We start from the raw sequence: 144,179 nt of genomic DNA, 5'->3' as shown, positions 1-144,179 counted from the left end.
GAAATAATTTCTCCTGTTGCATTATCAACCATCTAATACTAACAGCACACAGTTATATACTTAGTGAGACCTGAGAGTGAGAGTCATTCTACTGCCTGTGTCTGTAAGACATGCTACAATCTTAAATGCTTTAAGCTCATTTTCTGATGACATTGAAGGTAGTATTTGGTCCAATATAGCATTCAGAATATCACTAAAATGTTGCAAAAGCATGCAATCATTATGTGCTGTTTGGCAACTGGAAAGAAAAAGGTTCATATGTTTTATAACTGAATATTAATACGAAAAGTCAAATTATCATTTACACTTCAGCAGCAGTCAACTTGGCATCAAGAGCTTTGTGCTTTTACATTTAACATGGAATAATTATGTATATTTTTGAAATTGATGTTGTACACTGCTGTACAGCAAGATGAGGACTGCTGTCCGACAAGGTAATCAAGTGTATGCTTTCTAAGCAATCTACAAGTTGATCGGAGAATTTAGAGGTTAGAAAATGTTAGATGTTAATGTTTGTGGACAAGGGATGTGTGCAGCTGGAGCCCATGGATCATGATGTTGACATTGATTCAACATGGAGGCTCTTTGCAACCAAAGATGAGTTGAAGTCACCAAGAACTTGCTCTGACTTCCATGCTGGGCTGTTAGCAAGGTGTTTAGCAGGCTATAATGTTAATAGTAAAACAACATTAACGTCCGTTATCACTATTAATGCAGCTATGTTTGAACCCCTATGGTTTTCAACTTAATTGCTTCATTTCGCCTGTCAAAAGTTCAATGTGTCAAGAGTACCTATGAGTTGTTGGGTTCTCTACTGACATGCAGCTTGTTTGATAGTTAGGGTAGATTTCCATTACTTTAAGTAAGCTTATTATCTCATGTCTTTTCAAAGCTGAAAGCAATTTTTTAGCATCTGACCCAAATAAAGTACTCTCTTCATCCAGTTGGGAATAGTAGGGTAGGCCATCAGGGGCCTTAGCACTTCTGGACTGGGGCTGCCTGGTTAGATTGCTCAAAGGCAAGAGCCACAGTTAGTTGGGTCATTCACAGAATCTAAGGTGAAAGGGGGTGGAATATCCCTGTCATGGGAGGAGGGCTTGGTGACTCTGTTATCAATTCTTTGTGACTAGAGGCTGCAGACTGCGGAAGGCGTGGATGACAATATGAAAGGTAAAGTAGCATCTGCAAGGGGGAGATGTGGTAAGTCACAGACAGGAAGGGGGTGATGCCTGAGAGATATTCATCCACAGGGTCAGAGTCACCCTGTCTTCATGGGGGACAGTTGATGTCCACAGTAGCTATGGTTAACTCATATGCCAAGGGCTGGGGCCAGTTGTCGCAAAGTTCCTTATCCCCCTGTTGTTTTTTAAATTCACTCCCTAATTACCCAGTTGACTAAGAGTCAACCACATTGTTGCGGGTCTGGAGTCAAATATAGTCCATGACCAGGTAAAGGTGACAGTTTCCTCTGCTAAAGGACATTACAGAACTGGATGTGTTTTTCTGACAATTGACAATGGTTTCATTGTCATCATTCAACTCTTTAATTCCAGACTTGTATTGAATTAAAATTCGGCCATTTGCTATGGTGGGATTTGAACCTGTATTTCTTGATTATTACCTGGGACTCTTGGGTGTGAGGTCCAGTGATAACACCTCTAGGCCTCCACCTCCTAAGATCAAATGGCTGGAGTGTTGGAGTGGAGGCATGTATTCATCTCCAGCAGACTCTGAGGAGGCTGGACATGGCTCTCCATGCAGTCACCTAATTCCATGGAGACAGCCAGATAGTTGCAGGACTCACTGCATTGCTGCAGCTTCTGGGCAGTGGAGGCCATTGTGTTCACCATACCTGTCTGCAACTCTGTGCATTTGGATGAAACCCCTTACTGTCTACACAATGGACTCCTTTCCTGCGGGGTTAAACAAGTGCCTGGTTTCCAGCAGTACTCCAAATGCCAGCGGTCTGTGGCACAGCTCTCTTGGCCAGCTGTGAAGTTGTTTCAGTGAGGTGCTCACCACATTGTGCTCTTGCACCTTCTAAGCCGAACACTCCCACTGACGTGATATGAATTCAGAGAATCAAAGAGTACAAGCAGTGTGGAAACAGGCCATTAGGCCCAACATATCCACAGCAACTCTCCAAATAGTAACCTACCCAGACTAATTCCCCTATCCTATTACTCGATATTTACCCCTGACTAATGCAACTAACCTACACATCCCTGGAACACTATGGGCAATTTAGCATGGTTAATTCACCTAACCTGCACATCTTTGGATTGTGGGAGGAAACAGGAGCACCCAGAGGAGGCTCATGCAGGCATGAGGAGAATGTGCAAAATCCACACAGACAGGCGCCTGAGGCTAGAATTGAACCTGGGTCCCTGGCGCTGTGAGGCAGCAGTGCGAACTACTGAGCCATCATGCTGTGAAACTGGGTTGCAGGTGGCAGCCTTGTCAATCCTTCCTCTGATACCTCAGAACCTTTGCCCTCAGAGGGCAAGAGGTAACTACAGGAAGAGCTGGACTTCGCACAGCAAAGGTAGTGGGTATGATGATGATGGCACCTGAAAGACACAAGATGGAAGGCATCCCGGCCAGTGGTTAGAAGTGGTGTGTAGTGTATGAAACGGATAGTGGGGTTAAAGTGAGAGTTCCAGCAGAAAGGTGAGTGGTACCTACTCATTTGGCCGGGTTTTGATGTCTTGGAATCCCGCAAAGCAAACCTGATCTTCTCCTCCATGAGCCAAGAATCTTGAGGGTGATGAGCCTAGTGTCTGGTATCACCCCCACCCTTTAGGGTCCTTTCTGCCTTATTGAGAGCTGTTTCCTCCTGTAATGACAGCAGAGGTACAGTGAGTGTGAGGTAGCAGAGAGAAGTGTGGTACGCCTTACTGGAGGAGTGCAGACAATCAATAACCTGCTAAAGGTACTGCTAGCCATTCTCTGCACCATCAAAATGGCACTGACCCAGATGGTGACCTCAGACCACACTGGCAGGATCAGGTAACATGGCCTTCTCCGCTGATCTTCTGGGAAGAGGATTCTTTTCTTTTCCACCACCCTCTTGAGAATCATGACACCATCTTCCCCTTTCCAAATATTTTCTGACCTCCTCCTTATGCTGCAGCTGCGTAGGGTGCTGGTGAAGCCATACCTGGAGTACTGTGTACAGTTTTGGTCTCTTTATTTGAGAAAAGATATCCTGGCACTGGAGAGAATGCAGACGATGTTCACGAGATTGATTCCGGATTTGACAGGGTCGTCTTATGAGGAGAGATTGAGCAGACTGGGACTATACTCATTGGAATTTAGAAGAATCAGGAGGGATCTTATTGAAACATAAAGTTATGAAGGGGGAGGGAAGGATAGAAGCAGGGAAGGTGTTTCCACTGGTGGGTGAAACTAGAACCAGGGAGAATAGCCTCAAAATAAGTGGGAGCAGATTTAGGACTGAGTTGAGGAGGAACTTCTTCTCCCAAAGGGTTGTGAATCGATGGAATTCCCAGCCCAGTAAAGCAGTTGAGGCTACCTCAATGAGTGCTTTTAAAGCAAAGATAGATAGATTTTTGAACATTAAAGGAATTAACGGTTATGGTGAGCAGTGGGTAAGCGGAATTGAGCGCACAAAAAGATTAGCCACGATTTGTATTGAATGGCATGGCAGGCTTAATGGGCCAGTCGGCCTACTCCTGCTCTTATTTCTTATGTTTTATGTTGTCCTAGCAGAACAGGCTCAGAAGGCCACTGTTCATGGGTGTGCAGTGGTCTTTTAAATATGGCATGGGTACTAGGAGTGGGTGTCTTCCAGCAGTTATCCAGTCAATGATGAGCAATGTTGTAGAAATGCTGCATGGTAAAATAGTGATTGAATTCAATATGAGGGACACTATAGTAGCAGAGTAGATAGTTAGTGAAAGCCCATCCTGTAAAATATGATGAGAAATCTCACTGAGTCTTGCAGCAAATATCCCTCCAAAAACCTTAGTGTGAATTGTACTTAGCCAAAACAATTTAAGATTCAACCAAAATCTTTCAAAACAGAGATCAGGAAAAATCTGTGCTTTCGACCTTTCTTCAACAGAGGGAGGTGAAGGCATGATCCTTGAATATTTTTAAGACAGAGGTAGATAGATTATTGACTAACTGTGGAGCTAAAGGTTATTCAGGGTAGACATGAGTATGCAATCAAAGCTGTAATCAGATCAGTTATAGATTTTTCCAATAGTACAGCAGGTTCAAGGGGTCTGATGGATTACTTCTTTTCTTAAATTGTTTGTATGTCCATAATATTTTTGTACAAAATTTTGTAGAGTGGAACATGAAAAATTAATGAGAAAAATACCATTTAGGCCAATTATTAAGGAGTGGAACTGTACTGGTAAAAAGAGACAAGGATTCAAACTATTTCATCTTGTGTTCGTCAGGACAAGGACCTAAGAAAGCCTTGAAAAGCAGTATTGTTAACTGTTCCATTATCTTTTAAGCAACAATTTGCAATTACATAATACCCTGAATATATTAAAATGCTCCTAAGTACTTTATGTTGGCAGGAAGTATGTTTCATATGAGTGGTTTTTAGAGCACTTGAAACTCAGCTAAGCATTCAAATTGAATTCAGCTGTGCTTGTAATAACACTCCAGCGCTGTCGACAATTAAAACTATTTAAACAGAATGGAACAGATGGCCAATGACTTTTTTTTCACTGAAACCAGATGGTCTGTCGACTGAAGCTCCTCTCCTTTTTCTTCTTTTTCCTCTCCTCCCTTCTCTCCCTTCTGTCAGCCTCGGACACCTAGCCACAGCCTCTGACTCCTGGCCTCTGAAGTGGGGATGCCAGCAACCAGTGGCTGGAGCAGGTCCGCTGGTGACCTGGAGCCCAGTGCAGAATGTGATGCCAGCCAGTGGTCAGACCACATGGAGGCTCTCTGCATTGTTCTGCTGTGGAGAGGCTTGAGAGAGAGAGACACTGTTTTTTAACATAATTTGTTTTTTTTCTGACTTATGGTCATACTGTGTATAGATGCAATGTAATTATTTCTTCCTTCATTTCTCTATTCTGTAACTAAGGATTATACCCTAAGATGGTGCTGAAAGTGGAGACTTATAAACATTTCACTGTACTCACTTGACAGTAAAACTAATTCAATTCAATATACGCCAGCAGTGGAAGTCTTCTTTTTACTTCATTTGAAAGCTGCAGCCTAATTATTTTTAATTTATGAACAGCATTTAAATAACTTGAGGTCATGGGCTGGATTTAATATGCTCCACCAGGTGGTTTTTACTAGAGGTATACATAAAGAAGGATGGCTTCCCGAGCCATGACTTTGCCCTGAACTCCTTAGCTGATACCCATAATGCAAGAGTGGGAGGAGATAGGCAAACATCAAAAAAGACAGTGTGTAGGGAATATTTATGTAAATAATTTAAGGATCAACTGAGCCTGTTAAATGGTCAATTGATGCTGATATTTCCCAGCCCATGCTTGCTACAGGAAGTTCTTTCTTATAATTTTTAAAATGGCAGGAAGGAGTGGACTGCTGTATTCAGAGAGTGGCCCTTGTACAATGAGATCACTACCCCAGAAGACAGAACCCCCTCCTTCTTCCTCCCTGCCTGGATTTTAAAGTCAACTCATCTTCTTTCTCTATTGTGCCCATTGTAAGACACAGTCCCAGTAACATCTGCCAGTGTGCTGTGGTACTGCAAGATTGTTGGAGCTGCTGGCCGATCCGACTGTCCTGCAGTTCCAAAAGAAAAACTTCTTCTCACCGAGGGCCAGTGTCTTACACTCCATTAATTTATCCTGTTCCTCAACACATTGAGGCAGGCTTTCTTAAACACTGTTGGCTAGTCACTGACTTTCCTCATCGGGTGGGGCCAGCAGTTGTCTGATTCATCACTTTAAAATTCTGCTCCATGACACTGAGCAGACCTTATCCACTCTGCAAGAGCACTTATATCTCCTCCATAAATCTATGGTTTCCAAACTGCAGGTTATAACATTTATAGCAGTGTAAGTGAATTTGTTTCACTTCAGCACTAATTTCAAATGGTTGAGCTGAGTTTGAGTTTCTTGCCTGCGCGATTCATGCCTGAGGGGACAGTGAGGTCTGCACATGCTGGAGATCAGAGTTGAGAGTGTGTTGCTGGAGAAGCACAACAGGTCAGCCAGCATCCAAGGAGCAGGAAAATCGCGTTTCAGGCCGGAGCCCTTCACTCGGCCCGAAACGTCGATTTTCCTGCTCCTCGGATGCTGTGCTTTTCCAGCAACACACTCTCAACTCTGATTCATGCCTGAGTCCATTCCTCATGTTAGCAAAAAAATAGAATCTGCCTTCTGAGATCAGGTTTTAAAGGCTTCTCAAGTTGGCTGTTCTCTGAAAAATCTAACCCAAAGTGCAATATTCCAGGGACTTGCAGCTAGAGAATGGGGAATAATTTGACCAGGTTTCCCAGTCCATTTATGTTTTAAAGCCACGTATTCTAAGCTTCTCTGTTGTAGCTTCAATGTACAGCTATTCCATTACCACATGAAAATCTGAGTTCTTAAATATGTGCAGACTTCCCAATAGTGTTTCTCATTACTCTTGGTCCAGTTGAAACAAAAGGAACACTGCAGCATTCCTTTTGCCTATTACAGTCTTAGGTTTAATTAATTCATCTTTTAGTTGCAAAAATTCACAAGATTCAATAAGTTGAGTTATTGAAATCGTATGTTAATCAATGGACGTTTTAGCTTGGGCTTTGATTTTGAACACATATTGTTTCATAAATTACTTTCACTTGGATTCAAAGCATGCCTTCGAGGCTTTTAACATTTCTGTTGTCTGATTTTCTATTCCCAAGAGAGATTTCGGGTGGAATACACTGTGAAACAGTCTTCTCTCAAGAGCAATAAGAGTTTAGTTACAAGTAGCTGCTTTGGTTTATTAAGCAGATCTGTCACAATTTCCTAATTTTACCATTGTGTTTGGAAAGACTGTTTCATATCACCTTTTGTTTCAACTGGACCAAGAGAAACTGGGCGGCACGGCGGCACGGTGGCACAGTGGTTAGCACTGCTGCCTCACAGCACCAGAGACCCGGGTTCAATTCCCGCCTCGGGCAACTGTCTGTGTGGAGTTTGCACGTCCTCCCCGTGTCTGCGTGGGTTTCCTCCGGGTGCTCCGGTTTCCTCCCACAGTCCAAAGATGTGCAGGTCAGGTGAATTGGCCATGCTAAATTGTCCGTAGTGTTAGGTAAGGGGTAAATGTAGGGGTATGGGTGGGTTGCGCTTCGGCAGGGCGTTGTGGACTTGTTGGGCCGAAGGAACTGTTTCCACACTGTAAGTAATCTAATCTAAAGAAGACGGAAAGTTGTAGCCATTGTGTTTCATCTAATGTTTCCACTACAGCCTTTACCTTTCCAGTTTCTTTCAGCAACTCATAGCTGCTTTCATGACTGAATATTTCTACATTTCTCTGTCAGTAATTGTGCTATTTTTCAGCTGTTCATCACTTAATCTCAACTTTGCCTATGGTATCATTTTATGAATTCTCAAGACAATAGTCTGACCTGGTATGTGACTTCATTGAAACTGGGTACAAGATTACAGCACCTCTTGATGGATGCAATATGACTACAGATTGCACTTCTATTAATGACTTTATGGGCTTAGACCTTCCTAAGACGATGGAGTCAGTGATGGTATGGATAAGTATATGGAGGACAATCAACACAGCCAATGGCTAATGCAACCTATGCAAAACCACATTTCTGTGCATCAGAGATCTTTTTGGATATCATCCCATTGCCAGATCAAACTATAACAATTTACCAGGAAGTAAAACAAGGCCATTTCACTAGAAAATTTGTTACACTCCAGGTACAAGATTTAGATCAAGGAATAAATTTCAACTGACATAATCAGAAAATTCATTCTACTATCAGCTATATTTGTAAGACGGTTTTTAAGAATGAAATACAGAAAAATATAACAAACATGGTACAAAGAGATCAGTCTTAATTAAATGAGGGTGAGGTATTACATATTGATAAGAAAAGTAAGGTCATATAATTAAATCTTAGTTGAAGGAATACAGGGATTATCAAGTGCAAATACACAAATTGCTAAAGTTATGGCTGCTTCATGTGGTCATGAAAAATGCAAACCGAGCACTGAGATTTCTTCCCAAAGGAATAGAATTATAAAATTGAAAGGTTATGCTGAAAGTATGTTGGAGCACTATGTACTGTTCTGGTTGCCAATGTATTAACAAAGAATGTAGATTGAAAGGGACAGAAAATATTTTCGAAATGAGACTAGAAATACAATGTCATATTCATAGGGATATACCATATAGACTAGGCTTTTTTTCCATTGAAAAGAAAAGAGTGACTTAAAGGAGGTCTCTAAAATTATGAAAGGTATTGACACACTAGGCTCAGAGAGAGTGATTATACTTGTAGGGGAGAGCATAACTTGTGGGAAGCTGTCACTGTAAGATAGTTGCCAAGTAATCAAACAGGGAATTCAGAAGAAATTTTACCCATACAGCTATGAGAAATTGGCAATTGCTTCCACAGAGACTAACTGAAATGCATATTATACATGCATTTAAGGAAAGTTTACACAAGCATAAGTGGGATAAGGGAATCAATGATTAATCAGTGGTCCAGCTATCATCTTAAGTAATGATTCCCTCCTTTACTGGTGCAAAGTGGTAGCAGTGTGTAATGCAACTTGTAAAGTCTTCTTTGACAGTATTTCCAAACTAGGAAATTCTACCACCTAAAGGTACAAAGACAGTAGCTAAATGAGAACGCCACCACCTGCAAGTTATCCTCCAAGCCACACAACCAACCTGATTTTGAAATTTATCACCATTTCTTCGCTAATTCTGGAACAAAATCCAGGAATTCTTTTCCAAAGAGGACTGTGGATGGACTTACTTCACACAGTCTCTGGTAGCTCAAGAGGACAGAGCACCAGCACTATTTTGTGGACATTAGGTTTGCCAACTGGAAATTGACCTTTCAAATAACTTTCACTTTCCAAGAAAGAATGAAATTAAAAGTGTACTATAGATAACAGAAAGAGGCTCAAGTGGAGCATATATATCTGCATTGATTGGCTTAGCTACTTCTGTACTATGAACCATCTATAATTTGAAATACTTACTTCTATGTAATAAAGTTCTAAAAGAAATCAAATATGGATGTGGTAAGGTGTGTAATTTATAGAAGATGTGGGTCTTTTTAGCCTGAGTTTACAGTCTTTCTTTTGCACCAACTCTGTTCCAAGATCACTTTTTTTCTGCCTATCCATTACTTTACTTGCTACATAAATGCTCCAAATGCTTATAATTTTCAAATATTGTAGATAAAGAAAAACCTCAATTTTTCATGAATTTCAGAGCAGCAGAAATTTTATTAATAATATCTAATCAAAATACAAAATTGAACATATTAAATTGAAATTGAATTTAACATTGATTTGGAGGAGCCTTCATGTCAAAAGCAGAAAATACCCTCCTCTGCATGATTATAATCCATATTGGCAAAGTCTTAATTAAGGCTTTTACAAAGAGCAAAACAAAATACAAAATTCCAAAGAATAGTTTCTTTCTGTACGGTTAAAATTAGCAATTATTCCTACCAACCAAATGGTATTCACAAATCGTCAGGCAACTTTGAATTGGCATGTCCTCTCTGTTCCTTTCTAAATTATCTATTTTACTCTTAGGACCACAACCATAATGAAATCAGTTTTATTACCTATTCTAAGAGTAGATTCTAATTTTCCTGGAAATTCATGAAGGAAGCAAGACTTGGATTTATACACTGCCTATCTATGAGCTTAAGTTGACCAAAAATGTTTATAGCTAATTAAGTGTAATTACTGTTGTCATGTGGAAAGTGCATTATCTTAAACTGTAAGTCAGCACTCCTGATAAGATAGGAATATTAGTGGATGAAGCAATATAAGACATTAGATGTGAATCTTTTCAGTTTGATTCAATTATATAAAAACATTTTTTCATCTAACCAAAACTGAAAGATTTAAAATGATATAAAAAGGAGAAAACAGTTACACCGATCAGGCAATATGTCATGGAGTAAAATATGGCTGTGTGAGAATGTCTGTCAGTACATTTTGTTCAGACAAAAATGACTGGCTTGATATTAGTTTCCAACGTTTTCAGCTTTTTCACAGAATCATTGAATTGTTATGGTGTAGGAGACGTTTTGGCTGGTTCTTCTGAAAATCTTTAAGCCCACAAGTATGTTTTGGACATTACAGTAAAAGAAATTGGATCTGGAGTTTTGTTGTTAGTTGCATTATAACATGTGCAGTTGCATCCATGAACCATGGATGCACAGAGTAAATCCTCCCCTGCTAACCTTGGGGAAAGTGATGAGTGCAGAGCTCAGGGATAGGATATCTGGAATCAGGGCTTAGATGAAATGCTAACAAGTTAATATTAGCTTTCAGATGTTCCCTTTCAAGATGCATTCTGCTATTAAAATCACAGAAAAAATAAATTACATATAAATGTATTAAGAGTTCATATTCTAATAGTCAAATTACATAATTTCCCCAATCCAATTTGACCAGCTCCTACTACATAACTGCCCGCCTTCACCTACCTTACTAAGCCCACCACCCCAACCACTCCCAGTCTGATATAGCCACTGAACTACCTACCCATCTACCCTCTTATTACCTGTCACTTCATTCATACCTCCTCATTATTCTGCCCCCCTACTCACCTTGCTCACTAACCCTACTTGTTTTCAGCCCCTTACCACATACTCCTATTCTACCACCCTGACATTTACCCACTCATTCACTCATCCATTCACACATTCACACTGGACCTTTAAGTTTACCTACAGCAGCTTGTGTTGTAAAAAGAGGGTGTATCTTGTCTTCTCTCCAATGCTCCAGTGCTTTAATCAAATCTTTGGTTTGTCTATCCAGTCTGTATTGTTAATGAAACCAACTTTGGAATGCCCGGCCAGAAATGTGGAGCAGTGCTCGGGCACAGAGAAACAGGAATGGAGTCACAATCTGACAGTGATCACCGTTTTGCAAATGATTCAAACCATCGTGTTCTAATACTTCAATTATTTAATACAATACATTTTAAACCCTTACTTTATGTCTAGGTTCTGAGAAAATAGTAGCAATTCTCCTGTTATAACTGGAAATGTAAATTTTCCATTTGAGTTGAAAATTGTCAAATGCCAAAGTAACATTTATTCAGTCAGATGTTTAGAAAACTCATGCTTGCACAAAAGTAATTTAAAATCATATAAATGCTAGATTCATTCACATATCAAATGTAGTTGAATTAATTACCAGACGCAACGTGAAACCAATAAACTTGTAGCAGATGGCCAGGGTTTTAGAGACTTCAATTTGGCAATATGATGATAATGATGTCAAGTGCCGAAAAGACAAAATATTGCCAGTTTTATAAGAATTTGGATGAATAATTGCAGGTGGTATTACACAATATGGAATAAAATTGCATATTGTTTGCACATTCTCCCAGTGTCTACGTGGGTTTCCATCTAGTGCTCCGGTTTCCATCCACAGTATAAAAATGTGCACGTTAGATGGATCAGTCATAGGAAGTTATCCACAGTGTCTGCAGTTGTGCAAGCTAGTTGGATTAGCCATGGGAAATGCGGAGTTACAGGGATGGGGTGGGGAATGGGGGTGTGTGGGGGTTGTGGGATCTGTGTGGGATGCTGTTTGAAGGGTTAGTATGACCTGATTCTACACTGTAGGCATTCTATGATTCTATGATAACAAACTATCCTTTCAACAAAGTACTTGAAAGATATTAACAGGAAGCAAAATTGTCTGAAAGTCTCACCTAATGTGGCTACTCACTTTACTTATTTACTGTTTTCCCTTTTTTGTTTTTAAGTAAGTCTTTCTACTTCTCTCATGGTTCCCTGTGGAGTATGAATCAAGGCTGAACCTTGATTCTTTTTTCTGTACTTGTCTCTAGAGGTGAAGTAAGATTGCTGAGGTAATTGTTGTTCCAACTAAAATCAGACTGAGGATTATCTTTAAAGCTTCCTGTCCTGGCATAACTTTGTGATTGAACCATCATCCCCCACCACACACATATCTCCTGCCCTCACCCCAACATGCTGACTTCCCAGTCTTCTCCAAACTAGCTACCCACACCCCTCAATCACACAACCCAATCCCCAAACTGACTACCCACTATCCATCCAAACTACTCACCTATTCACATAAATAATCACTCACCAACTCCATCAAAACATGTGAGATCTCTAAAACTGTACCTGATCACAGCAGATGAAGTTATAAAAGGGGGGTGGACATCTTTACTGCTCTCCCTTGGCATTTTTCTCTGTGGATGTCTGTGCCGAAAGATCACTGATAGAGCCAGGACATCCCAGCTGCAACAGCACACAAAAAGTTAGGGTTCCAATTAGTGTCACAGTCATGGGTGATGCTGTTAGCATCACTGCTGACCAGAAGATCTGATCTAAGGAGTTTGCTGTGATTATTTAGGGATTTTGATGAGCACTGGCGGTTAGCACTGATGCCTCACAGTGCCAACAACCCGGGATTGATTCCACCCTCAGGCAACTGTCTATGTGGAATTTGTACATTCTCCCCTTGTCTGTGTGGATTTCCACTGAGTGCTCCAGTTTCCTCCCACAGTCTAAAGTTGTGCAGGTTAGGTGAATTGGCCATGGGAATTGTGGGGTTACAGGGCTTGGGCAGGATTACAGCTGAGTCTGAGTGGGATACTATTTGAAGAGTCAGCGTAGACTCGATAGGTCAAAGGATCTGTAACTAAAAAAAGAGATAATTAGTCAGAGGGCACGAATAAGCATTCGACAGATCGATTCCTAGAAATGGTAGCCCAAGGATAAGAAGCAATTGCATAGAGACATTTAAAATTCTCAGTGGCCTCATAGACTCCCTACAATGTGCAAGCAGGCCCTTTGGTCTAACAAGTCTATACTAACTCACTGAAGTATAATCCGCCCAGACTCATTTCCATACCCTGACATCCCAGAACACCATGGGCAATTTAGTGTGGCCAATTCACCTAACTTGCACATCTTTGGACAGTGGGGTAAAACTAACACAGATACACAACGAATGCATAAACCCCACACAGACAGTCAGCCAATGCTGGAATTGAACCCAGTCCCCTGGCACTGTGTAGCAGGAGTGCTAACCACTGAGCCACCGTGCCACTTTTAGAGGCAATGGAGAGAACCTAGACTTTGGGGTAAGAATAGTAGGGTAAGGAGCTGGCCATTTAAAGTCACTATTAGGAGAACTTTGCCTGCTCAAGTGGTTGTGAATATTTAAAATTCTCTAACTCATAGTGCTGTTGATGTTAGTTGTCGAGTGCACTCAAAACATTTTTGGATGACTAAAGGAATCCAGGGAATGGGTATAAGAATAAAAAATGGAGTTGATGTAAAATTTAGTCATGATCTAATTGATCACAGGACAGATATGAGGGCCAGATTATCTAATCCAGCTCTTACTACATTTTAGATGCTATTAAAGTGAGACTCAGAATTGATCAATTGTTGGATGGAGCAATATACCAAATTTCTTCCTGTGAACTAAGTGTAGAAAAGAAGCAACTAACATGCTTGGTCAAGTATATCAAAGTGAGCATTTATATCATGACTGCACAGTGATCTTGTCGAGTGCAGCACCATTATCAGCATTGTTATAATCACTGTGCTTTACAATACAAAATTTTACATTAAGCACTTCTTTTAAGTAATGATTAGATTAGATTCCCTATAGTGTGGAAACAAGCCCTTCGGCCCAACAAGTCCACACCAACCCTCCGAAGAGCTACCCAACCAGAACCATTCCCCTAACTAATGCACCTAACACTATGGGCAATTTATCATGGCCAATTCACCTGACCTGCACATCTTTGGCTTGTGGGAGGAAACCCATGCAGACACAAGGAAACTGTGCAAACTCCACACAGACAGTTGCCCAAGGTGGGAATTGAACCTGGGTTTCTAGGGCTGTGAGGCAGCAGTGCTAACCACTGAGCCACTGTGCCACTCAACACTTAGATGAAGTAAACACAACCTTTTTTAAAAAAATATGTACAAAGATCACAGATGTTTTAATCATTTGTCAAATGAGAACAAACTATCAGAATGTAAAACCTAATAGTACATTTTTGTTTCTCATGTCTCAATCAGTTATTTTCATGATGACAGGAAAAAAAATCAGACATAACCAGGTCAGGAAGTTAAAAAGATAAAGTCATATTGATGTCCTAACATGATACGACACAGAATCAAAGCACCATGCTTATGATCCTGATCTCAGGACCAGAGATCAGCCCATAATTACAAAACAACTTACAGATTCAACTCTTGTATAAATTTTAATCAGTTCATGGCAAAAATAATTTAATACACTCTGTAAACAACTCAAAACAATGTTTACAAGTTCAGGAATTTTTTTCTTCAAAAAGGTTTCTTCTTGGAGATTTTCAGACAAACTCATTAATCTGAACTGAACAGCTCATTTTTATATCCCAGAAAAGAGTTACTAGAACCTCCTAAATAATGAATTATCATTTAATTTAGACAAGGAGCTGCTGCGTACAAATTGAACCAATTGTATAGCTTGCTTATAGAAAAGTAGCTCAGTTTTCGAAGGGTGTCATAAAACGATGGGGTTGCCAGTTGTTGGACAGGCCCAGCCAAGCTTTCCTTTTAATGGCCGGTGGTGAATGCGGGTCAAGTGTTTCCTTAAATGGCCTCTATGGACCCCTATAGAAGACCTTCCGAACCACCACCAATATCAATTGCACCTTTCCCACTTGTGACCTGCTGACCCTGGCTATATTCTGCTTTCTTCACGAGAACATACTGGCTGGGCAGACTGTATCCCTCACTTGTGCATCACAATTGCTTTTGACACAAGTTTAAACTCTCCGCTGCTGGGGACAGGATATAATCCTAGCAAAGGACATTGCTCCCAGTGGTGATGCTGGGACCAGAGAGAGGCCAGCCATTTAACTGGCTGGCAGCTCACTGAGGTGGAAATTCCTGAACAGGTGGGTGGAAGTCTCACCTTAAGGCAATAAATGACCCTCCAGGCAGGTGATGCCTGTAGGGAAATTTGCTGGAGTCGGGATGGGATCACCCCAAAATTTCTTGGTGTCCCAGAGGCTAAGAGCTCCTGTGAGAAATGTACTATCAAGGTATAGAGTCATACAGCACAGAAACAGACTTTTTGATCCAACTTGTCCATGCCATTCAGATATCCAAATCTGATCTAGTCTCATTTGCCAACATTTGGCCCATATCCCTCTATACATATATCCATCCATGCCTTTTAAATATTGAAATTGTACCAGCCTCCACCACTTCCTCTGGCAGCTCATTCTATACACGAAAATATTGCCCCTCAGGTCCTTTCTAAGTCTTTCCCCTCTCAGTTTCAATTTGTGCCTCTAACTTTGGACTCCAAATCCTCAGGAAAAGACATTGGCTATTCACCTTATCTATGCTTCTCGTGATTTTAGAAACTTCTACAAGGTCACCCCTCAGCCTCCAATGCTCCAGGGAGAAAGATGCAGCCTGTTCAGCCTCTCCCTATAGCTCAAATGCTCCAGTCCTGACAACATCCTTGTAAATCTTTTCTGTGCCCTCTCAAGTCCTTCTGATAGCAGGGCAACCAGAATTGTACACCATAAAATCCTGTAATTGAATATAAAGGGACAGCTACTAAACTAAGACTAAACAGAAATATTTACTTTTTTTTGTCATGCATTGCAACCTTTCAGTAGAGTCTACACCTGAAGATGTTAGAAATGGGGATCTCCAGATTATAATTAAAAACAGCAATTACATATTATTTGTCCTTTCCTTGAGCAATGTCCTGCATTGAAGGCAATAATGAAAACTAGAAATGCTGGAAATACTCAACATGTCTGGCCACACCTGTGTACTGTAACAGAATTTTCTCTTCTTATTTCAGATTTCCAGCATCCTTTGCTTTAATTTATTGAGTACAATGGTTGTTCAAAACTCGTTGCTCCAACTGATATCAGACAACTCTGAACTGACCAGGCATCAACCTGGGACATTCCAGGTCTCTATGTCAGGATAGGAAACCAGACAGAACATTCACTCACTGAATTACCAGCCCACTTTTGCAATGTTCCTCTTAAACTGGCAAATCACCTGATGGCTACCATGTAGGCATTGTTTTGGGATAAATAATCTTCTCACAGCCTGGCAAAATGTTTTAAAGTGACTAGCCATAAACAAAAACCAGGCAGTATTAAATCTTAAAAGGGATTATGACTGGAGTACAAACACAAGCCTTAGGACAGTTCCGAAGACAGCCTTAAGATTTACCTCATGTCTTCAATATTTTAAGCCATGTATCATGGAGTACCTAGAGATGGTAGTAATTTATGTTTTGTCATTAATTTTGGATTGTGTAGCTGCAGTATTCAACCACAGAAATAAGTGCACTCAGTGCTGGCAATCTGAAATGACTGATAGTAAATTAATCCATACATATTTAACAATCAGCAGTTGATTAATGGAAAATAAATTGAACATTATAAATAATGATCAGCAGTTTTAAAGTTTGTTATTAACACTGATCATTTGTTCCAAATTATACTGTTACTAAAGTTATTGAATACATTGGGCATGATTTTTGTAGATTCAAACTCTATGGACCTTTGAAAATGTCAGGCAAGACCTTGGTGTTGTGCCCCCATTTTTTGCTGGTTGGGAACAGAAGGTGACTCCTGCCAGAGGGAAATGCATACACAGCAGATCCACTTGAATTCAATGCTGATTCATTTTGGCTGTTACAAGGCCCTGGACCTGCAGTGTGGGAATCACATATTGATGGGGTAGACTCTTGTAGGGTGGATAAGGTCTGTATAGCTGTTGAGAGCAGAAGTTTTTCAAATCCTCACCATTCTAAGTTAAAAAAATGAAATGAAACTGTCACTGAGAGTTAAAATAAAAACAATACTGGACTAGGTTTAGGGTGAGAGAGGAAAGATATAAAAGAGTCATAAGGGGCAACTTTTTCACACAGAGGGTGGTACGTGTATGAAATGAGCTTCCAGAGGATGTGGTGGAGGCTGGTACAATTACAACATTTAAGAGGCATTTGAATAGGTATATGAATAGGAAGGGTTTGGAGAGATATAGGCCAGGTGCTGGCTGGTGGGACTAGATTGGGTTGGGATATCTGGTCGGCATGGACGGGTAGGACTGAAGGGTCTGTTTCCATGCTGTACATCTCTATGACTCTATGACTGTTCAAGGATAGGCCATTTTTTGTAGATGAGAGAAAGAAAGTAACATCTGGTTATATTGTTTCTCTCAAGTTTTTTTTGTTGATTCATCCCCAGAAGTTATTATTATGTCATCCTGAATGCTTAGTTGAGTTCCTAAAGCAGTGGTTTTGAGTTCATGTTTTTCATTTATATGATAAATAAACTATTGAAGAAATGGCTGTCTTTGATTTGGGTATAAGTTGAAGTTTGTGGGGCATTTATAAAAAATACTTACTAACCACTAGAAGAGTTTTAAAAGCTTTGAATGTATTCAATGAATGGAAGTTTTTTTTTTCCCCAAGAGTGCAGATGTGAGTATGAATTTGTTAAAAGTTTCATTTTTTCACATTCACTACAGAGATCTCTCCATTGGTGGATAATAAATGAGCAGTTTGAAGTTGGCATCAAGTTCACAGACAGCAGTGAGGGATGGGTGAGGGATTGAGAGAGTGTGAGGGTTCAGGGCTAGGGGGCTCAACAGATTCTGAAACAATTGGCATGATGTATTATGGAATCCATGGAAATGGTATTAATTTAATACCATTTTCATTCATTTTAGATTGACCAGATGCAGCATTCGACCACAGAAGCAAGTGCACTCAGTGTTGGCAATGTGAAATGATTGATAGTAAATTAATCCATACACACTTATCAAACAGCAGTTGATTAATGGAAAATAAATTGAACATTATAAATAATGATCAGCAGTTTTGAAGTTTGTTATTAACATTGATCATTTGTTCCAAATTATAATGTTACTATAACTGAGGTGTGCTTTTTAACCAGTCCACTTCGCACTCATCTGCCTATACCCTGCATCTGCAAAGCCTGGGCACGAATCACCCAACCCCATATCCACAGCCTTCTGCAACAATGGGTTCTGCAAATTCATCACCCTCTGGATCGGCAAGATTTGGGTAATTTCCCAACAAAAGCTATATATCTCGTTAATGAAAATCTATTCCCCTCTTATGATATCCGTGTGAAGGATTGATGAATTAAACTTGGTATTAATTTTATTTATCTGGCAGCACTCAGCCATTCTGACACTAATTTTGTGATGTGGACAAAGGCAAGCAATCGCTCTTTGCCCTTCTTGATCTGGACATAGCCTTAATGTTTATCATCATGTTTATACCATTCTCCTCCATTGCTTCTTTACCACCAGCCATTTGGCTGAAACAGCACTTACTTATCCATTCTTGTCTATTCAGTCATCAGCAGAGAATTGGTTTCCTACTCCTCTCACAGTGCTACCTCTGATGTCTCCCATGGATCTAATCTTGTCTTCCCCTCATTTGTCATTTACCATCTGTGACATCATTGGAAGAAGTGTTAGCTTTCACAAGTAAGCTGATGACACCCTACTCTACCTCATTGCCTTCACTTTCAACCTCCTCCAGTATCATCAAAATTTCACAAGACTTATCTGTCATCTAGTGCTACGCAAGCAGGAATTTCCTCCAACTCAATATTGGGAACATAAGAGTCCAAGAACAGAAGAATTAGAAGCACGGGTGGGCAATTGAGACCGTTGAGCCTTCTCTGCTACTTGATACATTCATGGCTGATCTCACCTTGGCCACAACTTCACCTTTCCTGCTCAGTTCCCAAAAAACCCTTCAACCCCATGAGTCATTATAAATCCGTCTATCTCCTCCTGAAATTTGCTTAATGTTCCAGCATCTGCAATACATTGGGGTAGTGAATTCTATATGTTCATAACCCTTTGAGAGAAATTATTTCTCCTCATCTCTGTTGTAAATCTGATTCCCCTTAACCTAAAAACTATGATCTCTCATTTTAGATTGGCCTACATGAGGAAACATCCTTTTTGAATCTCCTTTAGTAGTTTACATACCTCAATTAAGTCTCCTCTCATTTTTCTAAGGGAGTACAACCCTAAATTTCTCAATCTCTCTTCATAAGTCAAAACCCCTCATCTCTAGAATCCGTCCAGTGAACCTCCTCTGAACTGTCTCCAATGCAACTACATCCAACTGTACACAATACTCCAAGTCATTCTCACTAATGCCTTGTACAGTTGCAGCAACACTTCCTGACTTTCATTGACTATTCCTTTAGCAATCAATGCCAAATTCTATGTACCTTCCTTATTACCAGATGTACCTGTAATACTAGTTTTCTGTGATTCATGCACACACCGTGGTGAGCAGGCCCAGCAGCCTGGACTCGTGGTGGCAGCATCAGAGGTGGGTTTAGGTTCCTGGTGTCTTCTGTATCATCAAAGCAGTCCTAGAGGCAACTCATAGCTGCTGCTGTGGAGGTGAGTTTGGGTTTCTGGCGATGACTGTGTCTAGCGCAATTCACGGAGGCAATGAGGGAGGCACGTTTGGGCCCAATTGAGACACAGTGGCACCATCAGTGGCTACATTGGCAAGGTGGGCCCAAAGCAGACTTGTGGTGGGAGCAGAGTTAAGTTTGGGCTGGCGTGGTACCTGGCAATATCAATGGCGCCTGCATTGGCAAGGTTTAGCAAGGACTCCTAGAGGCAAGGGCATCGATGGAAGCAAGCTGGCACTGAAGAATGACAACATTCATCCTCGCGGCAGTGGAGGGCTGAAGGGGACTTGAGCATGGCCACCAGGCCAATGGTGGAGCACCTACCAAGAAGGACTGTAAAGGTTGGACACTTTCTTTATTTCCTCATTCTTCTTCCTTTACATTCTATGTATTAGTCTATTTTTCTGTGTATTAAGATGGCACCAGAGAGAGGTGACACTATATGTATCTTGTAACAAGATACACATGACAATAAATGAATCAAATCATCCAGACACCTCTGTACCGAAACAGTCTGAAGTTTCTCCCCATTTCGATCTTCAGTTGCCTTTCTCTTCCTCCAAACAAAATGGATAACTTTACACTTATCTGGACTGAAATCATTGTCATCTGTGTGTACCACTCAGTAACCAGCAAATCCATTCTCCTCAACTGGTTTGAAGCTGAACTAGACTATTGTTGCCTTGGTGTTATACTTCACTCTAAGATCAACTTCCAACTGCATGTTCACACCATCAATAAGACCCTTATTTTCTTCACCCATGACATGACCAGACTGCTGCTGCCTCAGCTCATCTGCTGCTAAAACCCTACTTTATGTCTTTCTTCATTCTAGACTGATCTATTCCAAACCATTCAAGGCTGACCTTCCATGTTTTATCCTGTGTAAATGTCAGATCAACCCAAGCTCTGTGGCCCATGTCCTAACGCAATCCGAGTTCAAGCCACCCATCACCTCTGTGTTTACTGATTTACATTGGCTTCCACTTAAGCAGTGCCTCAATTTCAATATTTTCATTGTTATCTTCAAATCGCCTTCATGGACACATCCTCCCTGGTTTTCACTGTGCAAAAGCTTCAGGAAGGAGGATCCCCACCATTTCAGAGTTTTAGAGGCTCCATACCTCTCAGAGGGGGCTGTGTGCAGGGAAGACAGCTTTTGTGGAATTTTGAGAGAATTTTAGTCCTCATCTTACCCTCCGGCATCCCATCATCCCCAGCACCCCCCCCAAGCCCAACCCCCGACACTTTATTTTAAATTTACTTACTTGGAGAACTCCAATATTAGTGAGTTTTGAGAAGATTTGTAGCTCAGGTTAAGGTTTGCAATGTAGGTTTGCACGCTGAGCTGGAAGGTACATTTCCAGACATTTTGTCACCATACTAGATAACATCTTTAGTGAGCCTCCGAATGAAACACTGGTGGTGTAGCCCACTTTCTATTTATATGTTTGGGTTTCCTTGTATTGACGATGTCATTTCCTCTGGTGACATCATTTCATATGGTGATGTAATGCCCTTTGCTTTTTTTCAGGGAATGGTAAATGGAATCCAAGTCAATGTGTTTGTTGACAGAGTTCCAGTTGGAACATCTCGGAAATGACTGCCAGACTACTCAGACCTCTTGGCGTCATGGTAGCCCACAAACCCACCAATACATTAAAACAGCAGCTAATGAACTTAAAAGACCATATACAGACAATAACCAAAATTAATATCATCTACAAAATACCTTTCAAGAACTGTAACAAACACTACATTGGACACACAGGCAGAAAACTAGCCACCAGGATACATGAACATCAACTAGCCACAAAAAGACATGACCCTCTCTCACAAGTATCCTTACATACGGATGAGGAAGGATAACACTTCAACTGGGACAATACATCCATCCTAGGACAAGCGAAACAGAGACACGCATGAGAATTCCTAGAAGCATAGCATTCCAACTGGAGCTCTACCGACAAACATATTTACTTGGATCCCATTTACCACCCCCTGAGAAAAAGAACAGGAAATTACATCACCATAGGAAATAATGTCACTGCAGGAAATTACATCACCAACCCAAAGAAACCTAAACATATAAATAGAAAGTGGGCTACACCACCAGAGCTTCATTTGGAGGCTCACTTGAAGATGTTACCTAGTATGGTGATGAAATGTCTGAGAACAAACTTTCCAGCTCAGCCAGCGAACCTACATCCACAATCTCCAATGTCTCCTGCTAGCCGCTATAGCTGCCTAGTGACTTTGCTGAGGCTTAAGACCCAGCTCACTGATTCATCAGGCCAACTGCATCAAGAACTGGCCCATTAATTGGACAGTGCGCCCATTTAAGAGTCAGGGTCCTGTGACATCACACAGCCAATCTCATTCAGAACCCTTAGTTAGTGCCTACAAAGAGGTTTCAAGTTCATGATAAAATCCATGCTACGTTAACAGTAGTGCATGCTACCCCTTAACTGCATCTCAAAAAGTCACCAAACTTATTGAATCATAAATATATACTAAACAAAAGGGTATTATGCATAGGCACAAAACAAAAGACAAAACCAGGCTTCCTATCCAGACATTATACAGCCTATGGCAGTAAATTTCAGTCTCCAATTCCTTTCTCAGGTCATTACATGCAACATTATATTATGATCCCTGCTGATATATTGACTGGGCAAGTCAGACTGCAGTCAGAAACCTGATTTGATTGATCATATTTTGATTTGTTTTGGTTTTAACAAAGTAGTCTCTCACTGAAACATATACATAAACAGAATGGTGCTGATTTTGTTTGAGCAATAAAACAGAAGTTTATTAACAAAAGAAATTAGATGAAATAAACCAAACCATCTATTTAGAATACAAATTGAAAGATATTCAAACACACAGTAAAAGAATATAAATAGTAAATAGCAGCAAAACACTCCTTAATAAATCAAAAAGAAATAAAACAGCTTTTGTATAATACTCAAAAGTCACCCCTGGTACAGTACCAAAAATATCACACATATAAAACTCACACCAGAGCTGCTGTGTCGACCACTTTGGTTGGTGTAAGTCACTTGTGACTTTAACTTTTAAATATTCATGCTTAAATGGACTCAGCTTTAATTAACCATTTTCATGGTCTGAGACTAGCACTAGCTTTTCATTCCAAGGTAACCTATATATCTTTCCCTTCTCATGAGCATTGCTCAAGACATCCTTCAGATTCTTGGGACTTTGCAACACTGCTCCAAATTCTTAAAACTAAAATAAACCTTTCCCTCTAAAGAATGGGTGTTCCCCTTAAGCTTAAAAAAAGCTCTCCTGACCTTCTAAAATGGAGCTTGTTAACCTTGCTCAGCAGTAAAACTCTGCCAATGTTCATAAAACTTCATTAATTTTAAAGCCAGGTCTTAACTCTATGTCAAAAGGAATCACCATAGCTACAGAAATGTTTACAAGTTAATTGTTTACATCAGACATACAGAGAACTCATGCTTATTCAAAACACAGGGGCAGAGATGGGGCAGAAAGCCTCATATCATTTAAGCAGTATTTAGACACAGTTGTGATGCCAAGGCAGACAAGTTATGGGCTAAATTCTGAAAAATGAGATTAGAATAGTTACGTGACTGTTTTTGACCAGTGCAAACAGGATGGGCTGAAGGGCCTTCTTCTGTGCGGTAGACCTCATGGCTCCAACCTTAAAATTAATAGTATTTCATCTATATATTTTCTAGTCAGTTTCTAGCTTGTCAGGCTGCCATAGTCAATGTCACCAAAATAATCTATACATAATGGTGCAGCAGTCTATCTTTTCTTGTTCATAGCATTTCTCTTCATTGGCCATTTCTGTGATCCTCCTCAGAACTCTCTGCTTGCCATCATGCTTGATTCTAATGTTGTCCCTATGCTGTCTGATTGGTTCACATTTTGCTTTCTCCATTTACACAAAGTTATAGAGCAAAAGTGCATAGACTGCAGTGGCCATCAAGCACCCTTTGCTCTTGTCCCATTTTCTAGTATTGGTCTATAACCTTGTATGCAATTGAAAATTGATTGATCATCTAAATACTTCTTAAATGTTGTGATAGTTCCTGCCTCTACCACCTTTTCAATCAGTGATTTCCAGATACCCACCACCATCTAAACTTCCAGCCCATCACCTTCAATTTATGTCCTTAATTATATGGGCCACTTACTTCGAGGAAAGACACCTTTTTATCAATCCTCACTATGCCCTTCATAATTTTGAAAACCTCAATCAGACCCTCCTCAGCCTTTTCTACTCTAAGGAAAATAACTTCAGCCTATCTAGTCTTTTTATAGTTGAACCGCAGCAGCCCAAGCAACATTCTGGTGAATCTCTTCTGCGCTCTCTTAGCAAATATATCCCTTTCATAATGTGGCAACTAGATCTACATACAGTACTCCAGCTGTTGCCTAATTAATGTTGGATAAACTTCCATCATAACCCTTCTGCTCTTGTATTCAATGCTTTGACCAATAATTGCGAATATCCTATAAGCTTTCTTAACCACCTTATCTACTTGCCTGTAACCATCCAGGATCTATGGACGTGCACACCAAGGCCCCTTTGATCCTTTATACTTCCTAGGATCCCACCATTCATCATGTACTCTCTTGAGTTATTAGTCCTACCAAAATGCAACACCTCTTATTTTTCAGGATTAAATTCCACTATTCAGCCCATCTGACCAACCTGTCTATAGTGTCCTGTGGTCAAAGGCTTTGTTTCTCACTATTTACCATGTTACCAATTTAAGTATCAACTGTAAATATGTTGATCATATCTCCCTCATTCCTGTCTAGATCATTAATGTGCACAAGAAACAGCAAGGGACCCAGCATCGAACACTGCGGTACGCCACTGGACACAGGTTGCTAGTTATAAAACAACCTTTGAATATCACCAATTGTCTCTTGCCACTAAGCCAATTTTGGATCCATTATGCCAAAATTTTCCTAAGTCCCATGGGCTCTGACCTTCTTAGCCAGTTTCCCATGCAGGACCTTATGAAGTTCACATAGGCTACATCCTCACACTACTCTTATCCATCTCCCTAGTCACTGCCTCGAAAACTCAATGACACCAGTCAGATGTGATCTTCCACTTAGAAAACCATGCTGATTATTCTTGATTAATCCTCATCTCTCCAGATGGAGATTAATTTTGTCCCTCAGAACTTTTTCCATTTGTTTCCCTACCAATGATGCTAAACACTCTGGCCAATTAGTTCCTGGTTTATCCTTCTTGAACAATTAGTTATTCTCCACTAGTTGGCACCCCTGTGGCCAAAGAAGAATTGCAAGATAATTTCAGGGCCCTTGTAATTTCCTCTCACACCTCCCACAGCAGCTTGAGAGCCATCTCATCAGGGTCTTGGTCTGAGCCAATTTTAAATCTGCTAAACTCACTAATTTATCATTGTTTCAAAATCACTAATACCTCCTTCCTCTCAGTTGTAATCTGTTCAATTATATCACAGTTCTCTTCCCTGATTTCGACACCCACATTATTCATCTCTATTGTGAATACAGATGCAAAGTAAATATATTAAATCTCACCTACACCATCCTGCTCCACCAATGGTTTGCCACTTTGGTCCCCAATGAATGTTGTAATTTGTCTAGTTTTCCTCTTGTCCATAATATATTTAGAAAATGCTTTTAGATTTTCTTTTGTTGATAATGCTTCAGTTCAACTATTCTTTTTGGAACTGGTGGGTACAACTGGGTACCTTTCCTGCTGCTAATTGTCTTTATTTATCTAGGCTAGAGGACCAGTGCTGATACATGCTAGCTTGCTTGCACTACCGCCTGGGCTCATTGGCTGCCAATGGGTAGCAGAGCTTCCTATTTAGCCATTCCAGCTGCTGCTGGGCTGGGTATTCCTGACTTTAGTGATAGTGGGAAGAAATCCATTCTTTGTGACCGGTGACATTGGCTGTCCATCCTGAGAAACAGGAATTTGCTCTGGGATGACTGCCCTGAGAGATCTGAATTTTGTCAAGGAGGCAGGAATAGCAATATCCAACCTTGGCTGGAAGTCCCATTGATCTCATCTAGAATTGCCTGACACAGTAGAAACATGCAGTATATTGAGTCTACTCAGTCTACTGAGTTCAGAAGAATAGTGATTGAGAAAAACTCTCCATGCTTTTAACTCTGTGGAAAAAAGTGCCTTGTGAAATTGCCTCTCTTAGAATTAATGTCAATGCGGCAACCTAGACCTCCTTATTCCTCTGAATAGTGGCTGGACTTCACCCGTCCATCTCATTTATCCATCCAAGATGCACTGATACTGACACAGATTCCCATTAAATTGTGTTACCTTGGACAGCAGGCTAGTGGGACACGATTTCCATAGCTATAGCAGGATTGCAAGATCACTATAGTCAATCCCAGTACTCCCAAGATAGCAAATAACAAACAGGAAAATGAGATAAGCTGCACCATTAGGATTAATTACTTGGGGAATTAGTTGAGCTTTAGGACAAGCAACTTTTCATTAAAGAGTAGTTTATTCTGGATGTGGTTTTGCTCGCTGAGCTGGAAGGTTCATTTCCAAATCTTTTGTCACCCTCCTAGGTAACATCTTCAGTGAACCTCCGGGTGAAGCATTGCTGATAATTCCTGCTTTGTATTTATATGATTGGGTTTCTTTGGGTTGGTGACGTCATTTCCTGTGGTAATGTCATTTCCTGTTGTTTTTCTCAGGGGGTGATAAATGAGGTCTAATTTGATATGTTTGTTGATAGAATTCCAGTTAGAATGCTATGCCTCTAGAAATTCTTGTGCATGTCTCTGTTTGGCTTGTCCTAGGATGGATGTGTTGTCCCAGTCAAAGTGGTGTCCTTCCTTATATGTATGTAAAGATACGAGTGAGAGAGGGTCATGTCATTTTGTAGCTACTTGAAGTTCATGTATCCTGTAGCTAGTTTTCTGCCTGTTTATCCAATATAGTATTTGTTACAGTTCTTGCACAGTATTTTGTAAATGACATTTGTTTTGCTTGTTGTCTGTATAGGGTCTTTCAAGTTCATTAACTGCTATTTTAATGTGTTGGTGGTTTGTGGGCTACCATGATGCCTAGGGGTCTGAGTAGTCTGGCAGTCATTTCTGAGATATCTTTGATGTAGGGGAGACTGGCTAGGGTTTCTGGATGTATTTTGCCTGCTTGTTTGAGTTTGTTGTTGAGAAATCGGCAGACTGTGTTCATAGGGTATCCATTCTTTTTAAATACGTGGTATAGGTGATTTTCCTCTGCTCTGCATAGTTCCTCTGTGTTGGCGCGTTGAAATAATGTTCTGATGCAGCTTCGTTTCTGGGTGTTGGGATGATTGCTTCTGTAGTTCAATATTTGGTCCGTATGTGTTGTTTTCCTGTAGATGCTGGTTTGAAGTTCCCCATTGGCTGTTCGTTTTACTGCGACATCTAGGAATGGCAGTTTGTTGTTGTTTTCCTCCTCTTTAGTGAATTTTATGCCAGTAAGGGTACTATTGATGGTCTTGAAGGTTTCCTCTAATTTGTTTCATTTAGTGATGACAAAGGTGTCATCCACGTAGAGGACCCAAAGTTTGGGTTGGATGGTTGGCAGAGCTGTTTGTTCAAGTCTCTGCATTACTGCCTCTGCTAAGAACCCTGATATCGAAGATCCCATGTGTTAGTTTGTCTATAGGTTGTTGTTGAAGATGAAGTGTGTGGTAAGGCATAGGTCCATTAGCTTGACGATACTGTCCTTGCTGAAAAAGTTAGTGGTGTTTGGTGTATGTGTCTTTGAGTCTTCTAATAGTGTAGTCAATGTTTCCCTGGCCAGGTTAATGATTGATGTAAACAGGGCTGTTACATCAAAGGAGACCATTATTTCATCCTCTTCTATCTTAGTGTCTTTGATGGTCTTCAGGAACTCTTGGGTGGAATGGATGGAGTGGCGTGAGTCTTCTACTAAGTGTTTTAGTCTTTGGTGTAGCTCCTTGGCCAGTCTGTAAGTTGGTGTTCCTGGTAGTGAGACTATGGGTCTGGGTGGGGAGCTCCTGGTTTGTGAATTTTGGGTAATCCGTAGAAGCGTGATGTGTGGATCCGTGTGGTTTCATTTTTTGAAAGTCGGTCTTATTTATTTCTCCAGATCTACCACCCCCTGAGAAAAAGAACAGGAAATGAAATCACCACAGGAAATGACATCACCAACCCAAAGAAACCCAAACATATAACTAGAAAGCAGGAATTATCAGCAATGTTTCACCCGGAAGTCCTCTGAAAATGTTACCTAGTAGGGTGACAAAACATCTGGAAACAAACCTTCCAGCTCAGCGAGCAAAACTACATCCAGAACCTCAACCTGAGCTAAAAATCTTCTCAAAGCGTGCTAAGTAGTTTATTCTTCATAATGACCAGCCAGTAGCTGAAAAGGATGTAACTCCCAAGGACAAGCAAAAACTATACACACACATCATTTAGGTAGAAGTAAAGTCAAAATATATCTTAAAGGTTCTGCTGAATAGAAATTGAAGTAGGGCACATAATAGAATTGATATTGTACTTGACTATTTCTCCATGTTGCCTTTTTTAGAATGTTTGTTTTAGTGTAATTATAGAAGCTCTCTTGAGACTAAATGCTTCCTGGCATAAAAGCAAGGTTCTATATTGCCAACATCCTGATATCTGGGGCAGTTGAATACAATTCCCCAACAAGTAAGCGTTATCTTCCACTTAAAACAAACTGATAGATTTTAACAAAGACACCAAGGAATGTCTTCTCTGAGTTAAAATAAGAAATAGCTACAAATTGATTTTGAATAAACTATCATACTTTCCCCAAAGGACTCTTTGTTTCTGTTAATGAAGATCATAAATGAAATGATTACATATTGCTTAATACCTTTTGGCACATGATCAATATTTTTGCATCTTTGTGATAACATTGCAACACCCTCAGATATTGCAAACCAATAACAGACTGACTAATCAAATAAAGTGTCTGCTGAGATTCACTCGGTACCACTTTGGCCTCTAAGTTATAAGGTTAGAGTTCAAGTCCCACTGCAAGGTTTGAGTGCAAAATTCAAGGCTGATCCTCCAGTGCAGTAATATGGGAGCAACTGCACTGCAAGAGAAAACATCTTTCAGATTAGACACTAAACTGAGGTCCCATCTGCTTGCTTGGATGGGTATTAAAAATATCATTATTTTGAACAGCAGAGTTATCTTTTTGGACTTCTCCAATGTTTATTGCTCAATTAGAAAAACAAATAATTTCATCAATACTATGTTCATGTTTCTGGGACCTTGTTCTGCACAAATTGGCTGTCAGATTTCCTACATTAAAACAGTAACTCCATTTCAAATCTGCACCATTCATTGTAAACCACATTGTGATATCTCATGGTCATAAACGTTCAATAAAAATGGATGACTTTTTTTTATTTAATTGTGATTCTACGCGCTATTATAAATAATGTCAGAGATGGAAACTTTACTTTTGGGTACTAATATCAGACATAATTTCAGAACAATTACAGAATAACATCCTCTCAACTCTCCTTCCACAAGAGAGGTTCCAACTCAAGTTCCGAACTTCCAATAAAGCCAATGCCACTCTATTTTTGAAAAGTATATCTCTGTTTAGCTTTTTAAAAGGAAATGGTATGGAAAACGTTTGGAACCCTCTTCCACAGTTAGCAATTGATTCTGGATTAACTGTATTTTAAATCTGAGGTTGATAGAATTCTGTTATCCTAAGGTAGGTCACATGGAGATAATTTGTGATCTCTTTGAAAAACAGAACATGTTCAAGGGGTTTAATGACCTGCACCTATAACCATGTTCCTAAACCTCTCCTTCCCTTCACTTCTCTTTCCTCTTTTGAGATGTTTCTTAAAGGCAATCTCTTTGACCAAACATTTGGTCATCTCCCATAGTATCTTCAAACATAGCTTGATGCGACTTTTGTTTGATAATGTTCATGTAAAGGAACCTTTGACATTTTTTTGTGTCAAATGTGCTATATAAGTTGATACAATGTCTCAACTCCAGAACTTTTGGGACGGAGGCAGTGTCAGATTTCAAATATTTCTAGGTTTGGGTCAGGTTGTTATGCAGTAGGTAATTCAAGTCAAACCAGGTGAGTCAGGGTCAAGAAACACTTTGGTAGATGATATATACCTATATAAATTTTATTGTTGCATTTAATAAATTGGTGGTATCTTTCAGGTTGAACTTTCCTAAGGGGCATAGGAACATGACTCAATAGATTGGGTCATTACTGCATGTGAGGTTTGGGTTTTATTAAATGACCGAATCAAATAGAAAAAAAAAGGTAGCTTGTGACTGTATTTAGTATTTATTCACTCTTGCTTTTTCAGGATCAGGTTGAGTATGTGGATGATTGGATTGTGTACACTTTGAGTGCAGGGCATTTCCAGAGATCTGGCATCTTCTGTACATAGCCATTCTTATAGATTTGAATATTGCAAGTGGTTCATTCATACTTTTGTTGCAACTTAAAGCTAACAATGAATGCTGTGTTAGCTTGTAAAGCTCAGTGATTAGCAATGCTGCCTCAACGCCAAGGATCCAGGTTTGATTCCACCCACAGTTGACTGTCTGTGTGGAGTTTGCACATTCTCCCCATGTCTGCACAGGTTTCCTCTGGGTGATCTGGCTTCCTTCCATAGCCCAAAGATCTACAGGTTAGTTGGATTGGCTATGCTAAACTACCCACAGTGTCCAGGGATGTGCAAGCAAGGTTATGGGATAAGATGGTGAGGGGGGTTGTGGGTCTGGGTAGGATGCTGTTTGGATGGTCGGTGTGGACTTGATGGGCTGAATGGCCTCCATCCACACTGCAGGGATTCTATGATTCTATGAATTCCTATGACACAAATACCAATAGTTAGGTCCTGTACACACATCACTGGATTCTCTTTATCTTGCCTAATTGCTCCCAGAATGGCTGAATGAAGACAAATAACTATAGTTTGTGTCCAACACACATTTCTAAAAGCTGCCCTCCCATCAGCAAGGTTGAGTAAAATTTGTAACAAAATTGAAGGACATTGAAAGTTCAATGTATTAGCTTTAGCTCCAGTGGGTGGGAGTTGAGAAGGGTTGAATTCATAGCCCTATCCATTCATCTATTGCACTCAACTGGCTTCATTCTTAATTGTTAGTTCTCTGAACTTGATCTGGAGATAGACAATGAACCCAAGAGAGAGATATATTCCATAGCTTTGAGTTTACTATATTTTCAGAGATTTTTCAAAGAATTTAACAGCACAAGACCACTCATCCTATCTTACTCTTACCTGTTCACTGATTATGTTATATATGGTTCCATTTCTCTTTCCATTCTCCATTCAGTTCTACCTTAATGTTCTTTGCATTTTGGTAATGTTAAGGTGTTTACATTCACTCCTTGATACGTTCTCTAAACTTATTTTACCCTCTTATTTTACTGACATTTGTAACTCACTCTAAATTGATTAATGTCCATATACTCACTACATGCTGCTCTTTATTGAATGGAAATGCAACTTTCTTTCACACAAACAAATCGTCCACGTTTTTTATTTGATCCTTGTCCGTAACTCTGCTAATGATGTCTGTTGCTGTTTTTGACACCACCGTCATCAGCAGCTCCCTAGAACTTCAACCAAATTGTATGCACCCACAGAGTCAAGATAAGGTCAGATAATTGAATAATGCCAATGGAGTCACTGCCAGTATCGGGTTGAAATTCAGTATCAGTAAAAGCTGAGGGTGGGGAAGGGAGAGAGGAAGATGTGATACTGGATAACCATTTCAGGATGCACCTGCACAGCCTCCTCATTATGGTGCAATTTGGTACACTTTGTAAAAGTGTGGATGGAAATTTTAAAAACTGAACACTGAATACTGGGTCACCTTCCCAGCTTAATGACCCCAGTAGCATTCCTCGGATGGGCGTAGATACCAGGATCTTGCTGGCATTCAAATGGCTGAGCACTCAGGAGGTACAGGAAGTTAGAAAGCCAGCCTGCCAGTGCATGTCCTGTCCAGTAATAAGCCTAGTGTGAGATGGACAAGGAACACACACCAGGCTCCCTCAGAAAATCCCCACAATAGCTTCTCTGGACAACGACTAGGAGTCCCCATGACCTGCAAAGAATTCTGCCTCTCACTGCCGTTGCAGTCATTTCACATTGCGAGTGATTATCAGAATCTGAAGTTTTTTTAATTTCTTTTTTTTGTTTCAAAATATGCTTTATTCATAGAAATAAATCTTTGGTACTTGCACAATTTGCCATGTCGTTCATAGATATATACATTGCATGTCTTAACATTACAAAGAACAGATTGAATTAATCGAATTTACAGTTCCTTTATTAACCATCCAATCTCTTAGTATTTAGCTGTGGCTTCAGCGGAACCCACCTACTGAGTGGGTGCCCTGTTATATGAAAGCAAAGGAAACTCAGAATATCAGAATCTGAAGTAAGTTGGAGCCAACGAGTTATTTGCTCAATGGAAAGGTTTGAGGTGATCTTGATCTCACCGCACTCAATACCCTGAAACATGTTCTTCCCAATGGGGGTGACTTAAAAACTGCTAATAAATGGATTGAAAACGTATTTCTTTTTTTTGAAAAAAAATCCCATTGTTTTAAACAATCTGGATAGTGAATGCAATATTTTCAACCGCTTGGATAATTGAGACATTTACTTTTATTGATGAAAATCTGCAATTCAAATGAGAGCAATTGAAAAGTCAGCAACAGGGGGAATTACAAAAGCTCGGCAATTTCTCGTGGAAGCATGCCCATCTTAAATCTGAGTTTAGTTATAAGCAAACACGCTGCAGAAAATAGTGTAGCTACTGTGTATATCACACACACACAAACGCTGGTATATTGGGTTAAACCACTCGAACAAATAAGAGTGCTAGAGACAACTTAATGTCTCCAGTCTTTGATTCCTGGTTTAACAGCTGCAGGGACCCCCCGATGACCGGGGAAGACAATCAGAAAGTGCCTCATCTTCTATCGGGTTTAAGGATTCACTCGTGAATATAAATTCAAATCCAAGCAATGATCTGAGATTCTTTTCCGGAACTGCGACCGTGCACTAGCAGAGGGGATTACAAACTGCAACTTCTGCAGAAGCCGATCATTGCGAGTTGAAGCAATTGCAGCAAAATCTTGTTCGTCCACTGAAGGACTCTACCTCAGCGCCTGTACTTGAGTCAGTCAGCATCCAGCATTGTGAAGAAGGCTCTATAAATAGAGATTCGGCGTCCTCCCCCATTCAGAACCACACACTTGGTTCCAGTAGCTCGATAAATTAGAGTACAGCACTTCCAACAGTCAGTCTAATACTGCTCCCTAATGTACACATGGATGGAGGGCGATGCGGTGAAAACGATACAACTATTACCGCTCAATGGCGAAACGAGGGCTGGCCTTTAACAAGGAGGGGAAAAAAAAGCCCCGAGTGATCAATAGTTGGCCGTCTGCTGTGAAACTGCTGCAGTGCTTTCCCGAGTAATACCCAAAAGGGACTGGTGTGGATTAACATGTAAAAGGGGCAAAGCCAGATGTCAGATGAGCTTTACAGGAAGAGCCAGGGCTGGGGGTTCTGCAAGAGCTGCAGGAGGATGCTGCGACAAGTCGTGCACTCAGGGCTGAAGGGATGTTTCTACTGGTTGGGATTATTCGTCAGCAGGCACCCCGTCTTTTTCCTGACAGTCCCCTCCATCCTCTCCATCCTGTTCGGGGCGACCTTCCTTAATAAATTTCAGCGGGAAACTGACCTGGAGTTGCTGGTGGCGCCCAAGCACAGCCTGGCCAAGATCGAGAGGACCCTGGTGAACAGTCTGTTCTCCATCAACCAGTCCAAGAACAGCCTGTACTCGGACCTGCATACGCCGGGCAGATACGGCAGGGTGGTACTCAGTTCCCTTCCTGGGGCTGACATCCTGGAGAGAGCCGATCAGATTCTGCAAATGCACAAAGCCGTGCTGGAGATGCGAGTGAACAGCTCCGGTTTCAGCTATTCTTTCTCTCATATCTGTATGTTGCGGAACAGCGACAAGAGGTGCCTGTTTGACGATATCATCGAAGTATTGGAGGATCTTAGTCAAGCCGCACTGTCTAATAATACCGCACCGAGGAAATCACTGCGCTATCCTAATACTAAATTAAAGGTGAACCCTAACGTTCATTCTCTTTCGTGTGTGTGTGTGTGTGGAGATTGTCGTTCCAAACAGCTATTGTTTTAAATCCTTCATTCCCTCCCTCTCTCCCATTTCGATACCGCTGCTTAATTCTGAAGCTGGTTGGAACCGAGTCCTGCTCACACCACGGGGGCTTTCCCATTGCTTCATTTATAGACAGCAAAAAAAAAATCAGGAGATGCCTTGTTTACTTTTCAGCCACAGAATTAAGCAAAAAAAAACCCCTCCGTAATTGATTCCCAACCAATCTTCAAGTAATTCAGACCGGCATAAAGTGTAAACTGTTCGGGAAGTTGGCAATACTTTTCAGTATTATATGTCTCAAGATCAATATTGGGTATTGTGCTAACCTACGGCACTTTCAAGATACGAGACCAATATAGGTGCTCATATTCAGAGATGCTTTTTTTTATTCAGGCAGCTGAATGATGAGGTGTAGAAACGGATTTGTCTTGTCTGTCAAATAAAATAGCAATTCGATTTTTTAAAATGACTTCAAGTCCATCCCACGAATATAGAGTTTCATTCCCAGTTTGCTGTTCAACAATCTAAGTATTCTTTCCTTAAAATTCAGAGACGTGTGTTTATATTATGTGGGGTGCAAGCCAATGATTTTCTTTCATTCACCAGAACTCAATAGTCCTGAACTTTGAGAACCATGCTCCGTCTGTTCCTAGTAGCCTGTCACAGAGATCAGGACAGGACTAGCATGTGCAAGCATTCCCAGGACAGCTGCAAGGTCCTTATGCAGCTGCAATGCAGGAAGTTTAAAAGGGCCTTTTAAAGTATTGGCTTGTGTTAATTGCCCACCTTCCTGTTAATATTATGTTAATCAGAACATGATCAAAAATAACTATCAGTGGAATAATGCTTTCACAGAAATTTATCTTCAATGTAATGTAAGGAACAACATAGAAGACGTAATTAATCAAGATCTCTGTACCTACACTCAGAACTCAGGTTGGAGAAGTTGAATTGTGCAATAGTCATGAATTCAAATGGGCACCTCTTCAACTGTTACCATATTCCTTTGCAAAAGATGTAAGAATGGAAGTTGGTTGTTTAGGAAAAGTATATGCAAAATGTACCGGTTTATTGAAAGTATATAATGCAAGAGAGAAATTTATACTTCAAGAGTTGCAATGTTAACTTGTCATTTGTTATTTAATGATAGCTCAGATTGAAAATGGTCATGAATGTATTAAACAATTCCTATAAAATCACATTAGATTGCAGGTTTTGTATCTTTTGACAAGATTGGTGTTGATACAATATTTATGTTTAGACTTTTCATTTTATGTTTAATGTTATGCTATACACAGTGAAATCATTTCAGGTTAACACTAATTGCCTACATTGAGATGGCATCTAAGCATGCTTGGAGGAGAGTTACTTAGTTTGAACTTTTTCAGTTAGGATGTTAAAACCAGCCTAATGCTATTTGCAAAAGACCCAGGACATAAGCCTGCAATGATTGAAAATAAGGGGCACCTGCCTTTATTGGTGGCTTGAAAGCAACATGATAAAGGAGCTAACTCATTAGAAACCATGATCCCCTATTATATTACATACAGTTTTTAACAGTTTGTAGCCTGAACAGAAGTCATGCTAAAAAGCAAAATTATGTGGAAGGACTATTGGGTGTTATCCTGAAATGCTTGAAAGAGCTAATAAAAGTCTTTTTGTGCTGTGTGCATGAAATTGTTATTGTGCATCTTGCTAGTGGGTGAATGTGTCATTGAGCAGGGTTTCTTTGTGTTATGTGAAGCTGCTGTGAGGAACATTTTTCCTGTGCATGAATTAGCAGTAGGTATGTCTTGCTTACATGCTCGTTTACAGGATTGCTTGTAAGTTTCATTTAACTGTAATCTAAAATGATTTTAAAAAGTTATCTTTCTTCACTTGAAATTCTTCATTACCACTAAAAGTGCAAAGGTGGGAGGAATGCACATATCTATGAAAAGATGCATATGTTGGAGTGAATTAAATTAATGTAATTCAGATGATAATTAAGACAACAACAAATTATATTTATATAGCAAGGTGCTTTGAAGGGGCATACACACAAACATTGACACCGAGCTATATTTAGAGAGACAAGGGGTGGTTTGGTCAAAGGGATATGTTTTAAGGAGCATCTTAAAGGAAAAGAGACACAGAGAGGCAGGGAGGTTTTGGGAGGAAACTTCACAGTTTAGGGCCTTGGCAATTGAAGATAATGCACCAATGGTAGCCTCTTAAAATTGGGATGCTGAAGAGGTTAGAATTGAAAGAGTGCAGAAATGTTGCTGGGTTGCAAGGAAATTAAGTAGTCAAAAAGAATGGGGCCATCGAGCGATGTGAAGAACAAGGACGAGAATATTAAAACAGTTTATCAAGGAGCCAGTGCAGGCCAGTGTGCACAGAATTTAATTTAAACATAACAGCATGGTTTTGGATGATTTCATGTTTACTGAGGGTCAACATGACAGGTTGGCCAGGGTACATTGGAATAGTCAAACTAGATGTATGAAAGACAGTAAAGAAATAATATATATCAAATCAAAATATCAATAAAATAAAGGCATGTAGCACACATATAAAAGACCACCTGAGTTGTGTTAAATAATTTAGTGAGCAGTATACAGAGCTATGGGATTACACCAAGTTAAAAAGAAACATAAATTGTTACCAGAAGCAATGGTCTTATTCAAGAAACAGTAGATGTGTTGTCCACAGATCATTTTCACAAACAACAGTTTTAGCGAGTGAATGAAAATGGCAGATACATTTCAAAATTAGCTGCATATGACTCTACATTTTATTTTCCTGGAAGACTGAATTTAAACAGTAATTGTGATGAGAGCACTGATTTATAGTGCAAATAAGTGACATTGAACTCTCTGGCATGAGGGAGATGAATTAATATGAATAGAGGAGACACAAAAATGTATCAAGAACATCTTTTTTCTTTAATTATTTTTCTCAGTGCCAGGAGCAAGTTGCTCCAAGACAGATGACCCAACTACATGCATCATTCTGTGTTTAAACCACAGGAACAAGAGAATAGGAATAAACTGTAAGATATTCGGGAATCAACTGTATCATCCTTAACCTGTTTCATCATAGCCAACTGCACCATCCTCCTTCAGTGGCCTTCCTGATTTTTTCACTGTCTGCTCCTTTTCTATCTGATCATAACTGAGGCACATTTTGCTGCGTTTTTTTCATTCCACCATTGTGCTGTCAGCTCCCGAGGTTTCATGCTTAGCCGCCATCTCTTCTTCATCTAAATCTGTCCATTGGCAAGCTGTCTGTAGATGTGGAGTCAAGGTCTACATGCATTCTCATATCATTCAACTATCTAAACTCATGGACATCTTTTACACTGTAAGACAGCTTGTGTCATAGACTGTCTTGGATAAGCTGCAATTTCGGGTGGCACAGTAATTCCCTTACAGCACCAGGAAGCCAGGTTTGATTCCAGCCTTGGGTGACGGTCTGTGTGGAGTTTGCGCATTCTCCCCATGTCTGTATGGGTTTCCTCCGGGTGCTCCGGTTTCCTCCCACAATCCAAAGATGTGCAGGTCAGGTGAATTGGCCATGCTAAATTGTCCATGGTGTTCGGAGATGTATAGGTTGGATGCATTAGTAAAGGGTTAAATGTAAGGGAATGGGTCTGAGTGGGCTACTCTTTAGAGGGTCAGTGTGAAAGTGTTGGGGCTGAAGGGCCTGTTCCTACACCATGGGGATTCAATGATTTCCTTCAGCCAAGCAATCAGAAGACAGAAGCAATTGCCTGGGTCCCTAAAATCAAGTTCTGTGTAATTGTAACTCAATTACCTGCATAAATCATACTAGTGATAGGCTTGCAACTTAAAGCTTCCACTCATGCAAGTAAATGCTAGATACACCATTATTATTCAACCACTAGTCAGATAATCTCCCACAACATTGTGCGCTGTAAACTAGACAGTAATTGTCACTTCCTTACTATCCCTGAAGTCCTCATGCTATTGTCTGTCTCTCCTTTCATGTTTCCATTTCTTCAATTTCTTTGTTGTTTCTTTTTAACTCGCTCTTTTGTTTCTCTGTCCAGTTCTTTTTTAACTCGGCTTTCAGCTGAAAGATGATAGTTGGGTGGTAAAGAAAATAGACACCAAACCGGTGTCTTTAACTTAAGCAAAATGTTACGGAATGCTTTAAACATGCAGCAATTTGAGTATTGTGTTACCTCTCAAATTTATGTGATCCTTTTGTTGATTGTCCCTTGAACTTTCCATTACAAATCCACATGGCAATGCCTTCTTGACTTTTATTATACTCCCATCTGTTCCTCTTTCACTGATCAACTTGTCCATCCAACCTTTGAAACATCCAGTCCCTTGGTCCAATGCAGCCAATTTACTATTGTCACTTTATTGCAACCAGTTGCTTCCTCCAAGAAGCCAGAAGTCCCTTTTCCCCAAACAATTTTGCTCCTTTTGCCATTATATCATCATATAGAAGTGAATTTTGTGATTATTCCATTTTTTCAGACTTCAAAATATTGCATTTCATATTCTTGGCTTACAAGTCACCCTTCATTTAAGGAATGACATATTATCCCTGCCTTCAAAGTCAGCCTCATGTTTACACTCCACAATTGGTGTTTTTCTTTCTGGCATGTTAAAACTTAGTGCAGGGATAATGGAAGCAAAATTGCACACACACACACACACACACACACACTCCATGTAGTAAAAACAAAAAGGCAATCACTCATTTCTCTATTTCTAGTGACATTGTCTTGAGACTTCAAAGGCTAACTTAGATCTCCACACCTCTGTTGTGGTTCTCTATATGATTTGGTCTACTTTTTTTGTTTGGGGGAATGTATGTGTCACTGGCTAGTGATTTATTCATTGCCTATCCTTAATTGTCCAGAGGGAAGGCCAAATGTTGGCTGATTTCCTTCTTAGTTAACCAGGTTAACTAAGACAATTAACATGGTCAGCATTTAGTCCTGATTTAATTGAATTCAGATTTCACCATCTGAAGTGGTGAGTTTCAAGCCTCAGAGCATTATCTTGGGGTTCTGGTTCATTAATCTAGTGACTTTACCACTTGTCCATTGCTGCCTCCCCATGTATTCTTCTCACAATGATTTCCTGATGATTAGTGTGAACTGAAATTATTTTTTCCCTTGAAAGGCATCCTAAATGACATTATCTCAAACCCAAGGCCAACAGTCGTGTTACCTGGATTGAGATTGTGTTTGTTTAATCACTTCAAATTAAATATTAAACACCTTTTCCATACAAATGCAAATCAGCACATTGTGTATTTTCAATGTTTTCTATTCTTATTATTTTGGCTCGGGATGAGAAGTTACTCTTGATTATCACAGTGTACAGTATTGCTTCAACTCACAGTACCTGGATCTGGACTAGATTTACTTTGGACTCAGTTCCAAGTCTTTTCCATAAGTGAACAATGTAGCTCGTAGTTCACCTTTATTGTCCAATATTTATTGTCAAATTGTGAGCTGAAAAGAATACTGTCCTTTCATATGACCTCATGTAGCAGAGAGGATTAAGTGCAACAAATTTGTAACAGTCTTGTTTTGTAACAGTCTTTTTAGCATGGAAATTAACCAATCTGGACACATTAACCCTATTATGAGTTAAATAAACTTACAGATTAAAGTTCTTCATGAATCCATTTAGCGCAGTGCAAGAATTTTCTTTCGCTAAACCGAATTATTTACCAACTCTCACAAATTATTCTTGAGAAGCATGGTTCTTTTTTCCTCGAGCTGAATAGACAGACCGGCACTTGAACTCAATCTCACTGGCCATCCCTTTCCCCATTGTATTTATTTTAATTATTTTATGAAAAATTGGCATCTTTGGAAAGGCCAGCGTTTGTTGCCCACTTTGATAGCAAAAACAAGAAGGCAGATTGTTATCTGAATTGCTATAATTTGAAAGAGGGGTGTACAATGAGATTTGGGTGTCCTCGTACATCAGTTGCTGAAGAGAAGCATGCAGCTGTAGTAGATGGTGAAGAAGGTAACTGGTATGTTGGCAAACATAGTGAGAGGATTCATGTACAGAAGAAGGGATGTTATGCTGCAGTTACTGAGACAACACCTGAAATACTGTGTACACTCTCAATCATCTTACCTGAGGAAGGATGTTTTTGCTATGGAAGGAGTGCAACAAAGGTTTACCAGACTGGTTTCTGAGAGGGCAGGAATGATGAATGAGAAGACATTGAATCAGTTAAGTGTTCGCTGGAATGAAGAAGAAAAAGGGTAGATTTCATAGAAACGTATACAATTCTAACAGAATAGATGCCGGAAGGATGTTTATAATGGCAGGAGAGTCCAGAAATCAGGGTTCATCGTCTAAGGTGTAACATTTAGGACTGAGATGAGGAGAAATTTATTCATCCAGGAAGTCATGAGGCTGTGGAACCTACTATGACAGAAAACAGTCAAGGCCAAATCATTGTATGATTTCAAGAAGGTTTTGGATATAGCTCTTAGGATTAAAGGGATCAAAGGATGTGAGGGGAAAGCAGGAACAAGTTATTGAGTTGGTTGATCAGCCATGATCGTAATGAATGGTGGGGCAGGCACAAAGAGCCAAATGGCCTACTCCTGTTCCTATTTTCTAAATTTCTATGCCCATCCCCAATTGGCCTTAAACAAACTGTGTGATGGGCATTTCACTTCAGATATCAACCATGTTACTGTGGGTGTGAATTCAAATGTAGCACAGACAAAAGAAGATTTTCTTCTATAAGCAGTATAAGTGAACCAGAAGGGTTTTTATAACTGCAGATAATTGTGACATGGTGACCATTACTGAAACTAGGTTTTAATTCAAAATTTTATTACTTGCATATAAATTCGACCAACTGCCATGGTAGGATTGTATTCCATGTGCCCAGACCATTAGCTTGGGTCTCAAGATTGCACTTCTAGTGACATTATCACTGTGCCATAGACCCCCCAAAGGAGTTGTTAGTTATATTTCCAATAAAAGGAATAGCCACAGTACCAGGAGTGGGTTCTGCATGTCAACACTTACTGCGTTCATATGACTGCAACTATCAAAACAAACCATGTACGAATTATGATTGTTATTGTTGAAAAGTGTAATAGCTTCACCACTGTCTCCAACTAATTGCTATAATAATTTATATGATGAGAGCCTCATTACAATTTGGAAGATATTAGGACAGCTGGTTCGGTCTTGTTCCAGCAGGTCCATCATTTAAATAAACTACTGAAATTCAGTTTTAGAAAGCTTTTAACTTTCCTCAGAAAATCTCTCTCAGGCATGGCCAGTTGTTGTCTAATAATAGAATTGCATTGATATAGTGTTTTCACGACTTCAGAACATCCTTAGGGATGTCACAGCTATTTTTGAAGTGTAGTCACTGTTGGAATAAAGAAATATGCAGTCAATTTTCAGACAGAAAATTCTTAATATCGGTTAGATAAATATCTGTATAATGGAGAAGAAGTTGATGCTTGCTGCATCTGTTTATTGGAGTAAAACAAGTATAAAATAGAACAAGGTAAATCTCAAATATTTTGCATCAGAAAGATGCATGAAAAATATCAGATCAAAAATTAAGCAAGATAAATTTTCAGGCATCTGGTTTCAGCTGTTTAAAGCAGTTACTAAACTCCTTGTTTAAGCCAGTGAGAGTCTGAACCACTTGTGAACTTGTACCAGAAATTGGACTCACCCAAGTTCTGATTCATTCAGGTTGTTGGGACATGGTCGAACCAGCAGCTGGCTCTGAAAAATATGCAAATTACATTTCTTTTTTTCAAATCACTGCAGCTTCTGGAGAAGCAAGAATATTCTTTATGGCTCCAGACTACCTTGACCAGCTGCTATTGTCTTCCCTGCCACTTGGATCCACCTCAAACTCTGAATCGTATACTCTTGTCAGAGCATTCCTTGTGAAAATACAATAGGCATCAGTAGCCTCAGTTGTTTAGATAAGGCCTGAATAATAACTTCATTCTATCTTTAAGCCTTCATCATTGGGTTCTAATATTTTTAGTAATTTTAGTAAATTGGTAGTGAAGCTTGGTAGGGATGTTACAGTTAATGTACATTTGGACTTTGAAAAGGCATTTGACCTATTACCAAAAGGTTGGCTTAGCCAAACTAATGCCCATGGGTTAGGAGTGACAGAAGGCAAAATGTTTCTCATACTAGAGGAAAGTATACATGTGTCTGCCTAAGATGTCAATGTTAGGTCCACTTATCTACTTACATATTTATAACTTGGATTTGAGTATAGGACAAAGTTTAAATCTTTGAAAAGGAAACTAAACTTGTAAACAATGAGGCAGATACTAACAAACTTCAGGATGGCATAGTTTGGTAAAAACTGAGCAGATGCTTGGCAGATGCAAATTTATGTAGAAATGAAGAAATACATAGGAAGGGCGTGAAGAGGTAATATGAATGAAATGCTACAATTTTAAAGGGGATGCAAGAACAGAGAAAACAGAGAAAACAAATTTTGAAGATGACAGAACAAATTTAAGTGGTTGTCACAAATGCATATGAAATCCCTGGCTTCAGCAAATAGATGGACCTATCACAAAAGGAAAAATGTTATATTCCAATCTTTATAAAACACTACTTAGGCATCAGTTGGTATGTTTTGTTCAATTCTGGATGCCATACTTCAGACAAGACGTGACACTTTATAGAGGGTGCAGATGGGATTTACTAGTATTGTGCTGGGAGGAGGATCTTCAGTTATTTGGAGAAACTGGTTTTCTCCTTTGAGCAGAGAAACAATAAGGAGCTAACTGACGATGGTATTCAAAATCATGAATGCTTTTGCCAAGAGTCAATGAAGAGAAACTTTCCAGGTGGCAGTGAGGTCAATAACCACAGAAAATAGCTTCAAAATGATTTGCACAAGGTAAGAAAATAAAGATGTTATAGAGTCCCTACAGTGTGGTAACAATTAAACAGTGTGGCGCTGGAAAAGCACAGCAGGTCAGGCAGCATCCAAGGAGCAAGAGAGTTGCTGTTTTGGACATAGGCCCTCCATCAGAAGCTGGCAATTTGGCCGATCAAGACCACACCAACCCTCTGAAGAGCATCCCACCCAGCCCAACCCCTCATCCTATCCCTATAACCCTGAACATTGCTAATCCACTTAATGATAAAGCAGTTTTTGTACAATGGTTGTTATGATCTGATACCTTCTGCACAGATGTAAAAGACGCAATGACAGTATTTAAAGAGGAACTTAACACTCCCAGTTTTCTATATCCATGGCATCATTGATTCAGTCATTGAGCATACCAACAGGCTATTTATCTCATCAGGGCTGTACCAGTTCTTTGTCAAATTATCCAATTAATCTCACCTCCCTACTTTTTCCTGATAGCCCTGTAATTTGTTTCCTTGCAATTATTTGTCCAGTTCGCTTTTGAATGTTACTATTGAACCTGTTCCTTCTACGTGTGCAAGTTGCTTAATGGTATGTTAGCTTGTACCATAAAATAAGAGCCCACACATACATTACCTCCCAACTTTCACAGGTCTCTTTAGCTGATGTACTTACATCATTTAATTATAGAAGCATACTGCATTGAAAAAAGCACTATGGGCCATTGAGTCTGTGCCAATCAAAAACAGTCATTGTTCTAAACCAATTTTCCAGCACTTGGCCCATACTAATGTATGGCATCACAGGTACACATCTAAATAGGTTTCTGCCTCTATCATCCTTACAGACAATGACACCTGCTATCCTCTATATGAAAATGCTTTTCTGCACATCCCCTCTAAAGCTTTTGTCCCTTATCTTAAATCTATGCCCTCTGGTCATTCATTCCTCCATCAAGCAGAAACGTTTCTTCCCATTAACTCTATCTATGCCTATTATAATTTTATACATCTCTGTCATGTCCTGTCCTCCCCAGTCTCCTCTGTACCAAGGTAAAAACCCCAGTCTACCCAATCTTTCTTCAAAACTAAAATTCTCCAGCTCAGGCAACATTCTGCTAAATTTCCTCTGCATCATATCACATCCATCCTATAATGTGAATTTCACCTCCGAGACTATGTGATATTTTCCAATGCTGTTTCCCACATAATTCCTTTGAATTACATTCTTACCTTGCAAGCTTATTTGTCAGGGCCGCATTGGTTGAATTTGCCTGTTCTCAGTTACACATGTTCAGAATTGTTCACTGGGGCTATTGATAAGCATTTTACAACTGATTATCTAATCAAACCTTTCCATTGAACCAGAGGATTATTTACTAAAGTAATTTCTTTTGTACCTTCATACGCTAATTAACCTTTGCACCTTGGCAGTGTCTTAATTAGTCAAGATTAAATGAAAAACCTGACACGTCATATAGGACAGTTGTTTTTTAAGTCTAAATTTGGTTGCTCTTGCACTATTCTGAATGCATCACCTGACCTTGGCTCCTAGGCACAAGCCCAGTACAACTATCACAACCTAAGAATAATAAATCCATTAGATTAATTCTAGAGAGACAAAGTTTATAACACTAGCTTAATCCTCTACCTATTTCAAGCTGATAAGCAGAAATAAACATAGGATATTACTAATTTCTAACAATTATAATTGCTAATAGTAAATTCTAATTTATAATACTCTCACAATTCAGTCAAATGTGATATTTTTGTACTAAAAGCAACTATACTATAATCATTAAAAACAAACTAAAGTTGACAATTGCATGACTGAACAAACTTTGGGAGGCAGCGAAATTCAATTTGCTCAGGTAAATATGACGGATAGCCTCCAGCCTTAGGTTTGCATGTTACTGTGTTGTTATCAAGCATTAATATTTTCCAGTGAATGTTGACAATTGTATTATTGACTCTTATGTATTACTCACTAAGAAATTAAGCTAAGAAAATAATCATGTAAGCCCAGTTAAAACACCTTTAAATGTTAGAGATATGATCAGATACCAAAATTCGCTCACACTTGGCATCATCTATCATGAAACGAGGTTGCAGCAAAGTCTGAAATACGGGAATATTTCACTATTCCCAAGTCTTATTCTGTTTTCAACCTCTGCAATTCTAGAGACAGAATTCTAGTGGCGGATAGTTTTCCAATTAATGCATTCTCACCAGCAAGTACCCACTAAAATAAGTTGCAATTCCACCTTAGACAAGAAGTTGGATAAGAAAATGAAAAGTTTTAAAGTAGATTTTGTCAGAGTATTTGTTGTAAATTTAATTGTTAAGCCTTACTCTTGAATTGTACACCAACAATAGGTGAAAATAATTGCTCCCATTTTTGGTTTCCATATTCATTGCTGTAGCGTTCACTTGCTTTAGATTCTGTATCTCAGACTGCTTGTGCGGCTGAACCCTACCTTTCTGTTTTTCAGAAAATGCTTTCACTTGCAAAAATACAGAATAATTTTGCGGCATGCCCAGGAATCAAATGGAGAACCTGCATCCATAAATTTTAGCTATTGATTTGATCACATGATACTCCTTGAATTGAAAAGCAGGAGAATATTCTGTATGGCACTTCTTGATGCTAACTGCCAAAGAAAATTCACTACAAAGATAAGAGAGAAAAAAAATGCCGCAGCGGCACTACCTATATTGGGTTACAGCAGTTACTAAGGGCTGGCTTTTACCTCCAGTTGGCGGAACACTTTAGCAGACCTGGAAGTGGACATAACATCCAGGGTGAATTAATGTTAGCTGGGTAATTGATTATCTTGGGATGGAAGTAATGCATGTGAATGCATTGAGTGTGGTAAATAAAATTGATGAGCAACAGGCACGGATTGCACTGTGAAAAGATGACACTGTGGCTAAGACAGAGATTGAACTCAAAGAAAGACAGGCCTGCGTTTTAAATATCTCTGGATACAAGGCGTTCCGGAAATATAGGGAAGGAAGCAAAGGAAGAGCATTGGTCATGTTGATTAAGGATAACATTGCACCATTTCAGAAAGAGAATGCTCCAGAGGGACCAAGGATAGAATCTACTTGGCTAGAGCTAAGGAACAAATATGATGCAGTTGCATTGCTTGGTGTAATCTGTCAGTTGCCAATTCATGAGAAGGATGAAGAGGTCTATATTTGCAAGGAAATCAGAGAGAGCTGTAGGAATTATAGCTGAGATACAGTTGGGGTCTTTAATTGTCTGAACATAGACAGGGATATTTATAGCTTAGAGCACACAGAATTCCTTCAGGAAAAGTACAGCAGTACGTCAGCACTCCTATAGGGAATGAAACGTTGATAGACCTAGCTCTTGGTGGGCTAAGGTGTCATTTGGAGCATTTAGAGACACTGATCATTTTATTATAAAGTTTAGGTTGGCAATGGAAGGGGACAAGGACCAAGTGAGTAAGAATAATTAACTGGAAGGAATCCAACAATCTGTTAAGAATGGATCTGGCTGGATAAATTGAAACCAAGGGTTGGCAGGCAAAATGTTAACTGAATAATTGACTGTCTTGAAAGAAGACATCATTTGGGCACATTTAAGGTGTATTCCCATAAAGAGGAATGATAGGACAAACATATTCAGAGCTCCCTGGATGATGGGAGAGATAGAGATTAAGAAAAAGAAGAAAATGTGTGCTTATGAAATGTTAAGTGGATAATACAACTGAGAATCAATGATCCTGAATAATATGGAATGTTCAAAGCAAAAGTAGAAAAGCAAGTAAGAAAAGCAGGAGAGAATATAAAAAGAAACTAGAAGCTAACATAGAAGTGAATCCAAAATACCTGTACAGGTATTTAAATAGTAAGAAAATGGTGAAAGGAGAACTAGAGCTGATTCGAGAACAAAAAGGGGATTTATCGACAGAGTCAGAGTGCATAGATGAGATATTGAAAGAGTACTTTGTATTTTTATCTTGACTAAGGAAAAAGACAATATGTAAATCATGATGAAAGAGGAGCTACATCAGGTACGTGAAGGTTTTAGCGTTGATGAGGAGAAGTTATTGGACATAAGACCATATGACTTAGGAGTGAAGGAGGCCATTTGGTACATCAAGTCTGCTGTGCCATCCAATGAGATCATAGTGGATTTGTTCTAATCCCAATTCCACTTACCTTAATAATTAAGAATTAATTATCAATTAATTCCTTCAGAATCCATAATTCTTCAGTGTCGAGAGTGTGGTGCTGGAAAAGCACAGCAGGTCAGGTAGCATCCGAGACGCAGAAGAATCAACATTTCCGGCTTAAGCCCTTCATCAGGAATAGGCCTGTGAGCTGAGGGAGAGATCCACCCCCTCAGCTCACAAGCCTCTTTCCTGATGAAGGGCTTATGCCCTAAATGTCGATTCTCCTGCTCCTCAGATGCTGCCTGACCTGCTGTGCTTTTCCACCAACACACTCTCGACTCTGATCTCCAGTATCTGCTGTCCTCATTTCCTTCATAATTCTTCACTCTACTACTGGCTAAAATCTGTCTGTCTCAGCCTTGTACATATTTGACGAACCAGACTCTCCAGCCCTCTCCAGTAAAGGATTCCATAGCTTCACTACCATCTGGGAGAAATAAAATATTCCTCATCTCTGTCTTAAAAGGGTGACCCCATTTTCTGAAATTATGCCAAGTCGCTACCACAAGGGGAACAGCCTCTCAGCATTCATCCCATCAAGACCCCTTACAACCTTATACATTTCAATTAGATTCCCTTTCATTATTTTCTATACTCTAATAAATACAAGCCCAAGCTTCTCAAACTTTCCTTATAAAACAAATCCCTCCATGTGTGGAATTAACCCAGTGAACCATTTGTAGACTGCCTCCAATGCCAGCATATCTTTCCTTAGGTAAGGAGACCACAACTGCTCAATTTCTAGGTGTGGTCTAGCTAGTGCCTTACATAGTTTTAGCAAAACCTCCCCATTTTTGTACTCCGTTCTCTAAGAAATAAGGGCCAGTAATACATTTGCCTTCCCGATTACCTGCTGAAATTGTCTGCTTAGTGAGACAATAAAACTGCAGATGCTGGAATCCAAGGCGTTTTGCATACCAGGCCTTGAACAGGGAATCATTCAGGATACTGAGGGAAGTGAAAATGGAAATTGCAGTCACTGGTCATAATTTTCCTTCCTTCCTTAGGTCATTAATTGGCCACTTAAGTGCCTCAACTGTACATCACTGCATAATTTTAGTAGGGACAGTGCAGAAGTGCTGGGAAAGGCGCCTATAGCATTTCATAACCCCCACCCATGTGCAAATCCATCACATGGGAGGATAAAGTTTGCCCTTGGTTTCTTGTAGTGTTCTTCATTCATGGAAAAGTAATAAATCATTCAAAACTACTGTGTTAAATCACGATATAAACAGTATTCTCATGTAGCTTTCTTTTTCATTTTTCATCTTCTACTTTGACAAAGTTGCTTTGAAGATGTTTGCCAATCTATTAAACTTACGTGCACTGCCAATGAAACATTTATCATGCATATGTTTGAACAGTCTTTCAGTTTGGCTTTATTCTAACTGAATGGCTTGAAATCACCCATAGACTTTAATCACAAATTCAATACAACTAAAATCTGTAATAATTGCATCACTGTTGTTGGGATGTTATTTTTTTCAGGAAAGCTGCTTCAAGCTCCTTATATACCTTGTCAAAATGTGCAATCCTTGATAAAAGTTATTGTGTCACTGAAACATACACTAGATTGGATTCTAATAATCTTGAGTCAGGTCTTTCAACTAATCTGATCAAATGATAATAACAACAAATCTGATTGGGAAAATTGATTTTTCTTCTGTTACACAAACATCTCATATGATTTGAAACATCGATTAACAAAAATAATTGTTCCTCACATCCATCCTTCGAAAAATACATTATTTATCGTCATTAACCAAAGGAATATTGGACAGATTATCCATTCCCTTGAACAATGGGCAATGACATGAAATGTGGGAAATTATGGCAAAGATGAAAACATTCTGCATTTTACTGTTAAGATTTAAATGATAAGTTCTGGATCTCACTAATGAACAGGGACAACTTTATTTCTCTGTGTTTGAATCTGACTAATAGTCCAACTTGACTCATTGTTCTGCCGCTTCCAATTTTCCTCATATCTGAGAAACTAGATGGCGTAACATTTTGAACTGAAAGCCAAAGCTGGTACCTGGCAGCAGCAGTTCACCACTTGCCTCTCCAGGCCTCACCTCATTTTGCCTTCAATACAACGTCCCTGCAAGCTCTAGGCGTATTATCCCCCTGCATTTTTCATATAAGTAAGTTAGTATTGGCAAGCCACCCCTGTCACAACACCATCGTGCCTGGTCTCAGATCAGCTGTTATACAGCTTCAGCTCTTCATGAGTTCACTTTGGGGCTCAGGGATATCTATAACTTGTATGTGTTTACCAGATCATGTTACCTGCAAGGAGATACATACATCTCATGCTGTATTTTATGACTTCTGGCTTCATTTCATAGTGCTCATTGGTTTTGCAGTTGTCAGCTTCTGTGGCCTGTATTTTTTTTTAACATATAGGGAGAATCAGACAAATTGTGGCTTGGAGAATCGAGCAGTCAATCGAGTGGGCATGTTGCTTTATGGCACCTTGCTGATTCAGTTCCAAACCTACAACATATGCCGACAGATTATGAGGCAAAGAAACTGTGCATGCTTCAAGCAAATGGCCATGTCTGAAAGTCAATGGGAAGCAGTCCTTTCAGGGGGCAAGGAGGACAATGGTCATTCAGGGGTTTCGGTCACAGTAAGTTATTGAGCTCATCCGATTCCAGTTCAGATAGTCGGACATGGTCAGGCAGGTGCTTGGTCTGACAACAGATTAGGGATTCATGTCTTTGCAATCTGGGGACTGAGCCACGGTCAGTCTTGCAGATCAAGTGGAACAAGTCCAGGGGTTCCATGCAGGTCAGTCTGGGTACTGTGGAGTCATCAGTTTGTGGGGTGGGTCAATTCTTTCTGCAATAAGACAAAGGAAGGAATTAAGGACAATTAAAGTGGATGGAATATCTGTTAATGGTAATGCAGGAACAAATGATGTGGAGAGGTGTCCCCTGCGAGTGAATAGAACAGCAGGAAATGTCAGTAGTTTGGGTGGATGAGTTGGCTGTGAGTCACAGAATGGGCTTGAAGCATACAAGATTGGGAGTTAGAGTCCCATGAGCCCTAGAGAGAGGCAGATTTTGTGTGAGTTGTAGGTCTGTGAGTATGAGGTTGCAGACAGAAGTTGATGCCACTTATACTTAGAATCCCTACAGTGTGGAAATGTGCCCAGCAGCCCAACATGTCACCACCAACTCTCCAAAGAGCATTCCACCCAGACTCATCCCATACCCTATCCCTGTAACTCTGCATTTACCTTGGCCAATCCACCTAATTTGCACATCTTTGTACTTTGGGAGGAAACCGAAGCATCCAGAGGAAACCCACGCAGACACGGGGAGAATGTACAAACTCCACACAGACAGTCGCCGAGGCTGGGATCGAACCTGGGACCCTGGTGCTGTAAGGCAACAGTGATAATCACTGATCCACTGCACCATGTAGTGCAGAAGGTTGCTAACCTTCATCATGTACTGCTGTGCATTATATGTTACTGGAGAACTGCCCAGGCCTGGGTCACTATCTTAGTCCAGGCTGACTGGATCTGGTGATATTGTCTTCTTTGCCAGTCAGCAGGATGCAACACTCCCACCCTCTCCACAATCCTTTCTTTTCTAGATCCCTGTCAGCAAACTGAGGAGATAACTTAAACAAACAGAAATTGCTGGAGAAATTCCACAGCTCTGGTAGCATCTGTCTAAGGTTCAAGTCTAGTGACCCTCCAACAGAACCAGTTCTAATAAAGGGTCACTGGACCCAAAATGTCGACCCTGCTTTCTCTCTGTAGATGTTGCCAGACCTGCTGAGTTTCTCCAACAATTTCTGCTTTTGTTTCAGAATTCCAGCATCCACAGTCTTGATCTAACTTGAGGATGTCACTGCAGAACCACAGTGTGTAGACAATTCCTGACCTACAGCATCTGAAGTTCTGTGGAGATGGATTTAAATATGGTGCTCATGGCATGAACGTTGCAAAGTTCTAACAGCAGCAACCAGTCAGCCTTCTTCCATCCCATTTCAGAAGACGGGCGCTGTGGTAGTCACTTGCATAATAATGAAATAACAAGTAGAAGATTGCATGGGAAAAGTTGCCATGGACCATTGGCAGACAGAGTGCCATGATAAAACATTCTGCCTAAAAATAGGAAAACTTATCCTGTTATTTCATTTCTCGCACCAGTAATCTTTTTCCTCTATTTTATTGAGATTGCTAATAATCACCCTTTAGTGTCAGCATTAAGCTGTGAGCTTACATTTCTTACCAATAAGCAGACAGAAAACTAATTTCCAACTATTTCTCTGGAAATAGTCATTTTTCTGAGATATGATAAATGACTGACAATTTTGTGTTTTACAATTTTGAGTTTAAGAATTGGTAAATCTAATAACACCCATAAAACAGTTTGAGGTGAAACTGTGAAAAAGTTTAACTAAGAAGACCACCATGATATTTAATGTTAATTTTGTGCATGTTTGTTAACCCAGTTAAAAAAAGATGAGTGATGATACTTTTGTTACCCTTCTAAATGAGCTGTGTGAGCACAACTGCATGTAAACTGCAATTCCATGGTAGCTACAATGTTATTAGCAAAATTTGTTACATTAATGGCTTGTATTTATGACATGCAAAATTATTGCATCGTATTTCAGCTCATGTTATATATAGGTCCAACAAAACCAGCACATCTTCACCAAAACGCTACAGGCGTCACAGAATATAAAATATCAGAGAGTCACAGATTGTTATAGTACAGAAGGGCCATTCAGCCCATCGTATCAAACCAGCACTCTGAATATTATAAGTTGGTGCCAATCTCCTGCCTTTTCCTTGTAGCCCTACATATTGTTTCTAATTCAATAGTCATGTAATGCCATCTTGAATGCTTCAATGAAACTTCCACGCAGTGTGCAGCATAACCTAATTACTCACTGTGTAAGGAAGGTTTTCTCACCTCACATTTGTTTCTTTTGCAACAGACTTTAAAATTATGCCCTCTGATTCTTGGTTCTTTTATGAACAGGAACAGTTTTTCCATAGCTCATATTATCCAGTCCCCTCATGATTTTGAAAATTATTATATTTCCCCTTAGCCTTTTCCTCTACAAGGAAAATAGTCTTTTTTTCGAGCTAAATTGTCTCATCCCTTTAAGCATTTTCTAAACCTCAACGCACTCCCTCCAATGCATTCACATCCTTCCTAAAGTTTGCTGCCGAGAACTGAACACAGTACTTCAGGTGAGGTCTAACTAGTGTCCTATATAAGTTCAACATACCCTTCCTGCTCTTATATTACATGGCCAAATTAACAAAACATAGAATATGGTATACTTTATTAAGTACTCTCTAGCTATCCTGCTACCTTTCATGACTTATGAACATATACACATGTCTCTGTGCTCCTGCACATCCTTGAGAATATTGTAATTAATTACTCTCCATGTCTGTCCATGTTCCTTGTACCAGAGTGTATCACCTCATACTTACCTGCATTGAACTTCATCTGCCACTTATCCATCCATGACACTATCATGGCAATGTCTATTTAAAGTTGTATATTGTCCCTCAAATATTTTACAATTCTCCCAGGTTTTATATCATCTGAAAGCTTTGAAACTTACCACTGCGCAACATTTTTATATATCAGAAAAAGCAACAGTACCTGGAAAATTCCACTACAAACCTTCCAGCCCCCAAAAAATCTTTGATCCTTACCCTCCTTATCATATCATTCAACTAATTTTCAAGGTTTGGGTGTCCGCATATACCAATTGCTCAAAGTAAACATGCAGGTGCAGCAAGTGGTAAAGAAGGCAAATGGTATGTTGGTCATTATAGAAAGAAGATTTGAGTACAGGAACAAAACTATCTTGTTGCAGTTATACGAGTCCTTGGTCAGACCACACCTAGAATATAGTGTGCAGTTTTAGTCTCCTTATCTGAGAAAGAATATTCTTGCTATAGAGTGAGTGCAGCAAAGGTTTACCAAGTTGATTCCTGGAATGGCAGGACTGACATATGAGGAGAGATTGAGTCGTTAGGATTCTGTTCACTGGCGTTTAGAAGAATTATGGGGTATTACACTGAAATCTATAAAATTCTAACAGAAAGCAATAGAGAAAATGCAGGAAGGACATTTCCAATGGTAGGGTAATCCAGAACCCAGAACACAGTCCGATTGTATAGGGTAAACCACATAGGTTTAAGGTGAGGAGAAATATCTTCACTCAGAAAGTGGTGAGCCTGTGGAATTCGCTACCACAGAAAGCAGTCAAGCCAAAACATTATTTGATTTCAAGAAGATATTGAATATAGCCATTGGGGCTAAAGGAATCAAAGAATATTGGGAAAAAGCCAGGACAGGCTCTTGAGTTGGATGATCAGTCATGATCGTATGATAGTGAACCAAGCTCAAAATGGCCGAATGGGCTACTCCTCCTCCTATTTCTATGTTTCTATCCATATTGCTACTGTTCTTTTTATTCCATAACAGATACATTTCCTCACCAGTCTGTGGTTTGACACTGTATCGAAGTCCATGTGCACCACTGCAAGTGCCTTACCCTCATCAATTCTGTTACCTCTTCAAATAACTCCAGCAAGTTGATTAGACACAGATTTCCCTTAACAAATCCATGTTGACTCTTCAGGAACCACTCGCTGTTTTCTGTGTGACTATTAATTCTTTTCTGAAGAATTGTTTCCATAAGTTTCCTCACCACTAAGGTAATTGCCTAGCCTTCCTTTAAAACCATTTTTGAACAGGAGGAATGTTTTCAATTATTCAGTTCTCCAGCACCACTCCCTGAACCGAAGGAAGATGGACAGGTTCTGACCAGCGGCTCTGCAATGTTCACTCTCACTTGAAATATTGACAGTTTATTTAGTACCTCCCTTTTATAAATATATAACTATTCTAGTGACTGATTTTACTCCACTTTTACCACAGTTTGGCAGTGTCTTCCTTACAGATAAAGTGAGATGCAATGCATTCATTTGACACCTCAGCATGCCTCTTGTTTTTGTGTAGATCCCTTCTTTGCTCAATAATTGGCTCTACTATTCCATTTATCACTGTTTTTACTGTTGTCAAAGGAGCTTTGATGAATTTCTGCAGTGCATCTTGAATTGGTGCACACTGCTGCTACTGAATGTCAGTGGTGGAGAGACTGAATGTTTGTGGATGTGGTGCCAGTCAAGTGGGCTGCTTTGTTTAGAATGGTGTCAACCTCCTTGTCTTGTTGGAGCTGCATTCATCCAAGCAAGTGGGGATTATTTCATCAGAATCCTGACTTGTGTCTTGTAGATGGTGAACAGGCTTTGATGAGTCAGAAGGCAAATTATTTGCTGTGAGATTCCAAGTGTCTGACCTACTCTAATATTCATTTATCGAGTCCAGTTCAGTTTCCAGACAAAGGTAGTCTGCAAGATGTTAATATTGGGGGATTAAGTGATGGTAATGTGATTGAATGGCAAGGTGTGATGATTAGATTCTCTCTTGTTGGAGATAGTAATTGTTTGGCACTTGTGTTGCATGAATGCCACTGACTATTTGTCAGTCCAAATCGAGATATTTTCTAGGTCTTATTGCATTTGGGCATAGACTTCTTCAATATCTCAGGAGTCATGAATTGTACTGAACTTTGTGGAACCATTGGTGAACATCTCCACTTCTGACCTTATGATGGAGGGAAGGTCATTGATGGAGTGGCTGAGGATTGTTGGACCTGGGACACTACCCTGTGATAGTCCTGCACAGATGTCCTAGAGCTGAGATGACTGACCTCCAAGAGTCCCAATCATCCTCCTTTGTGCTATATTTGACTCTAAAAGCAGAGAATATTTTTCCTGATCTCCAGTAACTGTAGTTTAGCCAGGTCAAGTACAGCTTCAATGCCAAGGGCTGTAACTCTCAGCTTACCTCTGGAATTCGGCTCTCTTGTCCAAGTTTGACCTGAGGCTGATGTCAGGAGCTGAGTGGCTCGAGCAGAACCCAAACTGGATGTCAGTGAGCAGGTTATTGCTAAGAAAGTGCTGCTTGAGAGCACTATTGATGGCCCATTCTATCACATGACTGATGACATAGCGAATACTGATAGGCTGAAAATTGAATTGATTGGATTTGTCTTGCTTTTGTGCACAGGATAAAGCTGGGAAATGTTCCACTTTTTTGGGTAGATGCTAGTACTATATCTGTACTAAAACCTTGGAGGGATGCTGCAAGTTCTGAAGCTCGTGTCTTCAGTACTATTGCTGGAAAGTTGTCAGGCCCCATGGACTTTGCAGTATCCAGTGCCTTCAGCTTTTTCTTGAGACCATGTGGGGTGAATTGAATTGGCTGAAGAATGGGATCCATGATGCTGGAGACTGCTGAAGGATGATAACATGGATCAAAAAATTGGAACTTCTGGCTGAAGGTTGTTGAAAATGCTTCAGCTTTATGTTTTGCACTGATGTGCTAGGCTCATCCATCATTGATGATGAGGATATTTGTAGAGCCTGTTCCTCCAGTGAGGTTTTTAATGGTCTACCACCATTACCAACTGGATATAGCAGGACTGAAGTGCTTCAATCTGATCTGTTGACTGTGGAATTGCTTAGCTCAGCTGATCACTTACTATCCATGCTGTTTTAAATATAAGTTGTCCTGTGTCTTTGTAGCTTCATCAGATATGCCTGGTGGTGCTCCTGGAGCTGGAGCTGTTGCACTCTTCATTGACAAGGATTGATCCTGTGGCTTGATGATAATGGTAGAGTGGGGATATTCTGCTCCTTGAGATTGCAAACTGTGTTGGACTATAATTCTGCTGCTGCCAGTGGCTCACAGCACCTCATAGATATCTGATCTTGTGTTGCTAGATCTTTTCAAAGTATATCCCATTTAGCATGCTGATAGTGCCAAACATCATGATGTATTCTCACAGTGAAGATCGGATTTTAATGGTAGCATTACCAGATCTGAATTATTTAATGTAAATATTGACATAAAGGACAGACTGATGTCCTCTAATTACAATAATACTGTCTATGCAATTAAGAAGAAATTAAAAGAATTGTATATGTTGAAAGAGTATATACCTATAACAGTAAAATCTATTTATGTAAGGCCTTTAATGTAATAAAGTATTCAAAGTTATTGTGAAGGACGATTATAAAACTATATATATCACTGAACCACATGAGGTGACATTAAGTCAGATGACTAAAAGCTTGGTCAACAAGGTAGATTTTAAGGTAATTTTTAAAGGAGGCTCCAGCAGTAGAGAGGCCAAGAGGTTCAGGGAGGAAATTCCAGATGTTAGAGGCCAGATAATTGATGGCATGGCTGTCAATGGTGAAGTGATCAAAACAGCCATATATATATATAAATATATATATAGGTCAGAATTAGACATGGGCAGATGTCATTGAGGGCTTTGGGTTGGAAGAGAAATCGGAAAGGGTGAGACAATGGATGGATTTGAAATCAAGGCTGAAACACTTGAAAACAAGGCATTTCCTAACTGGGTGCCAGTGTTGAGCAGCAAGCACAGAAGTATTAGACAAACTAGACTTGGTGTAACCTCATGGACAGCTGAAGGCTGGAAGATCTGAAGTTTACAGAGGATGGAATGTTGGAGGCCAAACAAGAGTTTGTTGGAATAGCCAAATATTATAAGATCATAAGTCATAGGAGCAGAAATTATGCCATTCAGCCCATTGAGTCTGCTCCACCATTCAATCCATTCTCCAGCTTTCTCCCTTTCACCTTTGATCCCCTTAACAATCTACCTCTGTCATAAACATACTCAATGACACCTGGCCTCCACAGCCTTCTATGACAATAAATTCCATCGATTCACCACTTTCTGGCTGAAGAAGTTTCTCTTCATCTCTTTTCTAAAGGGTCTTTCCTTTACTCTGAGGCTGTGTTCTCAGGACCTAGTCTCTCCTGCTAATGGAAGCATCTTCCCAACATCCACTCTGTCCAGGCCGTTCAGTATTCTGTAAGTTTCAATTAGATTCTCCCTCCTCCTTCTAAACTCCATGGAGTATAGACCCAGAGTCCTCAAACATTCCTCATATATTAAGCCTTTCATTCTTGGGATCATTCTTGTGGGATCTTACATTCCTGGGATCTCCTCTAGATGCACTCCAGGGCCAGTACATCCTTCCTGAGATATGAGGCCCAACATTGCTCACTATTCTCAAAACATGGCCTGAGCAGAGCCTTATGAAGCCTCAGAAGTACATCCCTACTTTTATATTCTAACCCTTTTGAAATAATGCCAACATTGTATTTACCTTCCTGACTACTGGCTCAACCTGCAAGTTTATCTTCAGAGAATCCCGGACTAGGACTCCCAAGTCACTGTGCATTTCAGATTTCTGATTTTTCTCCCCATTTAGAAAATAGTCCATGGCTTTATTCATCCTGCCAGGTGCATGACCTTGTACTTTCCCATGTTGTACTCCATCTGCCAATTCTTTGCCCAATCCCCTAACCTGTCCAAATCTTTCTGCAACCTCCCTGCCTCCTCAAAACTACTTGTCCCTCCACCTATCTTTGTATCATCTGCAAACTTAGACAGAACACTCTCAGTTCCTTCATCTAGATCATTAATGTATAAAGTGAAAAGTTATGATCCCAACACTGACCCTTCTGGAAAACACCAGCTACCATCCTGAGAAGGACTCTTTTATCCCCACTCTCTGCTTTTGCCAGACAACCAATCTTCTATCCTTGCCCCTAACACCATGGTCTCATATTACCCAGGAGCCTCCTGTGCAACATCTTGCCAAAGGCCTTCTAGAAGTCCAAGTATGTAACATCCATTGGCTTTCCTTGGTTTAATCTGCGCATTACCTCCTCAAAGAATTCTATTAGATTTGTCAGGCATGACAGCCCCTTGATGAAACCATACTGACTTTGTCCTATTTTACCATTCACTTCCAAGTACTCAGAAATCTCATCCTTCACAATGGACTCCAAAATCTTCTCAAAACTCGCTAGGACTCCAAAATCTTACCAACGATTGAGGTCAGGCTAATCAGCCTGTAATTCCCTGTCCTTTGCCTTACTCTCTTCTTAATGGGGTGGGGGGGGGGGTGGGGGGGGGCGAGGTGGCGCCGTCACATTAGCAATTTTCCTGTCCTCTGGGACCCTCCCTGACTCCAGTGATTCTTGAACGATCATCACCAACACCTCCACTTTCTCTTTAGCTATCTCCTTCAGAACTCTGGAGTCTGTCTAGTCCAAGTGATTTATCCACCTTTAGATCTTTCAGTTTTTCTAGCACCTACTCCTTGGTGATCATTAGTATACTTACCTCCGTTACTCGTGTCTTCCACTGTGAAGACTGATGCAAAGTACTTGCTCAGTTCCTCTGCCATTTCTTTGCTCCCCATTACTACTTCTCTAGCATCATTTTCCAAAGGCCCAATGTCCACTTTTACCCCTCTTTTACCCCTTATATATCGAAAGAAACTCTTGCAATCTTACTTTATGTTACTGGTTAGTTTACCCTCACATTTAATCTTATCCCTTCTTATTTCTTTTTTAGTTGTCCTGTGTTAGTCTTTGGAGGTTCCCCAATCCACTGGTTTTCCACTGCCCTTTGCCACATTATATGCTTTTTCTTTTGTTTTTCTGCTGTCCCTGACTTCCCTTGTCAGCCATGGTTGCCTTGTCCTCCCTCTTGTATGCTTCTTTTGCCCAGGGATGAATTTTTGCTATATTGCCAAAATTACTCCCAGAAACTCCTGCCACTGCTATTCCATAGTGTTTCCTGCTAGGGTCTTCTCTCAGTCAATTCTGGTCAGCTCCTCCCTCATGCCTCTGTGGTTGCCTTTATTCAACTGTGATACCATTACATCTGATTCCACATTCTCCCTCTCAAATTGCAGAGTAAATTTTATAATGTTATAGTCACTGCCTCCTAAGGGTTCCTTCACTTTAAGCTCCCTTATCAAGTCAGACTCTTTATACATCACTTAATTCAAAATTGCCTGTTCCCTAGTGGGCTCCACCACAAGCTGCTCCAAAGGCCATCTCATAGACATTCCATAGGTTCCTTTTCTTGCGATCCACTACCAAACTGATTTTCCCAGTCCACCTGCATATTGAAATCCCACATGATCACTGTAACCTTGCCTTTCTTACATGCCTTTTCTATCTCCTGGTGCACCGTGTGCCCCACATCCTGACTACTGGTCGAACATCTGTACATAACTCCTTTTACCCTTGCGCTTCCTCAGCTCTACATTATTTGACCGTATATTGTTTCTTGCTACTGATTTAATTTAATTTCTGACTAATAAGACAACACCACCACATCTGCCCACTTGCCTGTCTTTTCGATAGGCTGTATGTCCTTGGATATTTACCTCCCAGTCCTGATCCCCTGCAGCCACATGTCCACGATGCCCACTTCGTCATACCTGCCAATTTCAGTCTGCGCCACAAGCTCATTTACTTTATTTTGTACACAGCACCTTGAGTTCCAGTAATTACTGTTCCTCTTGTCATCATCATTCCTTTATCTGGTGTGCTTGAAGGTTGATTCCTAAATCTTTCCAAACACTCTGTCCTATTTTATGTTGTGAAGGTTTTAATAACCTCTCCCGAGCTTTCCTACAGAGGGGACAAGAGCTTGGTAAGGTTTCAGTAATGGAGAAGCTGAGGTAGAGTTGAGTGATGTTAGGAATGTGGACATTAGCTGTTTTAGTGGTGATCTCGCTATGTGCGTGGGCGATTATCTTGCTCTTAAATATACCAATAGTTACAGCACAAAGGAAGACCATTCAATTGCCAAAAGTATCAACTGAATTCAGAAAGAACAACTCAGCTAACGCACTCTTCAATTTTTTTTGTTATTCATCCATGGAACGAGGACATCATTGGCTAGGCTGGCATTCATACCAATACCTAACTGCCCAGAAGGAGTTATGAGTCAACCACATTGCTGTTAATCTGGAGTCACACGTAGGGCAGATCAGGTCAGGACAGCAAATTTCTTCCTGTGCAGGGAATTAATGAACCAGATGGGGTTTTCCCCACAATCAGCAATGATTTCATATTCATCATTAGACTCTTAATTCCAGGTTTTTAAAAAAAAATTGAAGTCAGTTTCCCCTATCAACCGCAATAGGATTTGAACCCAGGTTCATAGATTCATAGTCTTATAATAATGCCACTATATCATTACCTGCCATCTTCAAGTCAATGCTTGCTGCACTTATGAAGCCAACTCTGCCACAATCCCATGCATGTCACGCCAGATTCCAAACTCTCCAAAAAAGGCTTTGTTTCTGCACATAGAGATCCTGGAGTTCCAGAATGGCCAGTGTTAGTGTGATAATATAGGAATTCCATATGCCCATCTGTAAAATAACCCAACATGAAACCTTATCACTCAATGCCTATGTTGGTGAGGAGAGAAAACAAGCTGTGCTCAACAGTCTGAACTATCTTGCCAAGTGATCCTTGGGCTTTGTATTAATTCAACAATGACATTTCATCTGCCTAAGATGTATTCAAATTCAGATATATATGCAGAGCTCAGTAACAGCCCTCAACCTAATACCAATGCCAATTTAATACCTTTCTACCTCATTAGCAATGCAATTTGAAAGGTGAAAACTATAGACAAGGTTGGCTCCTCTCTAAATTCTCACATGCCACAATTATTCTAATCATACCAAAAATTGTGCAGAAATTTAGTTTCACTGATCTGCTATCATACCCTCAGTCAGAATTGATCATCACTCTCAGCAACAAGAATGATCATTTTTATTTCCGCATGACAACTTTAAATGTTTTTCAGTATTTATTCGTTATATATTACTGCATGGTTTAGCTCTAATATATTTAATGAAAAAATTGTGCAACTTTTTTGTGAATTGTAAGTTAATATGAACACAATCATTTTATCATTAAAGGACGGTAGGGTGACTTTTATCGGACATCAGCTTGGAGGAGTGATCTTCATCCCCAACAGTAGAGAACACCAGGTTAAATCAGCCAGTGCAGTACAGATCACCTACTACCTACAAAGCTACGGGTCTGCCTTACAAGATGTTGCAGAGAAGTGGGAAGCTGAATTCTGCCAGCTCATGCTTAAATTTCAACAGGAGCACGGTGATCTGCAATTATACCCCCTGACATCTTCTGGTCTATGGAAGGACTTCTATAAGACCAATACTGTGGCCAGAACTGAAGTGGTGGTGAGCCTAGTTTTGGTTCTGATTGCTGCCACTCTCACCAGCGCAATGAGGGACTGCCTCCGCAGCAAACCTTTCCTAGGACTGCTAGGAGTTATCACAATCTGCCTTTCCACTGTCACTGCAGCAGGGATATTCATCAGCACTGATGGCAAATACAACTCCACTCTACTGGGAATTCCTTTCTTTGCCATGGGTAATTATTGCTCCAAAACCTCTCTCTTTGATAAACCATAGTTTGAGTGTGTGCATTTTCAAGAATACTTTTGTGAAGTTAATATATACCTTATAAGTGATGAGATGCATACGTTACAAAGCCACGTTAAATGTACTGAAATACTCAAAAACAGAATTTTCTGAAGAAACTCAGCAGGTCATGCAGCATTTCTGGAAAGAAAACAGAATTGAAGTTTTGAGTCCAGTGACCCTTCCTCAGAACTGTTCTGAGGAAAGGTCACTGGACGCGAAACATTAACCCTGTTTTCTCTCCACAGATGCTTCCAGACCTGCTGAGTTTCTCCATTAATTTGTGTTTTTGTTTGTTTCTCTCTAGGAATTGTAGTTCTTTGCTTTACTTAATTGTACTGCTTTTCACGAAAAAGAAGTGTTGGGTATTGTCATTGTTTGAGGATGTGCCTGTCACAGAAGAACTCTTTTTATCCTGTTATTTGACTAGATGTAGGTTAACATTTATGTTGATAACACACTGACAAAGAAGATTAAGTAATGGAGAAGTTTTATCATTGTTCTCTATGAATCACAACTGGATTGTTTTCCCTATGCTTGGTTAATTCGAAAGTTGATGATAATGTAAAGCCAACTCGGTTAAAAAAACTTGCCTGAAAGATTCATCATACCTTTCAAAGGTTCAAAGTAATAGCTTAATCAAACCAATTAAACTAATGAGACCAATTGTCTCATTGCTGCTTTTTTTTCTTTTTTTTGTGTGATTGTACAAATTTTTCTAATCAACTTGTTCAGAGATGCTATTACACACCTTTGGAGCAGGTGGGTCTTGACCCAGATCTCTTGGTCCAGGGGTAGGGACACTACCACTGCACCACAAGAGGGCCCCTCTAGTGTGATTATAAAATGTAATCACTGAGAGAAAAGAAATGTTGGAAAAATATCTAAAATTTGGAAAAAAAGTCACAAATACTTCTGATTATGTAGGTATGTGCATTCTGCAAGGTTAGATTAAGGAGACAGCACAGAACATGTGCAGATAGCAATTGAAAAGCATTCTACTTTAAGGATCAAAGAGAAGATGTGGGTAAAATTTGCCTTGGGTAATAGTGAAACTAAATAGAGGAAAAAAAAAGTGGGCGGCACGGTGGCACAGTGGTTAGCACTGCTGCCTCACAGCGCCAGAGACCCGGGTTCAATTCCTGCCTCAGGCGACTCTCTATGTGGAGTTTGCACATTCTCCCTGTGTCTGCGTGGGTTTCCTCCCACACTCCAAAGATGTGCAGGTCAGGTGAATTGGCCATGCTAAATTGCCTGTAGTGTTAGGTAAGGAGTAGATGTAGGGGTATGGGTGGGTTGCGCTTCGGCGGTGCGGTGTGGACTTGTTGGGCCGAAGGGCCTGTTTCCACACTGTAAGTAATCTAATCTAAATCCATCGTACACACATATGGTTTTACATGAGCTGCCACTTCATTCTTGCCTGTTTTGAATTACTACTCATATGCCACATTTCAACATTCTGACAAATGGAAAATATGAAGAAAAATTAAGCATATGATACTTAATGAAAGAAAATTCCATTTACATTGTCGTAGTTTCATTGGTGATCTATAATTGAGTTCCACAGGGAATTACAACTCATGGAAACAGATTTTCTCTTTTCTCGCATCAAAAAAGCTGCAGATGAATTATTACTATAGCAAAACAAAAAAAGTGTTCAGCACTCCCTTGCTGCCAGCAGTAGTTTGCTTTTCTTAGAAGGAAGATATCTACCAAATTCATATCCACCTGCCAAAACCTTTTGGGTTAGATTATACCCATCCCCTGAAGTCAGGATGAAAAGAAGGAAGTCTCATAAAATTGCAGCAGTAAGGTTTGGGAAAGCCTGTCATAATCCCGTTGTGACAGAGTATTCAAAGAAGTGAAAATAGAGAGGCATGACCACCTATTGATTGATGGCCAATTAGTCATTTGACCAGGGCCATGCCACATGGGAAGGGAACTATGTAAACCATGGAACTCTCTCAGCAGATTCTGAAGGGCTGGTCTTCCTTTATACCCCATACATAGCACATTAAGAAGGGTTGTTCCCATCTGGTTCCAACCCTGAGCTGGTGGATTCACTCTACTGATGACTAGTTGCCTGTTGCTGGCACATTAAGTTAAAAAAAAACAAATTCTAACATAAAGAACTCTGTTTCTCTCTGTAGCACAACAACCATTTCTATCAATAGTGTAGTAGTGGTCATTGAGTTGCCAGCTTGAAGTGCCATCCTCAATGGCAGACCAATCCTGGCAACAGCTCTTGGTTGATGCCACTGTTAAAATACTGTCCAGAATCCTTCCAATCATCTGTGCAGGATCGTGATTCACTTTTCATCCCAGCTACAGAACTAACTGAAAGCTATAGAAATTCCTGTTGTAATCTCTGAGTTATGGAAGATTCTCACTCATTAAGCATCTGCAGGAGGGAACTCTCTGCTGTGCAGTATGTTTCACAGGCAGGAGATTATCCTCAACTTCAAGGACTTTTAAATCACTGAAGCAATTGGCCAAACACATTGGAGACTCAAATCATTTAAGATACTGTTTGCCATTTATTTGAACATTTATAAATTCCCCAAGGAGGCTTATAAAGCCATGCATACAAAATCTGATTTCGCATTTTCTTTTGTGAACATTATACAGGATTTGTTACAAACTTCCTAGTTCAAATAAGCAACTTAATTTGGTAAATAAAAACAAGCATCAGAATAAGCTTGCTGTGAATAGTTAGAAGATAAGTCTTCTAGTTTCACTCAACTTAAAGTCTACAGGAAAATAGGACTTCATGCTTGATTTATTCCCACCGCCAGCACTTTGGAACAAGAAGTAGTACATGGAATATGTTATCCTGCTGAATAGGAGCCAGCAGTATTGCTGGAGAATGCATTGCCTGGTCAACGTGAGGTATTAACATTATGACATGGCAAGCTATCTAAATGTCTCTATTATTAATTTCTTTTGACAGAATGGACATCTTTTTCAAATAAATTTAAGAATACATGAGAATTATTAATTTACAATTATTCAGTTTAGATTAGATTAGATTAGATTACTTACAGTGTGGAAACAGGCCCTTCGGCCCAACAAGTCCACACCGCCCCGCCGAAGCGTAACCCACCCATACCTCTACCCCTACCCCTACATCTACATCTACATCTACATCTACCCCTTACCTAACACTATGGGCAATTTAGCATGGCCAATTCACCTGACCTGCACATCTTTGGACTGTGGGAGGAAACCGGAGCACCCGGAGGAAACCCACGCAGACACGGGGAGAACGTGCAAACTCCACACAGTCAGTCGCCTGAGGCGGGAATTGAACCCAGGTCTCTGGCGCTGTGAGGCAGCAGTGCTAACCACTGTGCCACCGTGCCGCCCGCACGATTAGTTATCCACAATGATCCCACAACATTTTGCATTATTCTGGGGTGGGTTTTTATTGTTGATCCAGAATGTTCCAAGAGTTTTTGAGTGTCTTCAACCTCCTGCATCCTAGGGCCTTTCTTCAGCAGCAGTTATCATAAATTACTCATCTTTGTGGCTTTGGAGTACCTACTGGCCATTGAATACTGTTCCTTCTGTCGTAAAGTCATTCCATTCAGTTATGTGGAAAATTTCCAAGAATAATTTTTATTTACAAAACATGTGTTTTAAAGTTAAAATTCATGAAATGATTACTTGATAATGCAAAAACAATGTAAATTCCTAAAAAAAACAACTATTGCAGAATCTCACTTGGATTGCATCTGTGGCTATCTGTTACTCATATTATCGGCCTTATTGGGAAATGTGTATTTTATCATTGTTCATCAAAAAAGCACCCATAGGGTAGTAAATGCTTATTTCTAAAATTATAAAAATCTTTATTCTATGGCTACAAATCACAGGATGTGTTCAAGATGGCAGTTTGGTGCAAACATTATGGAAATTGAAGCATACAACTGACTCTTAGGGAGCACTTTCAAATTGTGATAATTTTCTAATGTTTGGAAGTCAGCTTTCTGTAAATAATTGCACTGAAACAAGATTAATCTCTTTGAAAACCCATTTCACCAAAATACAGGGCCAAACTTTGACAGACTAGTAATGGCAATGTGTTCAGCATTCACTGCCATTGGATATCAGAGATACCCACAACTTGTAGTGTATAAATCCACAAATTGGATTTGGCCAAACGATGCTATTCCTAAAGATTTACTACTTCAAATAGCAGGTATGGAACCCATGTGAATTTGGGCTCATCACCTACTAATTACAATTAATTGTAACATAATTATATTTTAGATTTTATAATTGTATGTATTGCACCTTCTTTCAGTTTACAAATACTTAATAAGGAGGATAGCACCATTTCAAAACTTCAGACTGTTAAGGTTGTATGTTAAATTTAAAAATGAATCATGTTAAAAATTAATACTGCAGACTTTTTAATATGATTTATGAGATTTGTAAAAATATTGCTTTTTAAAATACTTTACATAATCAAAGTTATTGTACTTTTGAAATGATTGCATTTGCAATTTTTAAAGAAAGCTTGAATTGTTAATTTTTCAAAATTATGTTTAATATTTTAATTTAGTCATATTAATGTTTGAATATTTCACGGATTGTTAGGCCAGCAGTTAATTCCTATTCTGACTTCACTGGAGAAGGTAGTGGTGAACTGCTTTCTTAAACCATTGCAGCCCATGAGGTGTAGCTACACCTGCAGTGTTGTTTTCAAGGAAGTTCAACTTCCCTGACTTAAGTCTTACAGATGGTAGATAGGCTCTGGGAAGTCAGGAGGTGAGTTACTAGCCGCAGAATTCCTATTCTTAGACCTGCTTTTGCAGCCACAGTATTTATATGACTAGTCCAGTTCAGTGTCTTGCAACAAATTTATTGGTTGGCAATTCAGCAATGGTAAAGCTTTTGAATGCCAAGAGAATACTGGATTATTTCTTATTGGAGGTGGTCTTTGCCTGGCCAAGTTGTAATTGTAACTAATGGCTACTAAATCAGATATTTCAATTCCATTTTATTGCAGTACACTGTGAGCTGTTTTAAGCAGTTTTTGTGCTACTATGATTATTTGGCAGGCACAGAATGATCTCCCATTTCCGCCTGCTATACACAGCAGCGCTGGTGCAGCATGTACCAGACGGAATTCAACTTCCTGGAAACTGGGGCCCGGGTATTCTGATGACCTTAGAAATTAAAGATTCCGACTGGTAATTCCCCTACATCTGGAGCCTCCAAAATTATACCCATAACATTAAAGAATCCAGAGGGTTTCACTTTTATTAAATGATAACTCACCCTAGAAAAGTTAAATGATTAAAAACCTAGTCTAACTCCTGAATTAGACTAGGTTCAGCTGACTGTCAGTTTGCCATGCACATAGCCCCTCTTCCAGAACTAGAATTTCCCTGACCCTTGACACACCCAGGATCCCTGATAACTACTCTCCCCTTGCATCCCCCTGACAAGAAAACCCACAAAACAACACAATCCTATTGCTTCCCTACCGGGATCCAATGAGCCAACCTCTCACCCATGACCTGATTCCATGGTTCTGTCTCCCACTCCATCAGCCTGAATCCCTGACAACTGGCAATCATCCCCCATGCCCCAAACTAGTTGCCTCAACCCCTTGGCCATCATGGTTTGAGTTGCTCCAACTATTTTTCCCTATGTAGGAATGGGGCTGATGGTTATATTTTGTATTTCCGAAGGAGGGGGGATTGAAATACCTGGGCTAGAATTGTGGAGCTCAGTACTAACATTGAAAAAAAAGTGGAGTGGCAAACTGACTGTGATTGCCACTTCTTGAAATATCTAGGCCTTAAGCAGTCACATGGGAATCACAGCAGATTATGTATAGATTTATTCGATGTCAACGATGAATCGTGTGACTGACCACAAAATCTGAGCCATTAACTCCTGTGGCCCATATATTGGTGTTCATGTGGTTTGAACAGGGCATTCCAGGTACGATAGAGAAGATGAGCATTGACTTTCTGCTTTGCTAGACTGGTCTCAAATCCTATTTAATTCATGTACTCTCAAGACTGGAAATCTAGTCACATTTGTAAAGCATGTTTAAGATGTATCTTTCTGCTGAAAATGTTATGATTTGCAAAGTGTTTACTATTATACTCTGATTTTTGGAAAGGTGACAGTCTTGCTACAATTGATCTGAATTGACACATTTGTTTCAGTGATCATCATGATACTCTGGCTTCTGATTTAATTAATACTATTTGGTAGTGGCACAGTTCAATTTTCAAATATTGCATTTCTACCTATTTAATAACTTCTAGACCAATTGTTAGTTGATAAAAACCAATTCTTTGAGAAACTCGGGTCATGAGTAGAACTCTAGGTTTGCTAGTGCATGGCAAACCATCTGCTTTGAATCTTCCTAGAGCTTTTGTTAACTTTATTAGAAGCTAATTTGCTGAGTTTAATAAACAGTCAGGAACAGTATATATTATGTCCATATATTTTGAAGCTTTTTCCAGCTTTCTGGATGATTGCAAGGTTACATTGGATCCTCCCTAAGAACATTTATTGAGGCATCATCCATTCAAGAATTTATGCTCTGCCTTTTTGTGTAAGCCAAATACAATTCTGCATGTGAATGATTTAGTGTGGCAGATTTCTGCCTGGCAGAATGTTGGTTTTGCAATGTGTTTTACAATGCTGCTAAATAGAATGGGAGGCTTGATTCTGTTTAGGAACATTGGAATGGGAGTTGTCCATGCAGCCTGTCTAGCACTGCCATTCAATGCAGTCATGACTGATTGAAGATATCAATAATTTTTATCCACTTCGTTGACTGACATCTAGCAGAATGACTCATGTTAATTTTTTAGCATAAACTTGCAAAGTGGTATAACCTTTCCATTTTGTATTCACGTTTGTACGGTAAACAGCAACTTAAATAAACTTTGGCCACTTTCAAGCCAAATAAGCATTTCTCAAGCAGACTATATGTTGCTGTTTTGAGAACTGTGTTTCTTACTGTTTCGCACTGAAAACTTGGTGAGGATAGGCTGTAATCTCCCACCACCTTGTCTTCTTGCACACAAGTACAGATACATAATTGTGATAACTTTTTGCTGCCCATTAATAATAGTGACAAGGCTAATGTTTTCTTTAGTACCCATATTGAATGATTAATGTGGAACATTGCATTTCCCTGCCATTAGCATTTTGGCAATTCTTCTCAAACACCCATCCAAATTTCTTAGATGATGTCCTGAATGTGATAGGACAACAATTTATTGGTGTACTACACATAATACAAAATCATTGAGAACAGTTAAAATTTTATAATGGCCTAATAAAACTAAAAATAAATTCTTTTGCATTTTCAGCAATTTCCTGTCCTAAGTTTTATCAGTACCTTTATTTTTGTTTTACAAGTTCACGTTCATAACCAACACTATAAAGTCATAGAGAATACACAGTAAAGAATGAAGCAATTCATTTTTACTTCCAGTGGGAATAAAGTAAATGTGCCTCTTTCTGGCTGTGAATTTCTCATTTAAAATTGAATATTTTGATTTGAATGTTACAATGGCATTTGCACTTACGTGGACATCAATAGAATTTTCAGATGAGATAATTATTTTGATATATTTTGAATTTGTTCCTGTGTATCTCAAAGCTATGCTTGTTCACGTTTTTGGATATGTTCATATAAATTGGAGACAAGCACACTCCAAAAGACTGATTCATGCGAAAGGAAGGATTAATAGATTCAATCTAATTAACAAGTATGCCCAAAACCATTGGCATGAGGAAGTGAAGCCAGGGCCAGAGGTTATTTACATTGAGATTTATTTTATTTCCCCTAATAGAGACTTGAATACTATTGACAGGGGTACATTATGAACCATCAGCATAAGTAGCGTCTACCTAGGATGCTACACCAAGTACAATGATCCCAAAACTGAAAATGTGTTGCTGGAAAAGCGCAGCAGGTCAGGCAGCATCCAAGGAACAGGAGAATCGACGTTTCGGGCATCAGCCCTTCTTCAGGAATGAGGAAGAAGGGCTGGTGCCCGAAACGTCGATTCTCCTGTTCCTTAGATGCTGCCTGACCTGCTGTGCTTTTCCAGCAACACATTTTCAGCTCTGATCTCCACCATCTGTAGTCCTCACTTTCTCCTCAGTGATCCCAAAACCCAAACAAAATGATTGCATGTGAGGAATTTTAAAGTAAATTCAACCCAAATGTCTAAAACATTTCCCAGAATGGTTTCACCACAGGATGACTTAGGGACTGAACTGATTGAGACAAAACTTCCATCCACTGTCTTGACTCCACCAACTTTCTGATCCATGAGGGCATCCATTCAAAGTGTGGCAGGATGAGCAGGCAGCTGTGTCAGTAATATCTCTATAACTATGTAAAACTTCACAAAGGTCACTGTGGATGCTGTCCCCAAAAATTGTCTTCATACATTCCAAATAAGGAGACTCCTTCCACTAAAGAAGGCATTTCACAGATTGTCACAGATCTAGGTAGAGATCAGAGTTTTGATATTGTTTCATCTGTTTTATGGGCAACCTTACCTGGCCTGGCAAGTGTTTGAGCCACTGCCAAACTGGCTGGAACCAGGCTCTTAAAGTGATTCTGGCAGCTGCCTAAACTGAACCCAGATCTCAATTAAAGTTGTCATCCCGGATTTGGTTTGATCAGGTGAAGACTGACTGTGCATATATTTCTGCGTCTTAAGGGGCCACACCAACAGTCTTGGAGGAGCTGCTTACGAAAAAATAAGCTGTACAACTTTAAAATGTTTTGTGTGTTTGCGCTCTGCTTGGCATCATGAAGAAATAAAGACTCACTAGTGAACCATGCTCATCTCATTTCCTTCCTGAGCATCTCTCACAGCCATCCAAATTTATAGGTGGTCTCAATATCAACCAAAATTGGTTAACATGGTAAGTCAGAGCACTTAATCGTTATGTACAATTAGGATTATAATGACGAGTTTGGACTTCCTTTTTTTTAAATCTCATTTTCTGAATCTGGTTTACCAGAATGGTCATTAGGCTAAGACTTGCCAATCCTGCTGCATAAAATTGCAATGTACATAGGTGCTGTCCAGTTTCTACCGTAGGGTGTTCTTTAAAGTAAACGCGTTGCAAGATTATTGAGCAATACAGACAGTGATGGTCTTGTCAGCTTCTTGCTGCAATACAGTGACCAATTTAACATGAGAAGGTCTAGCTCCATTACTGTGTGGCTGATGTTATGACCTATTTGGGCAAGTGCATTGATTTTCACCACTCTTGGGATCAAACCAACAGTTAGTGATTTAATCAAAGTTAAAAATCACACAACACCAGGTTATAGTCCAATAGGTTTAATTGGAAGCACACAAGCTTTCAGAGTGTCGCTCCTTCATCAGGTGGTAGTGGAGGGCTCAATCCTAACACACAGAATTTATAGCAAAAATTTGCAGTGTTCTGTAACTGAAATTATACATTGAAAAATTCATTGTCTGTTAAGCCTTTCATCTGTTAGAATACAGTGATAGTTTCACTTCTTTCATGTGTAAATCACAAAACCTTTTTTTAAAAAGTTGCATTCTCAGGTTAGCTGTTAACAATGGTGATAGCTAGACAATATGTTGAAGGTCTATGAAGGGCTTTTGCCCGAAACATCGATTTCATTGCTCGTTGGATGCTGCCTGAACTGCTGTGCTCTTCCAGCACCACTAATCCAGTATTTGGTTTCCAGCATCTGCAGTTATTGTTTTTACCAATATGTTGAAGGTGTTAGCCCCCTGTGTTCTCTGTCTATGCCATGATGTTTAGATTGATTCTAATCTAAAAAGTGAGATGACTGAGTTTTACATGAATTCATACACTTTTTGAGCAAAGTACAATGTAACCCTGAAAGTACAAATTCACCCCACAAAATATATGTGTGCATATGGGTCTTTGTCTGTCTGTGTGGGCATGTTTCTGTCTGAGTTGGGGGTTGTGAGTGTGAGAAAGTGTATGTGTGTGTGTAGTGAGTGCAGAGTGTCTTAAGTTTGTGGGGGGGGTACATGTGTGAGTGTGGGAGTGTGTGTCTCTGTAAGGGTGTGTGTGGGTGTCTGCGCGTCTGTGTATATGTGTGTCCGTGTGTATGTGTGTATAGGAATGCCTGTGTGTGTGTGAGTGTGTGTGTAGGAGTGTCTGTGTGTGTGTATAGTGCAATGGTGGTCACCTGTAATGTGACATGAACCCAAGGTCCCGGTTGAGGCCCTCCCTATGGGTACCGAACTTAGCTATCAGCCTCTGCTCGGCCATTTTTTACTGCCTGTCCCAAAGTCCGCCTTGGAGGATGGTCACCCGAAGATCCGAGGTTGAATGTCCTGGACCACTGAAGTGTTCCCCAACTGGGAGGGAACCCTCCTGTCTGTTGATTGTTGTGCGGTGCCCATTCATCCGTTGTCATAGCCCTTGCTCGGTTTCCCCAAAGTACCATGCCTCAGGGCATCCTTGCCTGCAATGTATAAGATAGACCACATTGGCTGAGTCACATGAGTACCTGCCACGTACAAGGTGGGAGGTGTCCCCACGCGTAATGGTGGTACCTATGTTCACACTCTGACACGTCTTGTTGCAGCACCTACCGTGACACACACACACACAGACAAAGACCCACATGCACACATATATTTTGCGGGGTGAATTTGTACTTGCAGGGTTACATTGGATTTTGCTCAAAAACTGCATGAATTTATGTAAAACTCCATTATCTCACTTTTTAGATTAGAATCAATCTAAACATCATGGCAGAGACAGAGAACACAGGGGGCTAACACCTTCAACATATTGTCTAGCTATCACCATTGTTAACAGCTAACCTGAGAATGCAACTTTTTAAAAAAAGGTTTTGTGATTTACACATGAAAGAAGTGAAACTGTCATGGTATTCGAACAGATGAAAGGCTTAACAGACAATCAATTTTTCAATGTATAATTTCAGTTACATCACACTGTAAATATTTGCTATAAATTCTGTGTTAGGATTGAGCCCTCCACTATCACCTGATGAAGGAGCGATGCTCCGAAAGCTAGTGTGCTTCCAATTAAACCTGTTGGACTATAACCTGGTGTTGTGTGATTTTTAACTTTGTACACCCCAGTCCAACACCGGCATCTCCAAATCAGGATTTAATCAAAGCATGCCAAGTTCCTAATTTACCTCTCTGGTAGAATCAGAGGAAACACTGACCAGCTTTCTGTACTTAACAAAACTACTAGCTATTACAAATAACAAGTAGTTATTACAAATAAATGTGTTCTAGCCTCATGAATGTTCAGCATGTAACTCTATTAACTCAACTCTAACCTCTTTTTAAAACCCTGCACAATCAAACAGATAGACACAGAAGAGATGGAACACTTGGATTCAATAAGATGTTCTGTTTGCTTTCAAGATGTTCTCCAATCTTCGTCCACAGATTCTTTTATGTCTTTGCAGGTGACACAAGGTGATTTGGACACTATTTATAAAGTTGCTTAATTACTAGTTAAAAACAACAGTCAACAGCATTTGGTGAGAGAAAATAACTGGCTTTCTTCAGGCTGCAGACACCTATAGGAAGAGACATAGAGACGCGGGTCACTTCCAGCAGCCTGTATCAGTTTCATGCACGAGCTGCTCAGTTGCCTAGGACCTAACGAGGGACGTGATAGCTCAGTGGTTAGCGCTGCTGCCTCATAGCGCCAGGGATCCAGGTTCAACTGTAGCCTCAGGCAACTGTCTTTGTGGAATTTGCACATTCCTCCCATGTCTTCATGGTTTTCATTCAGATGCTCTGGTTTCCTTCCACAATCCAAGGATAGGTAGATTGGTCATGCTAAATTGCCCATACAGCCCAGGGATGTGTAGGTTAGGTGGATTAGCCATGGGAAGTGTAGTGTTACAGGGATGGAGTAGGATGCCCTGCAGAGGGTCAGTATGAGCTTGATAGGCCAAATAATCTGCTTCCACACTGTAGGGATTCTAAGAATAATCAGACAGTTATCAGCAGACTGATAACCTCTGACCTCCACAACTAGTCACGGTTGCACAAACCAATCAGCATTCTGCTGCTGCCCACATCTTACTCTGCCCACACACCCTGGTGTCATGCAGTCTTATCTCACTTTCCCCAATGCTTGCCAAGCAACAATGTGAACACAACGTAGAATGAGTTCCAGTAACTGATTTTCAAAAGTGCAGCAATTCCTCCAGAGTCCTTGCTCTTTACTTTGGCCTTTGACCAGTGGCAGCACATCTTACAAGTCAGGGCTCTTTTACCAAACATCACCTATAGTGCTTTCACTGTGCCTTTCTCATCTGCATAAAATCTACTCCAGTTACTTTTCTCACCTTTTCAATAAAAAGAAAGTCCACCCACAGAAGAAGAGAACAATCCAGAATCAAGATCAGTGTAGAAGGCAAGCGCATGAGGTTGTAAATTCTGAAACTTCACAGTGCAACCAAGAAGAGTGGTGAGGTCAATGCATCTTTAACCAATATGTAACCAAATACACAAAGTCTGACAACATCTGTGGAGAGAGAAACTGAACTTTTTGAGTCCAGTATAACTGTTCTTCAGTGTTCTGAAGAAAAATCATATGAACTTGAACAATTAACTCTTTTTGCTCTCTCCAGAGGCCTGTGTTAATCTGCTGAGTTGTACTAGCACTTTTTAGATTTCCAGCATCTATTGTATTTGGCTTTCGTGAGTGTAACTAATGTACCTTCTGTTGCAGTGTCCCAGGCATTCTCTTAGCAAACTTAATTTGGCTGTAACGCTACGTTATACCACACAATCTGAAATTATATTCCTGAACAGAGTGCAAACAGTGCAGCTAGTTTGTGATGCTACTTTGAATCACCTCATTGATTTTGGCAGCTTTTCATAGAATGCTTTCTCCTGATACTGATTTATTTTGTGCTCCACCTGACCCCCAAACCATGACTTAGTGCTCAACTACAAGTATTTCCTAATTATTTCCCTTGTATTAGGTCCCTCTATAATGTCCACATACTCACAAAGAAGGCACATGATCACATTGTGAATGATTGGATCTCATTGTCAGAAATAAGACACTGAAATGACAGTTCCTTCCTACTTAAAGGAGATTCCCTGTACTTCTCATCAGTGGCTGTGCTTAATATTGCCATAGATTAATAGTTTTTACAGCAAAGAAAGTGGTCCTTTTAACCATGGTGTCCACACTGCATCAGACATCTATCTATTCTAATTCCATCTTTCATCACTTGGCTTGTACACTATGGTATTTCAAGTGCTCATCTAAAATGTTCCTAAATGTCTTGAGTATTTCAAGACATGACTGTGGCAGATGTGATTAGTAGATTTGCAGATTACATGAGAATTGGTGTCTTGGTAAATATCATTCTATCATTCTTTCAGGCAGTGAGTTCCAGATACACACAACCCTCTGGGTGAAAACATTTTTCCCCAGATCGTCTCTAAACCTCCTACTTCTTTCCTTAAAACTGTGCCCCAGGTTATTGACCCTTTTACTGAGGGGAAAGGCATTTTCTTAACTACCCTAGCTCTGCCCCTCAGAAAATCTACACCTCAATCAGATTCCTCCTCAGCCTTCTCTGCTATCTTGAAAACAATCCCAGCCTCTCTCATCTCTCTTCCCAGCTGATTCACGCCAGTTCAGGCAACGTCCTGCTAAATCTCTGTATTCTCTGTTGTGCAATCATATCCTTCCTTTAGGGTGGCAACCAGAACTGCAAAAAGTACTCCAACTGTGGCCTAACTAAATTTCTGTCCAGTTCCACCAGAACCTCTTTGCTCTTGTATTCAATGACTTGACTAATAAAAGCAAGTATCCCATATGCCTTTTATTACGCATGTAATCTATCTTTTCTGCTACCTTCAAGATCTATGAGTATACACATTAAGGTCTCTCTGATCCTTAGTACTTCCTTTCCCTTCTTAGTCCTTCCAAAATGTATCACTTTACACTTTTCAGTAATAATTTCCATTGGCCACTGTTCTGCCCATCTGTATAGCCTGTCTATATTGTCCTGTAGTCTAAGGCTTTCCTCTTCACTATTTACCAAGACACCAATTCTCATGTAATCTGCAAATCTACTAATCACATGTGCTACAGTCATGTCAAGGTAATTATTGTACACAACAAAGAGTAAGGGGCCAAACACCAAACCCTGGATAAAGGTATCCAGCCACATAAACACCTTTTCACCAGCACCCTCTGCTTCCTGCCACTCAGCCAATTTTGGATCCAATTTGTCAAGTTGCCCTGAATCCAATGGGCTGTTAAGTTCTTAATGAGTCTACCATGTGAGACTTTGTCAAAAGCCTTACTGAAGCCCATGCAGACTACATCAACTACATTACCTTTATGTACACACCTAGTCACCTACAATTCAATCAAATTTGTTGGAGATGATTTCCCCTTAGAAAGGATAAAGAATGGAGCTGGAAAAAGCATGCCAGGTCAAGCAGCATCAGAGCAGGAGGGGAGTCAATCAGGACTCCTGATGAAAGGTTCTGACCTAAAATGTCGACTCCCCTCCTACTCTGATGCTGCTTGATCTGCTGTGCTTTTTCCAGCTGCACTCTTTATCCAGTCTGACTCTTCAGCAACTGCAGATTTCACTATCACCAAGTTTCTCCTTAGAAAGCCATGCTGACTATCCAAAAAAGGACTAATGCTGTCCTTTAGAAATTTTTCCAATAATTTCCCTATCACAGATGTTAGACTCACTAAATTGAAGTTTTGTGTTTTATCTCTGCCACACGTCTTAAATACTAATTTCACTTTCCTCCAGTCCTCTGGTCCCATCCAGTGGCCAGACAGCATTTGAAAATTAATGTCAAAGCCCCTATAATCTCCTCCTTTGCCTCCTACTGCAGCCTTGGATACACTCATCTGGGCCCGGAGATTTATCCACTTCCAAGACTGATTAGACTGTGAAAATCTTCTCCCTTCCAATGATCATTCATTCAGGTATATCATAGACCTGTACCCTGATTTTCATACCTACATTTATTCTTCCTTATTGTTAACACCAATGCAAAATACTCATATAAACTTCAGCTACATCTTACAGATCCCCAACTGGATTACTACGTTAGTCCAGATTGGGCCCCCCTCTTTCCGTGGTTATTCTCTTACCCCAATACACTTGTAAAATGCGAATAGATATTCCTTAATATTGCCCACCAGTGTTTCTTTTCCTATTTGCTTCACTCTCCTAATTTCTTTTTTAAGCAAACCTCTGAACTTTCTATAATTGTCTTCTTTATCCATTACTTTGAACCTTTGATATCTACCATAAACATCCTCTTTGAATCTTATTCAATGATGTACATCACTTGATATCCAGAATTCTCTGCACTTAATGGTCCCACTCATCATCTTTACAGGAATATATTGGCTCAGCACTCTCACAATTATCCTTTTGAATCTCTCCCACGGCTGGGATGTGGATTTTCCAGATACCTGTAGTAGCTGGTCCAGTCCACTTTTACCAGAACCTGTTTATCCTTTTATTTTCCCAAATCAGAACTCTTATAGCTAGGGAAAGGGTGGCTTTTAATCAGAAGATGAGGTGTAGGGAGGGATTCAGTAAATGATAGGTGGAGGTCGAGCCCAAAGAGGGAGGAAAACAGTTGGACAGACAAAGGAGTGGTTTAAAAGTCATTTTGGGGGAATGAAAAGCTGCTAATGGGGACAATTAGTGCTGACAATGGGTCGTGTGTGGTAGCAATCTGTGTAATGACATGGCGTGGTGTGTGGGGGTGGGGAAAAGTGCTCAAGCCCTAAAATAGTCAGACTCGATATTAAATCAAGAAGGCTGCAAGCTTCCCAAGTGGAAAATGAGAGGCTGTTCTTTGAGCTAGCCCTGAGCTTCGCTGCAGCACCCCAGCAATCCTGAAACAGAGCTGTTAGCCCTGGAACACGGTGGTGTGTTGAAGTGGCACACAACTGGAAGCTCAGGGTCTTTTCTGCAGACAGAACATAGATATTCTCTGAAACAGTCGCAGAGTCTGCGCTTCATTTCCCCAATGTAGAGGAGACCACATTGTGAGCAACAGTATACAGTATACATTGTATACAGTAGACTAGATTGAATGAAGTGCAGGTAAAGTACTACTTCACCTGGAAGGTGTGTCTGGGGCATTGAATAGTGAAGAGGGAGGAAGCAAATGTGATTTCATGGCAAAGTACTTTGGGGGAGTGAGGAAATGTTGGTATTGCATTTATCAATTTGAACCCATGTCTGTAGAAGATTTCCTTAATTACTAGTTCAGCAATGGTCATAGTCATAAAATCATATGGCAGAGAAGAGGCATTTCAGCCCATTCAGTCTGCACTGACCTATCTACACTAATTCCACTTTCCAGCACATGTTGTGACACCATGGGCTCATCCACACACTTTATTTAAAGGTTGTGATTTTTCCCAACTCTACTACCTTCACAGGCAATTCATTCCAGGTTCCCATTACCATCTGGGTGAAATCTCTTTTCCTCAAATGCCCTCTTAACTTCCTGCCCTTTACCTCAAAATTATGCATCCTCATTGTTGACCTTTCAACTGAGGAAAACAGCTGTTTTCTATCCACCCTGTACATTTCTGGCACAATCATATACAGGTACATCTCAAACATGTCCCTTCTCTGACTTCTCTGCTCCAAAGAAAACAACCCGAGTTTATCCAGCTTCTCTTCTTGAATAAACTGTTCCATCCCAGACAACATCCTGGTGAATCTCCTCTGCACCTCCTCCAATGAAATCACATCCTTCCAATAGTGTGGTGACAGCTATGGCTAATCAAAATTTTGTACGCCCCCAAATTTTGTACACTGCTCGTATACTTTGTGTTATAACAGATAAAGACATGTCCTGTATGCCTTCTTAACTACTCTATTAACTTGTCTTGTCACCGTCAGGGTTCTGTGGACAAGCACCCCAAGTTCTCTCTGTTCCTCTGAGCTTCGTACTGAACTGCCATTCAGTGAGTAGTATCTCGTCATTTCTTCCTAAGTGCATCACATTTGTCAGAGTTAAACTCCATCTGCCACTGATCTGTCCATCTGACCAACCCATCTATATCTTCCTGTAACCTGAACTTTCTTCCTCACCATTAATCAACCAGCCAATCTTTGTGTCTCTCACAAACTTGCTTATCATCCTCCACACACTCTTATCTACAACATTTGTATATATGTCTATCATAAACAATGAGGGAACCAGCATTAATCTGTGTGGTATGCCACTGGACACCTCTAGTTACACAGATAATCTCTCCCACCACCCTTTTTCTCTTACTACAGTATAAAGCAATTTTTGATTCATCTTGCCAAGTTCCCCTGGATCTCATAGGCTCTTACCTTCTTTACCTTTTATCAGTCTCCTATGTGGGACCTTGTCAAAGGCGTTGCTGAAACCCATATAAATTGCATCTGTGGCACTACCCTCATCTGCACATCTAATCACCTCCTCAAAATATTCAATCAAATTTTTAGGCATGACTTCCATCCCTCACAATAACATTATGCCATTGCAATCCCTCACCATCATATTATTTTGTGTATTACTGCTTCAGGGAGTCAAAGTCCTGAGGAATTCACGTAATTCCTGAATCTGACAGCAATAATATAACATGAGAAATGTAATTGCTTCATAATGACAAAATTATGTTACTCATTATTATTCCACAAGAATCATTCTGATCTAATACGGGGAGAATTAGTTTAATATATCTGGACAGCAGCATTCTATTGTTTTAGAAGTGCAGGTTCAATATGCATTTGCAAGGATAGGGCCAGTAATAAGGTGTTTTTGTACTTTGATGTCACTCTAATAGATGTCGTCCAACATAATGATAAAGTAGTAATTATCTGGAGAGCTTGACTGAGGGGACCAACTTAATAGACTGTATGTCACCTGGGATCAGAAGGCAAATCTCATTTCCACGTAATCCAATTATTGCTGTTCTCTTTGTCTAGAATTACCCTAAGAGGGTCCTTATAGTGATGTTCAAGCACTTTCAGTATGCTATAACTCAGTCAACTCTGTTTTCCATTTATTTAATTAATGGAAAAGCAAAGCTTTATCATTTTTAAAGTAACTGTTTCAGGTCATCAATAATTTAGGTTTATCTATCACTGCAATTTCTGGTCAAACACTTAACATCTACATGGCATTCTTCTGCTGTGGTATTATTTGAATCAAAATGATAACTTGTTTGTTTTAAATAAGCTTCAATTAAATCAGCAGATAGGAGAATGTAATTCAGAATTACAGCATAAATGTTTCATAATATTACCAGCAATAATTTCTGTAACACAAGTTCGGAATTTCCTCCGAACCATTCCTGTTCTACCACTATAACTTTGCAAGTGTGTGTGGAAACGCTACTTATGTGAGTCAACTGATTAAGATTACCAATACCATTATTGTTGTCATCATTATTCTCATCTACCACCATGGAATTCTTAGCACACTGTTGAAATTCTATGCTACTTGCTCATTTCATGCCATTACTGATGTTGTTAACAACGCACTGGAATATCCAAAGGCTAGATGGCCATTTCTGCAACATTGACTCGATGAGAGCACTGAGATGATTTTCAATTGGTAAATCCCCCTGCATCAGGCATTCATTCGTCTTCGCTGCCAAAAGGAGAAAGCAAGTGAGATGTAAATGGTTTGAAGAGTTGTTAGTGATTAGGTCAAGGAGGATGTTTAGGGAAAGTTTACATTGAACACTTTTGAATAGAGATTGGTGAATTGAATCACCGATGTTGCAACTATGGTAGAGAATGAATCTCGACTAGAGGGATTCAAATATGGAGTTCTGATAAGAATAGCAATGGATTTGGGAGGCAGCAACATTTTTAAGAATTTTGGAAAGATAGCCATATTTCCACAAACTTGAATGACTCTCAAAAACGGAAGAAACCATCGAGAGCATGTACATTACCATCAAAGCATTTGAATAACCCTAGCTGTACATGAATGAAAAGGATTTTGACCTGTGATTTTAAATGACCACAATAAGGATGATTTCTGTAAGTATCCTGGCAGAATTCATAATACTTTATTCTTATACTATTGAAAAGTTTGAGGAAATGCATCATGTGAACCACTAGGGGATCAATGATGTTCATGAAAACACTTCATGAACACTGCAGTGTGCTGTTCACACTGAACTAGTGCACCTGGGAGTTGGGGGCCAAAGAGAACTAAGTGTGTGTCAACCCATCACATTGTACTCACTGGTTCACATTGTTTCTTGGTCCAGCAATTCTATAATTTAAAGATTATTATCCTTGTGATTAAATCCCCCTTCCTCTGACCTCTTCCAGTCTTATACGCTCTAAAATCTCTGTGCTCCTGCAACCCTGGTCTCATGTATACGCGGATTCCCTTTATCTCTAGATTGACAGCCATTGCTTGAACTGCCAAGACCCATTCTTGCAAAGTTTTTCAGGACGTACCTTAATATCTCTTGTGGCATATTTTTAACTGTTGTTAGATCATCCCTCCTGAAAATGCTCGGGACATTTTACTATTTATAAAGACTCTACATGATTACAAATTCTTGTATTTCTTATGTCTCAACATTCAACTCCATTTTTATGTATAGTTGATTTACATGGCAGACAATAGAGTGATAATGTCAATTTTGTTAAAATTTTATTTCATGAACTGACCTAATGATTAACAAAAGCCTGGAATTAATTTAGAGCTAATCAATCCATCTAGCTCATCTTTAAATTACCTGACCCTTCCATTGTAGCATATTATATTTTGAATAACCCAAACATTTTACTTCTATTTTATTTCTAGATAGCTGGTTCCAAACATTTATCAGTTCAAACAATTTCTGCATGATTTTGGGGGTGTGAACAGAATCCTATCCAGGGACCAGATCACGACTCAGAACAGGAGTTGGCTGTACTGAGTCTCAAGATCTAACGATCACTTCTTGTTACTGAAAATATTTGAGATTGACTTCCCTTTCCATTGTACTCCACATGCTCTTGTTCTTCAGTGCAACTCATGGGAAAAGGGATGAGGCTCATCATGCAGATTTTTGCCTTTTTGCAGGTCATATGCAATATTAAATTGATCTATGGAATGTGGATGTAACCAGCAAAACCAATATTTATCACATTCATATTGCCCACGAGAAACTATTTTCTTAAACTGTTTCAGATTACGTAACATACATTCTCACACAGTACTATTGGGAAGTTCTTCAATTTTGACCCAACAATGATAAAGGAAGAGCAATGTCAAGTCAAGATAATTTATGACTCAGAGACATTAGTGTTCACATGTGCTTGTCTGGTGTGAATAATTTTAAAAATAAATTGATGTTGTTTGCCAGGCTGGCATTAATTGTCTATCACTAATTGCTTTTGAAAAGGTGGAGGTTATGATATGATAAATGTCAGAAAATTAATAACTGTTCATGGAGTGAAAAAGCAAAGATAAACTGCTACACACAGAAAGAAGCAGCAATAGATCTTTCTGGAATAAACTGCTTCTTGAGATGAAAGGGTCAAGAAGAAGCTGTTATAAAGGAATTAAAAGCAACATATGAATTAACCATTCCTGGGAAGAAGGAGTTGAAATGACATAAACAAATTGTTTCCTGGGAGAGAGGAGTAACACTACTTAATAAGCTGCGGCCTCATAACAAATGGGAAGAAACGTCCTGAAGTAAAGGGGCTAATTGCAGGAAAAGTTGGGTTTGAAACAGACAGCTAACCCCGAAAGTAACAAGAAACAGGGGAACTGCTTCCGATAAAAAGGCAAGCTACAGACGTGAGGTCTCCAAAAATGTAATTAATGTTGGGTATGAAAGAATCTATTGAATCATCAATAATGTCACACCATGAACTTGAAAGAGTAAATATTATATACTCTGGAACAATTCAGTAGCAGAACTTTGAAGAACATTACTATAGAAGAATTGAACCCTAGAACTATCGAGAGACACAGACTGTTTGTGGAACTATGTCCAGATTGATCAGATAATGGCTAAGTTAACTTGTTTACTTGAGGGGTCTTATTTTGGTTGCTACATTCAATGAAGTTTAAGTCATCATTTCAGTACTTGGTTATTAGTGAGGTTGCTTAATTAGTAGCCAAACTAAAGGTAACTGGGTGATTTACCCACAACACAGTGATTGATACATTTTGGCATTAATACACCCATAGTGCTTTTTGGAAAGATGTTTCAGAATTTAGACTCCAGTGACAGTGAAGGAACAAGTCAACATGATGAGTTGCTTAGAAACATTTTTGCATGTTCTGATGTTGTCCTTTCAGATAGTAGAGCTTGTAGTTTTTGAACGTCAAAGGAAGCTTCCTACAGTACAGCTTGTATTTGAATAAATACTGTTGTCAACATTCACATTGTGTGGAAAGAACATGTTTTTAATGTTGTAGATGAGGTGCCAATCTAGCAGATTGCTTTGTCCTGGGTGTTTCATTTAGAATGTTTGTTGAGTGCTGTTGGACTGACATTCACCTGGGAAACTGAAGAGTTTTCCACGACACTCTGAACTGGTGCTTTAAAGATGGTGGATAAACACTGGGAAGTCAGGACTGATGAACAGTTTCTTGCTGCTTATCTATCCAAGTGATGAGACGTGCAGGCACAAAGAATTTCAATATTTGAGGAGTTACAGATGGAACTGAACAAAAATCTAATGATGGAGAGACAGTCATTAATAAAACAGCTGAAGACGTTTGTTCTGAGGATCTTGTCCCGAAACAATGTTCTGGGATTGCGATGATCAGCCTCCAGTGAATCTATTTTCTTTCATGCTGCATATGACTCTAACCAGAGTTTTTATCCTGATTCCCACTGATTTCAGTTTTGCCAGGATTAATTGATACCATACGTGGTCCTATACTGTCACAGTCATGTTACCTCTGGAATTCAATTCTTTTCTCCATGTTTGGGTAAAGGAGCCATTGGAGTCTGGTATTGAGAGATCTGAAAAACATTCATACTGCACTGGGTGAACAGGCTACTGGCGAGAAAGTGCCTCTTGACAGTAATTTAACCATTCTGCTGATGATTGATAGCAGACTGTTAGGATGGTTGCTGGTGTGATTGGATTTCTTGGACGTTTTGTGAACAGGTGGGTGTCAGTTTTGTAATTGCACTGAAATAGGTTGGCTGGAAACATGGCTAATCAATGGGAACTTGAAAGACAGTCAGGAGTTTGTCGAGGCTAATAGTCTTTCTTTCATTCAGTGCCTTTAACTGTCTTTTAAACCTTTGGGAAGTGAATTCAATTGTCTAAAGACTTACACCTATGACAGTGGGCACCTCAGGAGGAGATGTGATGGGTTATCTACTTGGCAATTCCAAATAATTATGGTTGCAAATGTTTCAGCTTGATTTTTTACATTCACATGCCGAGTTCCACCATCACCGAAGATAGGTGATCAATTAGTTGTGGAATCATTTCGATCTGTCCATGCCACACCTGCTGCTTGCCAAGCATGTGACCGGTGTTACAACTTAAACAGGGTGGCACCACACCTTTAGGTACACCGAATGCTGCTCTCAGCTTGATCTTTTCCAATCATCGTCAAATCAGAGATGAACCCTGACTTCATTCTAACTCTAGAGTAGGAGATATGCTGAACTATGTGGTTATGGATCACAGTGAAGTGCAATTCTGCTGCTGATGAATCACAGTTGTCAGTTTTTGAAGTGCTGGCTTTGTTCTTGATCTATTCAATCAGCAAAGTGGCAGTCCCTTGGAATACAATGAGCAAAGTTCTTATTTTGAAGATCAATATTCATCTCCACAAATACTGTGCAGTTATGCCCTCTATCAAGACTGTGATGGAAAGTTGCATCGATAACCGGTAGCTTTGGTCGAAAATACTGTAAGATATTTTGTTTCGCTAACCATCTCCTGTAAACCCAGAATGACCAAAATGTTAGACTCAGGCAACTTGCTCAGTGGTTGTGCTCCTGACCAATTTTGATAATGGTCACTGAAGTCCCTCACCAGGAATCAAAAAGTTCTGAGCATCCAGCGAAGGGCTAGGTGAGTGAGTGCTAAGAAAATAAGCAATCCTGAGAATGCAGCCTAGTCTAAACTGTGGACAAGGGGTTAGGCAGAAGCTGTCCCTGCACATGTGGAGTTTAGGATGTCCAAAGTGGTGATCCGGAGTAGCACATGATGAACTGGAGTCTCCAAGTATCCACATCGACTTTCACATGGGGAACTCTTGACCTAGTTTCTAACTGTTCTATGGTACAATAGGAAGTTGCATGTTGATTAGATGAGATTTGCAAATATTGAGAATGACAACAAGAAATATTCCCAACTAACAGGCCTCTTAGTGCTCCAGGAAACTTTTTGGAGAAATGCTGAATTGAATTCACCAGCTGCCATGGGATTTAAACTCATGCCTGTGAATCATTCATATAATACTCTGGATTACTAATTCAGTGACATAGTAACCATAATAAGGCATGGCATGGGGGTCAGTTTAGCTGAGTTGGTTGGATATATGGTTTACAAAACAATATGATATGATCAATGTGGGTTCAATTCCCATTGTTGGCTGAGGTTACCATGAAGAACTCTCCTATTCAATCTCTCCCCTTGTCGGAGATGTGGTGGCCCTTGGGTTAAAGCACCACCGTTGTCTCTGTCTCTAATGAGAGACCAACCCTATAAACTGGCAATACACTATAGCATATTGTGTTGTCTAAGGCAATTGTAAATGCTATGATTGAATCAATTTAATTAACATTTGAATTGGTGGATTGTTCTCACTTATTATGGCTACGTTGCAAATGTGGGGCTGGTTTGTCTGTTCCCCCACTGGACATATTTTCATCAGGGGGAGTCACCAAAATATTCCAGGTGGTTAGCTCAGCAACCTCCATCCATCTCCAAACTGACCACACGATATGCTATATGTAAATCGATAGAAGTCAATTCAATTTCTCATGAAAATAAACCATTGATCAGGATAGCATTTTGCCCACACAATGTATATGTAGGTAGGTGCATGTGACCAGGCTATTATCTTTTCTGGTCTAGATGAGATAAAGTGGGAAGGAAGGGTCCACTACATTCAGCGATTGACCTGTTTGGATTGTGGCAACCACTGCACCCCCTCTGAAGATGTCACCAACCTTCTTTCTACATTGTTTGCCTTCTAAAACCCAAACCTCCAAATCTCTCTTAGCTTCCCCGAGCCCCCACCCCACACCACCCCATCTACTGCCAGGCTTACGACTCCCTTTGTGCCCTAAAATCCTAATACTTACCTCTCTGAATCAGTCATTGATCTTCTGAAGGCTTCCCTTGCACCCGCTGTATAATCTAGTAGTCAATAAGTTTGAGCGGCAGCTTCCAAAGGTCGTACTTTCATCACCTGAGGTATGGTAGTTCCATTTTTAACCACTGCTGCCGTGTTATGCCAATGAGGTGGGTTTCTTCCAGAGCTCTTGTCAACTTGCCATTTGGCAGGGGGCTATGGACTGAGCCATCTATCTCCCCATAAGCTGTAGTTAATGAAAAACTTTAAGTTAATAAGTCATACATTGTTGAGGCTTTTCATCATATACACATCAGGACAGATGTAACAATGCCAAATTCCAGTTCATCACCACAATTTATACTTCTTGAGGCAAGAATGCTGATAGCTTGGCAAGTCGACTGTATTTGGATAAAGTGTCACCATTAAGCAATAGGGAATATAGGCTCCTGGAACTCCTGGGAAATGAAAATCGTGAGCACCATTTGAACATAATCACTTTGTTTGCAGTGAATGGATCTTTGTATATGAATACATGTTGTTTCTAACAAGTAGGAGAAAGTGAGGACTGCAGATGCTGGAGATCAGAGCTGAAAAGTTGGTGCTGGAAAAGTAAAACCAGTCAGGCAGCATCTGAGAAGCAGGAGAGTCAACGTTTCAAGCGTTTCTGGAATTCCTGATGAAGAGCTCATGCTCGAAATGTCAACTGTCCTGATCCTTGGATGCTGCCTGACCGGCTATGCTTTTCCTGCACCACATTTCTTAACTCTGTTTCTAACAAGTGTCATTCAACCATGTTATAAGCTCAATTGACTACCTTAGGTTTGTTGTTAATGTAGCTATTAAGATTCTAAGGATTGTTTAGTATAGCAGTCCAAATCTCATCTAACTATTGACATTTTACTTTGCGTTCTGATAGTGTGAACTGGTTAAGTACAGCCCATGCTCCACACAATACAAATAATTGGATTAATACAATATTAGATTGATCAGTCTATCGCTAGAACATATGGCCTACATACCTGCTGTCACATCACTGTGGCACTGAAATTCATACACTGAAATCTGTCCACTGTTTGGATGAAATTCTGATTGTGTGCATGCACCAGATACTTCATGAAGCCTCAGCAATCTCAGAATCCTTTCGCTGGTTTCAAAGGACCATGTCAGTGGATGCTGTATCACTAGAATTCTTTCAGCTGTCTTTTTTTTATAAGTTTGTTTGTAGTAAAACTCCTGAGAACTCATGGGAAAACATATTTGAATGAGTATCTCCATTTTTCAATGTATTAATTACTGACCTGTGGAAAATTGTGAGTACTTTGTAGCTAATTGAATAATGAGGAATTTCTGTTCCAAAAAACCTTTGCTCCTAAGTTAACTTATCGACACTCCACCCTGAGTCAGCTATCCTAATGGACCATCATGAACTAGCAGACAAGATTAAACAGTTAAGTAGATCGAAATATTTCATATATTGAGCAAACAGTTTGCTGAGCCATGCACTCGTTGAAAAGTATAATATTCAAATCAGGGAAGGGGGAGGCAAGGAAAGGTGGTGCAGTCAAGTTTTAACTTACAATATACAAGAAGAGCGGGTGCAGTACTTTTTTGAAACAGAAAGGAAGGTCTCTGATTATAAAGGGACACTTTCTCATCATGATGCTAGTTCATCTGCAACAGATTAGAGCTTTTTTTAAAAAAAAATTAATCAACCTACATCAAAGTTAATGTAAAGAACTGTTTTACCTACAACTGTGCTGAATTAAGGATGAACTTGCATTACACTCATCTTCCAGGCAGGTTGGGTGAACACAAAAGACATAAAACCCAAAAGTAGATAAATCTATTGCAGTACTTTCATGAATGCTCTAACTGTTGTAATAAAGCCCTTGGACTCCAATCCAAAAGTGTTTCCTTTTCGTCACTGAGTTGTGAATCGTGTAAGAAGAACCATGAACAAGTCTTCACTGATTCCATTGGTGTTTACTCAGCAGCATGACATGGCTACTACAGGCATGGATAATATTATTGTTTCTTATGGGCATCTTCAACCTGCTATACTTGCATTAGATATAACAGGAAATGACTAGGGTCAGGCAGGTCCTCTTTCTTTGGAATTAGTGAAACCAGTACATTTTTACTGATTTTTACTCAAGTCAAAATCAGTGTAAAGAACCACCTATTTTCCTTTTGAATTGTAAACAGAAAACAAAAGTTGCACACATAGCTATATAGCTAAAAAATACCAGGTGAGTTTTTTTTTGCAACTTTAAGTTCAAGTGGATTTGTGCGGTGTATACCTTTTAGAGCAATGAGGTAGATTAATTATCAGGCAGATTGCCACTAGAAGTCAGTAAATTAGGGAAAGGCTGTCTAGGGTCAGCCAAGTTGCAGTTTGTTAGACACCTAGGAGTGCAGTGCAGCCAGGGACATCCTGAAAACATCTCTCTCTCTCTCTCTCTCTCTCTCCCTCTTTCCTTTTACTCACTGAGTGAAAAGTTAAAAAACATTTGAAAGACTCAAAGAAATAATTTTAACACTAGAAAAGACTTAGGTCTAACTGATCAGCTATTGAATCAAAGATTAACTATTGCTCTGTACACAGCATCATGTAATTATTGCTGAAATCAAAACATAAGGGCAGGAAATACCCCCCCCCCCCCCACCTTTTGGTCTAAACATTTAAGTTGTTTTCCCTGTCTACATTTTTCCATGATCTATATTTGTGCTGAGCCATCTTTGCCTTCTTCAGGAATGAGTTTGTGTGTTTGGCGTTTTTAAAAAGATACAATTTAAGTTTCATGGTAGTAAATTAGTAATCCAATTTTTGACATTTTGTTAAAGGATAAGTTAAATAAATAGGAATAATTTCATGTTAATGACAAACCCTGGTGTGAATTACTTTTGTCCTGTATAGCAGTCTTCAAACCAATTGATCTCTTTAATGGTCTCATTAATTATGCAATTATGACAACTTGTTTTCATGGGTTGTCTTTTGGAACCTAAGCTGGAACTACTTTTAACCTTCTGATAGCAGGCTAATAAAAAAACAAAAAGTGCATCGAAGAATTCTACTTTATGTGTATATTTTAGTGGCCTTTGTTCCTCAGAGTTTTTCCTGGTGCACCTTTGTAACTTCCATGAAATTTTGTCAGGAACTACCCCAGTGCAGAAGATTTGGGTGTGCACTGGTGTTATCCTAGCTTTCAGGCTTTTCATCCCAAAGTTCTGAACCAGATCCTCATCCATGACTGTTAAAGCTCTGAGCTCAATGCCTGCAAATAGTAAAGTTCAGTGGTTTCAGCATTTTGCATAATTTCAAGTCTTGACTTTTCACTGCTAGCAAGGAGCCCCTTGTTCATCATCAGGAGAAACTGAGCATGGAAAGAATGAGCTTAAATTTACGTTGCACTGCTCAAGGCCTTGAGGACTCACACAACGCTTTATAGCTAATTAGGTACATTTGAACTGAAGCCACTGTTGTAATTTAGGAAATGCAGCATCCAATTTGCACACAGCAAGGAGCCTCATACAGCAATGTGATTATGATAGAATCGGCCGTGTCAGATTTTGATTAAGGGGAAAATAACAGCCTGGACCAGAGGAGAACTCCCTTGAAATTCATAGAAAGAGTTTCTTTGATGAGGTAAATGACTCATGGTTGAATTGTTTCGAGTAAACTTGTAAACTTTGGATTCACTTCCAGCAGATAAAGTAAACTGTCATAATGCACTCTATGGTGAATTGTTCAGGAAATTTAAGATTCTGATGGACAATTCCTCTGCATCTGAATTTCTCTGAAAAACAAACCCTCAGCATCACTGAATTTGAAGGGTTCTGCTTCCAATAGCTATTCAGGGAAAGGTAGGCAATTAAAAACCTATTCTAGGTCTTGGAAAACTATTAAAGTGACCTTCCAGTTTACCACACGCTCTCCCTCCAAACTGAACATCCCCTGACCCTTTATACCCATGGGGTCCTAACAATCACGATCACTGACCAGACAAGTTCAATTCCCAACATCATTCCAACACAATTCACAACTTCTGCCCATCCTTACCTAGATTTAAACAGCACAATCTCTCCCCCACAGCCCAAAGTCTAAGATAGTACACTGCTCCAATTCAGCTCATCAGCCACCCTGCCAGCCCAAAAAACATCCACCATAACAGCTTAAAGTTCCAGGAGCTAACCTAGGACCCCTGGTCTGCAAACTCCAAACTTACACCTGCATTGCCACTGATTTCTAGGGATGGGATGGCCTACTGGTAATATGGCTAGACTGTTAATTCCGAGCCTGGTAATGTTCTGGGGATCCAGGTATGAATCTAGCCACAACAGTTGGTAGAATTTGAATTCAATGAACATTTGGATATAAGAATCTAACAATAATCATGACACCATTGTCGATTGTTGTAAAAACCCATCTGGTTCACTAATGTCCTTTGGGGAGGAAACTGCCATCCTTCCCTGGTCTGGCCTACATGTGATTCCAGACCCACAACAATATGACTGACTCTTAATTGCTCTCTGGGAAATTAGGAATGCGCAGTAAATGCTGGCCGAGCCAGTGACACCTACATCCTGTGAATGAATTTAAAAAAGCATTCCATCACTTATCTGCCATCCTACCCATGGACACCCGCTGGCACTTTGCCCACAAGATATTGTGACACTGCAATAACCTGCCCATCCTAACATATTAACCAACTTGAACACAAAACCCACAGTTATATTATGCACTTACTTTTTCACAGCTGTTGTCAAAATATCTGGCTGTGCTGCTGGGCATTTAAAATTCAGAACGTGGCAATTGATTGCTGTAAAAGTAGGTCTGATTTGACTTCCCCCAAGTGATCCAGCATCATAAGACCATAAGACCATAAGACATAGAAGTGGAAGTAAGGCCATTCAGCCCATCGAGTCCACTCCGCCATTCAATCATGGCTGATGGGCACTTCAACTCCATTTACCCGCATTCTCCCCGTAGCCCTTAATTCCCGAGACAACAAGAATCTATCAATCTCTGCCTTGAAGACATTTAGCGTCCCGGCCTCCACTGCACTCTGCGGCAATGAATTCCACAGACCCACCACTCTCTGGCTGAAGAAATGTCTCCGCATTTCTGTTCTGAATTTACCCCCTCTAATTCTAAGGCTGTGTCCACGGGTCCTAGTCTCCTCACCTAACGGAAACAATTTCCTAGCAGCCACCCTCTCCAAGCCATATATTATCTTGTACGCCTCTATTAAGTCTCCCCTTAATCTTCTAAACTCCAATGAATACAATCCCAGGATCCTCAGCTGTTCCTCATATGTTAGACCTACCATTCCAGGGATCAGGAATGGTAGGTCTAACATATGAGGAACGGCTGAGGATCATGGAGGTACTGTATTGGTTTCAGAATGATCTAGAATCAGGATTTCCAGCCAAAAAATGTGAAACTCAGTACTAACATTAAAAAATGAACAAATAAATGGAGTGGTATCCCCTGTGATTGCCACCGTTTGGAATATCTGGTTTCATAGCTCAATGAATAGTGCAGGAGGGCACACCAGGAGCAGCACCAAGCATAATTAAAGATGAAGCATCAACCTGGAAAAACTACATCATAGTACCTTGCAAGCCAAATATACTCAGTTAAATGACCAAGAGAGTTAATTTAACTTACTGGCTGCTATTCAGGACAAAGGCTATTTACATTAGGTTTTGACATCAACACAAATGTAGCTATATCTATTGTAAATAAATCTATTCTTTAACAAAAAAAGGGTTAGTAATGCACTAACACTCAGCTTAAGTAAAACCTTTCAAACTCCACAATAAACATGCACACACACATATACATATACATAGGCACATACACCCACACATGCACTTACTTGTGAACAAAAGATACATACGGGCCTGGTATATACAATGTGAATGTTACAAGCATTGCACTTGGAAAATATACACAGGAAAATAATTTCCATAGATCAAAAGCCAAGATCAGAAGATGGTGAGTTATTTCTCACAACATTTTTGACTTTTTCAATGAAGGCATTATGTTGTCTGCCGGGCAATAGTTAATTTTCTTTTCTGTGGCTTATCAGGTGGACCTAGGTCTTTTCTTGTATTTGAATTCTTTCTCCAACCACTTTTCAGATTTACTTTTTCGTATGTGTTTCTTTTTCACTCACATAGAATGAAAGCGCACAGGGATATTCCCTGCTTTCAGATTTCTGGTTGTCTCTGGCTTCTCTGCACTCACAAGTCTGCCACAAACTGTATTTGGACTGACCCAGTGGCTACCATTACACAGTTTCTCCTTAATTCAAAACTCTTGTTGCCACAGTGTCCTACAAATGTGTCGGCCTCATTGATCTGAAAGTGGTGTAGTGCTACATAGCCAAACATTCTCACTTGATCTTCAACTTGCATTAAAAAAAACCTATCCTGACACTGTTTAGCTGTATAGTAGTGTCCAACTTCCATTTTTTTGTTCTAGTAAAAAGAAAAAATTTGTGGTGCCTTACAGTCTCCTCTTGATCTTCAACAAAGTCATGGAAGATATTGTTGACAGTGCTGTCAATCTGAACTTGGAAAGGAATAACCCACTCACAGTTTGCATTGTGCTAGGACTGCTCAACTCTCAACCTCATTACTGCCATGATGCAAACATGGACAAAAACATCTGAACTGCAGAGGTCTGGCGAAAGTGCAAGTGAGCCCCTGATATCAAGGAATCATTCAACAGCATATGACATCAAAGAACTCTTGTAAAACTGGAGTGAATGGGAATCAACGGCAAATTAGAGCATTGCGTAGAAGTGATACCTAGCACAAGAGAAAATGGCTGCGGTTGTCAGAGATGAATGATCTCAATCCTCATTGCAGATGTTGCACAGGGCCCAAACATCTTCAGCTGCTTTATCACATTTCTCCATCCCTCACAAGGTCAAAGTTGGGATATTTGTTTCTGGTTGCATAATGTTCACAATTATTTGTGAATACTCAGATGCTAAAACAATCTGTTATCCATATATTATTATACCTGGACAATATCTAAGGCCCGGTTTTATAAATGCAAGTAACATTTACAGTGTACATGTGCCAGAAAATGACTATCTCCAACCTGAAAGAATCCAACTATTGCCCCATAGCATTCAATTACATTAAAATTAACAAACAGCAGAATTTACAACTGATCTTGGAGGAACCTGTTTGGGAGAGCTCACAGCACAGGAACAGATAAGTGAATAGTTTTAAGTATAGCCATGCTGTAATCCTACAATAGCGAAGAGAGTAGGTTCTTTCTTGATTATATGTTTTATTGAGGTATGTCTCTTAAGTCATAAGTATTAAGCTAGCCAGGAGCAGTGTTTTGTAGCAGAATAAGACAGTGCTATTTTCTGGGTCTGTAGGTTCGAAGAAGCAAAACTGGCCTTCAGTGTTGTGCTCTTCTTGTCAGATGTGAGAATTTACAGAGAGTTTACATGTTACTGAGGATTAAATCTGTAATAAATGCTATTGGTTGCAAATCCTATCAGGTCGAATGGATTGGTTAGAGTGATGAGAGTTCGAGGCATTGAGGAATTTACAAGAGCAAGGGGGTGTGATGGATGGCAGTTATAAGAAGACAGAAAAGATGCAGATGCAGTCACATAGATGGGTTAACTCCAGGAAAGCTAAGAGAGGTAGGTAGGTGGTGCAGGAGTCTTCTGTGGCTTTCCTCATTTCAGTAGAAAGTGCAGGCTGCAGATGCTGGAGATCAGATTTGAGAGTGTGGTGCTGGAAAAGCACAGCAGGTCAGGCAGCATCTGAGAAGCAGGAGAATCAATGTTTTGGGCATGTGTCCGACTCCTATCCTCATTTCAAACAAGTATGCTGTTTTGGAAAATATAAGTGGTGATGGATACTCAGGGGAATGTAGCACGTACAGCCAGGTTTCTGGTATTACAACAGACTGTATTGTAATGAGGGGTTTATTGGGTTCCAAGCAATCGATTGTGATAGGGGAGTCTTTCGTCAGAGGCAGAGACAGACATTTCTGTGGCCAGCTGTGACAAAACAGAATGGTGTGTTGTTTCCCTGGTGCCAGTATCAAGGATGTCTCAGAGAGGGTGCAGAATGTTCTCAAAAGGGAAAGGAACCAGCAGGAGGTCATCGTACACATTGGTACCAACAACATAGGAAGGGAAAAGGATGAGATTCTGAAGGGAGAATACAGAATGTCAGGCAGGAATTTAAAAAGGAGGTCCACGAGGGTAGTAATATCTGAATTACTCCCAGTGCTATGAGCTAGTTAGGGTAGAAGTAAGAGGATAGAGCAGATGAATGTGCGACTGAGAAGCTGGTGTTTGGGAGAAGGATTCACATTTTTGGATCATTGGAATCTCTTTTGGGGTAGAAGAGACCTATACAAGAAGGTCGGATTGGACCTAAATTGGAAGGGGAGTAAAATACTGGCAGGGAGATTTGCTAGAGCTTCTCAGAAAGATTTAAACCAGTAAGCTGGGGGGTTAGGACCAAGGGAGATAAAGAGGAAAGAGATCAATCTGACACTGGCACAGTTGAGAAAAGAAGCGAGTCAAACAGTCGGGGACAAAGCAGAGAACGAGGTAGGACTGATAAATTAAACTGCATTTATTTCAATACAAGAGGCTTAACAGGAAAGGCAGATGAACTCAGGGCATGGTTGGGAATATGGGACTGAGATATCATAGCAACTACAGAAGTGTGGCTCAGGGATGGGCACGACTGGCAGCTTAATTTTCCAGGATACAAATGCTACAGGAAGGATAGAAAGGGAGGGAAGAGACGAGAGGGAGAGGCGTTTTTGATAAGGGATAGCATTACTACTGTACTGAGGGAGGATATTCCCAGAAATACATCGAGGGAAGTTATTTGGGTGGAACTCAGAAATATGAAAGGATGGTCACCTTATTGTGATAATATTATAAACCCCCTAATTGTCAGTGGGAAATTGAGAAACAAATTTGTAAGGAGATATCAGTTATCTGTCAGAATAATAGGGTGGATATGGTAGTAGATTTTAACTTCCCAAACATCGACTGGGACTGCCATAGTGTTAAGGGTACAGGTGGAGAGGAATTTGTTAAGTGCGTATAGACAGGATAGATCGACTGAATCCTTAGAAGAGTATTAAGAAAGTAGGAATACACTTAAGAGGAAAATCAGGAGGGCAAAATGGGGACATGAGATAGCTTTGGCAAATAAAATTAAGGAGAATCCAAAGGGTTTTTACAAATATATTAAGGACAAAAGGGTAACTAGGGAGAGAATAGGGCCCCTCAAAGATCAGCAATGCGGCCTTTGTGTGGACACACAAAAAATGGGTGAGACACTAAATGAATATTTAGCATCAGTATTTACTGTGGAAAAGGATGTGGAAGATATAGACTGTAGGGAAATAGATGGTGACATCTTGCAAAATGTCCAGATTACAGAGGAGGAAGTGCTGGATGTTTTGAAATGGTTAAAGGTGGATAAATCCCCAGGACCTGATCAGGCGTACCCGAGAACTCTATGGGAAGCTAGAGAAGTGATTTCTGGGCCTCTTGCTGAGATATTTGTATCATCGATAGTCACAGGTGAGGTGCTGGAAGACTGGGGGTTGGCAAACGTGGTGCCACTGTTTAAGAAGGGCGGTAAAGACAAGCCAGGAAAGGATAGATCAGTGAGCCTGACCTCGGTGGTGGGCAAGTTGTTGGAGGGAATCCTGAGGGACAGGATGTACCTGTATTTGGAAAGGCAAGGACTGATTCAGGATAGTCAACATGGCTTTGTGCGTGGGAAATCATGTCTGACAAACTTGATTGAGTTTTTTGAAGAAGTAACAAAGAAGGTTGATGAGGGCAGAGCAGTAGATGTGATCGATATGGACTTCAGTAAGGCGGTTGACAAGGTTCCCCATGGGAGACTGATTAGCAAGGTTAGATCTCGTGGAATACAGGGAGAACTAGCCATTTGGATACAGAACTGGCTCAAAGGTAGAAGACTGAGGGTGGTGGAGGGTTGTTTTTCAGACTGGAGGCCTGTGACCAGTGGAGTGCCACAAGGATCGGTGCTGGGCCCTCTACTTTTTGTCATTTACATAAATGATTTGGATGCGAGCATAAGAGGTACAGTTAGTAAGTTTGCAGATGACACCAAAATTGGAAATGTAGTGGACAGCGAAGAGGGTTACCTCAGATTACAACAGGATCTGGACCAGATGGGCCAATGGGCTGAGAAATGGCAGATGGAGTTTAATTCAGATAAATGCGAGGTGCTGCATTTTGGGAAAGCAAGTCTTAGCAGGATTTATACACTTAATGGTAAGGTCCTAGGGAGTGTTGCTGAACAAAGAGACCTTGGAGTGCAGGTTCATAACTCCTTGAAAGTGGAGTCGCAGGTAGATAGGATAGTGAAGAAGGCGTTTGGTATGCTTTCCTTTATTGGTCAGCGTATTGAGTACAGGAGTTGGGAGGTCATGTTGCGGCTGTACAGGACATTGGTTAAGCCACTGTTGGAATATTGCGTGCAATTCTGGTCTCCTTCCTATCGGAAAGATGTTGTGAAACTTGAAACTTGAAAAGGTTCAGAAAAGATTTACAAGGATGTTGTCAGGGTTGGAGGATCTGAGCTACAGAGAGAGGCTGAACAGACTGGGGCTGTTTTCCCTGGAGCGTCAGATGCTGAGGGGTGAGCTTATAGAGGTTTACAAAATTATGAGGGACATGGATAGCATAAATTGACAAAGTCTTTTTCCTGGGGTTGGAGAGTCCAGAACTAGAGGGCATAGGTTTAGGGTGAGAGGGGAAAGATATAAAAGAGACGTAAGGGGCAACGTTTTCACACAGAGGGTGGTACTTGTATGGAATGAGCTGCCAGAGGATGTGGTGGAGGCTGGTACAATTGCAACGTTTGAGAGGCATTTGGATGGGTACATTAGTAGGAAGGGTTTGGAGGGATATGGGCCAGGAGAAGCCCAGTCGCTCCAACCTTTCAACATAAGATAATCCCGCCATTCCAGGAATTGACCTCGTGAACCTACGCTGCACTCCCTCAATTGCCAGAATGTCTTTCCTCAAATTTGGAGACCAGAACTGCACACAATATTCCAGGTGCGGTCTCACCAGGGCCCTGTACAACTGCAGAAGAACCTCTTTCTTCTATACTCAATCCCTCTTGTTATGAAGGCCAGCATGCTATTAGCTTTCTTCACTACCTGCTGTACCTGCATGCTTGCCTTCATTGACTGGTGTACAAGAACACCCAGATCTCTTTGTACTGCCCCTTTACCTAACTTGACTCCATTTAGGTAGTAATCTGCATTCCTGTTCTTGCCACCAAAGTGGATAACCATACATTTATCCACATTAAGCTGCATCTGCCATGCATCTGTCTACTAACCTAACCTGTCCAGGTCACCCTGTAATCTCCTAACATCCTCCTCACATTTCACTCTGCCACCCAGCTTTGTATCATCAGCAAATTTGCTAATGTTACTATTAATACCATCTTCTATATCATTAATATATATTGTAAAAAGCTGCGGTCCCAGCACTGATCCCTGCGGTATCCCATTGGTCACCGCCTGCCATTCTGAAAGGGAGCCATTTATCACTACTCTTTGTTTCCTGTCAGCCAACCAGTTTTCAATCCAAGTCAGTACTTTGCCCCCAATACCATGCACCCTAATTTTGCTCATTAACCTCCTCTGTGGGACTTTATCAAAGGCTTTCTGAAAGTCCAGGTATACTACATCCATTAGATCTCCCTCGTCCATCTTCAGAGTTACATCCTCAAACAATTCCAGAAGATTAGTCAAGCATGGTTTCCCCTTCATAAATCCATGCTGACTCTGACCTATCCTGTTACTGCTATCCAGATGTGTCGTAATTTCATCCTTTATAATGGACTCCAGCATCTTTCCCACCACTGAGGTCAGACTAACTGGTCGAAAATCCCTGCTTTCTCTCTCCCACCTTTCTTAAAAAGTGGTACAACATTAGCCACCCTCCAATCCAAAGGAACTGATCCTGAATCTATTGAACTCTGGAAAATAATCACCAATGCATCCATGATTTCTCGAGCCACCTCCTTCAGTACCCTGGGATGTAGACCATCAGGCCCTGGGGACTTATCAGCCTTCAGACCTAACAGTCTCTCCAACACCAATTCCTGGCAAATATAAATTCCCTTCAGTTCAGATCCTTCAGCCACTATTACCTCTGGGAGATTGCTTGTGTCTTCCCCAGTGAACACAGATCTGAAGTACTAATTCAACTCTTCTGCCATTTCTTTGTTCCCCGTAATATATTCCCCTGTTTCTGTCTTGAAGGGCCCACATTTAGTCATAACCATTTTTTTCCCTTTCACATACCTAAAAAAACTTTTACTATCCTCCTTTATATTATTGGCCAACTTACCTTCGTACCTCATTTTTTCTCTGCGTATTTCCTTCTTAGTAGGCCTCTTTTGTTCTTTAAAAGCTTCCCAGTCCTCCGTTTTCCCACTCATCTTTGCTATGTTATACTTTTTCTCTTTTGACTTTATATGTTTCTTAACTTCCCTCGCCAGCCATGGCTACCCCTGCCTCTTCATAGGATCTTTCTTCCTTTTTGGAATGAACTGATCCTGCACCTTCTGCATTATACACAGAAATATCTGCCATTGTTCCTTCACTGTCATCCCTGCTAAGGTATTGCACTTTTGAACTTTGGCCAGCTCCTCCCTCATAGCTCCATAGTTCCCTTTATTCAACTGAAATATTGTCACTTCTGATTGTACCCTCTCCCTTTCAAATTGCAAAGTTGAAGCTTATTATATTATGGTCACTCCCTCCTAATGGCTCCTTTGCTTCGAGGTCCCTGATCAATTCTGGTTCATTGCACAATACCAGATCCAGAGTTGCCTTCTCCCTGGTAGGCTCCAGCACCAGCTGTTCTAAGAATCCATCTCGGAGGCACTCCACAAAGTCTCTTTCTTGAGGTCCAATACTATCCTGATTCTCCCAGTCTACCTGCATGTTGAAATCCCCCATAACAACTGTAGTAACATCTTTGCGATTCAACTCCTTATTCAACTTACACCCAATTTCAACTCCTTATTCAACTTACACCCTACATCCATACTATTGTTTGGGGGCCTGTAGATAACTCCCAAGAGGATCTTTCTACCAAAGAATTTCTCAGCTCTATCCATACTGACTCTACATCCCCTGATTCCAGGTCACTCCGCGCAAGGGACTGAATATCATCCCTTACCAACAGGGCCACCCCACCCCCTCTGCCCGTCATTCTGTCCTTACCATCGCATATATAGCCTTGAATATTCATTTCCCAGGCCCTGTCCACTTGAAGCCACATCTCAGTTATCCACACAATGTCGTAGCTGCCAATTTCCAAAAGAGCCTCAAACTCATCCATCTTATTTCTCATGCTTCGTGCATTCATATATAGTATTTTTAATTTTTTACTGCCCTCACCCTTCCTATCAACCCCTATTTCACTCAACCTTACGGCATGATCCCTTTTTGAGTTTTCTGCTTCATTGATACTGTTCTCTTTCTTGACTTCCCTCGTTCTAACTTTCCCTTCAATTTCCTTCTTAAACTTCTAGTTTGTCCCCTCCCCCCGCTATTTAGTTAACCGCAGCTGTGTTGCAGTAGCAAACCTGCCTGCCAGAATGCTGGTCCCCAACCTATTAAGGTGCAAACTGTCTCTTTTGTATAATTTATGCTCCCACACCCACTCAAATAACAATCACTTACCTTCCCGACCGGCTCTGCGCTCCGACTTCACTTCCACCCAGCTCCTGCCGCTCTCTGCTGAAAACATTTGAGCTACAGGGAGAGGTTGAACAGGCTGGGATTGTTTTCCTTGGAGTGTTGGAGGCTGAGGGGTGACCTTATAGAGGTTTCTTCAATTATGAGGGGCCTGGATAGGATAAATAGACAAAGTCTTTTCCCTGGGGTTGGGGAATCTGGAACTAGAGGACATAGGTTTAGGGCGAGAGGGGAAAGATATAAGAGACCTACGGGGCAACTTTTTCACACAGAGGGTGGTGCGTCTATGGAATGAGCTGCCAGAGGAAGTGGTGAAGGAATGGAAAGTTGAAAAATATGGTGCTGGAAAAACACAGCAGGCCAGGCAGCATCCAAGGATTAGGAGAAGGGCTTATGCCCGAAACGTCGATTCTCCTGCTCCTCGGATGCTGTCTGGCCGGTTGTGTTTTTCCAGCACCACATTTTTCAACTCTGGTCGCCAGCATCTGCAGTCCTCACTTTCTCCAAGGAATGGAAAGTGTCATCAACAGCACTTGCTCAGTTTGAGTTCCACCAGGGCCAGTCATTTTGTGATCTCATTACAACCTTGGTTCAAATATGGACAAGAGAACCGAATTCCAGAGGTGGGGTGAGAGAGCGACAGCCATAAGACCATAAGACAGAGGAGCAGAAATTGGGTCATTCAGCCCATCGAGTCTGCTCTGCCATTCAGTCATGGCTGATAAGTTTCTGAACCTCATTCTCCTGCTTTCTCCTGTAACCTTTGATCCCCTTGACAATCAAGAACCTATCTATCTCCATCTGAAATATGCTCAATGACCTGACCTCCACAGCCTTCTGTGGCAGTGAATTCCATAGATTCACCACTGCCTGACTGAAGAAGCACTTGACATCAAGGCTGCATTTGACCAAGTGAGGCATTAAAGAGCCCTAGCAAGACTGGAGTCAATGGATATCAGGTTGGAGTCATACCTAGCACACAGGAAGGTGACTGTTTTTGTTGGAGATCTGTTGTCTCAGCCCCAGGACATCTCACCAGGAGTTCCTCAGGGTAGTGGCCTTGGCCCAACCATCTTCAGCTACTTCATCAATGATTTTTGTTACATCAGAAAGTCAGACGTGGGGACACTTGCTGATGATTGCACAATTGTGACTCCTCAGAAACTGAGGCAGTCAGTGCAACAATGTTCAAATGTGACAAGATCTGGACAATATGCAAGCTTGGGCTGACAAGTGGCTAGTAGCATTCATGCCAGAAAAATGCCAGGCTATGACCATCACCAATAAGAGACAATCTAACCACCACCATTAACTTAAAGTGCTGTTACCATCACTGAATCTCCCACTATCAACATCCTGGGGGTTACCATTGAATAGAAACTCAGCTGGTCTCACCATATAAACACAATGACTATAAGCAGGGCAGAGGCTTGGCATACAGCGGCGAATAACTCACCTCCTGGCTCCTCAAAGCCTGTCCATCATCCCCAAGGGACAAGTCAGGAGTATGATGGACTAAACCCACTTGCCTAGATGGTTGCAGCTCCAACACTCAAGAGGCTTGACACCAGTCAGGACAAAGCAGCATGCTTGATTGACACCACATCCAGAAACATCCACTCCCTCTATCACCGACATTCAGTAGCAGCAGTGTGTACTATCTACAAGAAAATACTAAAGATCCTCAGACAGCACCTTCCAAACCTGTGACTACTTCCATCTTGGTCAGAAGTCACACAACACCAGTTATAATCCAACAGGTTTATTTGAAATCACAAGCTTTTGGAGCACTGCTCCTTCATTGGATGGAGTCTCCTCCTGATGAAGGAGCAGTGCTCCAAAAGCTTGTGATATCAAATAGCCCTGTTGGATTAAAACCTGGTGTTGTGTGACTTCTAGTCTTGTCCATCCCAGTCCAATACTGGCACCTCCACAGCATCACTTCCATCTAGAAGGACAAGGGCCTCAGATACATGGGAACACCGTCACCTTCAAGTTCCCCTCCAAGCCACTCACCATCCTGACTTGGAAATATATCACCGTTCCTGCACTGTCATTGGGTCAAAATTCTGGAATTCCCTCCCTAATGGCATTGTGGGTTAACCAACAGCAGGTGGACTGCAGCAGTTCAAGAAGGCAGCTCACCACCACCTTCTCATGGGCAACTAGGGGTGGGCAAGAAATGCTGGCCAGCCAGCAATGCCCACATTCCATAAATGAATTTTTAAAAATTGTTAGTGAAAAATATTTACTTATACATCGAATAAAATTTCAAGTCATAAGGAATAAAAGAAATTCTCTTGGTGCTAAGTGATCTTCTAATATCAAGAGGTGCATCTGGATGATTGGGGAGGGTTTTTTATTTGTGATCGAGGGAATTGTAAGTACTCAACATGAATAAGTGATTCATTAACTATATTGTACTACACCAAAGGGAGAATGGTATTACAGCTATCCAGCAGATTTTTTTTAAAAACTATATTCCACACAAAAGATGTATAACTGAAGCATTTTTCTTTTGTCATTATTCATAAACAATAAAAGTCATAGTTTTACTTAAAAGATCATACCGTCCTTAAAATACAAAGCACACTATGAATGTTTCCCCAATAAAAAATTAGTACTAACAGTGGCTATGATCTGCTCAAACTAAAAATAAATCTTTACATGAGCAAAGCAAATCTCCTTTCATTTCTTAATTCCCCTCTTCAGTCTGCCTTCCTCACCCCTTACCGCAGCCACATTATTTTATGGTCTTTAATTCTCAGGAGCAAAAAACATTCCAGCACACTGCAAAAAAATAGAACAGAAGAAACATTGGCTTTAGCTCAAGGTAGCCCATAAAGTTACAAGTTGGGTTGGTGGGAAAAAGGTGTAAAAGAAATAAAAAATAAGACTGCGCTAGTTGAAGTGAAATAATCAGTGACAAAGTCACATCCACAGAAAGTAAATAACTGACTACCACTTAGGGATGGCGTCTGTTGATGGGAGATCTAAGGGAAGAAAAATGGAAAATAAGTGGGAAAATGATCAAATTGACAGATTTTCTACAGTATTAGTAACGGTGAGTCAATGATTACATTGTTCCAAGGAGTTGTTTGTATGTTGAAGACGGAGAGAGTATAAGTTATGATTTTCAGTAAGTACATTGGGAAAAAAAGTATGTTGAGATCAAACACTAAAGTGTATATTTTTCATTAATTCCTAAAGAAAATGAAGAAACTGTATTTTCTTTATTGTAGATCAAAAACCAAGCTTCAGAAATATTGAAATAAAGTTCTTCTATCAATCTCTTCCATTGCATTAAATCCCATTCCCTGATCAGCCTGTGATCTCTGACATACACTGGCTGCCAGTCAACATCTTAATTTTAAAATGCACATCCTTGTTTTCAAATCCCTGCATGACCTTGCATTTTCCTTAATACTTTTATGAAATATCAGTACATCCTAATAGCCCACTAACTGAATGGATTGTTAATCCATTACAGCAGGCAGTTAAGACTGTATCATATTGACCTGAGTCACATGAACGGTAGGCCAGGTAAGGGCAGCAGGTTTTTTATTTAGCTAAAGGGTACGAGTGAATCAGAGGGGTGTTTACAATCAGGCCACCTTTACTGAGATTAGGTATACATATTTATTAACTGAGTTTAAATTTCAGCAGTGGTCATTGTGGGATTTGAATGTGTGCCACTAGACCCTTCCTACCTCCCTGATCTGGATTCCTCTAATTCTGGCCTTCTTAGCATCTCAGATTTTAATCAATTCACCTTTGATGCTCAGCCTTCAGTTGTCCAGGCCTAAGCTTGGAATTTCTTTTGAGCACCTCTTGACCTCACTTTCCTCCCTTAAGACAATCTTTAAAACATACCTCTTTGACCAAGTACCAATATTAAATACTTGAATATAAGTTGTTGCTTTTGCTTTATGGAACAGATAGTCCCGACTTCTCATCCAGTTTAGTATTTATAGGGAAAACTAAGAAATATTTGAAAGTTTAACACATTTTTTATGCTTTCCAAAGACACAGCAATAATGCTTAAGTATATTTAAGTAGAACCCCATTGATGCTTATTAAATTTGAATTCAATTCAAATTTGTACAGTGATACATATCTTCTAGGAAATGCTACTTGCTTTGTTTACGGGAACTATCATTGTTTTCTGTGCCTCTCTTCCTCTCAGATCATCCTTTAGGACTGAGGAGTTTGTGGTCTGGTTTGAGGAGTTCTGAAATGGCTGATAAGTCCAATCTATGATCTGCAAACTCTGTATATGTTTAGGGAAGGTAGTGCTTGAGGGTTTGGGCTGATGGCTTGTGTGGAGGATCGTGAGCTCCCTCTCATGCCTTAGCTTTGTCTCTGCAGATTTCTGACAAAGTCTCTCGAAGTTTTCTGTGCCTTCAAGGGTGAGCCTTCTTTGTTTTGGTCAGTCACAAATCAAAGACTGCCGTAAGTTGGTGGTGATGTTTGACCTCTTCAAGGATGTAGAGAGAACATCCCTGCAGCAGGTCCAAGTCCACAATTGCTTGTCAGGCATATTAGTACATGTTCCACACAGTTTTAGTAATAGGCTCCTCAGTATTGGATAAATGGCTTGGGAGAGGATGTTAAATTTGGCACTGGTGGTATTTACCTAGTGCTTTGGGGTGACTGTTGTAGATTGTCCAAGTTTTTAAAGGAAATAAGAGTGCCCAATAAATTATGGCTTGATTCTCAGGTTTCAGTTCTTAGTCAAATAAACCTTCCGTCAAGCTGGAGGCTGACACACTGGAAGCAATGATGAATTTCATCATCAACGTTCGCCTTTGGTTAGAGGTGCCCACCAAGTTGCAGAAGTTGAAAAAAAAAAGTTTTAGTGTATAAAAAGAAAGTTTTGCTGTGAAAATTGCCTATGTTCATTTGGAAAACACATCATTTGGACCACACCTTTCCGGTGGTCCATATTCTGTAGCCAGCTGTGGAGTGTAAAAGGTTTCTGAATTCATCCCAAATATTTAAGATTCTGATGGTTTAAAGTTTAACTTGTTGAACATGTATCTTTACTTATCTTATATCATGTATCATTTCAAATCTTAGCAGGACTTATACACTTAATGGTAAGATCCTAGGGAAAGTTGCTGAACAAAGAGACCTTGGAGTGCAGGTTCATAGCTCCTTGAAAGTGGAGTTGCAGGTGGATACGATAGGGAAGAAGGCGTTTGGTATGCTTTCCTTTATTGGTCAGAGTATTGAGTGCAGGAGTTGGGAGGTTATGTTGCAGCTGTTAGACTGTTGGAATATTGCGTGCAATTTTGGTCTCCTTTCTATTGAAAAGATGTTGTGAAACTTGAAAGGGCTCAGAAAAGATTTACAAGGATGTTGCCAAGGTTGGAGGATTTGAGCTATAGGGAGAGGTTGAATAGGCTGGGGCTGTTTTCCTTGGAGCGTCAGAGGCTGAGGGGTGACCTTATGGAGGTTTCTACAATCATGAGGGGCATGGATATGATAAATAGACAAAGTCTTTTCCCTGAGGTGGGGGTGTCCAGAACTAGAGGGTGTAGGTTTAGGGTGAGAGGGGAAAGACGGAAAAGAGACCTAAGGGCAAACTTTTTCATGCAGAGGGTGGTTCTTGTATGGAATGAGCTGCCAGAGGAAGTGATGGAGGCTGGTACAATTGCAACATTTAAAAGGCATCTGGATGGGTATATGAATAGGAAGGGTTTGGAGGGATATGGGCCAGGTGCTGGCAGGTGGAACTAGATTGGGTTGGGATATCTGGTCGGCATGGACGGGTTCGACTGAAGGATCTGTTTCTGTGGTGTACTTTTCTATGACTCTATGATTATGGTCAACAACGAATTGAGTATTGGTTTTGCTGAACCTAATCAGGAAAATTATCTTGGAAATGTTAAAATGCAAAGTTCAGTCATAAACCTATTAGGACTTTCAAGCAAGCGGGATAGGCCACCACCTGCAAAACCTGCAGAGTTCTTCGAAGATGTTGTTTGGGATGGAAATGCAAAGCTGTGCAACGTATCATAAGGGCGATTGTCCGGTGACTATGGTGGATCTATGCCTGAGTGTCGAAAAGCTGTGTAGAAACATAATTACTAAAAATGAAACAGGATGTTCAGAGCTGCTGAAAGCTGCTAAAAGTCATAGGAACGGCATAGGTAAGACAATAATGACTTTATATAGAGTCATAGAGTCATAGAGATGTACAGCATGGAAACAGACCCTTCGGTCCAACCCATCCATACCAACCAGATATCCCAACCCAATCTAGTCTCAACTGTCAGCACCCGGCCAATATCCCTCCAAACCCTTCCTATTCATATACCCATCCAAATGCCTCTTAAATGTCGCAATTGTACCAGCGTCCACCACATCCTCTGGCAGCTCATTCCATACACGTAGCACCCTCTGCATGAAAAGGTTGCCCCTTAGGTCTCTTTTATATCTTTCCCCTCTCACCCTAAACCTATGCCCTCTAGTTCTGAACTCCCCGACCCCATAGAAAAGATGTTGCCTATTTATCCTATCCATGCTTCTCAAAATTTTGTAAACCTCTATAAGGTAACCCCTCAGCCTCTGACGTCCCAGGGAAAACAGCCACAGCCTGTTCAACCTCTCCCTGTAGCTCAGATCCTCCAACCCTGACAACATCCTTGTAAATCTTTTCTGAACCTTTTCAAGTTTCACAACATCTTTCCGATAGGAAGGACACCAGAATTGCACGCAATATTCCAACAGTGGCCTAACCAATGTCCTGTACAGCCGCAACATGACCTCCCAACTCCTGTACTCAATACTCTGACCAATAAAGGAAAGCATACGAAACGCCTTCTTCACTATCCTATCTACCTGCGACTCCACTTTCAAGGAGCTCCAAGGTCTCTTTGTTCAGCAACACTCCCTAAGACCTTACCATTAATTGTATAAATCCTGCTAAGATTTGCTTTCCCAAAATGCAGCACCTCGCATTTATCTGAATTAAACTCCATTTGCCACTTCTCAGTCCATTGACCCATCTGGTCCAGATCCTGTTGTAATCTGAGGTAACCCTCTTCACTGTCCACTACACCTCCAATTTTGGTGTCATCTGCAAACTTACTAACTGTACCTCTTATGCTCACATCCAAATCATTTATGTAAATGACAAAAAGTAGAGGGCCCAGCACCGATCCTTGTGGCACTCCACTGGTCACAGGCCTCCAGTCTGAAAAACAACCCTCCACCACCACCCACTGTCTTCTACCTTTGAGCCAGTTCTGTATCCAAATGCTTAGTTCTCCCTGTATTCCATGAGATCTAACCTTGCTAATCAGTCTCCCATGGGGAACCTTGTTGAACGCCTTACTGAAGTCCATATAGATCACATCTACCGCTCTGCCTTCATCAATCTTCTTTGTTACTTCTTAAAAAAACTCAATCAAGTTCGTGAGACATGATTTCCCACACACAAAGCCATGTTGACTATCCCGAATCAGTCCTTGCCTTTCCAAATACATGTACATCCTGCCCCTGAGGATTCCCTCCAACAACGTGCGCACCACCGAGGTCACCACCGGTCAATAGTTCCCTGGCTTGTCTTTACCGCCCTTCTTAAACAGTGGCACCACGTTAGCCAACCTCCAGTCGCACCTCACCTGTGACTATCGATGATACAAATATCTCAGCAAGAGGCCCAGCAATCACTTCTCTAGCTTCCCACAGAGTTCTCGGGTACACCTGATCAGGTCCTGGGGATTTATCCACCTTTAACCATTTCAAGACATCCAGCACTTCCTCCTCTATAATCTGGACTTTTTGCAAGATGTCACCATCTATTTCCCTACAGTCTATACCTCCATCTCCTTTTCCACAGTAAATACTGGTATATATTCTCCTTCTGGCATTGGTTAAAAAGGAAAGGTATTATTAAGCAAAAACAGAAATTGCTGGAAAAGTTCAGCAGGTCTGGCAGCATCTGTGGAGAGAAATCAGAGTTAATATTTTGGATCGAGTGATCTTTACTCAGATTGGTGATTTACAGCATCCACAGTTCTTTAATATGAAGCAGAACTGTCAGATTTCCTACTCACAATGATAAAGTTTAGAAGGGCAGCCCTTGGTCAAACACCACATGGACGTACAGAGATTAATTCACAGCCTAAGGTATCATATTATAAGAAGGACATAGAGTCATTTCCTCAAGGAGTTGAGAAAACAGATGCTGAGTATTTCTATGCAGACCATGAAGAAACAGAATAAAGTCTAAGGAAACTACCTGGTCAGGTCCACGCCCCCCTACAACCCACCCTCCCATCCTGGCACTTTCCCCTGCCACCGCAGGAACTGTAAAACCTGCGCCCACACCTCCTCCCTCACCTCTATCCAAGGCCCTAAAGGAGCCTTCCACATCCAACAAAGTTTTACTTGCACATCCACTAATATCATCATTTATTGTATCCGTTGCTCCCGATGCGGTCTCCCCTAAATTGGGGAGACTGGGCGCCTCCTAGCAGAGCGCTTTAGGGAACATCTCCGGGACACCCACACCAATTAATGACACCACCCCGTGGCCCAACATTTCAATTCCCCCTCCCACTCTGCGGAGGACATGGAGGTCCTGGACCTCCTTCACCGCCACTCCCTCACCACCAGACGCCTGGAGGAAGAACGCCTCATCTTCCGCCTTGGAACACTTCAACCCCAGGGCATCAATGTGGACTTCAACAGTTTCCTCATTTCCCCTTCCTCCACCTCACCCTAGTTCTAAACTTCCAGCTCAGCACTGTCCCCATAACTTGTCCGGATTTGTCCTACCTGCCTATCTCCTTTTCCACCTATCCACTTCACCCTCTCCTCCCTGACCTATCACCTTCATCCCCTCCCCCACTCACCCATTGTACTCTATGCTACTTTCTCCCCACCCCCACCCTCCTCTAGCTTATCTCTCCACGCTTCAGGCTCACTGCCTTTATTCCTGATGAAGGGCTTTTGCCTGAAATGTCGATTTCGAAGCTACTTGGATGCTGCCTGAACTGCTGTGCTCTTCCAGCACCACTAATCCAAAGTCTAAGGAAGCCAAGATTTGGATCGAAGGGTCTGTTTCCGTGCTGTACATCTCTATGAATCTAAGTGTTCATCTAGTCAGCATGAGCAATGAAAACAATGATCACATCAACCAATCTACTGCATGTTTGCTGCACAAAGTTCAGCAAGCCAGACAACGTTTACTAGTGCATAATAGTCCAGTCAAACCAGATTGAAGCTGGAAGTGTACCTCTCCAATCTTGAAGGCACTGATTTTCTTGTTACTGTAAATTATTAATCTCAAAGTGGGAGATAGACCAGTTGACACCACTGACCTGTTTAATGCCAGAAAATAGACCTGACTTGTTACAACACTGCAGACATTGTTCTGAGCGATAATGGCTCATTCATGAGTGAAGAATTCAGCTGCTTTATCATCTCCACCCTATCTCCAAACAAATATAAAGGCTGAGGTGGCAATGAAAATCATCAAGGGAATCATAAAGAAAACAGGCAAATCCAGCACATACAAATCCAAGGCAACTACTGATTAGAAAAATGTGCCTAATTAACACACAAAAAGGAGACAGTACAAAAACTAATGTCACACTAATTTTGCTTAAACTACTCATCCAAAAGCAAGAAAGGCTGCTTAAACGTGATAGGCACAAGCGACCAGAATAAAGTGAAATACAGGAGTTGAGCAGCGCTCTGACAAGAGTCAGCTCAAGTTGCAATTTGGGATACGTGTAGAGTAGTTGTAACTTTGATCATCTATGGTGGAGTTAAGAGACCAGATATACTGTTGTAGGCACATACCCGCAACCGAAGAAGCTGCTCCTTCACTACAGGCAGCCAATGAGGAAGATGTGAGCTTAGAGACTCTGCAGATCACAGATCAACTATCATGCCTAGAGGTCCACAGCATCTCAACACTGGAAATAGAACAACAATTATTGCAGCAATAAGTGACATAGGAATGACATTTCCTGCAGAAGGAACTGTACCCAGCAGAAAAGCTAACAACAATGCGTACCATTAAGAAAATGACATATTGTAAAGGCTATGTGTGCAATACATATGCAAAAACTGACAAGAATAAAAAACTACTCATGTATGACAACAGATGTGTGCATAATGGATAACTTGAGTAATTTACAATGTAAATGATAATGCATCTAATTTTTAAATTTTGCATGAAACAGGGGATATTTGAAATGAAATGTAATACTATAACTAATGTGTTTCCTGGCTTACCATAATTACATCATAAGGGACTTAGTACTGGTGTCCATATTAAATTCAGTTCAGTAAATACACAGTATAAAGAAGACTGTTGTCCTGAGTATGTATAATAGGTATCACTGAGGAATGCCATGCAGACTTCAAAAATATCAGGTCAAACAATGGCCTGCAATGCTGCCTGCCCCAGGAGATCTGACCTAGTGCTGCGTGGAACTAGAAGTGGCACAACACAAATGAATTTCTCTACCATTTCTCACTAAGTATCATTTAGAAAAGAAACACATTTGATTTACACTCTATGGTATTTGTCCATTGGATGTCTTAAACGAAGGGAGTGAGGGAGAGGGCAGTGCTGACAGAGGGAAAGGAGAGTTATGAAACACTGTTGGGGACTGAGGAAAGGAGGGGAAATATTATTGGGGTTAAACATTTTTGAGGTGTAAATAAGGATGGTGAGCACTGCTGTGGGCGAGGAAAGGAGTGTGTACTGTTGGAGGTAATGGAGGGTGAGAACATTATTTGATCTTTGAGGAGGTTGTGCTGAGAACGGGGGCAAGGTGAATACTATTGAGGAGTGAAGGAAGGAGAAAACTGTCGGGTATTGTGGGGGGACCACTGTTGAGGGTGAGAATTCATCAAAGAACTGCGACAATCAAAATGTGGATACATAAGAGAACACAGAGAACAAGAGAACAGAGGATACAAAATTGGTGGAGCTATAGGAAAAAGAGTAATAGTTAACAGCTCTTTTTTGGACTCAATAAAGAGGGTTTCTGATGAAATTCCGCAAGAGTTTCCAAGTATACAGATGATACAAAACTGGAAGGAATGTAAACTGTGAAAAAGGCAGTGTACAACTACAAAAGGACATTGATAAGTTAGTATAGTAGGCGATAGGTGCAGATGAAGTTCAACGCAGTTAAGTGTGAGGGGTACCATTTTCGTAGAAAGGTTACTGAAATATAGTAAAAGAAAAGGCACAATCCTAAAGGTTATGCAGGAGCTGAATGACCTGGATGTATTCATACAGTACAGGTAGCAGGATAGGTAGAGCAAACAGTTAATAACACATTCAGTATCTTAGGCTTCATTAATAGGGACATCAATGTTAAACATTTATAAAAGACTAGTTAAGCATCAGCTGGAGTGTTGTGTACAATTCTGAGCACCACACTTTAGGAAGGATGCAAATGCATGGGGGAAAGTGCAGAAGTACTTCATGAAAATGGCTCTGGGGATGAGAAATGTCAGTTATGAAGATCAGTTGGATAAGCTGGGACTACTTTCCTTAGTGAGGGGAAGATTCAGAGAAGAATTAAAGGAAGTTTTCAAAATCCTGGGTGGGTTGGACAGAGTACCTGGGAATTAACTGTTCCCTCTGAGAACAGAAGGATGTGGGTAAAAGTAATTTGCAAAAGAAGTGAAACACTGTTTCACCCAGCAAGTGGTTTGGGTTTGGAATCCGCTGTCTGGAAATGTGCTGGAAGCAGGTTCACTTGAAGCTTTCGAGAGGGTATTAGGTGCTTATCTAAATTAAACCATTTTCAGGATTATGGGGAAAAGCAGGAGAAAAGCATTAAGTTACAGTATTCATTCAGGAAGTTGGAGTAGACACAGTATCTGAACATTGTTTGATTCTGCACAATGCCAATACAATGATTCGGTGGGTGTGAGGGATGGGATGAACACTGTCAGGGGATGAGAGGTGGTGAACAGTGTTGGGATGAATGGGTATCAACAATAAACAAATGCTGGCCACATGATAATGAATCATTGTAGCCACTATTATAAAAAAAACTTATTGTGAAACAGAGCTGGAAATAGCTCTAATAACTCAAGCCTTGGGACATTTAACTTTTAACAGCTAGTGCTGTAAAAAAAAAAGGAGACATGACTTGGTATCCTCCAACAACTCTGCCCTGTAGGGGAACAGTCGGGTTTAAAGGTTGGCTTTGCATTCTAGAAGTCCAGGTCAGAAACTCAGAGCTTATCTGTCGTGCAATAAAAGTAGGAGAAATGAATATTGATTCCTAGTCCTCAAGAGATTCAGGCATGAGTTTCAGCTGACTTTTAGAGGAATTTCAGGTTTCCACTGCACTTTGTGTGAAGTAGTGCTTGCTGACATCACCTTTGAATTCCCTAGCTCTAACTTTAATGTTAGCACCACCCCCCAGCTCACCCCATTCCCTAGTCTCTCTATGATAAGAGGAGCAATGCCATGGAACCACAATGGGCGATTAGCTTCATAAGTCTACAGTCAAACCACAGTTGGAGCATGTGCTTTTACATCTTTTCCTGGTTCTGGCCCCAAGGACTTGGCAAAAGTGTCACGAGAAGCCTAATGACCTCAAGCAAATAGTAGACTCACCAACTTTAAGGGCATTTAAATGGTCATTGGATAAACATATGGACGAAAATGAAATAATGTAGCATTGATATGCTTCAGATTAGTACCACAGGTCAGTGCAACTTTGAGAGCCAAAGGGCATGTACTGCGCTGCAATGTTCTGTGTTCTATGTACTAAATGGCCCAGGCCAGTGAACGAAACCTGACATGACACCTACCCACTGTTTTACAGTCTGTCACATCACTCCAAAGCTCACACTCTGAAAACCCACCGCATAGGAGTCCCTGACAACCAGATTCAATTTTAACATTAAAATATTTACTTTCACCATCATACACCATCAATGGTACCAATTTCACACATATTTCTCATTACAGTCACATACCTTCCAGGCAATCAGCTATGTCAAACATATCACGCAAACACTATGGTCTACGTAACTAACAGTCCTCCTTCTCTCCTGAAGGACAGCGTTGCCCACAATGAAAACGAAGATAGCAAAACCTGTATCTTCTAAGCCCAATGGAAAAGGCAATTCTCTGTATTGTGTTGCTGGCCGTGACATTGAGTTTCACTGCAAATTTTGAGGATGACTGTACACTCTGGAAACACAGACTTACATTGTAGGAGACACTAACAAATAGCGTTAGAAGACTGCAGCATGAACACTTTGAGCACAGGTACAGGCAGCCAGCTCATGAATAGGACCAGGCTGCACCTGGTGACTGCTCACTTACTCTCTCACTGCTTGCTCAGTTAACATGTGGCTGAAGCTCACACCATCTATGCCTGGTCTTGCTGTGTCAATTGGTGCTGGCACACAGTCAGGCAGTGAGCTTTGCTGGTCAACAGTCGTCAGTCCAGGGCCTTATATTTTGCAGTACAGCAGTGTACCATGTCAATCTCAAGCCAGCACCATGTGCTAGCAACTTACAAAAGAAATCCACTGTATGTGCAGCAAGCAAGCAGCTATGTCTCAAAGTCAAAGGGGAGTAGTCTTTAACAAAATCCACAAAGACACCCCTTACTCAGGGGTGCCAGTACATTAAGTCAATGACAACCTCCACTCTCAATACAAGGGTTAAACCATGGTCAGGCTTCTGGTCAGGATGACTTCAGTCAGGAAATCTATGCCTCTGCAGTCCAGGCAGTGGATCACAGTCAGTCCTGTGGCTTCATAGTGGCCAGTCCAGGGGAGAGGGTTGACAGGAAATGACTAATGCAGTCAGGGAAATGTGCAGCCTCCTGTCAGGGGTCTGGGCAGCTCTTGCCCAGGGCCATCCAGTCAGGTTGCTCAAGGGACTAGGAGCAGGGAAGGCACAGATTTCCATGAGAGGGCTGGATGATCAATCTTAGATCACAAGGTACCTGAAAGCTCAAGAATTATCCAGAATTTTTCTGACTAGGATCCTTGCTGACCCAAATATCACTATTTTACTATAGAATGACATGGAGCTTTCTGTATTCAGGCATTGTTCCAGCTGCTAATTTCCAATATAAGGCCCTCCCAGAGCATGGACTTGCATCCAGGTTATGCTAATCACCTAAGTCTCCAACATTGGGTCCAAAAAGGCCATATGATAGATCTACAGTGACAGACTAGATGACCATGACCAAGATCAAGAGAGGAAGGCAGGTCAGTTTGATGATGTCCATTGGTTGATTAAGCCCAGTTAGCTGCATGGTGTTGAGCTTCCATACTTTTAAGAGCAGATATCCTGCCTCTAAATGTTGATGGTTAAATAGATGGCACCAGAACAGTAGCCAGTACTGAGACCACTGAAGGACAAAACTAGCAACAATGGGGGAGTTTCCAGAATGATGATAGGTTTAAGCTGGCCTCAAAGGGGAAATGAGAGTCTCATTATTGAGGGAAGGGAGAGGTACACAACAGGCTATCATTGTTGTTGAGTTGACACGACATGGATCACAGAGTGCTTGATCATGAAGGTCCCCAGACCCCAGAAGGTAGTAATTAGCTTTGACTGTTGGCCTTCTACATGGCATTTGGCCTCCTGGTATGGTTAGGTTACAAAGGTGTCAGAATGAAGCCCTTAAGTGGCTATTAGTTGGCTATTTAGGGGCCTCAATTAGTCTCTGGACAGGAAGGTTGTCCTCAACCTTCCCTAGTCTTACTGAATTGAAAGGAGTCAGGAAGAAAACGGGCATTCCAGCGTCTAGCTTCCTTCTAGATTCTAAATGCCAAGGGCAGAATTACATTCTACATAATATTACTTCCTGCCCATTTCTTCAGAGGAATCATTGTCAGGTTGATATTATCAAAAACCTCTTTAATATGGAAATATGTATGCACAGTCAAACACAACTCTGCTTACTTGACACTTTGTCAATGACTTTGCACTATTAAGATCAGGTTTACGACAAGAGTGGGACAATTTGGAACCTGTCATCTAGCCTTGGCTCAAGGGCTTACTTTCACTGAAATGTTAGCTCATAGGTATACATGTGAAATCTCTTGAGTGATGGATGAAAGATTTAAAATACACTTATTATTAATACCAATGGTAATTAATACCAAAGTAATGGAAGTAAAAGCACCATATGTTTTTGTATCGGCTAAACTTAATTGAGAATTTACCCAGAGAGTTGCCAGTGAAGAAATGATCAATAATCCTCCTGTGTTGCAGTATTTGATTTGGTGTCAGAACTAAGTGGTGATGTAATTCATGTTTTCAGTAGATTCATGAATATAGCTATTACTGTAAATGGGATACTTTGTCACATAGCAACCTTTAATTTCACAGAAGCTGAGGTAAAGCCATAAAAACAGTTCATCATTTATTTATTAACTCTGGTCTAAACTTAAACAAAGTCTGGTTAAGGTATGGCAGCAATTCAGTGTGGGCAAAGGAATGAGCTTTCAATGTCAGTTATTGATCAAGCTTCATATTGAGTGAATTATTCTATACAATAGCAGTACTTCATTTGTAATATATCAAACAAATGGAGCAAGTGGTACATCTTGTATAGAGTTAATCTATAGGTATTTCCATTATTTCCTTTTGCTAAACAAATGTGAATAAATATTTAAGTATTACTTCACAAGGAAGTGGTGAGGAAGGACTCAGCTTTCAGACAAGAAAATATGCAAATCTCAGCTGATGCCAGATGGATTACTCCATATTCAATAAAGCACTGACAAGGGTGATAGAGGCTGAAAACATCATAACATTTACAAAGTACTTAGACATATACTTGTGATGCCGAGGCATGCAAGGCTACGGGCCGAGTGCTGTAAAATAGGATTAGAATAGCTTGATGGTTGTTTTTAACCGGCGCAGATTCGTTGGCCTCAGAACGTTTATCTGTTTTGATTTGATTTGATTTGATTTGATTTATTGTCGAATAGTACAGCGAAAAGCTTTGTTTGTAAGCAGTACAGGCAGATCACAGTAAGTAAGGACATACTGGTCACAGGGAGCTTGGACAGAGTGAGGCATACAAATTACATTGCACAGGAGGCGCACGAAGCAAGATCAACATTAATAAGATCAGTATTATTTAAAGTTAGAGAGGTCCATTCATCAGTTTAATAACAGCAGAGAGGAAGCTGTTCTTGAACCTCTTAGTGTGTGTGTGTTCAAGCTTCTGTATCTTCTGCCTGATGGACGAGGTTTAGGAGTGTATTACCTGGGCGGGAGGTGACTTTGATGATGTTGGCAGCCTTTCTGCAGCAATGAGAAGTGTAAATGGAGTCCATGGGTGGGAGGTTCGCTTCTGTGATGGTCTGGGCTATGCCCACAATCTTAGATTGCTTCTCACAGTCAAGGGCAGAGCAGATGCCGTACCAGGCCATTATGCACCCAGACAATAAGCTTGCAATGGTGCATCTGTAAAGGTTGGTGAGGTCATTATGGACATGCAAAATTTCCTGAGCTGCATGAGGAAAAAGAGGTGTTGTTATGCCTTCTTGACCATTGCGTCTTCTTGAGAAGTCTAAGACAGGCTGTCGGTTATTGTCACTCCTAGGAACTTAATGCTCTTAAGCTCCACTCTGCTGATGTAGATGGGTGTCTGTTCTCCTCCTTTTATTCTGAAATCAATGATTTGGTGTTTTGTTTTATCGACATTGAGAGAGAGGTTGTTGTTATTGCACCATATCACCAAGCCCTCTATCTCCTTTCTGTATTCTGACTCATTGTTGTTGATGTCTGTTCCACCACGGTGGTGTAATCAGTAAACTTGTGGATGGCATTCATTTTGAATTTGGCTACACAGCTGTGAGTGTACAGGGAGTACAGTAGGGAGCTGAGAACCCATCCTTGGGGGACTCCAGTGTTGAGGATTATCATGGAAGAAGTGCAGTTGTCTATCTTCTCTGATTGCAGTTTGTGGGTCAGGAAGCTGAGGATCCAGTTGCAGAGGAAGGAGCCCAGACCTAGGTCTTGGAGTTTTGAGATCAGTCTGGAGGAGATAATGGTGCTGAAGGCGGAGCAGTAGTTGATGAGCAGGAATCTGACGTGAGTGTCCTTGTTATCCAGATGTTCCAGGATTGAGTGCAGGGCTAAGGAAATGGCATCCACTGTGGACCCATTATGTCAGTAGGCAAATTGCAGGGAATTGAGGCAGCTGGGAGACTAGAATTGATGTGGGCCATGACCAGCCTCTTGAAGCACTTCATGATTATGGAGGTCACAGCCACTGGGCAGTAGTCATTAAGGTACATTTCATGTGCTTTCTTTGGCACTGGGATGATGTTGGTCTTCTTTAACCAGTTGAGGACTTCGGTTTGTAGGAGGGAGAGGCTGAAGATGTCTGTGAATACCTCCACCAGCAAGGCTGTACAAGATCTAAGTGCGTGTTCTGCTTGCACAGTACTAAATGCTGCATGCCTGGTCTTCAGTAGGCACTGGATTTCCAAGTTTATCCAAGGTTTCTGGTTGGGGAACACACAAATTGACTTCTTTGGCACGCAGTCCAGAGACCTCTATAAGATATACTCCTTTTTCACTACTGATAGGATACAAATTCGGGTTCCATATCATTGGCACTTCTGACACTGTGAGAGCTGCTTTAGTACCAAGTTAGTGTCTTTACCATATGTACGTATGGGTTAGGAGCAGAAGCAGATGATTCAGCCCTCCAATAAGATTACGATTGAGCAGTTTGTGTTTTGAATTCCACCTTCTCATCTAAACTGAAACATCCTTGATTTTCCTGATTTCCACCTTAAAAGTATTCAATTTCTATGTCTCCACTGCCTCCTGAGGCAGAAAATTCCTAAGTTGCACAACTCAGAGAGAAAAAAACACATCACCTCTGTACTGTCCCAGAAACCTATAATTTAAAAACTTTATCACCGAGTGCAGGACTCACCTTTTTCTCCCACACTAGTCTTTGAGTCACACCTTCACTTCTCTAATCTTATTCATCCTATGCCAATTTGCACATGATTCAGGTAGCAATCCATACCAATGAGGTTCTGCATTCTCGCTCTAACCTCTCACAGTCTCTTAGTCATGGGTATTGATGATACAAATATCTCAGCAAGGGACCCAGTAATCTCTTCCCTAGCTTCCCATAAAGTTTAGGAAAACACCTGATCAGGTCCTGAGGATTTTTCTATCTTTATATTTTATAGGACCTCCAGCTCCTCATCTTCTATAATATGGACACTTTTCAAGACATTGCAATAGGTTTCTTAGCTTCCATGTCCTTCCACACAGTAAATAATGATGCAAAATATTCATTTACTATCTCACCTGTCTCTTGTGGTTGGACGCATGGACAGATCTTTAAGAGGCCCTATTCTCTCCCCAGTTATTCTTTTGCCTTTATAGTATTTGTAGAATCTAATGTCCCCTTCTTGCCCTCCTGATTTCCCTTTTAGATTAGATTAGATTACTTACAGTGTGGAAACAGGCCCTTCGGCCCAACAAGTCCACACCGCCCCGCCGAAGCGCAACCCACCCATACCCCTACATCTACCCCTTACCTAACACTACGGACAATTTAGCATGGCCAATTCACCTGCCCTGCACATCTTTGGACTGTGGGAGGAAACCGGAGCACCCGGAGGAAACCCACGCAGACACGGGGAGAATGTGCAAACTCCACACAGTCAGTCGCCTGAGGCGGGAATTGAACCCGGGTCTCTGGCGCTGTGAGGCAGCAGTGCTAACCACTGTGCCACCGTGCCGCCCTACTGTATACTACTTAAGTATACTCCTACTGTGCTTATACTCCTCCAGGAATTTACTTGAACTCATCTCCCTATACATAAGCCTTTTTCTTTCTCTTAATCAAAGCTTTAATTGTTCTAGTCATCCAGCATTCCCTAGTCGTACCAGCCTTGGCTTTCACACTAATAAGAACATACTGTCTGAAATCTCCATTCCTTCCCTTTACCGGCAACCAGCCTCCCCAAGCAACTTTTTAAAGTTCCTATCTAATACCATCAAAATTGGCATTACTCCAATTTGGAGCTGTAACTTTTAGAACAGGTCTATTTTAAAACTAATAGAATTATGATCACTTGGCCCCAAAGTTCTCTCTCACTGACACCTCTGTCACTTGCCCTGCTTTATTTCCCAAGAGAAGGTCAAGTTATTTTCCTTCTCTAGTAAGTCCATCCACAAAAAAATTTCTTGAACACACAACAAATTCCTCTCTGTCCAAGCCCTTAATATTATGGAAGTCCCAGTGTGTGTTTGGAAAGTTAAAATCCCCTACCATAACCACCCTATTATTCGTAGAGCTTTCTGAGATCTCCTTACAAATTTGTTTCTTAATTTCCTGCTGACTATCTTTTTTTGGGGGGGTGGGTGGTGAGGTTCTGTAGTATAATCTCAAAATCATGATCATTCCTTTTTTATTTCTCAGCTGCACCCATATAACTTAACTGAACTTCTTCCAGGAATATCCTCCCGAAGTACAACTGTAACATTATTCCTGTAACATCTATATACGAGAACATTAAGCAGCCACTCCATCTCTCCCTGAGCTACATTTCTGTAATAGCTATGGTACCTCAGTCCTACAACTGCTATTTCACAGATAAGCTGCACAATTATCTCTGCTGTTCCAGCCAATATTTATTCCTTATTCAATATCACAACTACAGATTGTGCTACCATCACCATGATGCTGCTTGTGGGAGGTGTTGTGTATGCATTTTTGTGCATTTCTTTTTTAACAATGACTACATTTCAAAAGTCATTCATTGGCAGTGATGCACTTTGAGATTTGAAGTGTTTTTGAGAGGTGATGTAAAGTATGATTACTATCTATTTTCTTTCCTTTTATGTTTTTGGAGATGCTTATAGTTAATGAAGTCTGCTTGACTTGTATTGAATGTGGAAAAAGCATTATTTGTGAAATTAAGGGCTCTGAATGTAGCAGTCACTCCTAGAAATGGGTGGCAGGCCCCTTAGCAGTGCAGCAAGAGAGTGAAATGGTGCAGAGACAGTTAACAAATGGACAGGATGCTCAAGAGGGAGGGGGCAGTAAGAAGGGAGAGGAATGTTCTCATCTGCAGCCTCAACAGTCTCTGGAAACACATCTCTTCTGTACAACTAAACCAAGAGAAGTGCAAATAGTCTCTGTGCTTTACAAATAAGGTAGTCACAACACTTGAACACTTCTTGGAACCACAGTTAGAGAAGGGCAAAGATTGGCACTGCCATTGGCTGTGAGGGTGATCAATGTCCAGAATTTCTTCATGCCATGATTCATTCGGGATGGAGCAAGTGAAATATCAGACATCGCCCAATTTTGAGTCCATCATTGCAACAGGGCGATGTTGTATACCAAGAGAAAGAAATTCATTGCCTGCTGTCTGAACAGAGTGAAGTTGCCCAATTAGCAAGTCTTGCCCAAGTTGTAGAATGCTATTGAGTGCCTTCATGGGTGATACATATTAATGTTGCAGCACAATGTTTACCACTCACTGCATATTGAAAGTCAAGTCATCTCAGACATCTCTGCAGGATTTCAAAGCTCTAGGCTCTACCATCATCAGTTGCTTTATCAATGGCCTTAGCTGCAACAGGAGATCAGAAGTACAATGTGCTAACTGATGACAGCACAATGTTCAGCACCATTTGCAATCCTTCAAGTACTCAAGTAGCCCATGTCCAAATGCAGAAACACTGGGACAATATTCAGGCTTGGGCTGACAAGAGGCAAGTAAGATTCATGCTACACAACCTACCAAGCAATGACCATTTCCATCAAGACAGAATCCAACCAACTCCACCTAACATTCAATGACATTTCTATCACTGTATCCCCAGCTATCAATATTTTGGCAATTACCATTGACCAGAAACTTAACTGGACTTGTCTCGCAAACACTGTGGTTATAAGAGCAGGTCAGATGCCAGGAATCCTGCAGCAGGTAACTCACCTCTTAACTCCTCAAAGCCTGTGCACCATCTACAAGGCACAGGTCAGGCGTGTGATGGAATACTCCCCACTTGCTTGGATGGTGTTCAGCTCTAACAACACTCAAGAAGCTGAACACCAAAGTAACTTGTTTGATAGGCACCATATCCATAAACATCTACTCCCGCTAACACCAACACACAGTAGCATAAGTCTGTATTAAAGAGAAGATGCACTGCAACAACTAATCAACACTCCATCGACCACATCTTCCAAACCCACAAATACTACCATCTAGAGAGACAAGGGCAACAGGTATAATGGAATATCACCTTCTGCAAGTTTCCCTCCAAGCCACTCACCCCCTTGACTTCAAATATTTTGCCATCCTTTCAGTGTCTCTGGATCAAAATCCTGAAACACCCTCCTGTAGTATTGTGGGTGTGGCTATTCAAAAAATTCACCAGTACCTTCTCAAGGGCAACTCAGGATGGGCAGTAAATGTGGATTCAGCTAATGAAGTCCACAACCTACGGTTGAATGTAAAATAACTGTACAGAGGTTGGTATCCCATCACCAAGTCACCTTTTATTTATATGTGCACTTACATGAGCTATGACCAGCCAGATCAAAGTCTATCTCTAGACTGAGATCTTCTGAATCTCCTGCTTATTTTATTTTAGTGCTTATTTTTCCCCAGCACCAATGTTGTGTGTGTGCAGGTGTAAGACACAGTGAAAGACACAAGGTGCATGAATCTTTATTCAGTTTCCACCACCAGGAAGAAAAAGTACAACCATATATATCTGTTTAAATTTTTTATATCTTTGAAAAAAGAAGAATGTTGTATTCTGTCTCAAAGTTAGTATTCCAGTCTACCATTTAACCTATGGTATCATCACTGTATCGTAACATATGACCTTATTTTAACTAGGGCCTCTCGAAGCTTGTCAGACTGATGAGAGCATGCTATAATGGTAATCAAATAGCTTAATATTAATCCAGACACTGAAGTGCCTGCGACTATGAAATATGTAAATATCAGGAGCTGTAATAAACCTTTTCTGAATCCTTCACATCTAGTGCTCACGTTACATGCACTAACATAAGTATTATGAATCAAGTATAAATACTCCACTAGAGAATGGCTCATATCACAGTAACAGGTCAACAATATGCTGTATATCTTTCACTAATGTGAATTCCGCTACACATTGTCATATCTAAATCACCAGGTTAAAATCCAACAGATTTATTTAGTAGTAATAGCTTTTGGAGAGCTGCTCCTTCATCAGGTAGCGAGAAAAGTTGGATTACACAACACAAAATTTATAACACAAGATTATAGTGTCATGCAACTGATACGATATATTGAAAAAAACCTAGATTCCTGCTAAATCTTTCATCTTTTAGAATGGGTTGCAGGTTTTGATTCATTAATATGTAAATCTCAGAATCCCAGTTGCAAGATACTATGATCTTGTTCTATGATCTCTGTGTCTTACGATCCTGCCCCATTAGCTACCTGACAAAGGAGCAGCGTTTCGAAAGCTAGTGCTTCCAAATAAACCTGTTGGGCTTTAAGCTGGTGTTGTGTGATTTTTAACTTTGTCCACCCCAGTCCAACACTAGCACCTCCTCATCATAAATAAACTCTGCATTCAGACAATGGAAACACTATCCGTTGAGGTATTTAAGGGGATTTTGATATGATTTCACAAAGTGATGTGAATAGCATCCATTTTACCCTGGACCTTGGGAAGGTGAGTGTCTCTATTAAACAGTATCATCCTGTCTTATTGCAGTGTATTACGAAAGTGCCAATGGCCATAGTCTACTTTCCCATTAAAGAAAACTGCTGGTGAGTTAAATGTGAGTCTTTGTGCTTCAAGAAAGGGACAAGGTTGAGAAGGCTGGGCCTTCATAGTCAGCTCAGTCAGTACTGGAATGCTATTGGCATTACTCTGCATTGCAACTGAGCTGCCCCACCAACTGAACTAGCCAAATCCCTTGCCATGATTAGACCGTGATGAGCTTTTCAAATTTCATTTTATAAAGCTTATCAATGAATACACAAAAACATGTGCTCACTTCTAATATCATGGAAAATCAAATAGCGGCCTGAACAAACCTTGGCCATAATTTTGTTTTACAGAGCTCACTTTTGTTGTCCCAGCTAGCAATGAATTGCTGCAGGTTCTCCTCAGAATGTGGCAGATATGTATCCAATACTTTCCCAAAATCTTATGATTTAGCTGACCAAGGGAGTAAACTCTATGTCTAAGTTACTTGGAATATTTTGCAAATATGGAGTCACAGTTCATGGAGCTGCAGGACCACTTGTCTCATTACAATATAATGTAGGACTTGGCAGACAGAATCGTCACTGGAAAGGACATAAAGAGAATCAGCTGAATCAATTTTGAGACAGAAAACCAGTGTGAACTGTCTTCTGTCCCTTCTTACTGCCATTAAAATGATGAAATTGCATCAGAAACTGTATTTTTTTTTTATAAACCCTATATCCTTTTGCCTGTAGCTCTTCAGATACAGCAATTGTCACTTTTTTTCAGTGAGGGTTCTGCAGCAAGATTAATTTGTCATGTCATGCAAGTTTTATCTTTAACGGTACAGACAGTTTGTTAAACAATTGACTAAGTTCTTATGACAATTATGTCTTCTGACAAGCTTTGGGATTATGTTTAGAGAAAGGTGCATGAGCGTTGTCTCTAGAAATTAGTTAGTTAGATTCATATATCTCTACGTTGATTCAAATTCTTACTAATAGAGTTTGACACTCTTGAAATGCTACAGAAATATTTCGAATGGGGATTTCCATTTTTCATTGGCCTGTTATGGTTCACTATCACATCAGAAAGATACTTTCAATACAAGTACCCAGGTTAATTTTAAGACTGATCTGTTGCACACTTCCACAATTACATTAAAGACCTTTCAGACCACAGATATCATTTACAGCAGATTTGAGTATTTTTTCTTGGAATTTTATATTTCAAAAACTCCTTTTCTACATTTCCCAATTAAACCTTGCTCATTGATGTTCAACCTTTTGCTTCTAACCTTTCCCATCTCCAACCGCACCATGGGCCACATCCAAAGTAAAGATAAAATTTGACTTTACTCTTAGTCTTACTGCCACATCTATGTTAAACGCATCTTTTTAAAATCTTTTTTGAGAAATTCCCATTCATCCTGTCCTTGGGGATGGAGAGTCAATGTAGGAGAAGGGATATGAGAAAGAGAAGGAAACAGAGGAAATGGAAAATGAAAATGAAGGGGAGGGAATAAAGGAGGTGAATCCAAAAAGTATGGATTAGGAGAAGGATGGAAAAGAAGGAATTGATTAAAGATGTAGAATACACCTTTTAAAATATTTTGTGGCCATTTTTTCAGTGCCCTTTAACTTACTCAGCAAAGAGTAGGAATTTGAGGCAGGTTAAATGAAATTACATCTAACTTGTTGGACAGAATGGTTGATGGTGACAATAGTAATCTAAAATATGCTCAGTGGCAGGAAAAGAAAATACATCCGAGCTGAATCACAAAGTTAGGAAATATTAATTTGTTGAGCAGAGACAGCGGAAATATATTTCCTCTGTAAATGCTAAACACTTGTACATTTATATTCCAATAACCCAGGAAATTTTTGCCTGCCATTCCACTCATTCTGCTGAGCCTGAGGATTCCTTTAAGGTGACCTTCAGACTGTGTTGTATGATTGATAACTCATTGTTTCATAACAATACATTAACAGTGTTATGTACATGTGCTTGAGATTCTCTCATCACTCAATGCATGCTTAATAGAGAGTATTAACATAAACATATGAATCTGCACCCTCACCTTAGGGGATTGCAAATTGGGACTTTTGGTGGGACATCAATGGGCCATACACGTCACCCCAGCTTATAAATTAAATGGAACACCCCTCCCTTTAAATTCCCACAATGTTTTTCAGATATGTGTAGACTATATTGGAAGCTCAAGTTTGTAAAATCTCCTCTGCAATGTTGTTGAGATAATGATGTGATGCATTATTATGTGCTACCCATGCAGATGAGCGTTTTTCCTTTACAAAACCCTGGAGAGACATTGATTCATTGAAAATTTGTTCCTGTTTTACTGAAGTAGAATTTGCTCTTTCCATTGTTTCCCTTACCTTTATTCTATTATATTTTTCTACATAGTTCAAGCAAAATAAGAAGATTGCTTTTTTTACATGCATTAGTTTTAAAATTACATGGAAAATATATTTATTTCTGCTCTTTAGTTATTCCTGGCTAAAGCTTGACAAAACATTAAGTTAACCATGTGATTCTAATGTTTATGACATCATGAGAAATGCTTGTACACATTTTGAATTGTGACATGCTAACAGCTTTCTTATTCTACTTTCTTGCAAGGCCATGGAACTAAAGGGGTTTTTGAACTGCTGGCTGGATGGCGGAGAACAAAAGAAGATCAGCCATTTAAGGAGCGAATAGCATCTGCATATTCTGATGTGATGGTGTCGTACACAATGACAAGCTCTCTCTATATCATTACCTTTGGTATGGGTGCAAGCCCATTTACAAATGTTGAATCTGTTAAAATCTTCTGTCAGAACATGTGTGTCACTATTCTAGTAAACTACTTCTATATTATTTCTTTCTATGGCTCGTGCTTGGTCTTTGCTGGGCAGCTGGAACAGAATCGCTACCATAGTGTTTTTTGCTGTCGAATCCCTTCACCTGAATACCTGGCTTCCAGGCCTGTCTGGTTTAAAACTATGATGAACGACGGATTCCAACAGTCCGGTTCTCATGACTGTGATCCATATCAAAAACATTTCATTCAGCGTTTTTTGAGGGAGCACTACACTGAATGGATCATTAATACATATGTCAAGCCCTTTGTTGTGTTACTGTACCTGATTTATGTGTCATTTTCCTTTATGGGATGTTTACAAATCAGTAATGGATCAAATCTCATTAATTTGCTTGCAAGTGACTCACAAAGTGTTTCCTTCACAATAATCCAGCAAAAATACTTCAGCAACTACAGCCCAGTAATAGGTTTTTATATTTATGAGCCAATAGAGTACTGGAATCTAACAATACAGGAAGACTTGCAAGTTATCAGCAGGGGCTTCATCAGAATATCGTGGATCGAACATTACTTACAGTATTTGAAAAAACTCAACATTACGGTACTAACCAAAAGTGAATTTATCAATATTCTCGCCAATTCGTTTCTAAAGCAACCAGAATTTCAAAACTATGTGGATGATATAATTTTTTCAAAGACTTCAGATGAAGTAGATATCATCGCCTCCCGTGTGTACATGGTGGCTAGAACCGCTGAGAACATACACGATGAAATGGTTGATTTACTGGAAACCTTACGGAAACACTCTCTCATTTCTAGGATAAAGTACATAGTGTTCAATCCAACCTTTGTTTTCATGGATCGATATAGCTCCTCCATCACCTCACCAATCCTGAATTCCAGTGTTAGTGTCCTGATCATTCTAATGCTGACCGTTCTTTTGGTTATCAATGCATTGGGTAATGTTTGGGTGATACTTAGCGTAACATCAATGGAGTTCGGTGTGGTTGGATTGATGACACTATGGAAAGTAGATATGGACAGCATCTCAATCTTGTGCCTTATCTACTCTTTGAACTATGCCATTGACCACTGTGCACCTCTGCTTTTTACATTTGTATTAGAAAAAGAACGTACCAGGACTGAATGTATCAAAAACTCTTTAGAATGGAATGGAGCAGCCATCTTGCAGAGTAATATTTGCTTTCTTTTAGGGTTGATGCCCCTGGTTTTTGTGCCTTCAAATTTGACCTTGACACTGTTTAAGTGCTTACTTCTAACAGCCACCTGCACACTGCTACACTGTTTTGTTATATTACCTGTCTTTCTAACATTTTTTCCTCCATCTAAGAAAAGGCACAAGAAAAAAAAGCGCATGGAGAGGAAAGAGGAAATTGAATGCGTGGAGATACGCGATAATGCAGGAATGGTTGATCACGTCACCACAGTTTGAACACCTAAATAAAACATCACTGGAAAAATCGGTATCAGAACAGACCCACCGAACAGGTGATTTGGCTCCCTGGTAAGGTCTGAGCTTTCTTCAATCCTGACAGCTTGTGCTGGCCAATAGGACAGAACTAAGGAAGCATGGGTGAATTGAAATGTTCTGTCATAGGGTTTCAATAGAATGCCCTGTTCCATCTAACACAAAGGGTGCAATGAAAGCGAAGTACTGAAATTAATGGTAAATTGTGAACCATGATTTGAAGGTTTAAGAAAAAAATGACCATGTCCTTTTTCTTAGCGCCTTCTTTCTTTTATCGTTTCCTTCTTTGATCTAGACTGCAGAAGTAATCGACAAATTGGAACGATTTTAATAGGAAAGATTATATCATTGCATGAACAAATGGGCCATCAAAAAGAATGGCTAAAGGCAAAAAAGCTAGTTACAGAGAAACATTCACAATACAAAGCCTTATGCACAGACATTACTTTTTCATAAAGGTTTCAAGAAGGTTTACTGTATTTTCTGTAGAAATAAAACTAAACAATAATTTTGGAGAATGACTTGGCATTGGTTGGCAACAAAAGAAACTCCCTTCCCTCTTATAACCAAGCCAAAGGGCAGTTTAAAATTATAAGTGCGAGAGGAAATCAGCCATTATTTTAGTACAGATTTTTAAAAACTGATATCATACTTTCTAATTATGTATTCTTTATTTTACAGAAATACTGCTGTAAATCTCATCAAATGCATAAATCTTGTTGTAGAAGTGGTCTCCATTAGTAATTTTTACAGTATAGATTGTTTATCATTTAATGAGTCTTGCAAAGTGAGATTCAAATCTTATTTTCTCATGAAAAACCCATCGAACTGTAATTTAAATATCTATGCAGGTATATTCCAAATATTGAAGAAACATAATCAAGGAGTAACACTTGTTAAAAAACAAAGAGCTAATTTCGAAATAAAATACAAAATGCTGGTAATACTCAAAAGGTCATGCAGAATATATGGAGGAAACGATTTTTTAAAATTAATTTATAGATGTGGATGTCACTGTTATTTATACCCCATCCTTATGCAGGTGCTAGATTGTTTCCAAATGGCAGTTAGGTATCAACTATGATATGACAGATCTGGTTTCTGTGTGGTAAGGTCAGCAGATTTCTTTCCGGAAGGCCCTTAGTAGATCAAGTGAATTTTCATGACAACCCTTTCATCATCAGCAATACCAACTTTTCTTTTTTAAGTTAACCCATATTTATTTAACTAACCAAATTTAAGTCTCTCAATTAATACAGTGGGACTTGAACTTACTGACTGGTAACATAAGCACAGTGCTAGCTTACACCTAGTGGAAAAAGAAACATATCAGAAACCTTAAACAAAGTGTCAATTTTCACAAAGGCCAAACACTTTAATTGTTTTGCTTTAGGATGGAGGATTTATACTATCATGTTACTACAAATGTTCTCTCCTGCTGAACATTTCTAGCATTTACGCTTGTTTGTAGCAACTATTTTAGGAACTGCAAGCAAATGACTGAGTTATTTTACATAATATCATTACTGTCAAACATAAGATCGTGTCAATCAGCTTATACTCTCTAGTATGATGCTATTTCACTTAAGGAAAATTACAAAATGCTTGTCATGCAATTTACTAATTATCACATATATATACCTATATTAAAATTGGATCTCTGATCTTTCATTGTTTTATCTCAGTGAAATAGGTTTATGTGCTTTAAAAAAAAATCATGCCTCTCAATTTCTGTCTTCACTTCAGTTGAACCTTACAGTTGAATTTCTTTAGAAAAGTGTCCATTCCAGTTCCATCATAGAAAGGATTCTCAACACTGCAAGATTTTTGTCAGATAGACGCCAGGGACTTGAATTGGGAGCCCAACACCTCAATAATTTCCATGTCCATATCTTGGACTGCATCAGTGTTGTGACATCCACAATCTTTAAATACAGATGATCGAATCAGTTTGGTAGTGAGCTTGACACTGAATTGGAGAGTTACTTGGAGGAAGGAGCTGCCTAATGAGAGCAACCATCAAAGATGGTGGCAACCATCTTTGTAGGAGGGATGAGCCAGGACATAGTGGGCTAGCAAACTCATTGGGCAGAGAAGTCAGCAAACTAAAAGTACCATAATAAAAGCCAAGTGCTGAGGATGCTGGAGATCTGAAACCATAACAGAAAGTGCTGGAGAAACTCAGTGGGCCTGGCAGCATCTGTGGAGAGCAAAAAGATGTTAATATTTTGAATCTAGTATGAGTGTTCTTCTTCCCCAAATTTAACACAAAAACCCTAAGCAGCAAAAATTACTTAATTGTTTGTTGCATTCAACTTGACAACTGTGGACTAATATGCAGCAATTTGTTCAAGTTAAATGACTTACAAATCAGACTGTGTCTTTCCAACATGGGCAATTAGATTCTGCACATGTGTGAACTCCATGCATGTTTCAGACATTGACACTGCTTTCAGACATAGTTAAAAATCACACAACACCAGGTTATAGTCCAACAGGTTTATTTGGAAGCTCACTAGCTTTCGGAGCGATGCTCCTTCATCAGGTGGTTGTGGAGAGCTGATGAAGGAGTGGTGCTCTGAAAGCTAGTGTGCTTCCAATTAAACCTGTTGGACTATAACCTGGTGTTGTGTGATTTTTAACTTTGTACACCCCAGTTCAACACCGGCATCTCCAAATCATGACTTTCAGATGTGTGTGTAGTGCACCATCTAGTGGTTGCATTGTCAAAAAAATACCATTTTGACAAACTGAAAATCACCTTCTTCTAAAAGGCTCTTTAAGGAGCTTTACAGGCTGTTAGCTGGAAGCAATCAGGTTCATGAACTTTGCCTACCTCCTCTGCCTGCCCTTTCTTTGAAAATAGCAATTCACTCTGGATGCTTCAGGACACTGACATCCTGAGCACTATTTTCAAAGTGTACATGCACCTAATCTCATTTCTTTGAGCAATTGAAAATCCTTGTCTAGATTATTTAAAGGTATATATTCTCTTTTGCTTTTAGTCACAAACTATGTACTTCATTTCTCAACCAGAAAGTCCATTAAAAATGAAAACTGACAGTGAAATGTTGATCTCCAATTTCCCTGAACAAAATTTAGCCTCGCAGATGCATTTCCAACATTCTTGAAATTTCCAGTTCAAATGTTGCCAATCAAATTTTCACTCATCCTATTATATTTAAACAGCCCTAATAAAAGGCACAAATGACATACTCCATGTCTCACGTCTGTCGTCGGCAAAGTGTTAGAAAGGATTCTGAGGGATAGGATATATGACCACCTGGAAGAGCATGGCTTGAATAAATGCAGTCATCATGGCTTTGTGAGGGGCAGGTCATGCCTCACAAATCTTATTGAGTTCTTTGAGGATGTTACTAGACAAGTTGATGAGGGTCGAGCAGTGGATGTGGTGTATGTGGACTTCAGCAAGGCATTTGATAAGGTTCCCCATGGTAGGCTCGTTCAGAAGGTCAGGAGGAATGGGATACAGGGAAATTTAGCTGTCTGGAAACAGAATTGGCTGGTCAACAGAAGACAGTGAGTGGTAGTGGAAGGAAAGTGTTCTGCCTGGAAGTCAGTGGTGAGTGGTGTTCGACAGGGCTCTGTTTTTGGGCCTCTAACCTTTGTAATTTTTATTAATGACTTGGATGAGGAGATTGAAGGATGGGTTAGCAAGTTTGCAGACGACACAAAGGTTGGGGGTGGCGTTGCCAGTATAGAGGACTGTTGTAGGCTTTAGCATGACATTGACAGGATGCAGAGATGGGCACAGAGGTGGCAGATGGAGTTCAACCTGGATAAATGCAAAGTGATGCATTTTGGAAGGTCGAACTTGAAAGTTGAGTACAGGATTAAAGACAGGATTCTTGGCAGTGTGGACTAACAGCAGGATCTTGGTGTGCAGGTACATAGATCCCTTAAAATTGCCACCCAAGTGGGCAGGGTCGTTAAGAAAGCATATGGTGTTTTGGCTTTCATTAACAGGGGGATTGAGTTTAAGAGCCGTGAGATCTTGTTACAGCTCTTTAAAACTTTGGTTAGACTACACTTGGAATACTGTGTCCAGTTCTGGTCGCCCTATTATAGGAAAGATGTGGATACTTTGGAGAGGTTCAGAGGAGGTTTACCAGGATGCTGCCTGGAATGGAGGGCCTATCTTACGAAGAGAGGTTGACTGAGCTCGGACTTTTTTCACTGAAAAAAAAAAGGAAGAGAGGGGACCTAATTGAGGTGTACAAGATAATGAGAGGCATCGGTAGAGTTGACAGCCAGAGACTTTTTCACAGGGCAGAAATTGTTAACACGAGGGATCATAGTTTTAAGCTGTTTGGCGGAAAGTAGAGAGGGGATGTCAGAGGCGGGTTCTTTATGCAGAGAGTTGTGAGAGCATGGAATGTGTTGCCAGCAGCAGTTGTGGAAGCAAGGTCATTGGGGATACTTAAGAGACTGCTGGACGTGCATATGGTCACAGAAATTTGAGGGTTCGTAGGCTTACCTTACATGAGGATCAATGGTCGGCACAACATCATGGGCTGAAGGGCCTGTTCTGTAGTGTTCTATGTTCTATAGTTGTTTCTATGTTCTATGGTTGTGATCATGTTTCACTTTCCATCATTTTTTGCCTTGCCTCTCCTTTGTTTTCCAGTTTGATAGTTCTTCTCATACCTATCTACCATCTATTATTGGAACAACACAGCCCTGCACTGTCACCTCAGGAAAATAGCAAGAATTGACCTTCAGCACCTCCCTTTTCAGCATCGACCCCCTGCCAGGGTAATAGCATCCATAGATATGAAATCAGTTTCCACATGACACTCAGCTGTGCTTCTCCATTAGATTTCTAACTTTTCCACAGCCAAACTGCATATCTGTCAAACTTGCTAGATCAGTTGTAATCTGTACTACTTAAACTGAGGCAAACAAAGCCACCATTTTAAGTTTCATCATAAATTTCCTGCCCTTTTCATTGACTTCATACCATTGCCCACTCATTGGCTTAGGCTGAATTAGTTTGTCAATCCCCTCAATATCCTATTCAATCATGAGCAAGTTCCTGAATTTATATCATCTCCATCAAAAAGGCCACATTTTTCTAAAACATGTCCATTGTATACAATTATATTTGTTTATAAAAATAAATCATTGGCCCCCATCATTTCTGGATCCATTGTTTGCTGAATCAAACTAAAACTAATCCTATTGTTCTGACCATCATTTACCATTGTACTTTTCTCAACTCTAAAAGTTTACTTAATTTTCCTTAAGACAAGAGACAATGATCACTCGCTCATTTTCTTTGTACTGTGTATAAAGACAATTCTTCTAAAGTCTCTCTTCATTCCCTTGGGTGACAAACTTAATTTGATTAGTAGGCAACCCATATGCAACAAGTCCAGAGTAAATTACAATGCAAAACTTGCTGGAAGACAATTTTTATATTTAGGAGAGCCTTCATAATAAAGAATGAGTCAAACACGACAGAGAGGAAGGATTTTCTCGGAAAATCAAGATGCAAAGCCAATTTGGGTGGAACTAAGACAGTAATATGGAGTAGAAATCATAGGTGGATGTAGTATATAAACTCCCTAATTGAAGTAGAATTGTTGGGCACAATGTAAGTAAAGAAGTTACCGGCATAATAAAAGAATTATAGTCACCATGGGCAGCATTAATCATCATTTTGTTGAATTTATTTATTCTTAGGATGTATACACATCATGGGTTAGAACAGAAATTATCGTCCATTCCTAATTGCTGTTGAGAAGGTTGTGGCAAGCAGCCTTCTTGAATAGCTGCACTTGTGGGGAGGTACACTTGTAGTATTGTTAGGAAGGGAATTTTAGGATTTTGACCCAGTGACAGTGAAGGATTGGTGAAACAGTTTCAGGATGGTGTGTGGCTTTGGGAGAATTTGCAGGTGAGTAGTGTTCCCATGCATCTCCTACCATTCTCCTTTTAGATGGTAGAGGTTGTGGTTCAGAAGAAGCCTGGGTGAGTTTCTACTTTGCATCTTTTAGATGGCAAACACTGCTGCTACTGAGTAATGAAGACAATGAGAGTGGATATCCACAAGTGTTTATTTGTCTGGATGGTGTCAAACTTCTTGAATGATGTTGGAGTTTTACTTATCTAATAAAATTGAGAGTATTCTGCCACACTCCTGACTTGTGCATTGCAAATGATGAATAGGATTTGGAGAGTCAGGAGGTGAGTTACTTATTTCCAATGACTGACCTCTGATCTGTTTTTATTACATCAGTATTTATCTGGTGGTTCAGTTCAGCTCCTGGTCAATGTAATCCCTTAGTTGTGGATTGTGGGGAATTCAGCAATGGTTGCACCATTTTAAAGAGAAGAGAAGATGTTATGTTCTCTACTGTTGTAGATAGTCTTTGCCGACACTTGTGCAGTATGAATGTTACTTGCCATTCATCAACCCAAGCAGAATGCTGTGTAGACTGGCAAACAAAATTTGCAGTAATAATATGGAAGATGAGTTCATGGAATTTATAAAAGATGGTGTTCTAGATCAGCGTGCAGAGGAACCAGAAAGAGAACAGGATTATTTAAAATCTAGTTTCATGTAATGAGATACTTTATTTAGTGGCCTCCTACTTAAGGAATCTCTGGGGGGGAAGGATCGGAAATATTCATAACTGCATATCAAATTTGAGAATGTTTTATTTAAGTATAAAATATAAGTCTTATATCTAAACAAAGTAAACTAAAAGGATTATAAGAATAAGTTGGCTGAAGCATATTTGGAAACTAGACTCAATGATATGAGAATAGATCAGAAGTGGCAAACATTTACAGAAATATTTCATAGTTGAGTGAATATGCAGTTCCTTAAGGAATAACACCCATTGGAAATATTGTGGATAATAAGAGAAGATAGCACTGAATTAAGGGAAGCGGCTTATAATATTACCAAAAAATAGAAAACTTGAAGATTAGGAGAATTTTAGAATAAAATCAAACAATTGCTTGACAAGAAATAGCAAAAGACAAATCATACTGTAAAAGTGTCTACAGATGTTTCAAAAGTAGAAGATGAGCAAACGTTAACAAGGACTTTTACAGACTTTTTACAGAAACAAGATAAATTGTAAATCATACTAAGGGAATGGCAGAGTTATTGAGCAAAAACCTTGCAACTAATAAATGAGAAAAATCACATTTCAAAAATTATGGTACCCAAGGGATGAGTAAAAATGAAGAATTTAAATAAATTGCGAAAAAGAACATTACTGGAGAGATTAATGAGGCTAAAGTCCATCTAATTCAAATGGTTTATATCACAGTGTTTTAAATGAAGTGGTTACAAAGATAGTGAAGGCACTGATTTAATCTTGCAGTACTCTCTTGATTTTAGAATAGATTCTATAGGTTGCCAGAGAACAAATGTAACCACATTATTCAAGAGAAAGGGACGCATAAAATGGAAACCTACAGTCTAACATTATCAGCCAGAGAAAAAAAAATACACAAACCAATTATTAGCAATGTGATATCAGAGCACTTAGACAATCCTGATTTGATTAGGCAAGAATCAACATATTCATGAAAGGAAAATTGTGCTTGACAAATTCATTGAGTTATTTGAAGATACAATAACCAGGGTAGATAGTTGAGACAAGGTAACTGAAATTTGAAACATTTAATTTTTAATGGGTTTGATGCTGGGAGGATGTGTTGCTGGCTAGGGAAATCTAGAACCGGTGATCAAAGTCTCAGAATAAGATGTTAACCTTTTAAAATTGAGATGAGCAGAACATTTTGCATTGAAAGAGTAATGAACCTTCATATTTTTCTTATTTCAGAGAACTGATTGTGCTCAAAATTTGAATAGATTTAACACAGATATTAGTGATTTTTTTTGTGACTAAGGGAATCAAAGGATATGAATAGGGAAGTAAAGTTGAGGTACTAGATTAGTCTTGATCAACTTGAGAGCTGGAGCATGCTTGAAGGGCTGAATAGCTTATTTTGATTTTATTTATATCACCTTATGTTTTTAAATTGCATAGGATCACTGCACCATTTACACAAACCTATTCATCCATGATATTTTGAAGTTGTAAAACAGCGAATCAGTTGTCTAAAGGGAAAAGACATGGCCTGTTCTTAAGATAACAAATATGGATAAGAAGATCTTGTCCCAGATTTACTTTTCAGCCAGTGTTGCCAGGTTATATTCGCCCTATCTAAGTCATCCAACTCTGCAACCTTTTCCAGCTGCAGTACAAATTATTCTAATATTCTCCATCTTTCCTTTGTTAACTTTAGTATCCTGCTTTACTCTATTCCATATTAGATTCCACTCACATATTGCTTATCCTCTCTTTGACCTGCTTGTACATCAGCTTCTCAAAATTAAAATGATTATTTTGTATTTAAATCTTTTCATAAGTTATTTCCCTTCATTTTCCTTCAACAATTCAAGCTTGTTCTCAAAGTTCTTTCTTTTGTGCATCCACATATCCCATTTTTCCACTATTGACAGTCAACTACGTCACACAGAAAATTCCCATGTTTCTCTCTTGAAGCTGATTCAACTCTCCATCTCTTGCACCCTTTAAGACCCTCCTTAAAAGCCACTTCATTGATTCATGCTATTATCTCCTAAATTGCCACTGTTTAAGAAGGGTAGTAAGGACAAGCCAGGGAACTATAGACTGGTGAGTCTGACGTTGGTGGTGGGCAAGTTGTTGGAGGGAATCCTGAGGGACAGGATGTACATGTATTTGGAAAGGCAAGGACTGATTAGGGATAGACAACATGGCTTTGTGCATGGGAAATCATGTCTCACAAACTTGATTGAGTTTTTGAATAAGTAACAAAGAGGATTGATGAGGGCAGAGTGGTGGACGTGATCTATGTGGACTTCAATAAGGCGTTCAACAAGGTTCCCCATGGGAGACTGGTTAGCAAGGTTAGATCTCATGGAATATTTGTTGCTTTTTTGGTGAATTGTTTTGAGGACTCTTATGTTAATGGTTCTTGACGGATCTGAATTATTATTGTTTACCTGTTTAATGATACTTCAAGCTAAGCAGGGCTTGTTACTTGATTGATTCAGTTCAAACCAGCTTTGAATAGGGATGAAGAGCTTTTGTGGTACAGTGGTAACATCTCTACCTCTGAGCTGGGCAAGCCAAGGTTCAAGTTCCACTTTCTCTGGAGATGTAAGACAATATCCCTGAACCAGTTGATTAGAAAAGTTCCAATCAAACTGACTGTCCTCCATTCACCTTTCATACAAATGTTTGAACTGTTAACCCTTCTCTTGGTTTTTATATATATCTTGTGAACTTATTCTAGTATCCTCCATACCAAAACACTTTACCAGCATAATTTGTGACTAAATTATGTTAACTGCACATCTTTTGTTTAAGTGTTCCCCTTTGAATACAAACTTTCAGAGACTATTAATCAAAAGCTTAAGTTTTGGACTAAAATAGAATCTATATAGTGTGGAAACACACCCTTTGGCCCAGTAAGTCCACACTGACCCTCCAATCCATCAATCAAATCCATTCCCATACTCTATTACTCTACATTTTACCCTTGACTTATGCACCTAACTTACACATTCCTGAACAACATGGGCAGTTTAACATGTCCAACTCACCTAACCCTGCACATTTTTGGATTGTGGGAGAAAACCAGAGCACCTGAAGGAAACCCACATAGACATGGGGAGAATGTGCAAACTCCACAGAGATAGCTGCCTGAGGCTGGAATTGAACCCCAGTCCCTGGCACTGTGAGGAAGCAATGCAAACCACTGAGCCACCATGCAAGGACTCATACTGGCAAGATTAGCTGCCTGTGTTATCCTGAGCCTACGATATAGACACTTAGTCTAGGCTGACAGTGCAATGTTTATGATGTACTTCAATGCTGTTGCTGCAGGCCACAAATTTGGACTTCATTGCACCCAGTCATCTGCTCCAGGTTGGCTTCAAAACATATTCACTCCAGGTGTGAGCTATGCAATGCCATTTTGGTGAGGGCATTAGTTAGTGTGCAGGAAGTGTTCAACAGAGGTATGGAGATAGTCACTCGGTCAGGCTGGAATGTTGATACATCATCTGCAGTTTAATATTCCAGTTAACACTGTTTCATAAATACAGTATATATACAGTAGCATGACAATCATGAGCACAAATTAAAATGATTGTCAACTAGATTCAGGTTAGTTGCTAATTGATTTCAATTGGCTCTAGCTTCCAATTTTCATAATGTTTGGTGGCTCCTCAACTTCTTTAAAATTGCTGAAGTCTACAATTGAGGTTGTGGAAGCTAAAGCAATTTGCCCTGACATCAGGATTCTGTACAAACTATTTGCTCTGAGAAAATGGCTGAACTATTTTGTGGGGCGATTAATCTGATCCCCCCTAGCCAAATGGTTAGTGGCAAACCCACCTCTGCAGGATTCACGGGCCAGATTTTGATTTAACTTGCATCTGGCTGCTAAATCAGTCAATTTGTCGCTTCTGCCCACATCTAGGGCAGGGGAGGAAGGTATGTCGCATCTCCAAGAGGTACTGGACAGGCTCCAGTTCTTGCATTATGAGCTGTGGCCTCTCCTGGACCAACAGCCTGTCTCCAACAGGGAGCAGGGATGGAGGCTGGACTGCAAAGGAAAGTGATGCAATTTTGTCAGGACTGTCTGACACAGGATAGGAAAGTCTGTTGGAATCATAGAACCCCTACAACTTGGAAGCCAGTTATTCAACCTATTGTGTCTACACCAACTATCCAAAGAGCATTCCCCCAACATCACCATCCCCCCACCATATCCCATAATTCCACATTTACCATGGCTAATCCACCGAGCTAAATTGCCTATAGGCAATAGGCAATTTAGCATGACTAATCTATCTAACCTGCACATATTTGGACTGTGGGAGGAAACCAGAACACCCAGAGGAAACCCACACATCCTGGAGAGAATGTGCAAACTCCACACAGACAGTTGCATGAGGGGGAATCAAACCCAGGTCTCTGGTGTTATGAGGCTAACCACTACTAACCACTGAGCCACCATGCTACTCTTAAAGGAGCAGGAGGAAGGGAAACAAGCAAGAGTGATGAATAACATTAGGCAGGGCTTTCACTCAGCACTTGAACTAGAAAACACCTTGCCCTACAAGGGTGCAGACAGAATGCCAACTTTTAACTGCTGGCCTCACCATGACATGTGCAACTCCTGGAGCTGATAAAATTAAGGCAGAGGTGGGAGGGCAATTAGTATGGTTTTTCCCACCTTACCAGCCAATTTCCAGGATAGAGAAATGTAAAATTCCAACCAAGGTTGGAGTAATACACGTCATGTTGAACTATAGCCTGACAGGAAAAACATTTAGAGGTGACATAAATCAGGAGAAGCTTACCTTATGTTCTGAGGACATGGGTTTCAATTTCACTATGCCAAGTTGAATCCAATAAAATAAACTCCTGATTTAAAAGCTTGGGTGACTCAGTGGTTAGCACTGCTGTGTTACAGCACCAGGGGCCTGAGTTCAATTCCAGCCTTGGGAGCTCCAAAGATGTGCAGATTGTGTGAACTGGCCGTGCCAAATTGCTCATATGTGTAGATTAGGTGCATTAGTCATGGGTAAATACAGGGTAGGGGGAATGGGCCTGGGTGGGTTTCTCTTTAGAGAGTTGGTGTGGACATGTTGAGCTGAAGGGTCTCTTTCTACACCATGGGGATTATGGGATTCTATGATTCTGATGACAACCATTATCAATTGTCATCAATACTCATTTGGTTCAATTACGAAATCTGCCATCCTTACCTGGTCTAGTCTACATGTGCAATGTGGCTGACACTTAACTGCTGTCCAGGCAAATAGAGATGGACAATAAATGTAAGTCTAACCAACAACACCCACATCAATTTAAGGAGTTTAAAAAAAATGTAAATGACAAATTTGCAATATTTGAATCTGCAATTGCATCCAGGAATTTACTTAAACATCTAATAATTTAAGCATCCTCTGCTTAAATTCACTTTAAAATTGAGCAGTTAATCCAGCTCCCTTTTCTTGATGAGCTGATTGAGAATTCTGCCAATAGGTTTTCTGTGACTATTTGTAACAATTCAGTGGTTATACACATCAGGATTCCTACAGTTCCAATTGCTACAGTATTGGCTTTATTGGCAACATTGTGAATTGAGGCATTTTCTGACTGTGGAGACTTGTTACTGTGATAATCAAAGCCATCCTGCATGGCAATGGTTACCATGATCAAATTATCACAAAATTGTGGTTGGGCCAGCAGCCCTGGCTTTGGACCTCACATGACCACACAGTCTCAGATTAATGTGAAAGGAGATGGTGTCTCAAAGGTTTAAGTAACAAGTGAAGCTGGCTATCTCACACTGCTACTTTTCAGTAAACATGCAAGTATTCCAACAGGAAACAGTCTCAAATTAAAACACTATCCTATCTACCACATAAATGACTAAAGTGGTAATAGAATTTCAGCATCAGTGAGGTGCCAGGACTTTAGTTCATGCATCTCAATGATTGGCAGAATGTATCAAACAACAGACCTTTTCAACTATCCATAATGTATCGACCATGTTCAACCAACCTGTTCTTCAAAATCTCAGGCTATAATATCCAAAATTAGAAATGATTTGGTTATTGGACAGTACTTATTAAATAGTTCTTACAGTGCTAAGATTTACCTCAAAAAACAGTTTTAAATTGATCAGTCAAGCTTATAGTGTGATTCATTTGGTGTGTTAGAGTAGCATTAATGTATTTCGACGGCCAAATTTCTTGGAGGCAAAAAAGAATATGCCAACTCGTTGTAACATTTTCTCTTGAAGAAATAGGTTGACTGATCCTTATTAAATCCCTTAACAATTCCCTGACCCATCAGAATTGATGTACCTGATTTAATTTTAAATTTAAGCCATGACAGTTCCTGTTGTATCTTAATGCCAGCGTTGGTCCAAATAAACAGCACATTCTATTTCAGACAACTGTTGTTTCCCTTCTAGGTTGCATCTTAGTCCTGATGAGCGAAAGGTTAAAAAAATTGACTTTGTGTCCTCTTTTAACAATGTTTTTAAAAAGTACAGCTAAAGAAGTCAAAGAACAGTATTAAATTGAAAACAAAAAGTGTGTATAAATCCACAATGATTAGTGGCTAAAACAAAAACAAGGAGAGAAAAATAAGACTGTGAGAGAATACTAGCTGGAAGGTAAAAACAGATAGAAGAGTTACTATATGTATTTAAAAACGCAAGCAGTAAATAAGTGATCATTGTTCTTTTATAGAGTGAATCTAGAGAAATAACAATGGTAAGTAGGGAACTGGTAGATAAATTGATCAGATATTTTGCATCTGTCTTCAGGTAGTGAAGAGGATGCAGTTAATTATTCTAGAGAATCAAGAAAGAAAAATTCAAAACATTTACAATCACTGGGGAGTGGTACTGGGAAAATAATTCAAACTAAAAATTTACAAGTCCCCAGGTTCTGATGGACTTCATCCTGGGCTCTAAAAACAAATTGCTGCTGGGATAACAGATTAATTGGTTTTAATTTTCCAAATTCTATAGATACTTGAAATGTTCTATTTTGTTATGTAGTCAAATGCAGGTCTGTTTAGTCTTCCAAAAGTATGCAGCTTGATTTTTATGCAAGAACTCTGAATTTACACTGATTTTTACATACATTCTCTTCATACAATGTCAGAGCCCCTGCTTGATTCCAGATCTCTCACTACTCATGCGACTGTACATTACTTTTGCATGATCATCACATACGTAATAAATATTAACTCCCTTACTCCACAGTTGCTTCCACGAAACTGACCAGATGAAACGTAGGGGACTATAAGCTAGTTAGCTTAACATCTGCCATAAGACAAATGTTAGCAACAATTATTAAGGTTGTAGGAGGACATTTTGAAAATCTCAATGCAATCAGGCAGAATAAACACGGCTTTATGAAAGGGAAATTTTGCTTGACTAATTTAGTAGATGCTTTGACAAAGGGGCAAGCCATTGTAGATCAAGGGAACCTGTGGATTAGATTTCAAGATTATTTTGCAAAATGAAAGCCCAACATATACATAGTGGGTAACATATTAGTATGGATTGAGAATAGGTTAGCTACCAGAAAAGAGAGAGTCGGAATAAATGGTTCTTTATCACATTGAAAGGAATGAAACAAGGGGAGTGCCTCAGTGATAAGCACTGGGGTTTCAACTGTCAGAAACTACATGACAATCAGATTTTAGTCCAACAAGTTTATTTGAAATTGCAAGATTTCCGGGCATATCCCCTTCACCAGTTGAAGTCACTTCACCTGTCAAAGGGGCTATGCTCCAAAGGTTTGTGCTTTCAAATAAAACCTGTTGGATTATAACCTGGTGTCATGTGGTTTCTGACTTAGTCTACCCAGTCCAATACCAGCAGGCCCACATCAGGGTTTTCAACTCATTATAATCTTTCTCAATGAATGAGATGAAGGGAGTGAAAAGTGATTGTTCAATTTGTTAATGACAGATACAGAGGTAAGAAAACAGGTTATGTTGATGTAAGGAGTCAATCAAGGGATATTGCTAGGTTAACTATGTGGCCAAAAATAATGGCAAATAGTGAGTAATGTGGGAAAGTGTGACTTGCTTACCTTGGCAGAAAGAATACAATTAAGAGAAATTGGATAACTGTGAGGCGCAGAGAGATTTCAATTATCCAGTTACAATGCAGATGCAGAAAGCAATTAGGAAGGCAAAGGGGATGTTATTATTACAAGTGGAATGGAATATAAAAGGAAAGGTATTGTGCTATGCCTATATAGAAAATAGGTGAGACTACATCTGGAGTATTATGTAGAGTTTTTGTTGCCTTATCAAAGAAAGGTCATAATTGCATTAAAAGCAGTTTGTCAACGGTTCATTTGACAGATTCCTGGGATAAGGGGATTCCCTCAGGAGGAAAGGTTGGGCAGATTAGTCCCATATTCATTGGCACTTAGAAGAATAAGAGGTGACCTGATTGAAAAAAATATTTTCAGAATGGAACTTGACAAAGTAGATACTGAAAAGATATTTCTTCTTCAGAGATTAGAACCAGCCTGCACTCTATTACAAGACTTCTGAAACCAAACCCATTTAAGAGTACATGATTTTTTTTTCATTCGAAGAGTTGTGAATCTGCTGAAATCTCTTTCCCCAAGAGCAGTGGAAGCAAAGTTAGTAAATATTTTTGAAAACAGAGGTAGATAGATTTTTGACTAACAAGGGAATTTAAGAGATCTGGATTTAGGCAGGAAAGTGGAACTGAGGCCACAGTTATTGAGTTTCAGAGCAGAGTGGAAAGGCTGAATAGATTACTCCTGTAGCTAATTTATGAGATTTTTTTTGCATATATACTATTCTTGCTGTGGCTGAGGAAGCCTTGAGCTGTGTCTCCTTGCCTATACCCGAGCGCGCATGGCTATGGCAATCCACCATTGACATAAACTGCCAAGAAAACGGCTCAGGACAGTAATTGGGCAGGTCGGACAGGAATCAATGAATGATCCAAAACAGTGTTGTCCCAGTTGCTGTAGCATGGTTGGTGGAAAGCTGCTGATTTGCAGGATAACCTTGAGCAGCTTTTACTCATGCAGCCTGGCTTCAGACAGTCAATAGGATGGGCAATGGCAGAGTGGCAATGTTCAGGAAATAAATTCTGTCAACCTGAGAAAGGTTGGCATGTTTTTGCTCTAAAAAGCCCCTGGGTGATACCTCACTAATCACCATAACTTCTTGTTGGACAAATTGCTGGACTGTTGTGACACATGGCAAGCTTGCTTGAACACTGGTATTCCAGGTTCATGATGACAGAGCGCTGAGCTGAATGTGCTCCTGGTAGTCTGACCAATATTCCTCTCTCAGCTGCCAAGATTAACTGAGCAGTTATTTCATTTGATATTTACTTAACCTTGCGGAATTTATGTGCTGCATTTGACCTCATGAAATAGTGATTCCTTCCTCCCTCCTTTCATGTCTTTGTTGTTTATTTTCAATTGACAATTACAGTTTTTACCTTTTTGCATTTGCCTCCAATGTTGTTTTCTTCTTCTTTGGCAGTCCCACAAGTTTGAGGATGACTTGTTTCCATTCTGATTCCATGTGTTCTAAAATGGCTGCAGCATGGTGGTTCAGTAGTTAGCACTGCCTCACAGCACCAGGGACCCCGGTTCATTTTCAGTCTTGGCTCACCGTCTGTATGTAATTTGCATGTTCACCCTGTGTCTGTGTGGTTTCTTATGCATCCTCCAGTTTCCTTTTGCAGTCCAGATATGTGCTGGTTGGATGGATTAGCCATGCTAAATGCGGTGTTATGGAAGGGATCTGGGAGTGCTGGTCTTTGCAGGGTTGTTGCAGACATCATGGGCTGAATGTCCCCTATCTGCAGTATAAGGATTGTATGATTCAATGTCAAATACACAACCTGCATACTCTGTCACATGTAGGATAGGTCGTGCTTGAGAGATCGGTTATTTGTAAGTGCATGTGCACTTCCATCTTAATGTTGCCTCTGCGAATTCCTGCACTTTTATTTAATTATATAAATTAAGTAGAACAATTTCAGCAATGTTAAAAATCACACAACACCAGGTTAGAGTGCAACAGGTTTATTTGCAAGCACTGTCTTTCAGAGCTCCGAAACCTATTAAACCTATATCCTGATATTGTGTGATTTTTAACTTTGTCCATCCCAGTCCAACACCGGTATCTCCTTAGCATAATTTCAGCAATGCCTTTTATTCCTCCTGAGTGAACCTTCTCCGTTTTTGGTTGGTTTCCAGCCAGGTTCTCCAGAGAATGTATAGGTATTTAATCTCTGCAAGGACACTTTGAAGATTGTCTGGTCGGAAGTTCTAACCCTCTCTTTCTGACTATTCTTGGATATAATGTCTATAATTCAACTGTAGACTGTTAGTACATCAAAAACACATGCAAATCCTCACTGATAAGTCCACCATGGATACCTGATTTTGAATGTCAGTCAGAGTGAACTGTATTAACCAAAGTGAGGATGTCCTCTGTTAATATGTTGTGATTACTTTGAAATATTCCTTCTGAGTGAATTATCGTAAAAAGGTATTCATTTTTGAACATATTCTACCAAAGACCAGTATTAAAGAGAATAATGAAAACCATATAATCATGACTGATTTTGATAAACTTTATCATAGAATAAGATAATTCTTAAAATAATTTTCACATTTTACAGATCTAGAAGTTTTTTGAGTAGCTTTATATCATATAATGTATTAAAAGAAAGCTACTGCTAAAATCATTTTAACAAATGCATGAATTTAATGAATACTGAATTATCCCTGCAACCACGGTTAACATAGGCAGATATAATATTGAATCTTTAAATCAAAAGCTGTCTTCATAAATAGTGCACTTTTACTTAATTATATAAATTAAGTAATATAATTTCAGCAATACCTTTTATTCCTACATTGTAACAGTGGCAACTCAAATGTACTTCATTGTTTGTAAAATGCTTTGTGATGTCCTGTTGTCAAGAAGAATGCAATATATATGTAAATCTGTCTGTCTTTTTAAAGCACAAATCTGATCACATATTTAT

The 144,179-nt window shown here is 40.1% G+C and overlaps 1 protein-coding gene across 1 annotated transcript; it reads left to right on the top strand.

The window, feature by feature from the left end:
* Positions 1-32,964: 32,964 nt before the first annotated feature.
* Positions 32,965-128,085, top strand: ptchd4 (patched domain containing 4). The gene is made up of 3 exons (XM_072556621.1): positions 32,965-33,849; positions 60,897-61,374; positions 124,873-128,085. The coding sequence occupies exons 1-3, from the start codon at positions 33,241-33,243 to the stop codon at positions 126,507-126,509; spliced, it is 2,724 nt and encodes a 907-aa protein (XP_072412722.1). The 5' UTR covers positions 32,965-33,240; the 3' UTR covers positions 126,510-128,085.
* The last annotated feature ends 16,094 nt before the right edge of the window (positions 128,086-144,179 follow it).

Source organism: Chiloscyllium punctatum, chromosome 3 (assembly GCF_047496795.1).
Source record: "Chiloscyllium punctatum isolate Juve2018m chromosome 3, sChiPun1.3, whole genome shotgun sequence".
NCBI lineage: Eukaryota > Metazoa > Chordata > Chondrichthyes > Orectolobiformes > Hemiscylliidae > Chiloscyllium > Chiloscyllium punctatum.
The sequence above is the reverse complement of the archived record's forward strand: the minus strand, read 5'-3'. Positions and strand labels throughout refer to the sequence as shown.

What these genes read in the sequence shown, in the direction of transcription:
- ptchd4 (XM_072556621.1), top strand. Translation starts at nt 33,241, where the DNA reads ATGTCAGATGAGCTTTACAGGAAGAGCCAGGGCTGGGGGTTCTGCAAG. An exon ending in ATCCTAATACTAAATTAAAG is followed by an intron (nt 33,850 to 60,896) that starts GTGAACCCTAAC and finishes TTATCATTAAAG; the next exon opens with GACGGTAGGGTGACTTTTAT. An exon ending in AATTCCTTTCTTTGCCATGG is followed by an intron (nt 61,375 to 124,872) that starts GTAATTATTGCT and finishes CTTTCTTGCAAG; the next exon opens with GCCATGGAACTAAAGGGGTT.